Source organism: Metopolophium dirhodum, chromosome 8 (genome assembly GCF_019925205.1).
Source record: "Metopolophium dirhodum isolate CAU chromosome 8, ASM1992520v1, whole genome shotgun sequence".
Taxonomy (NCBI): Eukaryota; Metazoa; Arthropoda; class Insecta; order Hemiptera; family Aphididae; genus Metopolophium; species Metopolophium dirhodum.
This window is the reverse complement of record NC_083567.1, coordinates 8,997,509-9,119,404: the sequence shown is the minus strand read 5'-3', so window position 1 is coordinate 9,119,404 and position 121,896 is coordinate 8,997,509. Positions and strand designations below refer to the sequence as shown.

The 121,896-nt window shown below is 31.6% G+C and overlaps 5 protein-coding genes, 1 long non-coding RNA gene and 2 pseudogenes across 6 annotated transcripts; 2 read left to right on the top strand and 6 right to left on the bottom strand.

The window, feature by feature from the left end:
• The first annotated feature begins 2,936 nt into the window (after window positions 1-2,936).
• On the top strand, window positions 2,937-14,304 carry LOC132951167 (uncharacterized). The gene is made up of 3 exons (XR_009665309.1): window positions 2,937-3,077; window positions 12,584-12,643; window positions 12,919-14,304. It is a non-coding gene; the product is annotated as an uncharacterized LOC132951167 (long non-coding RNA).
• Window positions 14,305-20,719: 6,415 nt separating this feature from the next.
• Window positions 20,720-21,174, bottom strand: LOC132950205 (uncharacterized; annotated as a pseudogene).
• Window positions 21,175-30,364: 9,190 nt separating this feature from the next.
• On the top strand, window positions 30,365-31,441 carry LOC132949969 (uncharacterized). The gene is made up of 2 exons (XM_061021108.1): window positions 30,365-30,683; window positions 31,110-31,441. The coding sequence occupies exons 1-2, from the start codon at window positions 30,365-30,367 to the stop codon at window positions 31,439-31,441; spliced, it is 651 nt and encodes a 216-aa protein (XP_060877091.1).
• Window positions 31,442-35,078: 3,637 nt separating this feature from the next.
• Window positions 35,079-36,959, bottom strand: LOC132950737 (zinc finger MYM-type protein 1-like; annotated as a pseudogene).
• Window positions 36,960-59,322: 22,363 nt separating this feature from the next.
• Window positions 59,323-62,776, bottom strand: LOC132950736 (uncharacterized). The gene is made up of 4 exons (XM_061022280.1): window positions 62,638-62,776; window positions 60,043-60,367; window positions 59,577-59,917; window positions 59,323-59,468 (listed from the first exon to the last, which is right to left on the bottom strand). The coding sequence occupies exons 1-4, from the start codon at window positions 62,774-62,776 to the stop codon at window positions 59,323-59,325; spliced, it is 951 nt and encodes a 316-aa protein (XP_060878263.1).
• An 8,011-nt stretch (window positions 62,777-70,787) lies between these two features.
• Window positions 70,788-71,183, bottom strand: LOC132950735 (uncharacterized). The gene has a single exon (XM_061022279.1). It carries the CDS (start codon window positions 71,181-71,183, stop codon window positions 70,788-70,790), a length of 396 nt encoding a protein of 131 aa, XP_060878262.1.
• Window positions 71,184-71,626: 443 nt separating this feature from the next.
• LOC132950734 (uncharacterized) lies at window positions 71,627-73,591 on the bottom strand. Its single transcript, XM_061022278.1, has 2 exons — window positions 72,412-73,591; window positions 71,627-72,081 (listed from the first exon to the last, which is right to left on the bottom strand). Exons 1-2 carry the CDS (start codon window positions 73,589-73,591, stop codon window positions 71,627-71,629), a joined length of 1,635 nt encoding a protein of 544 aa, XP_060878261.1.
• A 28,956-nt stretch (window positions 73,592-102,547) lies between these two features.
• LOC132950731 (uncharacterized protein K02A2.6-like) lies at window positions 102,548-103,360 on the bottom strand. Its single transcript, XM_061022274.1, has one exon. It carries the CDS (start codon window positions 103,358-103,360, stop codon window positions 102,548-102,550), a length of 813 nt encoding a protein of 270 aa, XP_060878257.1.
• Window positions 103,361-121,896: the final 18,536 nt, after the last annotated feature.

Genomic DNA, 121,896 nt, shown 5'->3' with positions numbered 1-121,896 from the left:
AAAAATCATTTTTGATTTTATAACTGTAAAAGTTAGAGTTTTGACAATATTTGTCAAAATCTCAAGTTTGTAAATTTTTTTGTAGTTAAATATTCATAACAATTGTAATATTTATACTTGAGATTTGATAACTAAATACAATGTTCCCTATAAGTTGTTATTGTTACAAGATTTTAATAAATAAAAAATTAAACGTAACTCTACAATTGTTTTTATGTGCGTTATATAACGATATTATCTGCGTTACGTTTTAATTGTGTCGGGGCCCGGGACTGCAGAGCTCCTAGCCCTCTATGTATTGCTCTATTCATATTTATGGGCAGGTTAAGTATACTAAATACATTCAAATTTTATAATTTAGACTTACTACTTATGATAATTATACAATGACATTTTGAAACAAAATTATCATCAAACAATCTTAACCCACATGCATCAAACGGGGGCATAGGAGTCTGTGATAATGAGACGGCCAACTGCCCAACTCGTTTGTATTCAGAATTTGCAAGTTAACCGAACGACCACTATGAGATTTGAGTTTTAAAGTTAGCTCACCCAAGTTGTCATAGAACTTCCAAATATAGGTATCACTCGAAATCTAATGATTATGGCAAACATTTGCAAGTCACTATGGCGGCTACCTTTAGCTTTCGAAGCTGGGAATTTGTTTCGATCAACAGATTTGCAACTGTTTCGATCAATAATTTTATAATTGGTTATCAAACAAAAGCCAATGATTTTCACGTATGCGCAAGCTCGGACGTTACCCTACGTCTCTACATATGACTCTCCAAGAATTTTTTTTTTGCCAATATTTAGTCCGTTATTAGTTTGTCTGCATGATATAAGTCCACCCTAATTATATAGTATCAACGGTGATTGGAGGTTTTACACGTCCATTAGCCTTAATACCGTTACCATACGTATAATATTTATATTATATATTTTGTCAGAACTGCACTTTAAGTTTAATTGTTCGCACCACGAAAAGTGATGAAAACATTTTTTACGCCATGCAAACTAACCAAAAGTTGGCGAAAATTAAATCGCAAAACTGATTTTATCTGCATGTTCATAACGTTAATGGCTGATAAAAAAAACCCAAGTTAAAAGAAAAATGGCCAAGTCAAAATATATAAATCATTTAGTAAAAAAAAATGTAATTTAAATAATAGGTGCGCCAACTTCGCGAACGTGTTTACCTAGCTAACACATCATATAGGAAATAAAAATTATCAATTGTGCATACACAGACACACAATATGTTTACTTAGTCGTTAGTTGTTATACATATAATAAACATCAATGTATTCTAATATTGTATCTATTCAGAATATAATAATATAATATTCTTTGCAAAGCAAAATCAATGCTCGTTCTTTGTAGTTGATTGAATAATAAATATGATTTCTTATGAATTTTTAATAACATTAACTGTGACATTTATTACAATATGCTATAGTTCCTTTGCAGGTAAGTAATCATTAACAATGATATTGTACTTATATTAAAATATAAAATATGGTAGCAGCCAACGCGCCACGCCAAGCCACATATGAATATATTATGATAATGTCTGTAACGAGTATAACTTAACCATAGTTTGTGATACAGTTTTTAACTAAGCAATAACCATGAATTAATCTCATAATAAATTACATAAATATTTGGAGTACAAAAACCATATAAGCCATACGTAATATTCTTTCAGTGTACAAACTTCACATTTTAATGTGAAAATATCATTATATTTATTTATTTGAATTATTATTTTTATATTTAGCGATGATGACTAATGGTAATATACTTCATACTACTATATTATAATATATTAATACAGTTTGCAATTAATTTACACAACACAATTATAATATAGCAGAATTTGGCCCGCCTTTATTATTTGAAGATTAATTATTATGTTATGAACTTCAACTCTATCCATTTATATCACACTTTTACTTTTGAAGAATATTTTAGCTTCTGAGCGGAGCGATACATTTATTTATTTTACAGTGATATGTGTGTTAACTTGAATATGATTGTTTGATTATATTGTTAGTTGTAGCCTAGCCATAGTTTTTGTCTTTGTGATTCTTCTTTATTATTGACTAGAACATTTTTAAACACGCAAATATACGCAATAGCCATAAATTGATCTAATAATAAAAGACATCAATATTTTGGTGTACAAAAATTATTAATTAACCATATTATAATATTGATAGACATATTATAATATATGCACGTAATATTAATATTAATTCACACGTTGTATTTAAATGTCGTTATATTTAATTCAGTTATTTTATATGTTAAGGCGAGTGCGATGGTAAGTGACTTTTTATTATCTACCTACCTATATTAGTTATTAGTATTGTTAAAAACCCCTGAATATTATGGTATATATATTTTTTTAATGTAATATCGCATTTCGTCGTTATCACGAAACACAGTGTATTGGACGACGCTGCGACCGTAGGATCCGCTAAATAAGGGTTTTTGTATGGGACACGGGGCGCCGTCGCGACAACATACAAGGAGACTCCAGTCAGTTGTAGTATTACTCCAGTCAGTTATAGTATTACCAGTGTTCAGGGCCGGATTTAGGGCCGGGCGAGTAGGGCCCACGCCCAGATCCTCGCGATCGAGGGGCATCGCGTTTTACATGTTTATGTGAATAAAAATGTTTGGGTATTCGTATTTTATGCCGTGTTATTGATTTTATAATACACAAATATTTACTGTTGTACAAAAATATGTCAACCGATTCCACGCCATTAATTATTATGGAATGGTTAGATACAAATATGAATATTTACTTACAAATATTTTATAACTATAAATTAATTCTGTTCGAAGCAAGTCGACTAGGGGAGCACGATTATCATTTTAATTAAAAATCGTGGAAATACCAGTATACAGCATTCAGTCATTATTTATAACTTATTTATAGATTGACAAAATTAATTTTATTTGACCTCTTGATTTTCATTTTTGACCATCATTTTATTATCTACACTACCGGTGAATGGTTGTCGTCTTCAGTCTTGTCGATTAAGAGATATGAACGACCCAATGTAAGTAATATACAATTTTATTTTTTTGCTATTATTATCTTACAGACGAGTTGCTTTTTTAAAATTATGTACCTGCGTAACGAGCCTTAGTTGTTTTACTTGGATGCATTTATTTATTATTATTGAACGCCGCTAAATCTGAAACCTTTAAATAGTTATTTCGATGGAGTGATGTCAGTGGCGGCTCGTGGGTGCTGGTGGTTGTGGTGCGACTTTAAATGTAATAACTGTAGTCAATTATTTAAATATATAAAAATTTACATCTTACTAGTCGCAGGTCACAGTAGAAAATGGAAATTAAAATAATAATAATAGCGATTAGCAACCGACAACGCTGTTAATTTTAAAAATAAATTACCCAATAAAGTAATACATAGATATTTTACTGTATGGTCGACGCTGCCGGTCGTTTAAACCCGTATAAAAATCGCAGCTTAAACAATAAACGTACCCACACGTACACGATTGTTGCGCATCGTTTATAAGTTATTATATACAAATTCTGAATATTGCTTGTATGACGCTGCCGATTTTTTTTTTTTTGCTTTTACGGACCATTTAGGTCTATTGCCGCAACAACCACTTGCCTCCATCTATCTCTATCTTGAGCTAGTTCTTTTCCGTCATTCACTCCCAATCTCGATGCATCTTTTGTAATACTGTCTTTCCACCCTTGTCTGGGTCGTTCTCTCGGCCTTCTTGTGTCCGGTTTCAAGCCTGTGGCCAATCCTATGGACCTCCGGATCTCCATACATAACCAGCCCATCCCATTCTACTACTCTTAAGGACTCCAATTATATTTGTTTCGCCATATAGTTCTTCTACTTCTCGGTTTGTTCTTAATTTAAAGTCCCCCAGAGCGTTTCTTTTTGGCCCAAATATCCTTCTAAGAACCTTCCGTTGAAATGTAGCTAGTCTATTTTCGTCCGTCATTGTTGTTGCCCATGCACCGCAGGCTACTGGTCTTATCAGAACTTTATACAACGTTATTTTCGTTTTCCATGATAGGAGTTTTGACTTGAGTAGGGGTACTAGTCCAAAGTAGCATTTATTTGCCGCTACTAGTCTTAGTCTTATTTCTTTGTGACTGTCCGCATTCTCATTAATATTTACCCCTAAATATTTAAAGTTTGCTACCCTTTCAAAGTTATAATTATTCACTTACATATGCCTTATTTCATGATTGTGTCTCGTGACTATCATGTACTTTGTTTTTTCTTCATTCACTATTAATCCAATTTTTCCACCCTCTTCTATCAGTTTACTTGTCGTTCTTTTAAGGTCTTCCTCGCTTTCCGCCATTATTATTACATCGTCGGCGCATCCTGCCACTACCAGTTGTTGATCATTTCCTATTTTGATTCCCGTTGCTCCATCTAAAGTCTCTCTCATTGCTGATTCCAGTGCTATATTAAAAAGGGCTGGTGATAAGGCGTCTCCCTGTCTTAAGCCTGTCCTTACCTCAAATTCTTCTGATTCCTCCCCTCCATACTTAACTTTATATTTCGACCCATTAACACATGCTCGAATCATTCTTATGATCTTTCTTGGTATCCCCAATTGGTTCATTACTTTCCATAGTCTTTCTCTATTCACTGAATCATATGCAGCCTTGAAGTCCACAAACAGTAGATGGACATATTTGTCAAACTCATGGCTTTTTTAGATTATCTGTTTGACAACATGGATTTGGTCCAGCGTCGATTTGCCAGCCATGAAACCAGCTTGGTAATCTCCAATAATTTTCTTTATGTACGGCTTTAATCTATAGAGTAGGATATTCGATAACACTTTGTACGATGTATTGAGTAGGGAAATCCCTCTATAATTTGTACAGCACATAGTGTCACCCTTTTTGAACACCGGGCATAGTACGGAGGTGCTCTATGCTATTGGTATTTCCTCTTGATCCCAGATTTTATTAACTAGTTTATGCAGCTGCTTTATCAATTGCTCTCCTCCATTCTTAAGACATTCCGGTATTATATAATCTGCTCCAGGCGCTTTCCCATTCTTTAGCATATCCAGTCCAGTCTCCACTTCTTCCATTGATGGCCGTTCAATATTTTGTTCAACAGTGTCATATTCTTCTGTTACTACATCTCTTCTAGGTTGATTCAAGAGTGTCTGAAACATGTTCTTGAATGCCTTTGCTATCTTGTCATTTTCTGTTAACAGAGTCCCATCCTCCATTCTTATCATTGTATGTCTAGGTTTAAAACTTCTTCTCACCTCGTTTGCCTATTCGAAGAATATCCTTGTGTTATTTTTTCTGTTATCCTCTATTTCCTTCACTTTGCCTTTTTCTTATATTCTTTTATTCATCCTAATTATTCTTTTTGCCTCTCTTTGTCTTATGGCTAATCTTCTTTTGTTCTTCTCTGTTGAGTCTTGTACTACTTTTAAACGTGCTTTATCTCTATCTGCAATAGCTTCCTTACATTGTTCATTAAACCATGATTTTCTTTTTATCCTTGGTTCATTCCCAAACTTCTTCAGCTGGCCTTTTAATTGCATTTCCCATTTTTTCCCAGTAGTGATTTATATCCGTATTATGATCTAAGCCATCTAGGTATTCCTTAATTTTTTCTTTGTAATTTTTGGCGTGGTTTATTTTCAATATTTCTTTTTTAATTATCTTTGTACATTTCATTATTTTTGATCTTTCTACCGATATTCTAAATTTAACCTTGGCTCTTACTAGGAAGTGATCCGAGACTGCACTGTTGCCCCTCATGCTTCTTACGTCATTTATGCTTGATCTAATTCGGTAGTCTACCATTACGTGATCTATTTGGTTTTTCACCTTCCCACATGGAGATATCCAAGTCTGTATGTGGATATTTTTATGCGGGAACATTGTACTACTTATTCTCATGTTTCTAGCAGTTGCAAAAGTTATTAGTTTATTCCCATCATCATTTGTATCGTTATGTAGACTATCCTTTCCTATTGTTGGTCTATAAGTTTCTTCCTTCCCTATTTTTGCATTGAAATCACCTAAGATGATTTTTGGCTTTCCGGTTGGTAACGCATTGTAAATCCTATCCAGTTCTTCGTAAAAAGCATTTTTTATTTCTTCACTTTTTTCCTCAGTGGGAGAGTAGCAGTTAATTAGTAGTATGTTAAACCATTTACCTTTAAGCTCAACATAGCATATTCTATCATTTATCAGTTCAAATCTCACAACATTTGGCAGAATACTGTTCTTAATTACAAGACCCACTCCTCTTTCATGTTTTTCTCCTCCGCTATAGAAGATTGTCATATCCTGTGTCTTTAAACTACCAGATCCACCCCATCTTACTTCTTGAACAGTGGTAATGTCCAATTTGTATCGCTCAAGACACGATACAATTGTCGTCATAACTCCAGTCCTATACATCGAACGCACATTCCAGGTTCCAATTAGTATATCCAGAAACTCCATTGTCCGAGGTATTGTTTGTTGTTGTTTCGAAATCACTGGTGTTTTATGTGTGGTGTGATCAACCCCACGACAACCCCCATTAATGGAGGGCCCAACATAACTAGGGTCCGCGGGTTTGTTAGGCCCGTTCCTCTAAAATAGAGTACCCTTGCGGTAACCCTTGACGCTGTCGGTTGTCGTACTTAATTTTATAAAAAAAGCAATGGAGCCTTTCCAAACTTAGCCGTGGCTCTTAGGATAATGTTAACTATTCCTATAACTTCAGCTAGCGCAGAACGTAACTTCTTAAAGTTAAAGCTATAAAAACGTATTTGAGAAGTACCATGTCCCAAGAGCGTCTTTCTGGCAAAGCTTTATAAGCTATACAAAAAGATGAGTCCAAAAATTTAAATTATGAAAAAGTAATTGAAAATTTCGCGGTTAAAAGTCTAGAAAAATTAAGTTTAAGTAATTTTTAAGAATATGATTTTATGTAATAAGTATTTTATATAAATAATAATTGTGACGGCGCGGCGCAGTGGCTGAAATCAATCACGCGACGTGATTAAGAGTAAGCAATGGCCTCTGCCACTAGTTCTCGGATGGGTGACCATCCGGGTTCGTTGTGCGCAAAAACCTTGTCACACATACACGTGTTCCTAACCGACAATACCAACAGCGCACTATTAGTTTTCTCTCTTTGACCCACGCGCAACATAGACAAAACGCATTTGCGCAGAATTGTTTTTTTCTATGTTTTCAAGTAATCTTAGAGTAAAATCACCTATTACAAAAAAGATAGAGAATAATATTTTTTTGGGAATGTCATATCGATTTTAGATTGTATTGTTATTTGACTTTGTATTTGAGTTTCAAAATAAACAAAAAAAATGTTGTACATTTAAATGATGTTTAAATTGTTTCGAAACAATATTTAGAGAAATCGATATGACATTCCCTTCAAAAATATTATTCTCTATCTTTTTTGTAATGGGTGCTTTTACTCTAAGATTACTTAACAAACATGGAAAAAACGATTCTGCGCAAATGCGTTTTGTCTATGTGGCGCGTGGGCCAGAGAGAGAAAACCAATAGTGCGCTGACAGCCTCTTAAATATAAATATAGGATATTTGAAATTATATTAATATTATTATAGGTGTATAATGTATAAATAATCATTAACTGTATATTCAGGTAAATAATTATGAAAATTAGGTTATTTCTTTTTTTGGTGGTGAGTGGGGCTGTTAAATATTCTATACATTTAAGGCCTCGCGGAATGTATTCCGCCCAGGGCCGTGCAAAACCTAACGCCCGCGGTGGCCCTGCCAGTGTTAGATCAAAAATGTGTAGCTATACTTATAATTTTTAACTATCAATTCTATAACAAATACATTAATTATTTTAGTATTCAATTGTTGCGTACGCTTTATTTTAATTGCCTTGTGTAAAATCAATAGCAGTATAATACAATAAAATTTATTTACGCAACGCATAATCATGATATAGCAGCATTTAAATACATTTATTATTTAAATCTTTATTAGGTATGTAGCAAACTTCAGCCCTATACATTTATAACTATAACCTATCTTTTGAACAATTTTATTGGTTTTGAACGGAACGATCAATATTTTAATTTTAAATTGATAATAATATTATGTGTTTTTTTCTCAAAAAAGTAGTTTTTGTATTAATTGCTCGGAGGGGGGCAAGTGGAAACCACGCAGCTGTAAAGTATTAAGTGGGTCACTGTAATGGATGTGTTAAATTTTAATACAATAATATAAAATCATTGTATATACAAAATACGATTTTGAGCGAAGATGGTCTGTCAGCATATATTATTATTTATTAGTAAGCATATTTTATGATTTTATTGCTATAGATTAATTTTATTATTAGCCATTAGGTAGTAGTACAGTAGGTCGATTTTAAAAAAGCTAATTTTCTTTTATGCAACGCTAGCATATTTTATTTGTTACCAATCCAAAACAGAAATACTGTATAAAATATGTATTTCATTGAAGACTCTTATCTAAAAAAACGATAATTACCCAGGTATCTAATAAGTTAGTACGAAAATATACAAAATATTGAACTTTAAACAATTCACGATGACTATTTTTTTGTCATGAAAACAAAATAGACTGAAATAGTGAACAAAAATAAAGTAACTTACTTCTTAAAATTAAAAATTAATTCGTTAATTTATCGTTAATTAAAAAACAGATTTAGTAAGTAAATGAAAATCCAAAAGTGACTACTTAAGTTAAAAAGTTAAAATTAAATGATCTAGTTATCTTAGCATTAACTTTTTAACTCGTTAATGCCCAGCTTTGAGTAAAGGGAACAAGTAGTAGGTATGCTCAATGTCAAGTTAAAGCATATTTTTTTAAGGGGCAATGTGTAATATTTATATATGCAACCAACAATAAACTCAAGGTGGCGTCACACTTGTACATTTAATCGTATGCAATGTGTCATGTACAAAAACACAAGGCGATGCACATGCGCGAACAGGTACGAACCAGTAGAAGACTATACTCTATTCCAAATAAGTCTAGAAAAACTGCGCAGCCTCTGAACGGTAGAACCGCTGTGATTGGCCGCAGTAGTCAGCTGCGCCGACTGCAGCCAATGAGACTGTACATGCGCAAACCGCGACGCGTTTCCGTCGGGATTTTTTTCAGACTTATTTGGAATAGAGTATACTGATTTAGGCAACAAAACGTTCCAAGCTATCCTTAACTATTCTGTGCAATCAATCTCCGCGTCTGAGATAATACGCGTTTGTCTTCGAATACAAAAACCTATTCACTAACCACTATAGTGTGGCTATGGTATTAGTAACATCGCTACGTATCTTATATTAAAGCTAATTAAAGTACCCATCTACCTACGCATTTTTACTAAGTAAGATATTTATTATTTAATTATTTAGCACCAATTATTGGAGTTTTCTAAATTAAATTTTTCATTCTAATAGTTATTGCCATACTACTTGATGAAAAATCAAGACAATTAAATTTTAATTTTACTAACAAAATAATATTTTTTTAACAGAGGATTTAAAGAAATATGGGTTTACGGGTATGTACCTATGTTTTATTATAACAAAAAACTTGCGTTATGGCTATTTTTTGTAATAAAGTGTTGTCTGATAAAGATATTAATAACTTTTTATTTAATCTTGAAAAAATAGGTAAAACTATTTTATAATGATTGTATCCAAACAACCAATTATAACTTATTATAAAACAGCCAGCGAAAAATAAACCGCGATTGTAGCGCTGGCCGTACTATAGTATCAAATTTGTACATTAAACGAATCACATTTATATTACAATAAATAATAAACTATTTATATTTAATATAATATATTATAGACACCTACAATTTTCAAAACTACTGTTATGCAAAGCAATTTGGTAAGTACGAAAGACGTGATAATAACCTATTTATTAAAACACTAAAAAGACAATCAATTATTTAACAAATTAAAATAGAAAATAGTAAAAATAACATAAAAAAATAATAGTTATAGTAGAATTGTAATGCATTTATAATACTCATTAATTTAAATAATAATAGTTCAAAATAGGAATGATGGGTTCTCGTTAGCTAACTTCATAATCCTTTACCATGGATTGTTTTTTTATACAAAGTGTTGGACAAATTGGTATAGAAAAGGAATGGAAATGGCGAAATGACCGAGTAGGGACAAGGAAATTGTTATAAATTATTATATTAATTTATAACACTGGATCATCTGTACAGGAATTTATAATTTTAGGCAGAAACAACAGATTATTATCAACCCTTCTACCAGCTTATGATTTTAAGTAAAAAATCCGAAGAACAGGAGTATAATTTATTGTGTGGTAGGTATTTAATTTCTAAAACAAAAAAACTGAACTTCAAACATTTTCTATGGACACGCTAAAGCTGAAACTTGTCAGTATTACTAATAGAATTCCAGACTACGACAGGATGAAAAATATAGCAGTAGATATATTTAATAGAAGTGGATGATTTAAAATCAATACAGACGAGTTGTACAAAGCCCAAATGTTTAAGTGTTTTACATGACTTAATTTCGATGTGCGAACGAAATACAAATTTTATAAAAAATGAAACCAAAATCAACTACCTATGCATAGGTGAAATTGGGTTAACCACATCAATTAAATATTTAAATACTAAAGGATTAATGATTCACGAGCAGGTCAAAGTTAGGTATGGGAATTTTACAGTGACATTTTTTTCAGTAAATTTAACTCAAATTGACGTAAATTATTTAATACCTACTGTAAATTTAATACGAACTCAATAACATTTTTATAACTAAGCTAATCATTTAACCAATGTACCACTTCTTACTACAGTATCATATATTTATATATTTATATATTATAAGTATGCATGGCGCAAACCAAGGGCAAATGAGGGTGCCAGTGGGTGCTTAGCACCCTCAACTTATATTAGTTATTTTAAACTAAAAATATCGTTAAAGTAAATCAGAGATGATGGTGTTAAAAATTTGTTTTAGTAATAATTATTTGCTGGAAGATCGCATGTGTATGATATAAATTTAAGTAGGTATATAACTAGTTATATTTATATCATGCACTGTGGAGATATGGAAATCACTATAGCGTTGTTGTGCATGTGAAGACAATTGAAATGAGTGGTCACTCAAATTTTAAAACTGTAAAAAATATTTACTGGGTAAAAAAATTATCGGTAAAATTTACGTAAATGTACATTAACGGCAAAATTTAACAGATAAATCAACTGAGCTCCCATCTCTAGTATTAGTATGACCCCAGCTCATTTTCCCATTAAGCCATTGTGTTGATATAAATGATCCCGGAAAAATATCCTGGAAATCATCAACAGAACTCATTTTAAGGAAGAGCTTAATATCGTCAGTAAAAATAAAAAACTGACAATAATACAAAAATGTTGGAAACCCATTCATGAAGATAGTAAATAGTAGTGGTGACCGCCTTGAGGGACTTCCGAGGGAGTAATCCTATTGCACGCCATTAATTCCCACACACTGCTTTCTACCGTTTAAATATGAACGTCAATTTGAAAAAGGCGTGTGTTCTTTTTCATTAAAACAATATCCTTAAGCTTTTTAAAAAACCATCTAGGGATATTTGATTGCTTATATAAGACAGATCACAGATGGAACATAATTTAAAAGACATACATGTAAGGCATTGTAGAATGTCTTTGTGGCGTCATTATAAATGCTATAGCCTTAAGTTCCAGAAATGTTTTAACTATTAACCCAATTAAAATACTAGAATAAGGTATTCGTGAATCAATGGGTACCATTCAAGGTCTTGTTTCCGAGGCACCGTTGACATTTTGTCGATTAACAGTTATCGTTGAGAACCTTGGTCGGACGATCATTTAATGTGGAGGTGTGTCGGCCCGTTACGCGTAAGTCCGCCAACACCATTGAGTGTGTGAGAGGCCACTCAGGTCGTCGAGTTCGACGTTTTTCTTTACATCTTGCTGCAGCTGCTGCTGTAAACTTTATATCCTCGCCGTAGTGTATATTAGATTGCCTACCCTCTATAGTTAATCGCTTAATCCGTTGGGTTTCTGATTGGGTTTTCAAGGTGCCAATAAAGATATTGCTCTTGGACATTACAGAGTGGCCTTTCGGGATACAGTGATCTAATTCCACCTGGTCACTATAACAACCTATGTAAATTGGAATAAATAAATAAATATCTTTGTAATAAATTGGACAAAATAAATATATTCATTTATTGTATATCTAATATTTTAATGTATAATTAATTTATATACAATTTTTATAATATTGAAAAACCAGCAAATATATTGTATATTATATTCTGTGGTTATACTAATTCTCTGATTATATTATCATTATATAATGGTTCTTTTCCATTGGGTTTTTTTCGGGATTCAATTGAAATATATATTAAGAATATAATATAGAAGAATCACCTGCTATGGAGTTACCGTAATAGCATCTATAATAATATATTTCCAACTAATTTTTATTTCATGCATTTTGCGGTAATTTATGCGGGCGGATGATGATCTCAGCGAGTTTTGAAGAATTTGAAAAATATGTGATGGAAAAGTACAAAATTGAAAAAACAAGCAGTGAGTTTTCACAAATAAATTGTTTTAATGAATTACCTATGTACCTACTTATTATGGTTTACTATGTGTTAACAAAAAAACTTCTTAGCTTTTTCACTTTGACCTATAATGTCAATATATTCTAATACTTGCTTCCATACATTATGTATGCATAATAATTCTTATTCCTTTTTTATGTGTGCTTATGACAGTTTGATAATGAAGAACTAATATTAATTTATTGACCAGACTAATCAATATTATGCAGTTTGATTTATTATATTATGTTGCACCAGATAGGTGCCGGGCATACACTGCATATTATGATGGAGAGGTAAACGTAAATACGCAATTGAAAATAAATTGACGCAATTATCTGACGCATCCACTTAAAGGGAAACTTAAAAACTACCCTTTCATTCTAAATACATGGCAGTGACACTCCTAGACACTCAAAGGACCGATCTACCAACCATCAGAGGCTCTCCAGATCACGGTGGGACTGCCGTACTGGTCTACTGCCACCACATCATCTACCAACCTACGTATCTTCACACGGACTTATAATCCACGTCGATTCTGATTAAACCCCCAAACCAAACCACCCAAAGCTCTGGCTGACCTATTTCACCCGTCGACCTCAACACAAAACACCCTCTGTGGCACAAACGAGCCATGAATTCCGCTGATTCGACATTCTACAACCATGTACAATGGAGTGAATATGCGTTGATGGCACCAACAACTCCGACATACCAACCCTACATCCGTTCATACTGGCCTGACGTGCTTGACATTGCTCTCTATAGCCTCCTCTCCACCTTCAGAACTAATGATCCATCTACCACGTTATCGACTCTTCCACTTCAATCGTCCACACTGCAGAACAAACTAATTTTTAAGCAATGAAACCTAGTTGCTCACCCTTCCCCCATAATCACTATGAAATCAAACGTAAAAACTGTCTTTGCCACGGGTGGCAGCTAAGTAGCGACCCAGCAATTCAAAGATGCTCAAAAGCCAAAATAAATTTGAACGGAACCATACATTTCATTCAAAATCAAGATGAATGGGACAAGTTCCTCGACACCCTAGACTACAACGAAGGTTCAATTTACTAAGCTGACAAATGCCTCTTGCATAAACGTACAGCCCATTGCCCGGTCCAAACATTTTATGTGTTTTTGGCAACCGACAAGGTTGAATTCATAACTGACTCCCTCGAATTTCTATTCACCCCAAATCCAGGACCGGGATCTTCCTGAAGTCATTAACTGCAATAAAGCGACCCCGCGGTCCAACTCTACTGATGCCACTAGCCGCAATATGCATGTAACTCCTGGCTTCATCATGAAACTTCTCTCCAAGTTTCCAAAGAAAAAAGCCAAACATCAAACATGGCTTTATGTCTACTGATTAAAACATGACTCTGGCCTTAATCAAAATCCTAAATGGCTTTGCTATTTCTCGGCAGTATGGAATTTAGCCACAATAATTTACATCTCTAAACCAGGTAAACACCCTCTTAAACCAGACAGTTACAGTCTTATAGAACTGCAGCTTTCCATTACCCTCGAAAGTGTGTGAGAAAATCATTCTAAATGAATCCCAGAAGCAATTTCTCATAACATCAGACTGGAGCAAGCTGCGTTCCAATAAGAAAATTCTACTTCTCAAAAACTAATATTTAAGAAACCTTATAAGCATTATCATAAATAATAAAAAAGAATAAAAAGAATTTTATTATAAATATTTAATTGTAGGTGACTTGACTTATCTGTATAATAAATAATGTATTTGGTACCTATATTATACCATTAATCAATTTGTGCAACCCAAAATAATATATAATAATTTTGAATGCTAAGTAGTAGGTACAAATGTTATCAATATAATTAATGATAAAATATTAAACATTCTAGAAAATGCACATGATTTCTTCAATGATAACCGTAACTTAAAAATTATCGGTAAGTATCATTACAATTTAAGTAAGTATCATTATCATTATATTTACCTCAGTCATTGTATTATACAGCTGTGGTTGTATATAACTATGCATTTTTGTTTATAATGTAACAAGTCAAAAAAGTAACCGAACTGAATACCCGTGCTTATTTTTTAATTTGTTTATGTGCAGATGACAAACTCGTAACACCAGAAAATTTTTGTAAGGATCTCGGTGAGTAAACTAAAATAAATCAAATTTTATAAATCTTAAATAATCCAAAATAATATTATATACCTATGCAAATATTTTACCATTCATGCTTAATCTAAATACTTTTGAAATGTATTTGTGTATAGAAAATCATATACGTTATTATTATGGTGGAGAGTTTAAAGTCCATTCGACCAATTCCAACTAAATTACAAAAAAATGAACCAAAACTGTAAGAGGATAATTTTTCCAGTATTCGCAATTAGGTTCTATCTTATATTTATTGATATGAAACTAATGCAGCGGGTGAGAATGGCTAATCGCGTGGTGACATCGCCACTCGCGGAATGTGCCGCAAAACATCAAATGCCACTTTAGAATATATATCTTATCGATGTATATAGATTAATACAGTTTACATTTTTTAAGTATTTCTATGATCAATTATTGGATCATTCAAATTAATTTAGGGGAATCTCCATCCTTATATAAATGCAACGAAATGTCTGGTAAATTAATTTACTATTTCATGGCTATTACATCATTGTTATTACTACCACGACTAATGTTCCTATTCTAAAAACATATTTGGGGCAATGGGTCATTAGAAGTTTTTGATTTAATGAAGCTCCAGAAAAGTTAACTACTTATAAAAATTGATTGAGATTTGTGCATTTTCTAAATATTTATTGTAGTCTAATTTACTTTGATATTTACACAGTTTACGAAGATATGAGAAAGTAGTGAAGTCTAGAATTGTACGATCGCCAAACTATGAAGTTAAAATAATTATTTATTTTTTTTTAAAATCTAATAATGACTATTTAACATTTAAGGTAGTAGGCTTGTCAGTCAGGTAAGAAATAAGTAGGGCTGAATGGAAAGGATCAAGAGAAAGTATGGAATCAACATCTATAACGTTTAAATAGACTGAGTTTCAAAGGGTCAAGTTCAATTCATTATTATTATAACTAAAGGTTTACCCCCCCCCCCCCCCCCTCCACAAATAAATTGTAAACTTAGTTTTGATACTTAAGAGGACGCTACACTTGCATGTGTTGTCTCCGTCTTACAAATGTTAAACATGGCAAATACTGTTTTCCGCGGGAAAGAACCGAGAAGGTTACAGACATAACTGAGAGACGAGATTTTTACCACATAAAAAAGAGAGCTTTGGCTGTGCAACGTTGTTTTAATTTTTTGATATCATTTATATGAAAAATTTTTTCAAGTTTGAAGAACACAGACAATAATTGTTTTTGAAACAGTAAGAATTTTTTTCATATAAGTGATATAAAAAAAATATGCTAATATAAGCAACCAGTCAAAATGTCATGTATCTACGGTCATTTGTTTTAGAGTTACACAAAAAATTAAAATGGATTTTATCTAAAAATTCCGGGTTTCCTTACTTTTTCATAGAGTTTTTGAAAACTGCTGGACAATTTTTATTTTTTACCCTCCAAAGTACCAACTAAGTTCACTTTCCTATCAGAAAAGATACTGGTGAAGAAAATCTAAGCACTTTTAATGTCCGAAAAGGTTATAAAACAACAAGACAACAACGTGTTTATTGTAACAATGTGAAATTCTACCTTTAATATGTGTATACCTAATAACTTATATTAATATACCTAGTAATTATGTGATAAATTATCTTATAATTTCAGAGGTGAAAGGTAAGCCCGAAAATCATAAATTAATATTTTAAAATTATTTCTACATAAAACTAATATAGAAGTCGATCTACCTTCTTTAGTTTAAATAAGTTTTAAATAATTAATTAATTAACATACAGTTTAATGGGTAAGTTGTACAAGATAACACATAGTATAGATATTATCTATCTATAGTGTAGTAATGTAATATTGTAGTGATTGGTGCCACCACAGTAATAAAGAAGTTGATTTAAATCAACTGCATAGTAATTTATATCAACCACAATAATACGTGACTCAACGCATAATGTTAACTGTTAAGAAATAATAATAATTCATTATAACACCCAAAATCAGTTTTATCACGATAGATGAGTCTAGGGGTTACTGCGTTAGGGTTTGAATTCTTCATGGGGGCGAATTATTTTTATTTTTATAATCACTATTGTTCCGTATCTTGGGGTTATTTCAACTATGACGTAGTTTCAATTTGAAATAAATTAAAAAACTTGGAAGTTGATCTCACTACTTTATAATATCTTAATATAGCATTAAAATGTACTTGTCATTTTTATATTTTTAGTAATTTTAATTATGTTGACTAGTAGTAAAAATTGTAAAATTAACACTTATTGAGTCCCAAGTCAAAATCGACACTCAAATGTATCTATTGGACATTAACTACTGCATTTGGAGTTAGAACAACTAACGATTTTTATGCGTGTGATATTTTAATTTTTGTTGTTCGACTTTGCACGACACCAACCGCATTCATTAAATCATGTATTAAACACGTCGACTTAAATTAATTGAATGTGTGCAATTTTTCAAGTTATAACCTAATCAACGCATATTGACCGAAAATGATTACAGATTAAACTTACACACACTAATCTTCGTTTACTTTTACTTTGCACACACTTACAAGTCATTTAAATGTCATCATGTTAAACTATATTCATTTCCTTAAAACACGACCAACTGGATTCCCTTTACATAGAGAATTACAATTATAGCACTAATTAATGTGTGTTGTGAGCGTATACTGTATAGTATGCGTTTTAATAAAAAAATTTTAATTCAATAAATACATTTTTGTTTTTAAAAATATAAATGATAAAATTTTTATATTTATTTTTATGAGTAATATTAATCACAAATCATAACAGTACATCCATAAATCAAATATTTAAATTATTATACTTTTTCAGATGTAAATCCGAAAACGTTTTGTGGTATTATTGTACTATATTAATTTTTAATTTCAATGTATCATTAATATAAATTAAATATTTTGTTAATATATTCTATAGGTAGCGGATTATAGAAAATTGATAATTATGGATAATATTTTTTATTGACATAATGCCATGGCTGCTAAGTGCTAACAATAATATTTATAAACTTTTTAATACATTTTCTGGATTTTTCATAGATACATAATATATATTAAATGATAGTATTTATATTTATTTATTTTATTTTGATTTGATTTTATATACAACTAAAAAAGAAGTTGTTGATATTTATTTTAAATTCGTTATAAAATGATAGGTATTTATATTTTATTTCTAAACATTTTGTTATCTTTGTTGTTTAACTATATTTTCTCTCTCTCACTAAGAATGGGTAGAAAATAGTGGCGTATTTAGAATTTATTTGAATATGCCTCCACTTGAAGTACATGAATACATCTATCTAACCTCCCCGATGCCAAACGTCCCAGCATTTTATAACCTAATGATAAAGTGATAAATCGTGGGTTGAGAATGAAAAAGTTCTGTCACAATAACCAATTGTTCAGCAGAGCGATTTTTAACTTTAATACCCTATATCTTTTTTTCGGGATGTCTTATGAATATAACCATAATTTTAATGAATAAATAAACACAATTATTATCAGATACATTGTGAATATTAAGTATTAGACATCCACACATTTTATAAAAACCAAAAACTGGAAAAAAAAGTGTATAAGAAGAAAAAAGTTCTCTATATAGAACCTTTTCATTCTTCCAACTAAATAATATGATATACATTGAACTTTTTTTTTTGTAATTCCATACAAAATGTTTACTTCTTATCAGAGTAACCGACACATGCTACATCAATATTTATAATGATATTTGTTTTTAGATTATTTTAATGTTTAATCGAAAAACAATTATTACAAATTTGAACGAATAAATAATTAAATTCCTTACCTAATGATAAATAAATTTACCTACCTAATTTTACTATTTTAATTTTATTGCAAATTGAGACTAGTTTATAATTTATAACCCCGCTAATACTATAACTATAATAAGTAATATACTAATATCACATCATCAGTCATCACATCATATTATTATATAGTTAATAAGTTTTTAAAACTTTAAACAAAATAATAAATATAAATTGACGACAATTGAGATTAATAACATAGTAAATAATTTTTAAATTCAATCTTTAATAATAATATAATATAAATAAGTCTATATTATATTATACTTACTTTTACAAAGGTACAAAAAGTAAAATATTCCCTTTGTGGTCAATGGTCCCTTTGCCCACTCCCCACCCAGAGGGCACCCCTAAAACTTTATGGCTTAACGGTATTAATAGGTACCCTATAATGCAATATTATTATTAAATTGTTCAATATTACATAAACAAAACAATTCCAAATAAAATAGTTATTAGTTACCCATATAAACTTGTAATAATTACTTTTATACCTATAGGCATTCCTTTACCTGGTAAGACCACAAATATGTTTACCGTTATTATAATTAGACATTTAGTACACCTAATACTTAACGACATTGAATGATTGATGCATGTAGAGAAAGTTGTCTGTCGATAATCGTGATGAAGTAGACAATTTGACATTTTTTTAAATAAATATTATTAAAATTATAAAATTATAGATATTATTGTGTCTAGAACATTCTAGAAAAATACGTCAACTCTTCAAAACTGCTCCAGCCAAATGTTTTAACAAGTTTCCATTTACTACTAGAAACCACTCTGAAAATTTAAGATCAAAGATTTTTTTCTACTATAAAAAGTGTATTCAGAATGAAATGAGGACATTTAAAAAAAAAACCATCATTACTAGGCCAACCATCGCTCCACTTAGAATTGAATAATATCCAGTATACAAACATAAGAATAATCATATATATTATAATACTCTATAAAGTATAAATACTATAAATGAGTGGTGGAAATCCAATAAGTACAACGTACTATTGCCTAAATATAAAAAATGAAAAACATCGAGAAATCAATTGGCGTTAAATTTATATTAAAAAATGATATTAAAATATTCGAAACGTTCACTAACACGTACTATTGACTATGTTAAATGAATTACCCACAATCATTAATGATATACCTGTACTCTGTTCACGGAGAGAACACGACGCGGCCTGACGAAAATCGGCTCGTTCTGCGCATTCCCTCGCGTACCTACCTATAGCTGCCGTTGGTAGGACGTGACTGGCCTGACTGCTGAGTGCTGACTAGCGTCGCTAGTATCACAGATTATATGAAAACAGATTGTGCACTTCCTATGGGGTAGGGGGCAGTTGTCCGAAAAATGATAAGGCAGCTTATACCACAATACCATACCAGCATATACCAGCATTTTACAGTGACACCAATTTTAAAAAACATCGTACAGTGATGCCATGCTAGCGGCACTCGTCGCTACGCTCCTCGGCGCCGTCGCTCCGCTCCGCAAATCGAAAATATCCCCCGACTTGCTGTGCAACACCACCTCAAGTTGGTCACAGGGTAACCACAGGTTAACCTCCGTACAACCACTCTTATCGGTCTTTATCATTATTCGGACAACTGCCAGCCACCGCTTCCTATGCTGCAATGTAAAAAATGAATAATGTGTTCTGATTGGTTGTCTCCCAAATCAGTGTGACCACAAATACCAATGCTAATTTATTGTATATACTTACATACCATAATATTGAAATTTGAATTATTGAATTAAGCTCAGTGAACTTTTCAATTGCAACTCAATACTCATAATATTGTACTTTGGTAAAAGTAATAGAAAAGTAAAAAATGCAAATCGTTGTCTCCAAAAATATATTAATTTAAATTTATCACAATATCAAACAATATTTTTACAATTAAAACATTTTAGAATGCAGGTAAATTACAAATACTTTATAATTTTTACTATAAACAATTAAAAATAAATACATATTATAATTAATTATAAACATAATTAAGTACAAAATGTTATCACAAATGGCTTTCTTTCTAATTTATTTATAAATGATTTAATATACACAATTCTCTATTTTTTTTTTGTTTTTCTGATATTAAATTCCTATTTAAAAATTTAATAGCAGCATGAATCCTAAATCTTATAAAATAATAAATTAAATACTCTATTAAATAGTGGACACGGATGTCGAAATACAACATTAGTCATGCTTAACTTTAACTTAATACCTACTTCATTTTTAATAAATAATTGTGGAAACCTATTTATAAAAATGTTTTCTAACTCATCTATAAAATCATAAAATTCATGTTGTGGCATCATTAAATTGCCAAACATTGATTTTTCTGAATTTTCATATGCTTTGAAATAACAAAGTAAAAAAGAGTCATCCAATTTTTTTTGTGATTTTGCATAATGAATACAAACTTCGCAACTATGTTTTTCAAAACATATATAAACATATACAAATATAAATAAAAGCATTTTTCTCAGGCATCGATAAATTCCTATAATCTGGGGTATCTATCGCCTACTGTCGTCACGAATCTTGGTGGGAGGAAATAGAGCCTCGGCGAGCGAGTAGTCGTCAGTCTGCATGCGCAGAACGGGCGTGTTTTCTCGGCGAAAAGCTCTATAGGTAACGTAACGAACTATTTAAACAACGTAGTTACCTACTTATTTGTATGTTAGGTATACCAAAACGAACTAATCAAATATTTATGTTTTTATATGTTTGACTTATACAAAGTGGAAGATTATTTTATGAGTAAGTCCACTAATTTTACACATTTATTGTATATATAAATTTTACTATAATAATTAATAGTATAGTCTATTCAAAATGAGATGATGACTCGGCGGCGACCAGTTTTGGTCAGCCGCCGGTCATACTCCCTCCACAAGCATCGATCACGTGACCGAAGCAACGGGGACGTGTCACGCGAAACGTGGATGTGCGTGTGTGCGTCATGCGTTCCGCGTTAAGTAATAAAATGTATATAATTGTCTAAAAAAATAAATCTATTATGTATTTATATTGTATTTAAATTTGCTATTATTATTTTGACGATCATTTAAAAATGTTTGTGATTTATATATGATAAATTGTCTTATAAAAAAACGTAAATAAAAATAGTTTTAATTTATGAATGACTCGCGTATACGTAATTGTTTTGTATAATATTTACAATACCCTATTGTAGTATTGTTAATAAACAAATGGATATTTTAATTATCTGTACTTCATATCATGGACTGAGTATACAATACAAAATATAATATCTATACTAATACTATATTAAATATAGTATATTTAATATATTAGAGTGTAAGTAAACCGTTTGGTGACCGCGACCGACAGACATACAAAAAATACGCGCAATGCATTTTAAATTATCCTCACACATCGGCAGTCGATACTAGACTAATTAAAGCTCCTGTCCGCGGCGGCGCCTCAAGCGCTACCACGGAGCAATAGCCACGCCCATGCGCACAACTTGGCCACCGAGTTATCATCTCATTTTGAATAGACTATAGATACTTTTATATTACAATAAAATACACGTTTTAAAATAATATATAATTGTTAAATGAAATAGTAAGTCCTCGTGATGTATTTATATATTGTTATACTATATAAAATATCATATCTTTTACTGTAGGTACTGTATTTACCGTGTGGATCTCGGAACTTTTTTATTTATTAGCACTTTTAAGTTTGAATACTAATAAGTTTGAAATATATATTTTTGTTGAAAATTGTATGAACTTTATGAATTTAATTATAGTTTATTTGTTAGGAAAATATTAACCTAAAAAAAATTACTATTTAATTCTAATAGCTTATGATTTATAACACGCTAATTAATTAATTACAATTTTAATATATTTACAGATCATAAAGGTAAGCTACTATAATCATGTATACTATTTTATCAATAAGTATCCAGGGTTCAGCGTGAAACATATTCTACTTAGTAATAACTAATAGAATAATAGTCGAGATAACAAAACAAATAAGCAGGAGGTTTTATTGTTTATAATGTTTGCAAATAATAAAGTGTTAGTGGAAAACGAATGGAAAAGGTTAATAAGAGGTAAATAATACCGTTGGTAGGGAAAGGATCTTAACTAAAGATCAATGGTAGTAAAACAGAAACAAATGTGTTTGATTTTGGAGAATGTGAATGAGGTGGTATATGAAGTGAATAGGTTCAAATGTTTGAATGGTTGGAATAACAAGATACATGTTGGGTAATGAAAAAACTTTTATTGTATATCAAAATATATATTATATATATTTATACTGACTATTAAAATAGTCCTTCAGTTGTCACGTCAATGGTCTCATCGAAATATGCCTTTGTCGGTCAATCCAGTTGTCAGTCGTGGACGTCGATAGAAACGCTGTCGTTGTGACAATAGAAACTACATACTCCCATTCACAAGTCCACGCGACGCGTCAGAGAAACCGGTGGCATTAGATTAGTTCTAAAATTTTAAGAAAAATAAAACACTAATAAATTGTATAATATTAAATAATTTAGATTCTGAGCGAAGAAATTTTAATTTTTAATTCACAATGTCGTATATATGAGTTTATATAATATAATGTTTACGATTTACATGGAATATAAAATTTTAAAAATACCAACACATTTTTAACCACCTCTGATTTGAAACAGTCCTATAAGAAGTGGAAAGGAATTTGTGTTGTAAAAACCGGAGCCGAATGGGTTATGTCCTGACGCGGGCTAGTATCCGTGTAGTAGTCCGTCGCTAATGTAGTGATGGAAATGCGGTGACACTCAGATTGGGGTATTGACAGAAACAGTACTGTACAGTTGGTTTGGTGTCTTATTATAAGACAAAAGTCTGTAATAATTTACCTTGCATACCTGCGTACCGTGTCAGTCCGTTTACCCAACTTGACCTGCAGCTTAACTGACCGACTCAGTCGCTGTTGTTTATAATCCTTATTTTGTGATTTTACCTCTGTATGTTAATCTTCTCCTACCGGTGACAACTATGGTGATAACTAGATATATAGAGGCAGATAACCCGCTTAACAGTGTTAAATTGGATCCCCGGTGAGGAAGGCTGTAGCCATTTTCCTCAAAAACGAGATACTGTTTTCCTCCAAAAAAATAAAAAATAATGCTTGACCATTTTCCTCCACTTTCCATTTTCCACCAATAAATAATAAAAAAAATAATAAAATAGTTAATATAAATAGTTTATGTATATCAAAAAAATTTAAAACTATTCTTTATTAAGCTCAATCGACAATTGATATAGATATAGCCGATACCGAAATGTATTAACTGAAAATGTGATCCTACTGCTTGCATTTGGAAAAAAATTCTGTTTTATGTTATTTACAATTTATTAAAACATTACGCAACTTTTACGTTTATCGTTATTCAGAATTCAAACGTTATCCAACATTTGCGATTATTGTTATTTTTTTTATATAAATTTATTAATTAAAACGTTATTCAAGTTTCGCGTTTATCGTTACTTGAAATAGTGTTAATACAATAATACCTATACAATTTAAAAATAATAACTAATTCGGGTAGGTAATGGCCCGGATATGAAATATAATATAATCAATTCTTAGATTGTCGCAAGAAAAAAATGTTTCTACGAAACAAATAGACCTTTTAAATAAAAAGATTTTAAAATATTTCTTTAGTTATGTTTTGTTTAATGATATATAATATATTTCGTTGATAGTTATGTTTTGTTTTGCGGTATTAAATTATTTTTGATTATTGCTTTTCGTTATAATTACGTTTACAAATTTCAATAGTTTTTTGTTAAATTTAACGTTATTATAATATATGCAAGACCTGAATCCTAGCCTTACTTTACCTTTATAATACGGAACGTAATACTACAACACTGGATAAAATATTGGAGGAAAATAGACATGATTTCAGTATAAAATAATGTGGAGGAAAATGGAAACCAACCTTTTTTTTGTGGAGGAAAATGGACAGTGGAGAAAACAGTATCTCGATTTTAGAGGAAAATGGAATCACCCGTGAGGAATTGGACTCGATCTTGTACGCGATAGGCAACGATACTTACAACTTACCACTATACTACCAAGGATACCTAGGTTCGATTACCCTGCTCATCAGTGTTAAAGTACCCGCTGTAGCTGATTTCCGAATCAGGTCCATGTTTGAGGGCAAATTAAGATAAATTTAACACATTTCTGAATATTTTTGTTTAATTTACAATATTGTCCATTACTTTCAGTTTGTGAAGGTAAGATAACTGAAGTTAATATTTATACCTATCAGAAGTAAAGTTTAAAGAATCCTATAAGTTAAAATATCTATGACACAATGCTTATTGTGTTAAAACCATTTCCCATTATTAGTTATAATTGATTCATTAGGTAGCTTATTAGTATTTATCTGGCAATCCGGAATTCTGTCCAACACACACAAGTAGGTACATAAAGATACAAAAGTGTTTTGTTAAATTTATAGTTGATAATTTTCCATTTCTAGAATATTTGTAATTGATTGTAAATTACAATAAAATACTAATATTAATCAAATTTTATTAAAATCTGCATACATTTTAAATTGTATCATACATTTAGAATATTTTGGAACTCTAATAATCAGATTACCTATAAAATATTTAAAGAACTTCCCAAAAAATATAAAACAACAAACATAAAATATATTAGTACAAGATTTTTTTTTTTTTAATTAAAAAAAAAATAAAATAATATTGAATAAAGTTTATTGTAAAAGTATTAATGTAGTTTATCTTATTTTTATTTATTAATACAGTTTTAATATTTAAAATATTTTTCATTAATCATTATAATATATTATCTGTGATAATATTAAATGTTATTAATGTCAATATTAAATTTGTAAAATATTATTTTTTAAAACAGACATTATAATAAATCGAAATTGTAATAGCAAGTATAATATTATATTACTAACATGACAAAAAAATTCTTTTATTTAAATAAAAAAATTCACGTTACATTGAATAAAATAGTTATAACTCGAATCCGAGATGTATACTCCAGTCGCTGATATCCGTAATCCTATACTTAACACTCGATATTCGAATACAGCTAATTTCATGTACCATTACAAATAGCCAATATTTAAACATAGGTGCATTTTTTGTTTTAGAATTTTAATAAAATATGTAGAATTTTTATAAATGTGCATTCTATGGCAAATACTTGTTTCAACTGTTCTATTATAAATATTTCACTCTTATTAAAAATAATTCAATCTGGGTTACTATAGTTATCAAATTCACCAACTTTATAATATTTGTGATTTGACCATACTTATTTAAATCCGTTTAGTTCATTTTTTTCTAATATAGTACTTTTTCGGGTAACATAAGTACCCTTTTACACCCCTAAGTGACGTCTATGACTCTATCCTCCGTTAGTTCTCAATTATTAGCAATATATTATAATCTACATCAACGACCAACTAATACAACACAAAATATGTCTTTATCATAGTATTTAGTATGCAGAAGTTAAATATCTCTGTAACTATATTTAGATCCTATGGCATCTTTTAAATTTGATAAATTGTATTCAAGTGCGTAGGATACCTACACAATAGTTTTACCAAGAGTTGATTAGTTGGCTTTGATTTCGGTATGACTTTTAGAGTCAAGTTTGTCTTTAAAATTAATCAATGTAGCACCACCACCACTGACTAACACTTAAGTCACTATTGTAGTATAGATGAATCGGATCTGGTCTTCCATGCGATTGGCGACGATACATACCACTATACCATGTAGGAGCCTGGGGTTCGATTACCCTGCTCGTCAGTGTCAACGGTCCCAATTCGCCGTAGGGTGTTTCCCAAAAAAGTCCAAGTTTAAGGGCAAATTTAGATAAATTAAACACATTTTTGAATATATTTGTTTAATTTACAATCGTCCATTACTTTCAGTTTGTGAAGGTAAGATAACCAATGTTAATATTTATACCTATCAGAAGTAACAGGAAAGTTATTGTTGAATAGATAAATCTCTAGTTAGTGGTTTTCAAATGAAATAGTTTAACTTCAAGTTGATAATAAATAAATAAATTTAAGTATATATATTATTTCTTCTTCCTCAGTTTAGTGTATTCTGGGAATTATACATTTGTCCTAAATAAATGAACTCTTATTGAGTATTGCTCATGTTCGCTAAAATAGAAAAGATACATTTTTGTAGACATCTTTTTGGCTTTTTGAGTAATATTATCTGCAGTGTATTCATAATGACAAGTTAAGAGCAATTCGAATATGACTTCCATAATGTTTAAATTGAAAATATCTAATTTGAATGAATAAATGAATAAATATTTAGTAAATATACATAAAAAAACATGTTTGGGTTATCCTTCCTAGTGGAGAGGTCCCAGCCTTAGTCTTATAATTTATACTAAGTCATATGGTCTTCGGCGTTTGAGACGCCTGTTGTCTTGAGAGTTATCAAGTAGTTGAATTGCTGCTGGATTGGTGTGTTTATCTAGTCTTTTCTCGTGTTTTCTGGCAAACTTGATAATCTCGTCCTGGACGGAGGTCATCATCAAATCTCAGTGGATCTCAGTGTCATTTCTATCGTACCGGTATGCTGCGACAATAGTATGGAGAGCAATGTTTTGGCAACATTGGATAATCTCAATATTGGACTTACTGTCACAGCCCCACAGCTGTATTCCATAGGAACATATTGGTTTAATTATCGCTACATACAAAAGACGTTTGCATGTGAGATCTAATTCGGAGTGTCTACCGATCAGCCAATTTCAGTTTAATTTGCAGTTTTTTCTGGCGAACGTGATGTTTCCAATTTAATCGTGAATCGAGGTGCATTCCTAGGTATTTTGCAGAATCGTTCTGTGGGATGATCTGCTGATTCAACCATACTGGGTAGTATACACTTTTACGCAAAGTATAATTTACGTGTACCGATTTGTCGCTGTTAATTTTGATTTTCCAATTGGTCCAATTGGAGACGTTGTTAAGTGCTCGTTGAAGTTGATTAGTCGCAGTTTGCTGGTCTTCATCAGTTGCCAGTATTGATGTATCATCGGCAAACATAGCTGTCATTGAGTAGTTGGTAGTTGGAATGTCAGCTGTGTAAAGTAAATACAAAAGAGGTCCGAGGACACTGCCTTGTGGAACTCCAGCTGATATGTTTTTCCATTCAGTTATTTATTCATCGTGTATGACTGTGAACTGACGTTCAGTCAGATAGGATTCAATGAGTGCGCACCAAGTGCGTGGCAGCTGTTCACGTAGCTTAATATGTAATCCTTTGTGCCAAACTAAATATATTATTATTCTGTCCAACATACACAAGTAAGTAGGTACTAGGTACCCCTGGTACACAGACACAAAACGGTTTTGTTAAATTATTGTTGATAGTTTTCAATTTCTAGGAAACACTGATTGTAAATTACAATAAAAACCAAATTAATCAAATTTTATTTTGTTATTACATTTAAATTGTATCATATGTTTACAATATTTGGACTTCTAATAATCATATAAACTAATAAAATATATTACTAATAATAATTTAAAAAATATGCTACGTTTTTTTAATTTAAAAAGAAGATTGAATACACTTTATTGTAAAAGAACTAATGTATACATTATTATTATTTTTTTATTTTTAATTAATCAATAACTAAATCCGTGTATTTAGTCTCCCGTTAAAAGTGACAACTCTATAAGATTCAAACTTTGTTCAATTCGTTTATTTAATATTCGGTGTATGATGTTCAAAACTTAAACATGTTCACAGTTCATCTTTAGACTTAAAAAACTTGAATAAGCATTTAAAATGCGAATTTTGAAAGATGCTATATCTTAGTGCACACTTACATGGTAATACGAAAGTATTGCTGCAACTGCAAGCCTCAAGGTATTATTATTTAGGATCTACCATCTACGTTGATCAGTCAATGAGTCAAAATTAATTTTAGGTGTGGCAATGAACAATAACTTATACCCACCTACCACCAAAGGATATTATAATCAAGTCATGGGGGCAATCCCCCTCCCCACCAATAATTTCTTAGCCTAATAAATATTTTCACAAATTATAATATTTACTTCATTATGTTTAAATTTTAGCATTATTTAATATTTTAACATTATGTAAATTGTAAAATGTAAAATGTAAAATGTCTACAGCCCTCCCCAAAAAACTAATGATTTCACTACTATAATTTACAATCATTATAAGAGTATCAAATATACTTAGCTGAGTAACCTGCGCTACAGCCCCCCCCCCCCCCCCCCCCCAAAAAAAAAATAACACTATTTATGCCTATGATTTCCTACAGACCTTGCCTTGACAATTACGAACAGAACAAACTCTGTTTGAGAAACTCCATGGGTTGAGGAAGTATTTACCTTTTTCGCGACAAAATGTAGCCTATTTTCTTCCCTGAGATCTAGTCTATCTCTGTACCAAATTTTATCGGAATCGGATAAACGGTTTAGGAATGCATATTAAAAGACACAGGTACATACATTCTTTGTCGTTTATTTATTATATAGATAATAGCTGATAATTATGTTAATGTAAATATAATTTTTTTAAACAGCTGTTTTTCCTAATAAAAAATATACAAGTAAGTATATTATTATTTTAATAAAAAACTCACATGATATTGAATAAAACAGAATCCAAGATATTATAATATATGATTGTTACTCATACATTTAGGTTCTCCCCACGTAATGACGTCATATAAAATTTTAAATTTAATTATTATAATATTATTTTTTGCATTGAATTCAACAAGAAAGTTTGAAATTTAATTATGAATTAAGATGTCGATTTCCTTTAAAATATTAAAATTAATTTTGAATAGGTGGGCAAGTGGGTACTATGTACAGTAGGTTATAAGTGGGTCACTGTATCAAATTGTGTTAAATTTGAATACAATGATAATATATTATCATTGTATAAGAAAAATGATTCTGAGCGAAGACGGTTAGTCTATGATAATACTAAGTATAGTGTGTTTCACTCAAATGGTAACACGAAATATCTCTGTTCAGCGACCTTGGATTGAATTGGGGTTTTTTCGAGAAGCTAGGGAATACTAAAATACACATTTTGTGATCATTTTCGAATTTTTAATTCTTTTATTGTGCGCATGCGCAATAAAACTTACATTTTTTTAAATGGCAACACCTATTTTCAACACCGGGTTTCGATAGAACTATTTTTTTTAAGCAACTTTGATAAACAAACTTTTTTCCTATCTCAAAAGTTTACTGAATTACAGCAATCCTAAGTTTAAACAAAAAAGATTTTTGTTACATTTTGCAATGTTCTGTATTTTATCTTTTTATTATTATTTTTGGTTGGAAATAGCTAAGCAGCTAAGGTAGATTATAATTATATTTATAAAGTGTCTTTATCGGCTGACTAGTGGATAACATTATGTAGTTTACTTACCTACCTTCGTTTATCTTATGAAATGAGTACCTGCTACCTAGCTATTTTTGTTTATCAAGTTATTTCACTGAAAGTTATACATTTATAATTATTATTTGATTATTTAAACCGAGAAATATGTTCGTATTGGATACATTTGCATTGAATTCTGATTTTTCTTGTTTTATTTTAATATTTCGATTATTTATAATACAAAAATGGCTAGTCATAGTGACAAATTGGATATGTTATTAGTTTTTAATGAGTGCCATCGAAATTCTCGCCAAGCTGCACAATTATACGCTGAAAGATATCCTAATAGATATCAACCAGCGCATAATTATTTTTTAAGGCTCGAAAACCAGATCCGAACTTATGGTTCATTTGGAAATAGAGGTAATCGTCGTCAAATACCACAAGCACAGGCTGAAGTTAACGAAGAAACTGAAATACAAGTATTGGCGTATGTTCAAATTAACCCACGATTATCCATACGTCATGTTGCAAATGAAGTTGGAATTAACCCACGCAAGGTACATTCAATTTTAAAAAAATTTAAACTACGCCCCTATAAACCGGATTTAGTACACCATCTTCGAGCTGGAGATAGTGAACGTAGATTATTATTTATTGCATGGGTACTAGTAAAAATTGAAGATAATCCTCATTTTTTAAAGTATGTTCTTTGGACAGATGAAAGTAAGTTTACCAATAATGGCGTGATAAATAAACAAAATAACCGTTTTTGGGCAAGTAATAATCCACATTGGGCTCTTGAAACTAATTTCCAAACAGTGTGGGGAACAAATGTGTGGTGTGGAATATTAGGAGATTCCATAATAGGGCCCTACTTTTATGACGGAACTCTGAATGGAAGAAGATATTTGGATTTTCTCTGTAATAATTTACCACCCATGTTAGAAAATGTTTTATTAAATATTCGGGAAAACTTGTTTTTTCAACAAGATGGTGCTCCAGCACATAATGCTATTGTTGTTAGACAATACCTCAACGATCAATTTGGAAATAATTGGATGGGAACAAATGGACCGATAGCTTGGCCAGCGCGTTCACCAGATTTGACACCACTTGATTTTTTTCTTTGGGGTCATTTAAAAACTGTAGTTTATGCTGACCCACCAATTAACCTTCAGCATTTAAAACAAAAAATCACCGAAGCATGCTCAAAACTGACCAAGGAACAAATAACGGCAGCTTCTCAAGACGAAGTTAAGCGCCGCTTACAATCATGTTTACTTAACAACGGGGAAAACTTCGAACAATTTATAAGGTGATTTGTATTATTTGTAATAATATGTTAAAAAAATATTTAAATTAAATTTAAACTTAACTATAAAAATAAAATGTTTAACTTTATTTAAATAACCTCTAAACGCATGGATTCCATTTATCTTGCTTCCAACCAAAAATAATAATAAAAAGATAAAATACAGAACATTGCAAAATGTTACAAAAATCTTTTTTGTTTAAACTTAGGATTGCTGTAATTCAGTCAATTTTTGAGATAGGAAAAAAGTTTGTTTATCAAAGTTGCTTAAAAAAAATAGTTCTATCGAAACCCGGTGTTGAAAATAGGTGTTGCCTTTTAAAAAAATGTAAGTTTTATTGCGCATGCGCACAATAAAAGAATTAAAAATTCGAAAATGATCACAAAATGTGTATTTTAGTATTCCCTAGATTCTCGAAAAAACCCCAATTCAATCCAAGGTCGCTGAACAGAGATATTTCGTGTTACCATTTGAGTGAAACACACTGTATAATATGATGACATTATTATGAATAAAGTAATTTATATACTATAACCTATTTACGTGGAACCTTATTTTAAATTTTTAATCCTTATAGCTATAAAAGTTGAACATTATATAAATCTTTAACTAGTTACAAAATAATTATTAATTTTTAAATTTGTTATATTTTGTTAAAATTTGATCTTTAAATGCTTATAAAAAAAATTGTACCCATGTATTTTTTAATTTATTTCAACTACTTTAATTTATATAATATATGTAATTGATATTTATAGAAAAAAAAGAAAAAAAATTGAAATTTGAAATTATCCGTAAACAGATCAAACGAGTTAAAATATTTACAAAATTTTTTGGTGTATAAAAAATGAGAATATAAACATTCAGTGAAATTGTCATGTATTTACAATTATTAATTTTTGAATAACAACAAAATAATAACATCACTACATGAGAAAACGAGTGAATATCCATATTTGTAAAAATATGAACTTCAAAATAAAAATTTAATTTGACTTTCTTGTAGGTATTTTGTTTTGATAAAAGAAGACAAATTGATGAGGAATTTTGTATTATATTTTCAAATCTTAGATTTAAAAAGAGAAATTTTCATGAATTTCTGACTCAAAATAATTTGCACATTTCCACTATTTTTAGGTATTTGTAAACATTTAAACTTTATCAAATGTCATTGTAACTATATTTTGAGAGCCTTGTATTAAATGTTCAAGCTTTTTTACGCAACAAATTGTATTGACATTCTAAGAAATAAAAATTAAAACAATTCGAAACTGAAAATGTCTGTATAGAGTTCAATACAAATCAAAACGCGTACAAATTCCCGGTCTTCTTTAACTTGTTTTCCTTAATTATTTTTACTACTAACAGACTGACAAAAAATACAAAATAAGAAAAAAAAAATTAAAAACACATCATTGTAAAATTAATATATTTTTGGCTCCGATCAGATTCTAAAATTTACTCTTTTTGTGATTGAAAAGGAAAATTATTGGTATATTATTTTTGTAGAAAAATAGTCATGAACTGTATACAAAATACCCACTGAGAACCTTATTTAAAAAAAAATTATTCTGACACCATCATTGCGTTGGTAATCAAATATCATTTCTTATTATACATTAATGAGAAATATAACTCATAAAATAACATACTAATAAAATGTAATAAATGCTTGAAAAATAATACCAGTTTTGTATGTATTTATTAGAGGACAATATATACGAAAACGCTGTTTTATCATATAATTTACGTAAGAACGTTATTTATATAGATTAAATGTAACTTAATTAATTTTTTTTCACTAGTAAATTAAACATAAATATTCAACAGAGCTCAGATGTTGTATAAAATAAATAGTTAAACAAGTATGTACTATGTAGTAGGTAGGTACCTATTTTAAATATGAAAGACACAATTAAACCTTTTTGTTTTAAATATCTATTTTTATCTTTTTATTTTTAACTGTAGGTTTCTAAAGTAGGTGTCAAAGCCTGGACTGTTTACTTCATCCTTAATTTATTAATTTATTTGAATCGCGGGATCGCGCGTTCGAATCGCCTTCTGTGTAAAGTAAACTTTTCAAAATGTTCAAGATACCAAAAGATTTTCAAAAAAATACCACTTTTAAAATTATATTTTTGGTTTCGGTTTTAAATTATAATACTGGTATCCAATTTTTTTCAGTTTTGGTTTCTTAACGGTTATACCGGTTTTTGAAATCGAGTTTGAAACCGGTTTCAAGCCCTGAATAATTACTAGGTTAGGTTATACACATAGGGTTGCTTACCCCTGCCCTATAAAGGAATGATAAGTTTGTAAATCTTTCTTGCTCTATTGGCTATTAATCTCAGAGCTAGTTTTTAATTTTCCCTTCACAGTAAATAAAAATATTTAAAATCATCTAAGTTTTAATGCATTTCTAAGGATCCTTACAATTTAGGTATAATTATTAACTATAATGAACATTTTATTATTGTGTTTTGTAGTAAATGAAGTTTTTGAAAAAAGAGGTAAAAACTATTGGCTACAAAGCTAGCTTTTAATTTTCAATTGGTAGAATAAAAATGTTTTGCAATCATTTAAGTTTTGACGGGTTTCAAAGGATGTACTTTAACACCTTTAACAATATATAGTTATAATTAATATTTTCTTATTTTATTTTGTTGTAATGAAAGGAACTGGAAAATGTAAAAACAATAGGCATAAAAATAATTTTTAATTTTCACTATGCAGAAAATTTTTTTTGCAATCATCTGAGTTTAAACGTGGCGCGAAGGAGAATTCGGGCAAAGTAAGATATTGTGCACAATGCCTGATTTTCGAGGGCAAAGTTGGAATAAGTTAACATTGTCTGGGCATTGTATACAGTGCCCATTTACATTTGGGCACTGTAAATTAAATATTGAATATTATATTAAAAATATTATATAAACGCTTCAAATATTAGTTGCCTTTTAATAGTTTTTAAATATATTACACAGTATGGTCCTCCTACTGAAGAATTCATATTTTTTATCTAAAAGTGGTTTGACACTTTGACATGAACAAGATGAATATTATTTATTATGAAATTATAGTTATTTTAATAGTTTTAATTTAATTAATTATTTCTAAAAAGTAATCTTTTTGCATTTAGGTACACCTTTTGGTATTACATAATAATACAGTAGTAATGACGGACACGCGACGTCGTGACAATATAACCATTCGATAATCATGAAATATTATCTGGATTATAGCCATAGGCGTGCGCAGACTTCAACTTCCGGTCGAGCCTGGATACAAATTAGTGCCCTAATACTTATACTGTGCCCCTAATTTTTTTCTAACACTCCTTCATAGTAGATTCTGTTGTAAAATAAAAACAATGTAGTATTTATATCTATACATAGAATCAAGTATTTTACTGCTAATTTTTGGATATATATTTTAAGAGTACATATTTTACAAAGTAAAACTTTGAATTCTTTAACATCAAATGATATAAATACAATTAATAGTTATGTATAAAAAGAACAAAACACATTCCCCAACATTTAAAAAAAAGCTTGGTTTAATAAACAAATATTCTTTATAGGTACTAAATTAATACATAAAGCATATATAATGTATACATGTGTAATTATGTATAATTTAAAAACAATTATAAATGAATTCTCCTATTTCCCATCATTTTGAATTCGTCAATCACCATGTCAATGTTAATACTAGATGTTAATTCTGATTCAGTAAACATTAATAATAAACTATTAAGTCGGTCTTGTTGCATAGTACTCCTTAATTTATTTTTTACTATTGTTAGTTTTGAAAATACCCGTTCGCAGGAACAACTCTTCATAACTATTCCTCATAGCCATCAAGTTTTGTACTAAAGATTGTACACTGTTTACTGCTAGTACAAGATCCATGTTTGGCGACTGTAATAAAGAACTTGTCTTTAATATTATATTTAATATAGGATTCAATAAATACAGCCCAAAAATAAAGTCAAAACTTTTTAATTGATACTTCAAACCCATTCCTTTTGCACACATTTCTGGAACACTACTACTTTCACAAATTTCTTCTATGGCTAAAAGCAAAACGTCATAGTTATTAAGCACTGATTTGACTGCTTCTGCTCGACACGCCCAGCGAGTAATAGAACACGACTTTAATGTAAGTAACTTAATTCCTACATCTTTGGATATTTTTTCTAAAATTGCATGCCTCATTGCACTACTTTCAATAAAATTGTAGGTAAATTGTATAGTTCCAAAAAAATTGAATACTAATTTATTTCTTTTGGAATTTTTTGATTTATCACATACTGAATCAACAAGTGCTAAGTTTAGACAGTGAGCATAACAGTGAATATATTTAATATTTGAATTTTGTTCTTTACATTTTGTCTGCACGCCTCCTATTTTACCAGCCATAGTTGAAGCACCATCAAAGCAAACTGATAAAACTGAATGCCAATCTTTTCCCATAAGTATCAATACATCATGAAGACAGTCAAAAATAGCCTGAGCTGTAACAGATTGCATTCGTTTCAATGTAATATAAGTTTCAACTGGTCTATTTTTTTTTTCATCAAAATATCGAAAAACAATTGACAATTGTTCAAAATGTCCAACATCTGTAGTCTCATCAGCCATTATTGATATGAACGAATTTTGTATGTTGTTTTTTATATTTCGTAAAATAACATTTTTAATTGATGTTATTAAATCATTCTGTATTCTGTTACTTGTGTACAAAGCATTTTTTGGAGCCTCTTGTAAATGGTCTTGAAGAACAACATCATATTTTGTCAGTAAGATTACTAATTCCTTAAAAAGTCCTTGATTACAACTATCAGATTTTTCATCATGACCACGAAATGGCCTACCACTCTTTCCTAAGCAAATTATAATATCAATGATACGATTCATAAATTCTCTGTTTTTCAAACGATCTTTTTCTTTTCTACTAATTTCTTCAAGACGATTCTTATCGAGCACACAGTCAATTGACTTCAAATTAATAAAATCAGTTAATGCTTTTGCACTGTTTAAGTGACATTTAGATGATTGATGTTTTTTGAATGCATCAATAGCTCGATACCACGCTTTAAAACCATTACTACTAAATGTTGATTCACTGTAGCTGCTATTTATTTCATTACCTTTAAAGCAGCGACAAGGGAAACAAAATGCTGTGTCAGAAGCATCACTATACTCTAACCAATCAAAAATATCATACCAGTTTTTCTGAAATGACCTTTTTTTAGAGTTTTGAAGTGACCGTGGATAAAGATCTAATATAGGCTTGTAACGTCCTTTCAAAATTCGATTTTGGAACTCTAAGCGATCTTTTGAAAATGGATTAACCGGATCATATACATTCACCATATTAACTTAAAACAAAAAAAATATAGTTAATAAATATATAATATAATTAATAAGCTACTAAAAATACATACCATCATCACTATATAGTTCCTTATTTTCACTTTGTTTTGAACTGTTGAATATAGAATCTGTTGTATTTTTTGCACTAGCTGTTGACAGAAACATTAAAACCATAACAAAATTAAAATTTGTTAAATTGATTGTTTTATAATAAAAATACATACTATCATCACTATGTAGTTCTTTATTTTCACTTTTCTTTGAACTTTCGAATATGGAATCTGTTGTATTATCTGCACTAGCTGTTGACAGAAACATTAAAACCATATAAAAAATTTAAGTTTATTAAATTTATTGTTTTATAATAAAAATACATACCATCATCACTATGTAGTTCCTTATTTTCAATTTTCTTTGTGCTGTCAGATATAGAATCTGTTGTATTTTCTGCACTAGGTGTTGACAGAAACATTAAAACCATAACAAAATTAAAATTTGTTAAATTGATTGTCTTATAATAAAAATACATACTATCATCACTATGTAGTTCCTTATTTTCACTTTTCTTTGAACTTTCGAATATGGAATCTGTTGTATTATCTGCACTAGCTGTTGACAGAAACATTAAAACCATATAAAAAATTTAAGTTTATTAAATTTATTGTTTTATAATAAAAATACATACCATCATCACTATGTAGTTCCTTATTTTCAATTTTCTTTGTGCTGTCAGATATAGAATCTGTTGTATTTTCTGCACTAGCTGTTGACAGAAACAGAGTTATTGAGTTATTATTATTTATTATTATTATTATTATATTGTTATTATTATTATAAAAAAAATGTGTATATTATAATTTAAACTAATGTGTAATATAGGGTGTAATATGTTATATCCATTAATCCATTGAGATTCCTGGGGGGCTAAATTAACTAAAAAAAACTATAGGTATTTAAATATATAAGATTCTTATGCCAACTCAGTCAAAAAACTGAGGGGCAGTTGCCCGTAGTGCCCCCCCCCCAGATTACGACTGTTCTATTATTTAAAATAACTCATTACATTAATTCAATTTTACTGGGGTCTGAGTCTATCTAGACTCTTGATAAATGATTTATTTCTTACATTAATAACTATTAAGAAATTTATTAGGTACTTACAACTTTGAAAATTGGATGTGCTTGATGTAAAATAATTTTTTATTGAACATTTACTTTTAATTTTTAATAGTTCTGCTTCTTTACAGGCTTTACGTTTTCTCTTTTCACAACCACTTCGTTGACTTGACATGTTAAAGTTCTTTGTTGAATACAATTTACATAACACCCGATGTATTAACAAGAATAATATTAAATATAATAAGGTCTGATACTCTGATCATATTATTTCGCGGCACTATAGTATAAAAATATTACAACGGTAAACATGGACACACGGTGTACACTGAACAGAAAAGTGACAAATCACAAATGACAACAGTAAACAGACCGATTAGATTATTGAGGGGACCGTTTATGGTGTTTCATTGAAACTTGAAAGCGAATAATTATAAACGCATGGGTTTTTCCGTGGAGCAGTGTGTATGCGACATGCGTCCACGAGCGCTTGCTGGTGCAGGTCCGCATTCCGCTTATCTTAAAACGATTTAGGTACCTCGAATAATGTATATTAGAAAATAATCATTTATTATAGTCATAGTACCCACATAATATTTCGTACAGAATAAAAGTGATATAATGATAGCTAGGTAAACACAAAATATATTTTATATTATATTTCACAATCATGAAAAATAAAATTTTAATGATTTCCACGGGCATATTGAAATATATATAGACATTTTACTATGCCCCCAAAAAAGTTCCGGTCGAGCCGGGGCACGCCCGGCCCGCCCCGTGCGCACGCCTATGATTATAGCTATTGTGTTTGCTTTAAGTTTTAAATAGTGATTGCAATTTTAGTGCTCGCGTAAATGCGCAATATACCTAGGTACTATGTGATCACTTTGTCGTTGAAATTACGGATCTGTTCGTATTATCGGCAGTCGTCATCGCATATATTTCGTACAATTAGATAGGTATCTTGTATCTCGTAAGTCATGGTATTAAACGAATAAAATATGTCAGAATAGTTTTGTAGTGTTATTGTTATGTATAAATACCACTCGACATATAATATGTGTGCAGTATCGTCAAACGGGCCAACTTGTGGCGTGTGTTTAACTTGGGCCAAAAATATTATCTTTCAGTCTTACCTCTATAACGGTCTCTCATCAATTAATTAATGTGATACAAATATTCTGTTGTTATCTTAATAATATTTAAAATCTCTTTGGTAGTGTTGGAGCATCGAATTTTGAACATAAGAATTAATTTTTATTAATTAATTTTATGTTTAATGTCTATCGTTTTGAAAAGGTCCGAAAACTTACACTAATACTCTTTGAATTTTACGTTTTACATAAAAATTGATAATAATAAATATGTTCGGCCGTGTGTTCAATTTACTACTCTATATTTTAAATTATTATAATCCTGCATAAATTTCTGTAAATTACATTTTAGTTATTTAGTCCAACTTTAGCCACTGTTATTCAACCCGGGTTTTTTAATATTATTTACATATTATAACACTTACTTATTTAATTGGTAAACAAGAAAGTTACCTACCTATTATTTAATACCTAATAAGAATGATATTGTTTTTATTTGTTTTATTTTTATTATAATACTTATTTAATTGGTCAACAAATAATGATTTTATTTTTTTTTTAATGTTAATATATGTATACTCATTATGTACACAAAATATTTGTTAAATTCAGAAAATTGTATAGTATTTTTTAAAAGTTTTAAATAGTGCCCCAAATTGGTTTGAGTAAATTTTATTATAAAATAGGTTTTCATAAGAAAAACATGAGTACCCCATAATGTCGAAATTTAGTACAACATGGGGCATGCAGAAAAATACAAAAGAAAAACATAGAAGAAATAATTTGTATGGTCAAATGCAACAGAAATTAATAAACCAAACATTAACTAAAAAGAAATGTTACATTTAAAATACCTCTAGATTAATTAATTTTAAAGTTATTTACAAGGCCCCAAGTTTGCCCGTTTAATGGTAGTCAATTCCCTTTGCCCACTTGAATCCAGGAGAGGTACACTCTGTCCCGGCAATATCGTAAAATGCCCTGCCAATGTATGAAAAAATTGAGTGTTAAAATGATCATTCTTACATAGCCCAAAATGTCCGGACATTGTGCACAGTGACCGATTTCCTAATTTGCCCGTAATATATATTATCTTAACATAGTATAAAACAAAGTCCCGCTGTCTGTCTGTATACTTAGATCCTTAAAACTACGATGCGGTTTTTTTATTTGATGGAGTGATTCAAGAGGGAGGTTTAGATTTACAATTGCACCAGGTAGATCCAACCCGAGGAGGTGCTCAAACAGGAATTTTGAGATTTACGATGGAAATTTTTGTTTATAAATGGGTGTTATTGGTTATAGGATAAATAAGTATTTATTATTTTATTGGTTGCCATTGGTTATCGGGGAGATCAGGTACAAGCATTCGTCAAACTGAATTTTCGCACATTGCCTACCAGGATGTCTGAGTTGCACTTATTGCAACGAGTTACACCCAAAAGGAGTTGAACGATCACAATTTTTTTAAGTGTTGTAATTTTTTAAGGGCAACAAAGTGCGCGGGATCACCTAGTATATAAATTTAATTAACATTTTCTTATTTTGTTTTGTAGTTAAACAGAAAACTATTGTTTTGAAAAGTAATAACAAAGTTAAGACTTACGTAAACAATTTTTTCTAGGAATCGAATTATAATATTAAATATAGTATATTATTGTTCTCTTAATAATACTAAAAAAACTAACCATATTTTCCTATAGTTCCGTGTAAATCTACCACATTACTAACGTATTTTTTCTGTTGTTAATACTTGTTATAGATAAATGCAAATGGCACGGTAAGAAATCCACATGAATCATAATATTAGTTATTATATTATTGTATAATAAATAATAAAAGTGTCTTACTATATTCATAATCTAAAAATTATTGATATACTTTTATTAGAAGATGAGTTAAGTTAAGAAGTTAGAACCATCAACCATGCTTAAAAAACCACGGAAGTCACGATGTTGTATATTATATAGTATTTATAATAATCAATGATAAAAGGTTTGGAGTATACTTCGTAATTGTGCAGCTCGCTGAATTTGATATGTTAAATTTGAATTTAAGATAAATCTCCAAATTAACTTGTGTAATATAAATTAATTAATTTTATTTTAGTCATATAATAGTGTAAATTAATGATTACCGAAAACATTGCATATTGAAAATATTAAACATTGTTCTAGTTATTATAAAAGTACCTATTTAATAATATATATATATATATTTTTATTAATCTAAATAATATATGTACCTAGTATTATAGCAATTATAGCTGTTTGAAGGGGGTACATTTGGATATGTCACTAAAAACCTGGGTGGTCACTGGTCACTGATCACCCATCTGGTCATAACCTAGTGATACCGTCTGGTGCTTCCATTCAGAACACGTTTCACGACTGAATGCAACCAGCGCGCCACACGACCACACCAAGTCACATATTTTAATAAGTTGGTTAGGTTACCATCCATGCCCCAGAATTCTAACTAGCGTAATCACCCAGTGAGGCAACAAACATGAACAATTATGAATACAAACGTTTTAAAATGTATACCTTATACATGGTTACACCAATAGGTACACATCTATCCTAAACCATTAGTATAATCACAAAACAATAGAGATGCGATAGATGCATAGCTGATCGCTCGATAACATCAACGCCAAATAAACGATTACCTATAATAGAGGTACACGTGTGTTGTCACCGTGTTGTTACGAACAAATGTTTTTGTACAATAGACATTTTCAAAATGTGTTAATTAAACTAATTTCTATTAATGTATGATTATGTATTAAAGGCTATCGCGTCATATAATAATGATTTCGACTACTTTAAAACATTACACAAAAACACAAAAATGAAAAACACATGTTTAAAAATATTATAATGGTATCATTGAAAATGTATAATGATGATATGGGCCGTCAGCTGATTCAGATAAATATCAAAATGGTAGGGCCCATGAATTCAAGGATTTTTTTCAAATAACATTAGGTATGATCCATGGATTTGGGAGAGTATGATGCCATTGATACCCCTGGTATAATCTGTGAAGTGAAACTGTTCAGATGTAATTTGTGGTTGGAGCCAAGTAATGTGATAAACGTGTGTCTCCCATGTAGTGGCTCAAACTCAAACTAAAAAAAAAAGATGTAATTTGTGGAAGTGCTGTTCGTAACAGCTTTTTTATCGCATTACGATAATATTATATAGTATTATTTTCATAGACCTACTAGTTTTTGACTATAATTGACATGGGTTGATGTTGAATTGTATTATTATGTATAATACAATGAAAATTTGTTCACTATGGAGTTCAAAATAAATGACATTTCAAATATGATAAATTAAATTAAGTCACCTACCTAAACTCAATTAGTTAATGCAATCAATGATCTAGGTAAAACATTAAAATCATTTACTAAAAAAATGTATAAACTCAATCCAATATTCGATAATCTTGAAACTTGATAAAGTAGTTTGGATTTATTCGAGCAAGATGTTATTACTTTAGTGTACAGCAAAATAAGGCACATTAAAGTCATAGTTAAAATACAAATATTAAAATATACATAATATAGTTTGAATACAAATTAATAAAATAAAAAAAGAGTAAAATTATATTATAAATAAATACTTGGCTAATGTTTTAGACGTTCAGGAGCTCGTTGTAAATGATAGATACCACTAGACATTTAGGAAACAACTTGTAATTTTGGATATAGGTACACCCTTTTTTTCAGATCTGTTGCTAAATAATATTGATGTGCAAATTATGTACGACCAACTGTCTTACAAAAAAATGTAAAAATTACTAACAATAGTGATGCGCAAGCGACATGTCACTCATCTTGATAAAAAATATTTTAAGTTGAACAATTATTTATTTTAGCTGTTACAGAACGATTCTTCGAGGCTCAGCGAACGATTTTCCAAACAATGAGAGAGACGAGTACGTATTCTTGTGCAAAATGAGTAATAATAATATTTATTTATGTTCAGATAAATAAGAAAAAAAATGCATGTTTGTGTCAGTTGGAATTAAAATATTTCACCTTTTTTTAAAAAATATTATTTAGTTAGCTGGGAATACGTATTAAAATACAAGAGCGCGCAGTTCTTCCCTTAACTTCCCTTTTGCAATTCGGATGATGTCTTGTTAACTAATTGTGGCATATGGGGCGTTGTTTTAAAATTCTGATAAGTATTAAAAGTTATAGAAAAACGGAAAAAATCAAGTGAAATTAATAAAAATATTATATAATTATCTGCAGATAATCAGATACCAGTTGTATTTATCTAGATAAATAGATATTCTGTATTTATTTTATCCAGATAATACACAACACTGGTCACTGTAATGTATTTTGATTAAATTTGAGTCCAATGATAAATCATTGCATATTAATAACGATTCTGAGCGAATACTATCTGTCACCCTATAATAAATAATTCCCGGTATTTTTATGATATATTTATATTTATTTTAAAGTGATTAATTTTAGTATAAGTAATACGGTAGGTTACTTCAAAGAAAACACAATTGCAAAAAACATTGCATTTGAAAATGTCATTGTGTGTATTATGTACAAAATATAATCAGTAGCCAATGTGGACCAAAATAAGTATAGAGGGATAGAAAATGTAAATTATTATAATTGGAATGATACCGCCTCTCCGTACCCCTCTTTAAACCTCTTCCCATGGGACAAGAGAAAACTTTTACAATTGAACCATGCCCTAAACGTGTGTACAAGCTTCAAAGATTAGTTTTAGCCCTGTTTACATTGTTTACATTGATACCTACAGTTAATGTTTTAATTGTTCTGGCGCAAAACTTAGAGCTCAGTTATCTTATATAGAAAATGATGGTTAAGAGCCCTTAAAATCAGCAATATTATTTATTAATACAAAAAAAACCTTATAAATAATTAAACACTTAACAAAACAAAAAAAATAATGTTTGATCAAAATTATTTTTGTTTGTACTTAGATGAACTTACCTTGAATACAATCAGTTGGTGCAAAGAAAAATACTTTGACCAACAAATTATAACATTCGATGAGGATAACAAAAATTTCTGTGTTATTCTTTGTTAATTTTATTGCTGTGTTATTTAATTAATATTAACTTTCATTGTATTAATTATATTTTTTCATTTTGCCAAAAATATATAACATTTTAAAAATTACCGAGGAACTCATTTTTGCTTTATACAGGGCAGAAAAAACACGTTTTTTTAATAAAAACGCAAAACAAACGTCAAAATAAAAAAACAACGTTTTAAACGTTTTTTAAAGATGGTTTTTTTATATGTTTAATACTTTTTAATGAAGCCTTATGTCTATATGTACAAAATTGAGTGTTTGTCTGTCTGTCTATCTGTATTTTATGTCCTTTGGTTGCTATGGGTTTTGAAGCTATTTTAATAATAATTATTGGTTTCCGGGCAACGAAGTGCACAGGATCAGCTAGTAAATTATAATAGTCAATTGTTATAGATAGCATCCCTCATCCCTTATCAATAATCTGTCATCATGTCATTGTGTTAATATTATTGTTTTTATAAATATATAGATTATAGGTTTTCCTTACGGGATACCATTTTTTTTTATTCATACTTTTATAGTTCTTGACGTTGAAAATGGTGGTGAAATCAAAATATGGGGGAGTCGTGCTTATTTTCAGTTATGGAGTTTTGTCTACAACAATTGGCCCAATTTGTTTGGAAGCCATCGTTTTCAATTTTCTGCTTATTATTCACTAAAGTAAAATTTAAAAAAAATGTATTGTTGTATTATAGAATATAATTTAATCATTAAATTTGAATGTATTATTGTTAAAAAGTATGTGTCCCATTCTTCAAAAAAGTTTGGGCACCCCTGTATTAAACTTTCAAGTTTTTTGACCTAACAAATAAAATTTTATTGACTTTCATAGAAAAAAACCTAAAAAATATGGAAACTGAAAATGTCTGTAAACAGCTCAAAACAATTCAAAATATTTTGAAAATGTATGGTGTATAGAAAATTCAAATCTACTGAAATTTGTTTTAGAGTTACACCAAAAACCAAAATCAATTTTTTTCAAAAACCAAGTTTGCATAAAGATTCTCGGTTTTCCTTAATTTCTTTTGTTTTCCCCGGCGCAGACACAGACAGACACAAAAAATAAAAAAAATAAAAACAACACACATCATTGTAAAATCAATACGACAATACATTCCTAAAAGTATCCCTCAGTATAGAAAAAATTCAGTGAAAATTTACTAAAAATATTAATTTTTTTTTTAATACACCTTTTTCATTAATGGACGCTAAGGCTACAGCGGTGGTTTTTTAAATGGTATCATATGAGAGACCAAGTGGCAAGTCTACATTCATATACATTATAAAGTGACATTGATCACTGACAAAATAAAGCAAATATAATTAAAAAAATTATTTATTATCTTATTCTATAAAATCGCAAGAAAAACAGCTGATCTATAGGGAATTCATGGAGGATCTCATGGTGGAATAAATTAAACACCGCTCCGTTTCTCCAGTCCGCCGGACCGATCCCGTCGATTCCCTATAGCGCGACCAATCGCGTACCTTCGCAGCGGCGGCGGCGGTCGGTTTTTAAACGTTTTCGAAAAATGTTACGCTTTTTACGCTGTTTTTCGACTTTTAGACATTTTCACATATAGTTCGTTTCTTTTAAAAGCCGCGTGGTTTGTACGCGATATTGGTCCATAGCCATCGCAATCGACGCCAGCGTAGGTCGTTATTATCGCTTTTCGTGTCGTCTTTTCAATTGCCGTTTGTGCTCTATTTGTTAAGTTTATTTCTTTTGGTTAGTACACTTAAAAATTCGCGTTCACGAAATGTCAGTCGGTCTTCGTTCCAGCGCACAAGTGCACAATAAATATATATATTGTTTTTTTTGTTTTGTTTTTGATTCAATAAATATTGCATTATGCGTGATTGTAGACGTATTATTTGGTCCTTAATAACGTAGCTGGTATATTGCTTAACGTAAACACAATTAAATATTTAAATGTATTATTAAACACAAATAAATGTATTATTCAAGCATACATAATAACGGTCAGATAAGTGAATAAAATACAATTAAAGTTTAAACAGTGTGTAGAATTACGATACATAGAATTATATACGATTACATCGATGTATATCGAATATATTGGTTTACGTCGCTCCGTAGACACACAGCTTAACTGTTGAAGTTTTGACCGTGGCTTGCATCACAAACTGTGGCTCGATAGGTTAGGCGTAGGTTCCCCAAACGTAGCATGATAGGTAGGTCCGGGTTCGAAACCGTCGTAGCTCTCTTCGGGCGGCAACGACTGTACCGTGTATCCTAAGGCACGGCCCGCCCGTAAATCGACTTTTTTGCATTTTTTTTCACTTTATATTTCATAAATAATATAATAATATACATGTTAATTTTACATTATATGACTGTATATTATATATTATGTAACTATATGTTATTTAAATTATTAGGAATTTAACTCATATTATTTTCTTTAAATTGCTCTTAATTTTTCGTAAGTTATTTCGAATGTTGTGTGATTGGGTTTTTGGAAAATACTATTTTTTCTCTTCACTTATAGAAGCTATACATACTAGACTTATTTTCTGCAGCACATTGTTCGCTACCTAGCAGACGAACTTTAAAGTTAATAGATTTTGACTTGATATGACTGACTTTCTAGACACTCCAACACGGTTTTCGACTTTACACTTTTTACATAAGAAAAAGTACCGGACATGCGACGGCACATACCTACCATTCAATCCGCCGTAAACGGATTGCTCATTTTGGTTTCGTCTTAGACGGTGATGACTGACTTCCTTAACACTTAAACATGCAGGTTTTTGCATTTTTTTTTTTTTTGTTGATATAATTATATATACATTACAGGTACATGTTTATATGTATTGTTTTGGTTAATATAATATTATGTATCTATATGTTATTTTTTTTATGAATTATAATAAATAGGTACAAAATATTATATGTGTTTGTATTTATATTGTATAGTTATAGTTTGTATTTTTCGCAAATTATTTCGTAAGTTGTGTGATAGAGTTTTCACTTATAGACGCCCAACGTCGGGTCTGCAATCCACCGCAGGTGGATTGCCTACTTGATATGCTGTAGCAAATTGTCCGCGATCCGACGAATTCGGATTGCCTACCTAGGTGGCTAATTGGATGTTAATCGATTTTGATTTGAGATGACTGACTTGCTAGACAATCCAACTCGGGTTTTGACTTTACACTTTTTACATAAGAAAGAGCACCGGACATGCGACGGCACATACCACTATATCCGCCGCAGGTGGATTGCTTATTTTTGTTTTGTCTTAGATGGGTAATGACTGATTTGCTGGACACTCTAACATGCAGATTTTCGAATTAACATTTTCTTACACGTATGAAAAAAGCACCGGACATACGCTGGGGGATAGTATCATCATTGAATTGCCGGTTTTCATGGGCCATGGGAGATTTCTAGACACTGAATCTTGACTGTCAAACGTTCCCACCTCCGAAACGAGACCGCCGAAGAGCCAAGTCATATCAGAAATTCTTATCACCTTCTATATGTATAAGTGCGACATTTATAATTCGAATGTGTCTCCAAAATCGGTACTCACTTACGACTAACACGGTCAAGGGGTCCAACTATTTTTTCTATTATTCACCTATCTACGCAACTAACGGGGTCCGCAATCCACCGCAGGTGGATTGCATACCTGGTGATATACGCTTCGTATATAGTCCGCGATCCGACGCAGTCGGATCGCCTACCTATGTGATTTTATGACTGATAGCTAGACAATCAAATAAACCTATCGACTCTACACTTTTTAACAATTTTAACAACCAAAAGCAGCGGAGAAACGGGATATGATCCTGGAGATCGTATCCAGCCTATACATTTACAACGTTCGTGACGGATTGCTAGACGCTCAAACTTTTAAACATTCCCGCCAAAGCGCCAAGCCTTATCTCCAATCCATATCACTAATCCTTATCACAAATCCTAAACTTTCGTCTTACAGCCTTTGCGACTTTTATATTCCAAAATTGGTACCCACTCTCAGCGAGTCCAACTTTCCCAGAGTTTCACTTAGAGCTAGTTTATTTTATAAAACCATTGATTAATTTAGGCATACTTTTTATAATTATTAATAATCCTCACTGTCATGTTAAAACAAAATCAATAAGTTTTTTTCTGATGTGTTAAACGTGTTTTATACAAATGTTTTAAACATAACAACCCTAGCTTTATAGTTTTTATGTTCCATGTGTAAATCGTTACTATTACTTATTAGTATATATACAACAGTATAGTTGTGCTACAAATCAAGAACTGAAGAAAGCAAACAAAACTAAGAAAAAAATGTATAAATCATTATTTAGTAACTAGTAAGTATCCATCTAACAAATACAAACGTAATAGCCAATAGGTATATAACTTATTTTGTGTATTATTTATTTGAAAATAATTTATACAAACTCGATTTATGTTTTTATTTATTTACATATCTTATTAATTTAGCAATAATCCTTTTTGTAATTTCATTCGGTTTTGTATGACAAATCGAAATTAAAGCAAGACTCTTTATTTTTAATATGTTTATTTTTCATTATTAAATTACTCATATAGGTGTCGATTGAAAAGGTAATAAATGCAAGTATAATAATGAATTCGTCATCGTTAAATAAAAATGCATTACAAAGTCTCTTCTAAGAGGTACAGGGGCCCCATAACATTTTTGTACCAGGCCCCGCAAAACCTAGTTGCTGCAATTATTTTAATTTTATTGTTATTGAATAATTTTAATTTGTAAATGTGGGCTAGAGGCATCTTACGAGTATTTGATATATTTTTATTATTATAATCTCCAACTGTTGAATAATGCCAAAGTGTTGTGTCAAAGATTGTGGATATCGCAATAAATCCTTATTTAGCGTGCCTAAAAATTTAAAAAAAATGAATGGAAAATAGCACTAAATATGAATTTAAACCACAATTCAAGGATATGTGCTACTCACTTTAATCCAGATGATATTATTGCAACATGGGAATCTGGTGTTGGTGCTAGTAAATATTCTGTGAGTATATTTTACAACACACAAAGATTCATTAGTCACAACTCTTAAACCACAGTTTTCTTTTAATATTTTTCAATTATTTTTAGATTTGTTTTAAAAGACCAAAGCTTAAAGCTAGTACAATACCAGTTAAAATATTGAAAATCAATGGAGATTTAATTTTTTCAAACAATAATGTACATTGTATACAACATTGCAATAATATTATTCTTTATACAATCATCAATAATTGTCATGTCGATGTCTTTATTGATTCAAAGATTTCCCACAAGGAACGCTCACTAGTTCTTCATTCTTATCACATTCAATTATGAGGAGGTCCATTTCATATCATAAAGTTGTGTAACTAGTATATCTTAAGCTGTGGTATAGACGTATAGAGTATTCAGTGACAACACCTCGTCCGTATGTAAGCGATAAGCTGGAAATCGAGGAAGAACACGACCGTAAGCGCCAGACCAACTATGCAAACAATCGTTAATTGAGGCTAGGTAAATTGGGTCCGCAAGAATTTTGGTACCTATATTTTGAAAGCGTAAGTTGGGTCCCGGTTATAATCCCACTTACCTACCTGTTCAGCCCGATCATTTTATCAATACCTGAAGTTTTTACGAAGAACAGATAATAATAAACCTATACATTTATACAATTTATACCATTGTTTACCAACAAGATTTTGTTATATATACAGTTTATACAATGATAATAACATTTTATACCATATATATATTTAGAACTTAATATTATAAAAAAACATATATTTAAATTTTTATCATCTATACAATTTACACCATAAGATTTTTTAATAAAAATTAAAAAAATGGAATGAACGTACTAACATTTTAGTTTTAGGACTCAATTTACCGAGTACTTTTTTTTCGGGACCCAATTTACCGGTAGACATCAAAGTACCAGTATCATCGATTTTGATTATGATTACACTCTGGCGAGCGTATGATATCTGGACTATATATTTAGTATAATGGAATGAAAACGAGCAGCTTATCACGGCAACGAATGTATGTAAAAGAGGTAAAGTGCGGGTTGTCACAATTGGCACCTAGAGCTTACAACGCCATATCTGTATAAAACACGGACTAAGATACAAAATGTGAAGCCAAATCAAACCACCGGTATCGCTGAACACATTGGGAAATCAATATTCATATCTATGGTGGAACCCTTTGGTGGCCGTCCCCCGATGTCGTTTCAAGTCCATTACATCTTAGTCCGTGGTTGTCCGCAAATGTTTTGTAGAAGATTTAATGACCATACAACCAAATGACAAACGATTACAGTTATTTTTCGATTAAATATCGACACTATATTTCACCTCGAGGCTAAAATATAATTCTTTCGTCCTACCGATGAGGGGCTTACCCCTCTCCACAATGTGTATTTAATCTATACACATAAGCATAGAGTATTTTCTATTTTTCTTTATCTACAGAGTACCTACAGACTACATCACAATAAAACGGTTTATGTCGATGTATATTGGTACAAATGTTGATTATTATACATAATTTTACAGTAAATGCCCTGAACTATAATATTAGACAGACACCTGTTAATATTTAATTACAAACAATACAAGGCTTAGGAATACTTATCTTTAAAAAAATTAATATATAATATATAATATTTATATTTTATATTTTGTCAGACCTGCGCTTTAACTTTAATTGTTCACACTACGAGAAGTGAATGGAACATTTTTTCTGCCATGGTTTGCATAACCACAAGTTGGCAAAAATTAAATCGCAAAACTGATTTCATCTGCATCATGTTCATAACGTTGATAACTGGTAAAAAAAAAACAAGTCAAAATATATAAATTTACATTTAATAAAAAAAAATGTAATTTGAATAATATGTGTGCCAACTTCACGAACGTAACTAGCTAACACGTCATAGGGCCTAAAATTAAGATATTTTGCTACTGCACACCTAATTCCACACCACAATATTTTAAAATAATGATAATGAACATAGACCTAGTAGGGCACATGCCACATATATAACTTCATTGCATAATTGTTTTTGCTATTTATTAATAATTAGTTATAATAAATACAATCTTCTATAAAAGTCTTTGATACCCATATATAAACGAAATAGCTTGGGTTAATATACTTATTATATTATAAGCCGCACAGAATATGGTGTAGTCGGTTTTATTTTTAGTGTTAAGGATTTTAAATGAATACAATATCCTAATTAGTAATTTTCAATTATCAACATTGAATATTAATCGAATAAAAATTTATAAAAGTCGAAACTAAGTACTGCACATTTTTAAATTTGCTACTGCACATAGTGAGTGCTACTGCACACAATTTTAGGCCTTGACACATCAGATAGGAAATAAAAAATATCAATTGTGCATACACAGACGACACACAGTATGTTTACTTAGCCATTAGTTGTTATACTTATAATAAACACCAATGTATTCTAATATTGTATCTATTCAGAATATAATAATATAATATTCTTTGCAAAGCAAAATCTATGCTCGTTCTTTGTAGTTGACTGAATAATAAATATGATTTCTTATAAAGTTACATTAACTGTGGCATTTATGACTATATGCTATAGTTCCCTTGAAGGTAAGTAATCACTAACAATATTTAAATTGATAATCATAAAACTGATATTGAGTAAGAATCATGACACCAATAACCATATATTTATTATAAAAGTGATTATGAACAAAATAATAATGTATACATTATAATCTGGACGTACCTCAATAATTTAAAATAATTGTATCAAATACCAAATATTAATTTTGTGTGACATAAAATTATTCATTAAAGTAAAATAATTAAATCCAAATCATTTTGAAAAAATAATTCTATTATGACTTATATACTTATATTGAAGGCAGAAATGATATATTTTTTTTTAATTCGGGCATATTCAACATAAACAATTTTTAGTGGACTACACGGTAACTTGAATGTGAATATGTTATATGTATGATTATATTTATTTATTATATTTATTCATTATTTTTTTTTATTAGAATAGCCACAACCACATAGATTATGTTTACAGTGTATTCATACAGAGTTGTCAAATATAATGTTTTACATTTTGTACAGAAATAAGGCAAGATGAGGAAACAGTATAATATATGAATATATTATGTTAATGCCTCTAACGAGTAGAACCTAACCATAGTATGTGATACATTTTTAACCATGAATTAATCTCATAATAAATTACATAAATATTTGGAGTACAAAATTATAAAATTATTAATCAACCCTATAATATATTATATGTACGTAATATTCTTTCAGTGTTCAAACTTCACATTTTAATGTGAAAATATCATTAGATTTATTTATTTGAGTTATTATTTTTATATTTAGCGGTGATGACTAATGGTAATATACTTCATATTACTATATTATAATATATTAATATAGTTTGCAATTAATTTATACAACACAATTTATTATAATATAGCAGAATTTGGCCTGCCTTTATTATTTGAAGATTAATTATTATGTTATAAACTTCAACTCTATCCATTTATATCACACTTTTACTTTTGAAGAATATTTTAGCTTCTGAGCGGAGCGATACATTGATTTATTTTACAGTGATATGTGTGTTAATTTGAAGATGATTGTTTGATCATATTGTTAGTTGTAGCCTAGCCATAGTTTGTGTCTTTGTGGTTCTTCTTTATTATTGACTAGAACATTTTTAACTCTTTCCGGCACAGGGGTGTGAATTTTTTTTATACCTATGCTGCACGGACACCGTTTTTTAGAAATTTATTGATTCGAGGATAAAAATCAAATATTATTTGGCAAATAATACGATCTTTGTGTGAAAAAAAATTAATGTTTTTAAAAAAAAAGTTATCATAGGTGGGATGGCGTATGTCCCACCATGCAGCATGAGGTAGATTTTATTGGGTATCAATAAAATAAAAACAATAGTACATTTTAAATTAATAACTTTTATTAATTGATTAGATGCATAATAATACACTGATTATAATATGTATATTATGTTTTATACATTATATTTATAAAAAAAAATTTTAAAAAATAGTTCTAATAAAAAACTATAATACAATAAAAATAATTTTTTCCCATTAAAATTTGTTTTATATTACCTAATTGTGGTCTATGAGTTGTTTGAACAAAATCTGAAATAATAAAAATTAAAAAGTTAATGAAACTGATAAATATGTGTTTACTATTTTACTAAAAGTCTTACCCTTCCTGTGTATTGTGGTAAAGTGCAAAGCCGTTTTTATTTTTTCTCAAACACAACGGAACATTACACACACAGCACATCCATTCTGTATGAACCTCGCTCTTTTTAGTGCTACATCTGACACATCTTCTTCTTGTACCTCTTTGTTGGTGATGAGCAGCTTGTTCAAGACGAATTATATTTGGTACAGATGGTTTATTATTTTTCAATTCTACTGGGCTTATTTTTGATTTATTTTTGCTGCTCTTTTTTCCACCAATGTTTTAGAAACAAGACTTCTAGATATTTCTCGACGAAAATCTTTTATTGTAATATTTGTATTTGTTGTTTGTTTATAGATTACATGTGAACTAACAATAGCTGTGTCAACAAAGTGAAAAAATAATCTATGCCAACATTTACGTGCCTTTCTATTAATTTCACACGATTTTTTGTTTTGGTCAAATTTATCGACACAGTTCATGTGTTCGTTACATTCACTTAAAACTTTTGGACATGAAACCATACTTATTGAACCATCCTTTTATCTCCTTTGTACCGCTGTAGCATCTTCAGGGTTGTGGAAGTTTGATAAAAGACTAACAATTCTTTTATCGCGCCATTTAACAATTGAAATGTCACCTTGATCGACAAACCAATCATCTCCAAAATACTCTCCAAGTTTTAAATCTTTATCTTTTTTAAAATTAGGCAAATATTTTCTTGTTAAGTTAATAGTTCCACATGTATGGATATTGTTTAACTTGAGATATGTCATGAGCGGGTAACTAGTAAAGTAATTGTCAATACCCATGTTTGTCTACTAAGCACCAAATTTTGAAACCTCTTTTAATGGGTTTTTTTGGCATGTATTGTTTATTTGAGTTTCTTCCAGTAAACTTAACCATACTCTCGTCTATAGAAACAATTTGGTGTGGATTGTATGTTTTTTGGAAATTAAATAAAAGAATACTTATAAATGGTCTTAATTTGTATAACTTATCGTAATTATCTGTATTTTTTTTTTGCATAACTGTATTGTCATTTAAATTTATATGTGCCAATAGCCAACCAAAACGGTTGACAGTCATAAGACTACTAATGTATGAGTCGTGCAAATCTGGCGAAGATGACCAATAGTCCCTATAACTACACTGCTTTTTTATTCCCATTAGAAGATTTATTCCGATAAAAGTTTTTATTTCTGATAAATTTGTTCGTATAAATGATTTGCCGGTTTTAGTTTGTTTTTGTTGGGTGTATAGATTTGTTTGAAAAACAATAAAATTCATAATCTCATCGTTAAATAATATATTAAAAATACTAATTGGTGTACAAAAAGGGAGATTTTCTATAATATTTGTGGCGCCTTCTAAACTAGTAAATAAAGGACTTGAATACATTTTATTATTATTTTTTGACCAAATTGGTGGTATGAATGGAATATCGATTTCATTGTGGTTTTGTTGTACATTTATTTGAGGTTGAGAACTTTCACGATCTGATTGACTTAAAGAAGGGGTAGCTAGTGGCTGAATTCCCGACATATCACCTTCTTCACAATTAAAATTAGAAAAAAGTTGACGACGACTACTTTACTACTTTGTTTGGAATTTCTACATCTCTAGTAATATTTTTTCGTTTTATTGATAATCTAGTTTTTTTTAATGGTGACGGTAGTAAATAAATATGATTACCTATTATCTAAATTATCTAAATTATTAGAGTTAAGGTATTATCTAAATTCAAAATTTCTGAGTCTTCATATTCCGTATCAGAAGAAGATTCGGAAATTACGACTTCACGTGAAGGCAAACGGTAATCCTCATCATTATCAGATTCGTCACATGAAGTTTCACTATTGTCATCGGACGGAATTTCTTCGTATAGTAATTGGCAAATATTATTTTCATCTAAGTTTTTACTCATTTTGAATAATAAATTTATTGTAAAAATATGGTAGATACTATGTTTTTTATTGTAATACAAATAATAAAATAAAATAAAATGTTTAAATAATTGAACACGTTTAATGAATAAAATAAACGTAATAAAATATATAACGTGATATATGAATACGAAGATTTACTCACTTACTGCACGGTGGGTTAAAATTTGGACTCTTACGTTTTACGTCATTCCAGACTAACCGCTATCAGTTAAATGGTTTTGCCTGCACTGAATGCCAGTATACAATAGTGTCTAACATATTATGTAATAATATTATTTATATTAATAACTCAAATACGAAAATTGTCGGAACAAATAATAATAAATGGTTGGTCGTCGAAAAAAAAAATCGGGAGAATAGTCATAAATAACATGAAATTAATTAATATCCGTTTCACTTTTACAAAATAACATTGAAAATAGACTATTAAAACCAGTGGCGTATTTTCAAATTTTTTGTGGGGGGGGGGGTCTAAATATTAAGTACCTATAAGTTTATAATATAAAAAAAACACATACGAGTTATGATGTAATAACTATATTATTTATATTATATTATGTATATTTCACTACTATTATGATTTATTAATACAAATTAATAGTTTTTTATAATAAAAAAGGTAAACGTCTTTTTTTGTCTGGCTAGTTCTTCAATAACTTCTTCCGGTTCTATTAAGTAGTTTTTATTTATTGATAACATCGCTAAACTGTTCAATCTTCCCTATAAACAAAAAAATAAACAAAGTGTTTAATTGTAATTTGTAAATAACAAGAATATTTTTTTAAGTTTATAATAATTTACCTCTGACATGGAATTCCTTAGATACGTTTTTATTCTTTTTAAATTTGAAAATGTTCTTTCATTTGTGGCAGAGGAAACAGGTAGCGGGACTAAGATTTGAAGAAGTTTAAATATGTTTGGATAAATTGACTGGTTACACATAGCCATAGCCTCTAGAGCATTATATGGTTTCTCTGTTGTTTGCATGAGTTTTCTCTGCCATAATTTGTATTCTGCTTCAATAATTTGATTTTGAGATCCTTCATTCTGCAAATCTTCAATATATTTATTTGAAAGAATTATAATATCTTCGATGGGACCAAAATATTTTCACAGGAAAATTATAATTTACATCGGGAATCCAAATTGCATTTAGTATATTATCATGTATTTCATTTTGAGTCAATACTCTTTTGACGTAATTGAAAATATCGTGTCTATTTATATGGGACGTGGACGACGTAGGGATATCAGTGTCTGATGCTGAAACTACTGAATCTGTGTTATTTTGTATATTGTCAACTTTTTGAGGTTTGAAAAAAGACTGAATATTGGGTTTCTTTTTAGAAGTCATAATTGTGATCTATTTAGAATAATATATAAAATACATTAATATTATGTATAGGTACCTAGTGTATACATAATAATATTATCATTTTAATATTTTTATTTTACACGTTACATCAAACAATAATAGTTGTAAATTAAATTTGAAATTATAAATTAGCAATTATCTTACGTCCTTACTGTCCTGTTAAGTGTTTCCGTGTTTTTGTAGCGAATTAAGCAGAATGCCTACTATAATCACGGTTATCTTCTATAGTTCTATACCGTGCTATAATGTCAATAACAGTCGGCGTACCTACTAATATAATCATATATTATTATGTTACGTCGTTATCGTCGTCGGACTCGTTTTCGTCGTAATTGTCGTCGTCGGACGGCGACGACGCGACAAAAATAACCAAAAGTTAAACCAAAGTAAAAACCTATAATATAAAATTAATATTCTCTTTCTCGGTACCTACGTACCAAGTTATTAATGACTTTTTAAATTTTTTTCTGGGGGGGGGGGGTCGAGACCCGGGAACCCCCCCCGTAAATACGCCACTGATTAAAACTATTTATAATACGTATTAGTGAACAATTATTTTTAAATATCGATAACAATCATTATAAAAGGTGGGTTATTTTTCGTACCACCGTGACGGAAATGTAATTTTATAGGTGGGACATATTATTATGGTATCCCACCGTGCCGGAAAGAGTTTTAAACACGCAAATACGCAATAGCCATAAATTGATCTAATAATAAAAGACATAAATATTTTGGAGTACAAAAATTATTAATTAAACATATTATAATATTGATAGACATATAATATATGCACGTAATATTAATATTAAGAGGACGTTATACACACATGTGTTGTCTCCGTCTTACAAGTGCGTAACATAGCAAATTGTACGCTCAGCAGAACACGTGTAGCTCCATTAGTATAAAAATTAGAGCGAATTGACCTCTTATAAAATCTTAAGGTAAGATTATTATCTAGGCAACCTCATGGGCTTTTTATTATATTTTCATTTTAACGCGAGTTATAAGTATTTTCAAATTGTACATTTTTATACATCTTAAAATAATCATAACTCGCTTTAAAATGAAAATATACTAAAAATCCCACGAGGTTGGCTAGATAATAGTCTTACCTTTAGATTTTATAAGAGGTCAATTCACTCTTATTTTTAAATTAACGGAGCTACACGTGTTTTTCTGAGCGTAAAATTTGCTATGTTACGCACTTGTAAGACGGAGATAACACATGCGGGTATAACGTCCTCTTAATTCACACGTTATATTTAAATGTCGTTATATTATTTAATTCAGTTATTTTATATGTTAAGTCCAGTGCAGTAGTAAGTGACTTTTTATTACCTACCTACATATATTAGTTATTAGTATTGTTAAGAGCTGAATATTATATAAATATTATTTTTATGTGATATCGCATTTCGTTTTAATTACAAAACACAGAGTGTGTTGTACGACGCTGCGACCGTAGGATCAGCTGAATAAGAGTTTTTGTATGTGACACGGGGCACCGTCGCGACAATAGACAAGGATAGTCAGTCCCTTATGTGCAATAACGCGAGGTTCACATCTTTGCTAGGTCCCCAAGTGATATAAAATGTAAGTGTACATTTGAACTTCTATGTACCGTCAAATAGACTGCATATAATTATAATTAATTGTTGATGTCCCAAAGAACTCACGGTAAAAAATCCCTGAGATAATACTTGTATGACTTTATATAGAAGTTATATGGTTTAATTTTTAATCATTTATCTATCTGAGAAGTCGCATATACATCACAAAAAAACGATTATTTTACTCTAAATACACTACAATACAATTGAAATAGTATCTCAGTAGCGTCTCCCAGTAGGTTAGGCGTAGTTCAAGTAATTTAGGGGTGTCAGGTTCAAATCTGCTGAAAATGGTATTTCTTAGCTGTTATTACTTTTTTTTTTTTTGGATATTCACTTTGCATGTGCTCTCTATGCGAAGTGAGTGTGATGAAAATGGGTAGTCCCATGAATCTCAACCTGATTGCATATGTAAGTTACAATGCGACATCGCATGCAGTAACTTCGCGAGACTGGGCATTAAGCGTGCCAGTAACATCTCTGGGTGGTCATTAAGCACAAAAACACAACCTCTCATGACTCAATGGGATCTCTATGTTACATCCCAGAGATTGAATTTTGCACAGATTTTGTATATATCAAAAATGTGTAGCTATATTTATAATGTTTAACTACCAATTCTACAATAAATACATTAATTATTTTAGTATTCAATTGGCGCGTACGCTTTATCATCCACTTATCCACCTTTTTATAATTAAATATAAAGAAAATAAAGTTAAAATAAGTATATAACTATTGTAATTTGTAATGTATTAATAATACAATAATAACAAGCGTTTATTTCAAATAATTAAGTAGTTTTTATGATTATTTTATACGCTTTTTAGACTTAATTTTTTTCGTTTATATTTTTATGTAATTACCTATTACCTACCTGTATACTACCTAAATTGTATTTGTTTGATAGCCAAAAAAATACTCATCACTGCAAAATCTTTTATATTTTACTCAATTTATTGTATGTATTATACATTATTATAATAGGTATCTAATTATAATATTATAAGCCTGTTCTAAGTGGAAGTCCTCGGTCAAGTCGCGAATCAATTATTTCCGGAAGTAAACATTCCATGTAAAACTTCTTCAACTTTGGTTCTATATCCATCCAGAACTTGTCGTCCCTTTCAATTTTCTCTACTATAAGTCCTATTAAATGGTATAGGTGTTATTATTATAATTTTATATAACTAATGACTAATTGTATACATTTTCTTTTAATTTATAAATTTTAGCTTCATTTTTAATCATTTTTACCTTTAGGTGTCCATATACAAAAATAACAAAACTTTCTATTAGTTATATGTAGTTGTCCTTGAATTTGATAGAAGTATGCATGTGATGTTTTCAGCTGTAAATTTCCATCATTGTGCGTCATACATTTTAATTTTTTTTCATGAAAGGCCTCTTCTGGCGTATAATCTTTTATGGATGATGGGCATTTAATTTCAACAATAGAATCGTAACTTATCAAACCATCTGGACTAGCAGCCAAAAAAGGCAAATTATTATCAACAAAAAGCCCACAGGGTAATATTGCTGTTCCAAGCTTTGACTCCAAATTATTTTTTGCCAAAGGTTTATTCTGAATTCCATACCTAAAAACATTATTATTGTGACTGAGAAAGTGATATAAGTAACCCATATAATAAATATTTTATACATAATATAAAAAATAAAGAAAAAAAAATGGGTGAGATAGTGATTGACATAATTGACCTACTTCGTTGCAGCATTACCACGAAATAAGTCGTATAAAATAAATTTGACTGTATTTTCGCGAGAAGTGGTTGATCTCAATCTGGCAACTTTTCCAAAGTTTGAAGCTGTGAGTCTCATTTTTCTTTGCCTTCTCCATTCATCGATTTGTGATTGATTAATAGTACTTCTTTCCAATAATTTTATTTCTTCATTTGTGAGTTTTAATTTTTTTAAAAACTCGGTTTTTTTAATTCTATACTCTTCAATTGGCATATCAACTATTTCAGAAGGCTGTTCTACTGCTCCATAATCTTCGTCAGGTCCATGTGAAAATATATTCTTTTTAACTTTATATCTTGAAAAATATATTAAACAAATATAAAAATTTATAAAAATTACAATAGACAATATTAATAAAATTATAGTTATATAAACACAAAATTTAATATAGATATGCACCCTGATTGATTTAATTTTCTTCGTTTAATATCATTTTTCTTTTTTTGTATCCTCTTAATATATTTTTTCGTGTACAATCCTGGACTATGAAAAGTAGCTTTCTTATGGAAATGGCTAATATACGAAGGGCCGAGGTTGAACGCATTGACAGCCGTATCGCAACGGGCTTGGTAAGAGCCTGTATTTAATATAGTAATAACTAATAATATTAAGTATAAAAATAAATTAATACATAATACAATTTGCTTTGATTATTTTGTTATCACGGGCACTCGATAGATTTTTATACTAAATAATACTACCAGCTATTATCATATTATGATATGTGTTTTAAGTTTTTTTATGGATGAGAAAAATTTCCACTATAAAAAACCAGTTGGAGGGAGGGGGAAGAGAGCATTAAACGGTTAGGTTAGGTTAGGTATGGTGTAGTCAGGGCAGCAAAATCCTAAGTACGCTGAACTGGCTTGAGAATGACATCGGATCTATATCATTAGTCATCAATATCTTATACTAAAGCTAACTAAATTATCTTCCTACCTACGGATTATTACTAAGTTAGATATTTACTATTTTATTATTTATCACCAACTATTGGATTTTTCAAAATTAAATTGTTGATTCTAATTAGGAATATCCATGCTCCTTGATTAAAAATCAAGAAAATTAAATTTTAATTTTACTAATAAAATATTTTTTAACAGACGAATTAAAGGAATATGGGTTTACGGGTATGTACCAATAGTTTTATGATAACAAAAAACTTGCGTTTTGGCTATTTTTTATAACAAAATGTCGTCTGATAAACATTAACAACTTTTTTATTTAATCTGGATAAAATAGGTAAAACTATTTTATAATGATTGTATCCAAACAATCAATTAAACTTATTAGTATCGAATTTGTACATTAAATGAATCGCATGCTGATTAATTATAAACTTTTTATATTTATTATAATATATAGACATCTACAGATTTAAAAACTACTGTTATGCAAAGCAATTTGGTAAGTACGAAAGACGTGATAATAATCTATTTATTAAAAGTATGTAAATTATCATATGTTTTTTTTATAAAATTAAACATTTAAATGCATTTTATCATTATCATCATATTAATAGTCTAATCCGATGAGCGTATTATCGGATAACGCACTCTCCCTCCCACCCACTCCTCATCAATAATATTAATTTATAACACTGGATCATCTCTAATGGAATTTATAAGCTTAGGCAGAAACAAAAGATTATTATCAGCCCTTCTATCAGCTTATGATTTTAACAAAAAAATCCGAAGAACAGGAGTATAATTTATTGTGTAGTAGGTATTTAATTTATAAAACATGTAAGAATCTGGTCGTTTTTACAGTAAGAGAATACTACCCACAACCGAAGGGGAACACGTGTAAAGGGGGGACAGGGAGAGGACATATTACTACAACGACCGACGGTTTGTGACGTCCCATGCTTGGTTTTATCTTGGCCACCAGTGGCCCATCGTTGCCCTTAGCCCATCATGGCGGTGTTTTCACTGCGAGGAACCGGGTTTAGTTCGAAAAAGACGCGTAGACAGGTGGCCGGTTGTCTTAAAAGAACGTGTAGACAGGTCACTGGTTGTCGAGAAAGACGTGTAGACAGGTCACCGGTTGTCGAGAAAGAGACCGTTGAGTCTGTGACGGAGCTTGGCTTTGGTCCGGCGACGGAGCGTTGTATATTGAGAAGTGGGGCAGGTCAGTGTCTTTTTCATTATAATAATATCCTGAAGTTTTTTAAAAAAACCATCTAGGGAAATTCGATTCCTTATATAAGACAAATAGAACATATGACAAAATAAAAATACATAAATGTAAGGCATCATAGAATGTCTATGTGGCATCAATATAAAGGATATAGCCTTTCATTCCAGAAATGTTTTAACAATTAACCCAATTAAAATACTAGAATAAGGTATTCGTGAATCTATGGGTACCATTCAAGGTCTCGTTTCCGAGGCACCGTTGACATTGTGTCGATTGCCAGTTATCGCTGAGAACCTTGGTTGGACGATAATTTCATGTCCAACATTGGAGGTGTGTCGGCCCGTTACGCGTAAGTCCGCCAACACCCCTGAGTGTGTGAGAGGCCACTCATGTCGTCCAGTTCGACGTTTCTCTTTACCTCTGGCTGCTGCTGCTGTAAACCTTCTATCCTTAACGTAGTATATATTAGATTGCCTACCCTCTATAGTTAATGGCTTAATCCGTTGGGTTTCCGATTGGGTTTTCAAGGCGCCAATAAAGATATTGCTCTGGGACATTACAGAGTGGCCTTTCGGGATACAGTGATCTAATTCCACCTGGTCACTATAACAACCTATGTAAATTGGAATAAATAAATAAATATCTTAGTAATAAATTGGACAAAATAAATATATTAATTTATTGTATATCTAATATTTTAATGTATAATTAATTTATATACAATTATTATAATATTGAAAAACCAGCAAATATATTGTATATTATATTCTGTGGTTATAATAATTCTCTGATTATATAATCATTATATAATGGTTCTTTTCCATTGGGTTTTTATCCGGGATTCAATTGAAATATATATTAAGAATATAATATAGAAAAATCACCTGCTATGGAGTTACCGTAGTCCGTAATAGCATCTATAATAATATATTTACAACTAATTTTTATTTCATGCATTTTGCGGTAATTTATGCGTGCGGATGATGATCTCAGCAAGTTTTGAAGAATTTGAAAAATATGTGAAGGAAAAGTACAAAATTGAAAAAACAAGCAGTGAGGTTTCACAAATAAATTGTTTTAATGAATTACCTATGTACCTACTTATTATGGTTTACTATGTGTTAACAAAAAAACTTCTTAGCTTTTTCTCTTTGACCTATAATATCAATATATTCTAATACTTGCTCCCATATATTATGTATGCATAATAATTCTTATTCCTTTTTTATGTGTGCTTATGACAGTTTGATAATGAAGAACTAATATTAATTTATTGACCAGACTAATCAATATTATGCAGTTTGATTTATTATATTATGTTGCACCAGATAGGTGCCGGGCATACACTGCATATTATGATGGAGAGGTAAACGTCAATACGCAATTGAAAATAAATTGACGCAATTATCTGACGCATCCACTTAAAGGGAAACTTAAAAACTACCCTTTTATTCTAAATACATGGCAGTGACACTCCTAGACACTCAAAGGACCGATCTACCAACCATCAGAGGCTCTCCAGATCATGGTGGGACTGCCGTACCCATTCCGACATACCAACCCTACATCCGTTCATACTGGCCTGACGTGCTTGACATTGCTCTCTATAGCCTCCTCTCGGCCTTCAGAACTAATGATCCATCGACCACGCTATCGACTCTTCCACTTCAATCGTCCACACTGCAGAACAAACTAATTTTTCAGCAATGAAATCTAGTTGCTCAGCCAAGTGCCTACCCCTACCTCCTATTCATTATGACATCAAATATAAAAAATTTCTTCGCCATGGGTGACAGCTAAGTAGCGACCCAGCAATTCAAAGATCGACAAGGTTGAATTATTAACTGTCTCCCTCGACTTCTATTCACCCCAAATCCGGGACCTAGATCTTCGTAAAATCATTAACTACAGTAAAGCGACCCCGTGGTCCAATTCTACTGATGCCACTAGCCGCAATATGCATATACATTTTGGCTTCATCATGAAACTCCTCTCCAAGCTTCCAAAGAAAAAAGCCAAACATCAAACATGGCTTTATGTCTACTAATTAAAACATGACTCTGGCCTTAATCAAAATCCTAAATGGCTTTGCTATTTCTCAGCAGTATGGAATAGAGCCAAAATAATTTATATCTCTAAACCAGGTAAACACCCTCTTAAAACGGACAGTTGCACTTATAGAACTGCAGCTTTCCTTACTCTTGAAAGTGTGTGAGAAAATTATTCTAAATGAATCCCAGAAGCACCTTTCTCATCACATCAGACTAGAGAAAGCAGCGTTCCAATAAGTAAATTCTACTTCTCAACAACTAATAATTAATAAACCTTATAAGCATTATCATAAATAATATAAAAGAATAAAAAGAATTTTATTATAAATATTTATTTGTTGGTGACTTGACTTATCTGTATAATAAATAATGTATTAGGTACCTATATTATACCATTAATCAATTTGTGCAACCAAAAATAATATATAATAATTTTGAATGCTAAGTAGTAGGTACAAATGTTATCAATATAAATAATGATAAAATATTAAACATTCTAGAAAATGCACATGATTTCTTCAATGATAACCGTAACTTACAAATTATCGGTAAGTATCATTATAATTTAAGTAAGTATCATTATCATTATATTTACCTCAGTCATTGTATTATACAGCTGTGGTTGTATATAACTATGCATTTTTGTTTATAATGTAACAAGTCAAAAAAGTAACCGAACTGAATACCCGTGCTTTTTTTTTAATTTGTTTATGTACAGATGACAAACTCGTAACACCAGAAATTTTTTGTAAGGATCTCGGTGAGTAAACTAAAATAAATCAAATTTTATAAATCTTAAATAATCCAAAATAATATTATATGTATTCAAGATACCTTAAAATAATGTGATTTGATTTGAGTTATAATATATATCTATGCAAATAGTTTACCATTAATCGTTAGTCTAAATACTTTTGAAATGTATTTGTGTATAGAAAATAATATACGTTATTATTATGGTGGAGAGTTTAAAGTTCATACGACCAGTACCAACCAAATAAAAAAAAAAATTAACCAAAATTGTAAGATGAAAATGTTTCCTATATTCGCATTTATTCTTATCTTCGAAGATGTGATACATCTGATGCGGTGGCTGAGAATGGGTGATTGCGTGGCGACGTGTAACATCTAATGCCCCTTTGAAATATATATTTCATCAATATAGTTAGTATATAATTCATAATTAAATTACCTATATTTGGTAGAGTATAAATTGAGCCAATTTAACAAGCGATCGGTTTTTAAAACTCAAGAGAACAAAAATATGTTCTATTGATACTTTTAATGAAGAAGGGTTAAATTCATTATTTAACTGCTATTACAGTGTGCCTTCACCTCTAGAACGAGAACTTGTGTCATTGTACTTTTTATGTGTTGTAATGCGTTGTATGATGGCATCAGAATATATTTATTTATTATATAGAATTATATATACTTAAAAGTTATAAGTAATAAATATAAATCATAATACATATTATATATAAAACAACAAGAAAAAAACGTGCTTATTGTAACTATGTGAAATTTTACCTTTAATATGTGTATACCTAATAATTTATAATAATATAACTTTTAACTATGTGATAAATTATCTTATAATTTCAGAGTTAAAACGTAAGCCCGAAAATCATAAATTAATATTTTAAAATTATTACTGCGTATATAAAAAATAATATAGAAGTCGATCTACATTCTTTAGTTTAAATAAGTTTTGTTTAATCATACGCCTATATAAATAATTAATTAACATACAGTTTAATGGGTAAGTTGTACAAGATAACACAGTATAGATTACCTATCTATTGTGTAGTAATGTGAAATTGTAGTGATTGGCACCACCACAGTCGTGACATATAGTATTAAAGATGTTAATTTAACTTCAAACTACAATGATCATATATATTAGAAATCAACTGCATAGTAATAATTTATATCAACCATAATAATACGCTGACTCAAGGCATAGTGTTAAGAAATGATAATAATTCATAATTACACCCAAAATCTGTTGTAGATATTCAATATAATATAATACCAGTAGATGAATTGAAAAAATAGAGTATGTTGTTTTAAAACATGAGCTTGGTCACTAACTTTGTTGTTGTTTCTACACCAAAATATTGTTAAAATTTACCGTTCGGAGTGTTATTTTTATCCTTTTTTCTTTCGTCTTAAACTGTGGTGATCTCAGGAATTTTTAAATGGGATGGGTAGGAGTTGTGGATAATTTCTAGGAACATATGTAAGGTGGCTATCGGAGCACAAAAAACGCACCTGGAAATATACGGATAATTTGGGGGGAGGGTTAAACCTCATGACCCCTCCCTCCCGTGAGTACACCAATTATCCAAATGCAAGTATTAACAAATAATTATACAAAGCATAATGAGGATTGAGGAGCTTACTTATGAGGTGGGGGGGCTGTTCTAAACGTCTAAGTCTTAGTTTTAAAAAGTTATAAAAATAATAATAATAATAATAAGTAATCCCCTGAGCCCTGCCCGTATCCTTAGTATTTGAATGCACGAAGGTTTTTATTTTTCTCCACAAACACAGTGGGCGAAATATTTAAGTAGGTACCTACATTAGTTTACAAAATTCCTTTACCTAATTGGTATATTTTATCACGATGTATGAATCTAGGGGTTAGGGTTCGAATTCCTCGGGGGGTGGGGGGTGGGGGTCGAATTATTTTTATTATTATAATTGATAATAAGCAATAAGTAATAACTATTGTTCCGTACTTTGGGGTTATTTCAACTACACCGTACTAACGTAGTTTCAATTTGAAATTAATTTAAAAATTCAATTTACAACATTATGAAAGTTGATCTCATTACTTTATTATATCTTGATATAACATTAAAATGTATATTTTGTCTTGACAGTATATTTTTAGAAATTTTAAGTCAAAATCGATGCTCAAATGTATTGGACATAAACTACTGAATTTGGAGTTAGAACAACTAACGATTTGTATGTGTGTGATATTCATTTTTGTTGATCGACTTTGCACGACACCAATCGCATTCATTAAATCATGTATTAAACACGTCGACTTAAATTATTAATTGAATGTGTGCAATTTTTTAAGTTATGCAATTGTTAATTATTCATTATTTATTGTTTAATCGTTATTGATCCTGACAACATTTAAAATGACGGTCTAGCGGACCTCACCACAATAGAAAACTTTAAATAATATAGAGACCGGAAATTGAGTGATACGTTTTACGGAACAATTGTGTAACTACGTTTAGAAACACACGTCGTGGAAACTTCAACGCAAAGAAAGGCGACGCAACCCGCGAAAATGGCGATCGAAAGCCGATATCCCGTACACGTGATACAGTTAGGCCAGGGGTCGGCAACCTGAGGCTCGCGATCCACATATGGCTCTTTCGGTCTAAAGTTGCGGCTCTCCAGCTACATACACAAAATTTAATATTTTATGTTCAAAAACAATATTTTATGATATAAAAAAAGTATATTATATTTGTTGCTTTTGGAAATATGAAATAATACATAACAAAAATAATTTGATAGGGCCCGCATGGAGTACAGTCTATACTCTATCGTTGTAAAATGTTTATTATAGAGTATAATAAAATCGCGACGCTATCTACAACTAATTAGTCATACGCCGTCACGAGAAGTTAACAACGTGAACAAAGTCCAAAATAATACGATATCATTTTACGACTTATTTTGTTCGACGAATTGACATCTGTCAGTCAGTGTCAGTCGTACAGCGCAGATGATACGTTGCATGTGCGTGTTAATTTAATTTAATTTAATTTTCTGGTTTTTGGCTGTATCGTCACTATATTTTATTTTTTCGCTCATTGTTTCATTATAGAGAAGAAGACTATTTAGAAGCAAATTATTTATTGAAAGGTGTGTACACATGTAATGTAATAAAATACAATACAATTTAATTTAATTTAATTTAAAAATCATTATTTCACCGTCATCATGGCATCTAATAAAAAAGGAAAATAACTGAAGAAAATAGAGAATTTCATCAGGATTGGACGGAGTCTTTTGCGTTCATATGCAACACAGATGGCCTTCCGACTTGCCTCATTTGTCTGGAAAAGCTGGCGCATAATAAAAAGTCAAATTTGGAGAGACACTTTAATACAAAACATACCCAGTTCGCTGGTAAATATCCAATTGGTGATACACGAAAAAAAGCTGTTGAAGAGCTTAAAAAAACAAAACAGCAGTCAAGTTCCATGCTAAGTAACTGGACGCAATCTTCAAATAACGTAAATTAAAAACTGTTTTTTTTATTATAAATTTTTTATATTATTATAATTAATTTTAGTATTATTATGTCTATTAAAATTTAAAAATAAAATTATATTAAAAAAATTACGAAAATTTTTAGTGGCTCTTTAAAATCTGGATAACTTTGTATATTGTAACTTTTGGCTCTTCCGTCAAAAAAGGTTGCCGACCCCTGAGCTAGGCGATGGGCGACTTGTTGAGTTTGACAAACGGTCGAAGTGTACATCGATAAAAGAAAATACGGCCGATAAGTCACATGCTACGGCCAAATAACAAAACCACGCACTTTTACGTCGATCATACACATCGTGTACAGGATTACGGGACCCGGACGTAACCCGGACGTAACACTGGTTGGGTAACGGACACTGGTTTTGAGTTTTCAACTCAGCGGTGATACGGCTGGTAGTGACAAAATTGAGGCGGCTAGCCTAGGGATAAGGAAGATTCTCGAACGCAAAATAGATCGTAATGACTGATGACGATTGCTGATAGGACTTCGACAGCGTAGACGCTTGTTAGAAAATACGAGTATCAATAATGTACAGAATGTATTCGACATAATATTATGATGTAACTTGTTACTAACTTAAATGATTATATTATAATTTATATGTCCTTATTAAATGTGTGACGATACGTAATAAAGAAAAAAATGTATTTATACCTATTTTATACTTATAGATGATATTAATTTTTAAACGTAAATATAATTTTATAATATTCCAAAAATTCTGCTTTTTCAATTTTCTGAAAACTTTAGTTTTTTTGGAAATGTATTATTTTAATATTCTTCAATTTTTCCATATTTTCCAAAGCTCAGAAAAAACCAGGGTTTTCCGAAATTTTCCCGTATTTTCCCGGCATTTTATCCCTAACATAGTAATATGGTATTATGGTGTCCATACACTAAATCAGGTATTGACAGTATCGAACGTGCCCAGAGTCCTTTTTTGAAATATATATCTTATAAACTTAATACACCGATAGAATACCATAATATTACAATCCAATCAGATAAAACTTAATTATTCAAACCATTTTTATTAATTCACAAACTATTGGATATTATAACTTATATATAGTTATATCTATATTTTATATAAACGAGTTGATAGGATGCTACCCATGCATTTGTTGTCACCGCCTTACACACGTGAGACATAGTGAATTTTCGTTTACTAGTTTCAATAGTGTGCTGTTAGTTTTGATATTAGAGTGATTTTATCTATTATCGATTTTTTAGAAACTAACATATCTGCGCTTAAGCGTTGGTTTTTATTCGATATTTTAATTTTCAAGCGAGATATGAGCATTTTTAATTTTTGATATTTCACATACCCATATCTTGCTTGAAAATGAAAATTTCAAAAAATCAAGGTTAGGTTAGGTTAGGTTAGGTTAGTTTAGGTTAAAATCAAGGCTTAAGCACAGATCATGTTCTTACCTAAAAGTTGTATAATAGGTCAATTCACTGTAGTATCAAAACTAACATCACACTACTGAAACTAGTGAACGACAATTTCCTATGTCGTGAGTATGTAAGACGGAGACAACAAATGTAAGTATAATATGGGTAGCGCTCCTCTCAAGGGATATGTCAATTTTCCTTCTCTCCTAATTCTATTCTTTTAAGGCTATTAATGTTCCTTCTAACAATAGCCTCTAAGTTTCTCTTTTTTATATACCGTCTTACCGTCTTACTGCACAAACTATAACCTTTACCCCCCCCCCCCCCTTTTCCAAGAGCGTTGTCTCTTTGAAACAAGAACACCGACTATATCGACTTCTTATTTTAAAAATGTTTAATTCGCATTGTGCTAGAACAAACAGAGTTAATTTGAAATTGTTATCACTTACTAATTAATAGTATGTTCACTTTGTTTTTATATATATATATATTATTAGCTGATCCCGTGCACTTCGTTGCCCTTAAAAATTTGTGATTTTTTAAATCTTTTTGGATGTAACATGTAACATAACAGAACATTGTGAGATGATACATTAAATAATACATTTCTCGTAAAACGTAACTTTTAATGCCATAGACATATATATATGTGAAAAGAATTGCAAGTCAAATACAATTTACATTTTTATTATTGTTGTAATACATAATAACATGTATCGAATGAAAATAAATTATATTATAGAAAAATTTTTATTAATCATATATTGAAAATAAAATAAAATAAAATTATATTCAATCATATATCAATTAAATTTATTGGGTTGGAGCTTCTCTGTAAACGATATTTGATGTTGTTTTATTTTGTGGCAGCAAAATAAATTGATCATCAGCAGATCCAACTCGTGATAGGCCCACATACAGTTGGCCATGAGTAAAACATTCCTTTCGTAGGTCGATCCCTAATAATTCGAAGGTTTGACCTTGGGACTTGTTAATAGTCAACGCGAAAGATATTTTCACCGGAAATTGAACCCGTTTAAACGGGATTGGCAGATCAGTTGGGATCATCGGTATCCTCGGAATATGAGCTAGCTGACCAGCTGCCGGGCCGGTAATAATGGTCGCTACAATTAAATTGTCCTTTAATTCCTTAGTAAGCAGTCTTGTTCCATTACACATACTCGGAGGGCTTAAATTTCTCAAAAGCATAATTGGAATTCCGATTTTTAACGTCAATTCGTGTGGTGGCAGTCCAGAAGGATTCAGTGAATTTAAAAATTCCTATGGATAATGCACTGCGTCTTCGATGTTCGTGACGGTGTCGATCGATCTGTAGACTTTTATTCGGCCAGAAACTTTTTGTAAAATCATATTGTTTATTTCGTTGACAGTATCATTCCTAGGTGACACTATTGCCCTCGAACACAACCAATGATAGTCCTTTTCGTGCAAATTCTTCACGTCAGGGTAAACTGCATCTATTAAATTATCTAAATTATGGTCTATCTGGCCTAGTGACTCATCCAGAAGGATGTCACAATTTTCTCTTAAATTTGGAGTGGGAAAAATTCCTTCCCCAATTTTTAGCAATTGTTGTGGAAAATCACTATCTGTGATTCCATGAAGATGTGCTCTCATATTTGTTCGTAATTTTAAATTTTAATCGAAGTCCATAAAGGGGACGATTTCAAGCATGCCTTGATGATATCTGCTCGCGTACTTCTGTTAATGACGGGAAGTGTCTGTCGGAAATCTCCAGCAAATACAAAAGTAATCCCGCCCATGAGAGCAGAGGAGTTTCTAAGATCTTTTAAGGTTCTGTCCACGGCCTCTATATTATGTGCTCTATGGCTCATGGTGCATTCATCCCACATAATCAATGAGGCGTCTTGTAGTAATTTACTAAGAGGTCCATTTTTGCGGATAGAACATGTAGATTGTTGCTCAAGATTTACAGATAACGGAAGTTTAAAAGTAGAATGAGCAGTTTTTCCATCATTTAGGAGTGTTGCAGCAATTCCTGACGAAGGAACTGCTATTGCTATCTTTCCTGATTGTCTTATCTTCGCAATTATCAAATTTGCAAGGAACGTCTTTCCAGTGCCACCTGGGGCATCCAAAAAGAAAATTTTTCCTTTGTTATTATTCACGCTATCGACTATAGTCTCAAAAGCATGTTATTGATCTGGGACTAATTTTGTCAGGTTTTCATTGACAAAAGAGGTCAAATTATTTGTATTATAGTGATTTGCCATTGTATATGTTGCATTGTTTTCTGTACGAACTGAGGAAGGTAATCCAAAATGACTTAGGCTTTTATCATTTAATTGCAATAGTTTATTTTCGATTTGTATCAAACCTTCGTTATAAATGTCCTCACTATATGGTAAGGCCAAGTCTTGATTTTGTCATCTGATTCTGTGTCTGATATCTTCACAAAGATCGTCTTTGAAATTGTCCCATAATTTTAATGGTTCCGATGGCTGACAAAATAAAAGTATGACAACAAACAGCTCTCTCATTTTAATCAGACATTGCGAAAGCGATGCTTCTCTCAAAGTATTTTCCCAATGGTCATCGTTTTCTAACAAACCTCTGGCATGGAAAGCTGCTTGATAGGTCTCTTTGATAACTCCGTTAACGGTTTTTAAGCACTCGAATGAGGTTGGACTGCGTACGTGATGTAGCAACATCCTAAGATAAAAACACTCTGACTGAGATGAATGTACACCGTGGACTCTACCTAAAGCTGTATCTTTTTTTATGCCTGGATGGCCAACAACGTCCTCACCACGCTTCCTTCTTGAGAATTTATTATTGGCCCATGTGTAGTATTGCGGGACTTCGTAGTATAGAAGTGTCTTTGCGAATTCATCTTCTTTACTTAGCTCAAAGAAAACCAGCAAAGTAGTTTTACGTGGGTTTTGGGTCACTTGTTCAGCCGTTTCTGTGGTAAAATACACCCTTTGGCCGTTTTCTAAGTGGACGGCTAATTGCAAGACTGTAGGATGTCGCTCGTGAATGGAAAATTCTAAAATTCGCCAAACAGCTTCGGATGTACTTATGTACCGGCCATTTACATAGTTTTCCACCTCATCGTTTGGGTTTTTGACGCTAAAAGTAGCTTTGTCAGATCCTTTATTTATATATTTACAAATGTATTTGATGGCCTGAACTGAGTGGCAGTACTCGACATTTATGTGCGCGTTAAACGTCCTACACAATAATGGAGAATAAGGGACAATCCACCTATTATCAATGTTGAAAGTACTTCCTCTGATATTTAACGTATTGCTCTGGCCTCCATTTTCGGCGTCACAACGACGATAAACTGGATATCCGTCCTCTCCGGTTTGGGTATCGTTTACGAAACGTCGAGGGTACTTTTTTGTGCAGATACCGTTTTTCATACATGGTATTGTTAAGTTATGCTCTCCGCATGGACCTTGCACCATATTTTTAGTCACGATATCGTACAATATCGGGTCGTTTTGTTTGTTGGGCAGTTCTGCAACTATGACACTATCAATTTCGGTTGTATTTTTCTTTCTAGCCGAAACAGCAAATGACAGTGAGGTAAACCCCGCTTCTGCCACTCCACACTTGCCATGTAACATTTCACTTTGCCGAATATTTCATCTTTTGTGAATAATTTTATGAATTTTTTCATCTTTAAATGAAATACCCTTGAAATTATGTCATGACGATCGAAAGACCGCTGTCCAGTTAATAGTTCCGCTTTAATTTCAGGCCATTCGGGGTTACACGTAAAAGTAACAAATAAGTCTGGTCTCCCGTAGTTGCGGACATAAGTCATCACATCTTGCGTTTTTTTCATGTAGATAACGCGGAGAACCTGTGAATGAAGACGGCAAGATTACGCGCTGACCGATGTTTGATGGTTCAACATTTGCGTCTTGGTTTAAAGTGTCTCTGAGGTGAATATATTCTTCAGCCCTCAGTCTCTGTTGATTACGGCATATGTAATTTAATCGTTCCGAAATAATTTTTGCCATCATATCGACAATATATTGGCTAATTAAGTCCCTGTAGTAATGTAGTGGATTAAAACCATCTCTAACCATCAATCTAAATGCATAAAATTGCATACAGGTCACAGTTTATTACGAGCAGTACCTTCTTGAGGAATGGTCAAATAATAGCCGTCTTCTCCCATTACAAACATCAATGTATATTGGAGAGGATCGTAAGATCTGTGTAATTCAGAGACCCTTTTAAGTTAGCCGTCTCTACCGTGCAGCACGATATCTCTAGGACCTTTTTCTTCATCTACCAAAAGAACGGCTACCTCGTTTACAGCTGGAGCATTATATCTGCCCGGGTGTGCTGTCTGTATTGAGTGGTCGGAGTGAATAATTAACTTTAAATTATCCGAAGACTTTTGTTCTAAGTTTTGTTTAAAACTTCGTATATATATATTGTGGCTGTTCAGTGCGGTCTGTAGTTCTTTAATTAAATCAATGTTTAGCGTTGGAGCTATGTTTGACCGCAACGATAGCTGATCTGCGTCTGAAATAAAATAAATCTGCAAGAATTGCGGATTTTGGCCTGATTGTGGTAAAAGACTACCTATAAGGTGATAAACTTGGCCCTCTATTTTAAAAGTGGGCATAACATTTTGTTCTCTAATTTCTTTCGCACCAAACGAAGTCATTTGAAATAGGCTATTGTACCTACGTATGTTGGTTAGAAAATGTCTACTATGTAAATTATTATTTGTCAAAAGACTTTTTATTGGCTCTGGCGGCTCCTGAATATTGGGGAGACTGACTTTTCCAGAAGCACAGCACCATTAGGTTCATCGGCCCATTTTTTTTTTGCAGAACATTTAGAGCAGATCTTTTCCATGGCTCTGATTTGGACGGAAGACTGTTGATCATAATCAATCTGTGGATCGCATGTGAAAGCCGATCTGTTACTATGAGCTAAAACTCGATTGCGAACTCTAGCCGTTGACGTCTGTTGTCTTACTCTCTGATTTTTAAGGCGCTCGGAACGTTCAGAGCTCGATTCCCTAGCGCGAGCTTGTACATTTCTAATATTTTGTTCTTCAAGCCGCTGTGACGCTCGATACTTGACTCTCTTGCACGCGATTGCGACGCGTATTCTCTCTGACTTGCAAGACGATTTTCATTTTTTGATTGAGATTCTCCATGACGACGTATTTTTATCGCCCTAGCCTGTGAACTATTTCTAGAAAGTTGAGATCTTGTTCTTTTGGGCATTTTAAAATGAGAAAGAAAACTAAACAGTAATGTAATGCATTGTTTATACACTCGCCGATTATTATTTATTATTATTATAATAGCTTTAAAACCCATGGCAACTATTTTTAAACACAAATTTCTAATGGTCATGAAGTTAGCCCCCCCACTTTGGCGGATTCACTTCAAACCAGCGGCAATATTTAGCAAATTAATTGCAAATAATTGCAAATTGGTTTTTAGGATTTGCAAATCAAAATTGGAATTTTGGCGAATTTTTTTGCAAATTTTGTCAGCCCCCCCACTTCGTCCGATCCGTTCCAAACCAACGCTAATATTTAGCAAATTAATTGCAAATAATTGCAAATTGGTTTTTAGAATTTGCAAATCAAAATTGGAATTTAAGTGAATTTTTTAAAAAATCGATAAAAGTCGCATTTTTTTATAAAGTACGAATTTTTTATCAAAAATCGATTTTTTTTTTTATTAATTTTCCTTGAAATACAGATTTTTATTGATTTTTATCTAACAGATACATTTTTTCAGACTAGATTTTTTAAATTATGAATTTTCCATCAAACAGATTTGTATTCAATTTATATTTTTTACAAAAACCTAAATTGAATTAAATTCTAAATAAAATCTGTTAGATAAAAAAGCAATAAAAAAAACTAATAAAAAATTTAAAATCAATAAAAAAAACCATTTTTGATAAAAAAAAATTTGGGTAAAAAATTCACTTTAAAAATATTAATTAAAATATGTTTGATAAAATAATTTTATTGTATAAAAATTCTTAGTAAAATTAAAATCTTAAAAAAATCTGTTTGATAAAAAATCTATATTTAATAAAAAATCTATATTTGATAAAACCATTAAAATTTGCAAATCAAAATTGGAATTTTGGCAAATCTTTTTGCAAATTTGGTCAGCCCCCCCACTTCGTCCGATCCGTTACAAACCAACAGCAATATTTAGCAAATTAATTGCAAATTGGTGAAAATATATTTGTATTATTGTTATAATGTTTATGAATGTCTATGAATTTTACGAACACTAAAACTAACACAAAAACTAACACTTCTTGCGATCCGATCCAAACAAACTCCAATATTTAGCAAATTAATTGCAAATAATTGCAAATTGGTTTCTAGAATACGATTATATGATTATATGATTTATTATTTGTATTTTGTTTCTCTTATTTATTACACCATGCTACTAAACAGTCTCGAGCTTCTGTAATATACATTATTTATGCACTATTTATAAATATTTTACTTTTAATAATTTCCAATAAACATAATTTTTACAAATTACTTTAAGTGTTTTGATATTTTGTATTTATAATCTATAATTAGTATATTCAATTTATTGTTTTTATTTAAAATTAATTCAATACTTTAATTTTAATTTTAATTAAATGTATTAATTATTTAGGTATAAATCATTGTTATTAATTATTCTTATAACTTTTAGATACCTATACCTAGTAAACCTACATTATTTGAATTAATTATTTTTAGAAATCTTTTTGATCATTATTATTAAATTTAAAAAAATTCATAAACATTCATAAACATTATAACAATAATACTGGACGGAAGACTGTTGATCATAATCAATCTGTGGATCGCATGTGAAAGCCGATCTGTTACTATGAGCTAAAACTCGATTGCGAACTCTAGCCGTTGACGTCTGTTGTCTTACTCTCTGATTTTGAAGGCGCTCGGAACGTTCAGAGCTCGATTCCCTAGCGCGAGCTTGTACATTTCTAATATTTTGTTCTTCAAGCCGCTGTGAACGCTCGATACTTGACTCTCTTGCACGCGATTGCGACGCGTATTCTCTCTGACTTGTAAGACGATTTTCATTTTTTGATTGAGATTCTCCATGACGACGTATTTTTATCGCCCTAGCCTGTGAACTATTTCTAGAAAGTTGAGATCTTGTTCTTTTGGGCATTTTAAAATGAGAAAAAAAACTAAACAGTAATGTAATGTATTGTTTGTACACCCGCCGATTATTATTTATTATTATTATAATAGCTTTAAAACCCATGGCAACTATTTTTAAACACAAATTTCTATCGTAAATCTCAAAATTCCAGTTTGAGCACCTCCTCTGGGTGATCAATTCCCTTTTTAAATTAGCCTATATTCATCAATGATAATGTCAGCTTCTAATGGTAAAAAAAATTTTAAAATCTGTCCAGTAGTTTCGGAGCCTATTCAATACAAACAATCAAATCTTTCCTCTTTATAATATTAGTATAGATTACTCTATATTTATTTGTTACTAGCTGTCCCGACACGCTGTTGCCCGCGTATTAGTTGGTTTTTTGGCATTTTCGTAGGCCATGTATTAGTGTTATTATGTATGAGAAAATTTAAAAGTAATAGGCAAAGTATCTAAATGTTGAAATTAAGCACAAACCAACATATATATTTTCTGAATTTACATTTTATTCATCTTATATTAAATTATTGTTTATAATCAGTGACCTACTTACAAAATATACTATATACATTAAAAACATACAAAAATAAATTAAATTGTTAAAACTAAAAATTATCTAAGTACTACTTTGTGTACAACATTCCTGGTTAACCTGTCTTTCGCTAACACGAAGAGATTTGATGGTTTTACTACACGTGAGCAGGCAACATATAGCTGTCCATGTGAGAAACATGTGTTTTCCAAATCCAAACCGCAAATAGACATTGTTTGGCCTTGAGATTTATTTATGGTCATCGCAAAAGCTAAACAAATCGGAAATTGGAGCCTTTTAAACGGTATTGGAGATTCCGACGCCATCAGTGGAATACGTGGCAACAGGACGATATCTCCTTTAAATTTTCCCGACAAAATTAATATTTTCGGTCATATTTTTTATGACTAAACGTGTACCGTTACATAATTGAGGTGGGTTTAAATTACGTAGAAGAATGATTGGTGAACCAATTTTCAATTGAAGGTTGTGTGGTGGCATTCCTGGTAAATCCAGAGAATTCAAAAATTCAGTTGGAAAGTTTACGGTTTCGTTTTCATCAATAACTGTGTCGATTGATTTAAAAGACATCAAATCACCGGGCAAAATCTGTTGTATATGGAAGTTAATTTCGTTCACATCAACATTTCTTGCTGCCAAAATAGCACGATTACAGAGCCAATTGTGATCTAAATAATAATTCAATACATCCGGAAAGACACTCTCAATTAGTTCATTTCTCGTTTCAACAACAGTGCAGAAAATATCTGGTAATTTTATGTATTGTGTATTTTGATGCAACTCAATTTCACCATTTCCAATATCCAGCAATTGTTTTGAAAATACTTGTGCCGTTGGATCATTTTGCAATTGTACTCTCATATTCATAGTCAATCGAAGTGTTGGCATTAATGACCCAATCTTGTGGTACACTTGGCCTTGGATTTTGAACGTAGTTACAAAATTATTTCCATTAGATGTGAGATCGCAAATTTTAGTTGCGCCAAAAGACGTCATTTGGAAGCAAGAATTGAATTTGCGTATCTTACGCAAAAATAATTTCGAATCGTCTGATTCGCCAGCAAGAAATGATTTTAAAGGTTCCGGTGGAATAGGAAGAGGTGCCAGTACAACTTTTCCAGATGCACAACACATACCAATCGTTTCATTGCGGAATTTTAACGCTTGACAATATTGGCATATTTTATCCATTGCACCAATTATAATTTTAGTATGTGTTGAGAAATTGATGTCTGGTGCATATTCGAACGCAAGGCGAACGAATGATGCACGTGTTAATGCACGGTTGGTTTGTTGTCGCTCTCTTTCAAGTTGTCTAAATGTGGCTATGTGCCGTTCTCGCGCCGATCTTGTTCTCAATATATTTTGTCGTAGACGTTCATCACGCTGTTCTCGAGACTCTTGTCTGAGAATTTCTGCTGTTCTGATTTGTTGAGCTGCGTTTCTTGATGCAATTTGTTCTTCCGATTCATGAGCTCTATTAGCTCGCATACGTCGTGCATTTTTACTACACTGATTGTTAAGGTTAGATTTCCGCGGCATTATACTAAATTCAAAAAAAATTAAAGAATATTCAATACTGAACACTGCACAATAATAACACAATACAAAGTATTTATGGTCAGTGTGTAGGTAAAGTAAAATACGAAAACACTAAACCAATACAAATTAAACTGTATAAATAAAAATAACAAACGAAACTCGAGACGGCGCGATTAACTCGATAATGACTGACTCGGTCAGATTGTGGCGCTTTATATTAACTGATGAATACGTCGTACTGAACTTCGCATTTTATACCTTTGAACATTTCTCGAAAATTCTATAACTTTATTTATTACAATAATTGCAATGCAAAAAATAATATTGAGATAAAAACTATCCTATATATTTATTACAAAAATTGCAATGCAAAAAATAATATTGAGATAAAAACTATCGTATCTTTTAAGTTGGACCAAATTACACACGGTGTAAACAATTTCATCAAAATCGGTCCAGTAGTTTCGGAGATTATCGCGAACATACATCGTGACACGAAATTTTTATATATACAGAATAATGTACCTACCTATATCTATAATATATTTATATAACTAACCTGTAACACTGGATTTTTATTCATTTATATTATCAGATAATATATTTGAATATAATATTATTATTATACCTACTGCCAGTTAAAAGGGCTCCAGTCGATGAAAAAAAGTGACTTTTAGATCAATAAGCTAGACAAAACTGGATAGGAATTTGGTTTGACGGATTTTTGTCTGTGAAAACGGATTATGATTGATTAACAAGTTTATTAGGTATTACCAGAGACAATTTTAATATTCCGCTTATTGTTAGTGTCATGATGAATAATATAATTACAAAAATATAATATTTTTATTTTTGGATATCACAGCTGAAAAAATAAAGGTTCTGCTCGGATATGCGGTCTACCGACGGGACGCGGTCTACAAACATGTATGTAGACCGCATATCTGAGCAGCGATAAAAAAAAACATTAAAAGATAAAATTGACCCAAATATATAATTTGCTGTAATATAATGTATACCTACGATATAGTTTTGTATTTTCCGCCTATATTTATACTAAAACACAAAATCACTGATATACCACAGTGTGGTAGTGTATTTAATAAGTTTGTTAGTAACCGAACAGCCATCGATCAGTAACCTAACCGTGTATTAGTGCATATCATCATGCAATTAAAAGAGTTCTATTCGACCGTCGCCTGTAGTGAAGAAAATGCCACTGCATTTTTAAGGGAGCATGGCTTAATAGACACTGCCAACGAAACGTTACCATGCCATAAGTGCGGTAGTGAAATGGTAAATAGTAGAAAACGCGATCGCGGGGGTGAATTTCGTCCGGTTCTTCGGTGCAAAAAAAAAGGGTGCCAGACTTCGCGCAGTGTACGACAAGGCAATACATTTTTCACTATGAGGACTTGAACAACAAGTCTAATAGTAAACTAAAACTGACGGAAATATTAGAATTGGTTTTTTTTTTGTATTGGACATACCTTTAAGAACAACAGCCACCCTAACAGGTAGATGCCAGGAGACAGTTACTGACTGGTTTAATATGTGTCGTGAAGTATGTTCAAGTATTGTTCAAAAACGACCAAAGATGCTGGGAACTGTCATAACTCCAATACAGATTGATGAGGCAAGATTTGCCGGAAAAAGGAAATATAATCGTGGAAGGTTACTTAATGGTGATTAACCCGCTTCATCGGAAGACAGTGATGCTGAACTACACAACGGTAGAAACCATGGACGAAGAGTCGATGGACCTTGGGTTTTTGGGCTTAAAAATGGTTCTGAATGCCGATATGTTTATGTTCTTTGAAGAGACAAAAACACATTACTACCAATTATTCTACGAGAGTGTGAAGCTAGCTCTGTTATTCATTCAGACGAGTGGGCAGCCTATAGATGTTTGAAAGATAATGGATATATTCATAACACTGTTAACCACCAGCAAAACTACGTTGATCCTTTGACGAAAGCTCACACTCAGAGCATAGAGTGATCATGGTTGGATGCAAAAATAAAAATCATGAAAACGATGAGAGGCACAACCATGCAACCTTTGCAATCGCATCTCGACCACTATTGTTGGAAAGTTGCTAGAAAAGAAGAACCTGATTTATTTATTGCATTTTTGAGGGACATTAAAGCGGTTTATCGTTAAGGTTTTTATACCTTTATAAAACTTTTATACTTTATACTTTTATAATTATTTTTAATATTTTTTACATAATTTTTAATTTTCTTAGTAAGATTTTTTTGCTTTTTTTAAAAATATTTTTGACTTATGACATTGCGTATTGTATTATTTATTTACATACTAATATTACTATTTACTGCGTATTATAGGTGTGCGGTCTACATATTATGTAGACCGCACATCTGAGCAGAAAAATGTCGGTAGACCGCATATCCGAGCAGCACCAAAATAAATATTCAAAATCGCCTCTGGCAAAACCTAGTGAACTTGTTAATCAATCATAATCCATTTTCAAAATTAAAATCCGTCACACAAAATTCCTCCAGTTTTTGTCTAGCTTGTTGGTCTAAAAACAGTTTGGTTATTTTAAATTGAAAAAGTTGATCATAATTTAAAATTTCTTTCAATGCCTGCATGTGCGTAAGTTAATTGACGGCGAATATAAATAACGACTGACTTACTGGGCGATATTATGCGGGCCTGCTGTTATAATTCAGGACATTTCTAAGAGATATTGACCGAAAATGATTACAGATTAAACTTACATATTATACTAATCTTCGTTTACTTTTACTTTGCACACACTTACATGTCATTTTAATGTCATCATGTTAAATTGCTTATAATCATGTCCTTAAAACACGACCAACTGGAGCCCCCTTACATAGAGAATTACAATTCTAGCACTAATTATTGTGTTGTTGTTTTTCTTAGTAAAATATTTTTTAATTCAATAAATACATTTTTGTTTTTAAAAATATAAATGATAATATTTTTATACTTATTTTTATGAGTAATAATTAATCACAAATCATAACAGTACATCCATAAATCAAATATTTAAATTAATCATACATTTTCAGATGAAAATCCGAAAACATTTTGTGGTATTATTATAATATATTAATTTTTAATTTCAATGTATCATTAATATAAAGTATATATTTTATTAATATATTCTGTAGGTAGCGGAGTATAGGCAATTGGCAATTATAGACAAATATTTTTCATTGACATAATGCCATGGATGCTAATTGCTAACAATTATATTTATAAACTTTTTAATACATTTTTATGATTTTTCATTGATACATAATATATATTCAATGATAGTATTTATATTTATATTAATATTAAAGAAAATGATAATTTTTGTTTTTTATAATAAGTTAAATTGTTTAGTTTGATTTGTATTTATATACAACTAAAAAAGAAGTTGTTGGCATTTATTTTTAATTTTTTATAAAATGATAGGTATTCATATTTTATTTCTAAACATTTTGTTAAAAATTCACATTGTGGTTAATGGTCCCTTTTCCCCCTCCCCACCCAGAGGCACCCCTATAACATTATGGCTAACACTTAACGGTATTAGTTAGTACCCTATAATACACTATTAATATTAAATTGTTCAATATTACATAAACATAACAATTCCAAATAAAATAGTTATTAGTTACCCATATAAACTTGTAATAATTACTTTTATATAGGCATTCAAAGACCTGGTAAGACCACGAAACTGTTTACCGTAATTATAATTAGACATTTAGTACACCTAATACTTAACGATATTGAACGATTGATGCATGTGGAGAAAGTTGTCCGTCGATGATCATGATGAAGTAGACAATTTAACATTTTTTTAAATAAATATTATAAAAATTATAAAATTATAGGTATTAATGTTTCTAGAACATTCTAGAAAAATACGTGAAGTTTTCAAAACTGCTCCCCCCAAATGTTTCAACAAGTTTCCATTTACTACAAGAAACCACTCTGAAAATTTAAGATCAAAGTAATTTTTCTACTATAAAAAATGTATTTAGAATAAAATGAGGACAACATTTAAAAAAAACCATCATTACTATAGGCCAACCATCGCTCCACTTAGAATTGAATAATATCCAGTATACAAACATAAGAATAATCATATATATTATAATACACTATAAAGTAGAGGTGTTCCGGGTACAGTTTTTACTTATAAACCGGGTACCGAGTATTTGTCGAGTAACAATATCTGTTAAAACCGAGTCTCGAGTACTGGTCGAGTAATAATTTTTATTAAAACCGAGTCTCGAGTACTAGTCGGGTAATAATTTTTTTTAAACCGAGTCTCGAGTATTGGTCGAGTAATAATTTTTTTTAAAATATTAATTATTAATTATATATTATATAGTATGAACTTCGTACCTTCTATACAACTTTCGTGATCAATCGTCACTCACAACTCATAAGCAGTAAGCCAGTAGGTAGACACTAGGAAGTAATCACTTTTATACATTTATGTATGAACAACCAACTGACAACTGAGAAATAAAGCAACAACTAACAAGCTACAAGTCTACAACCCATAACAATATAATATTAAATATTAATAATATTATACCCATTGATTATAAATAGTAGATTTTAGATAAACAAGATAATATTGTCAATTGTCAACATTTATAATCGCTGTGCGTGGTAACTCTATTTTTAAATCGTTACCGGTAAACGTATAATTATTAATTACGTAACGATTTATAGTCATAACAACTAGCATGGTGGCCGGAGGGGCTAGTACTATTATAATTTTATAAAATATTTTTGTTTGGTCGATTGCGGGCACACATTTTTTTTTTTTTTATTAATAACCCGGGTGTGCCGGGTTTATTAAACCGGGTACCGGGTATATTCCAGGGTAAAAATGTAGCTTTACACCGGGTACCGGGTACTGTCCAAGTCATCTTTTAATAATTCGCCGGGTAACGAGTATTAGTCGGGTACTGAATATGATACCGGGTACCCGGTTTGGACTCGATAGCCGGGTACCCGGAACACCTCTACTATTAAGTATAAATACTATAAATGAGTGGAGGAAATCCAAAACGTACTATTACCAAAATATACAAAATGAAAAAACATTGAGATTGACAATTGGCGTCGTCATAACAGGTCATAACGTAACTCATAATGTAGGTACTATTTCATAGTTGAATTTGCATTAAAAAATGATTGGTCCACGAATGGTTTTTCATCCATACAATAATTATAAAAATGATGTTTAAATATTCGAAATTTTTTTAAGTATCACATCAATACGTACAATTGACTAAGTTAAATGAATCACCCCAATTATTAATTATATACCAATAGGTACTATATGTCTATATAACGAACTATTTCCATAACGTAGTTACCAACTTATTTGTATGTTAGGTATACCAAAACGTACTAATCAAATAGTTATGTTTTTATATGTTTAACTTATACAAAGTGAAAGATTATTTGAAGAGTAAGTCCACTAATTTTACACATTTATTGTATATATAAAATATACTGTAATAATTAATAGTAGACACTTTTATACTACAATAAAATATACGTTTTAAAATAATATATAATTGTTAAATGAAATAGTAAGTATCCTCGTATTGTATTATTTTATATATCGTTATATTATATAAAATATCATATCTTTTACTGTACTGTATTTACCGTGGAATCTTCTTCTTATTCGATTTAAATACATTCGTAATTAAGAACAAAAAAATAAATATAATATTGTGTATTTTTGACCTGAGTTAAGGATATTGAACTTTTTTATTTACTAGCACTTTTAAGTTTGAATACTAATAAGTTTGAAATATATATTTTTGTTGAACATTTTATGAACTTTATGAATTTAATTATATATAATTTGTTAGGAAAATATTAACCTAAATAAAATTACTATTGAATTCTAATAGCTTATGATTTATAACACGCTAATTAATTAATTACAATTATATATTCACAGATCATAAAGGTAAGCTACTATATTATCGTTTATACTATTTTATCAAATGTATACTAAGTGTCCAGGGTTCAGCGTAGATACTCCACATATTCTACTTAGTAATAGACGAGATAACAAAACAAATAAGCGGGAGGTTTTATTGTTTATTATGTTTGCAAATAATAAAGTGTTAGTGGAAAACGAACGGAAAAGGTTAATAAGAGGTAAATAATACCGTTGGTAGGGAAAGGATCTTAACTAAAGATCAATGGTAGTAAAACAGAAACAAATGTGTTTGATTTTGGAGAATGTGAATGAGATGGTATATGAAGTGAATAGGTTCAAATGTTTGAATGGTTGGAATAACAAGATACATGTTGGGTAATGAAAAAACTTTTATTGTATATCAAATTATATATATATATATACTGACTATTAAAATAGTCCTTCAGTTGTCACGTCAATGGTCTCATCGAAATATGCCTTTGTCGGTCAGTCCAGTTGTCAGTCGTGGACGTCGATAGAAAAACTGTCGTTGTGATAATGGAAGTGACATACTCCCATTCACAAGTCCACGCGACGCGTCAGAGAAATAATGTTTATGATTTACATGGAATATAAAATTTTAAAAATACCAACACATTTTTAACCACCCCTGATTTGAAACAGTCCTATAAGAAGTGGGAAGGAATTTGTGTTGTAAAAGGTAAATAGGTGTTATGTCCTGACGCGGGCTAGTATCCGTGTAGTAGTCCGGTCGCTAATGTAGTGTACTTTTGTGATGGAAATGGCGGTGACACTCAGATTGGGGTATTGATAGAAACAGTACTGTACGGTTGGTTTGGTGTCTTATTATAAGACAAAAGTCTGTAATAATTAACCTTGCGTACCTGCGTACCGTGTCAGTCCGTTTACCCAACTTGACCTGCGACTTAACTGACGTCAGTCGCTGTTGTTGAAAATCCTCATTTTGTGATTTTACCCCTGTATGTTAATCTTTTTCTACCAGTGACAACTATGGTGATAACTAGATATATAAAGGCAGATAACCCGCTTAACAGTGTTAAATTGGATCCCCGGTGAGGAAGGCTGTAGCCATTTTCCTCAAAAACGAGATACTGTTTTCCTCCAAAAAAATAAAAAATAATGCTTGACCATTTTCCTCCACTTTCCATTTTCCACCAATAAACAATAAAAAAAATAATAAAATAGTTAATATAAATAGTTTATGTATATCAAAAAAATTTAAAAATATTCTTTATTAAGCTCAATCGACAGTTGATATAGATATAGCCGATACCGAAATGTATCAACTGAAAATTTGATCCTATACTGCTTGCATTTGAAAAAAAAATTCTGTTTTATGTTATTTACAATTAAAACGTTACGCAACTTTTACGTTTATCGTTATTCAGAATTCAAACGTTATCCAACATTTGCGATTATCGTTATTTAGAACTAAAAAGTTATTCAAGTTTTGCGTTCATCGTTATTTAAAATAGTGTTAATACAATAATACCTATAAAATGTAAAAATAATAATTAATTCGGGTAGGTAATGGCCCGGATACGAAATATAATATTATCAATTCTTAGATTGTCGCATGAAATAAATGTTTCAACGAAACCAATACACCTTTTAAATAAAAAGATTTTAAAATATTTCTTTAGTTATGTTTTGTTTAATGATATATAATATATTTTGTTTTGCGGTTTTTAATTATTTTTGATTATTGCTTTTCGTTATAATTACATTTACAAATTTCAATAGTTTTTTGTCAAATTTAACGTTATTATAACGTTTGCAAGCCCTGAATCCTAGCCTTAATCTTTCTTTATGATACTGAACATAATACTACAACACTGGCTAAAATATTGGAGGAAAATAGACATAATTGCAGTTTAAAATAATGTGGAGGAAAATGGACAGTGAAGAAAACAGTATCTCGATTTTGAAGGAAAATGGAATCACCCGTGAGGAATTGGACTCGATCTTGTACGCGATAGGCAGCGATACTTACAACTTACCACTATACTACCAAGGATACCTAGGTTCGATTACCCTGCTCATCAGTGTTAATGTACCCGCTGTAGCTGATTTCCGAATCAGGTCCATGTTTGAGGGCAAATTAAGATAAATTTAACACATTTCTGAATATTTTTGTTTAATTTACAATATTGTCCATTACTTTCAGTTTGTGAAGGTAAGATAACTGAAGTTAATATTTATACCTATCAGAAGTAAAGTTTAAAGAATCCTATAAGTTAAAATATCTATGACACAATGCTTATTGTGTTAAAACCATTTCCCATTATTAGTTATACTTGATTCATTAGGTAGCTTATCAGTATTTATCTGGCAATCCGGAATTCTGTCCAACACACACAAGTAGGTACATAAAGATACAAAAATGTTTTGTTAAATTATAGTTGATAATTTTCCATTTCTAGAATATTTGTAATTGATTGTAAATTACAATAAAATACTAATATTAATCAAATTTTATTTTATTAAAATCTGCATATAGTTTATATTGTATCATACATTTAGAATATTTTGGAACTCTAATAATCAGATTACCTAATAAAATATTTAAAGAACTTCCCAAAAAAATATAAAACAACAAACATAAAATATATTAGTACAAAATATGATTTTTTTTTTTAATTAAAAAAAAATAAAATAATATTGAATAAAGTTTATTGTAAAAGTATTAATGTAGTTTATCTTATTTTTATTTATTAATACAATTTTATTATTTAAAATATTTTTCATTAATCATTATAATATATCCTCGATAATATTAAATGTTATTAATGTCAATATTAAATTTGTTAAATATTATTTTTTTAAACAGACATTATTACAAATCAAAATTGTAATAGCAAGTATAATATTATATTACTAACATGACAAAAAAATTCTTTTATTTAAATAAAAAAATTCACGTTATATTGAATAAAATAGTTGTAACTCGAATCCGAGATGTATACTCCAGTCGCTGATATCCGTAATCCTATACTTAACACTCGATATTCGAATACAGCTAATTTCATGTACCATTACAAATTGCCAATATTTAAACATAGGTGCATTTTTTGTTTTAGAATTTTAATAAAATATGTAGAATTTTTATAAATGTGCATTCTATGGCAAATACTTGTTTCAACTGTTCTATTATAAATATTTCACTCTTATTAAAAATAATTCAATCTGGGTTAGTATACTTATCAAATTCGCTAACTTTATAATATTTGGGAATTGGCCATACTTATTTAAATCCATTTAGTTCATTTTTTTCTTATATAGTACTTTTTAGGGTAAAAAAGTACTCTTCTACACCCCTAAGTGACGTCTTTGACTCTATCGGTTATCCTCCGTTAGTTCTCATTTATTAGCAATATATTATAATTTATATCAACGATCAACTCATACAACACAAAATGTCTTTATTATAGTATTTATTATGCAGAAGTTAAAAATGTCTGTAATTTTATTTAGATCCCATCGCACCTAGCATAGAATCTTGGCACGAAAGTTTTGGGCCGAATCTGCCTAAAAGTATATCTGTGACCATACTTACCAATATTTAGCATTTATATTTACCTTATTTTCACAAATTATATCTACAAAACAGATATAAGATAGATAATGGTTTGTTGGTGCATTCTTTTAAATTTGAGAAATTGTATTCAAGTGCGTAGGATACACAATAGTTTTACCAAGAGTTGATTAGTTGGCGTTAATTTCGGTATGTCGGACGATTTTTATTCTGGTATAACAAAGAATAAGTCAGCATCATCTATCTTTCTTGCTGCTTTAAAATTAATCAATGCAGCACCGCCACCGACGAACACCTAAGTCATCGCTCTTGTAGTGTAGATGAATCGGATCTGGTCTCCCACGTGATTGGCGACAATACTTACCATTTTACCACCCAGGAGACCGGGGTTTGATTACCCTGCTCGTCAGTGTCAACGTTCCCTATCCACCGTATGGGGGTTTCCCAATAAGGTCCAAGTCTAAGGGCAAATTAAGATAAATTTAACACATTTTTGAACATACTTGTTTAATTTACAATTGTCCATTACTTTCAGTGTGTGAAGGTAAGATAACCAATGTTAATATTTATTCCTATCAGAAGTAACAGGAAAGTTATTGTTGAATAGATAAATCTCTAGCTAGTGGTTTTCAAAATGAATTAGTTCAAGTTCAAGTTGATTAAATAAACTAAGTAAATATATTATTTCTTCTTCCTCAGTATGGGTTATCCTGGAATTACACAATTTGTGTTGAATAAATGAACCCTATTAGGTTTTGCCCGTTTTCGCTAAAATAGAAAAGATACATTTTCGTCGACATCCTTTTGGCTTTTTGAGTAATATTTATCTGCAGAGTATTCATTATATTATAATGACAAGTTAAGCGTAATTCGAATTTAAAGAATTCTATTATATTTAAGTTGAAAATATAATATTTAATTAAATATATAATATATTGGTACCTACCTAGTTATTTCCTTAATGTTCTATAGATCTTTAAAATAATAATTATTCTGTTTTAAATAATAAAGGTAGTCAACTGTGTTAAAAACATTTCCCGTGATGAGTCATATTTGATTTTTTAGGTGTAATACATATATTAATAAAAGAAAATTATAATTAGATAGCTCTGCCTAATTTTCAGATGTGATATTATTTTGTAGTACTATATATAAGATAAATAGTTGGTAATAACACCGGATGGGTCTATGTAGTTACCTCTACATAAGTCTTACTTTACGTACTAATTTATTATTAAACTAAATTAATTTCTAAATTCAAATTTGAACTATTTATATCGTTTATAACTTATAAGTATGAAGCATACACATACATGCAAATATGCAATATATATTAATTATATGATCATAAACAATAAATTCATGTCTAGCTTATCAGTATTTATCTGGCAATCCTGAATTCTGTTCAACACACACAAGTAGGTAGGTACACTGCATAGACATATAAATAAATGGACTGCGCTTAGAGAGAGAAATCATGAAACCGATATTGATGAGAGTGAAAAAAACAGTTGGGGGCAAGCATGGGGGAAATAATTGAATACTCAAATTTTTCCATGATATTATTTATGACATTATCAAATATCAATGATGGTTATCACTACTTATCAGTTTTATAATCTATAAATTACAATAATTTCATGGCATGAATGAAATATAATTATTATTTCTTTCATGATTACCCCTAACAGTTTCTATCTCACTCACACAATTTACATATCAGATTCGGATTGATGGAGGGTGAGGTAAGCGCTGTTACGTATGTTTGGCCGTAGATGCATGATATGTGCATCGCGTGATAGCATCCACGACTTATCGTAAAAGCCGTGATAACACGTCCCCAGTTGTCATCATGGTACGAAGTCGGCGGCCGTACTCATAAACTGTAGACCAGTTGCTTGCGTCACCTTACGCGATAAAGTGCTCTGGTGTACTGCCGTCACCCATTGAACGCATCAGCCGCTCGCTTTGCTCAATATACGCTTGCGCCATCATACGCCTATGAGCGATCAGTTTTGTGCCGTCATTTCCACATAATCATCATTTGGATGTTTGATTGATGCACCCGTCCGCCGATTCATCCAGCAACTCCGCCAGGTTATCTGCCAATTGCCATACCTGGTTACGTGAGTCGGCTATACGTCTGAATTACATTTTTGATTTGTTTAGTGTCAAAATTAGTTGTCATATATTGTTATTATGACCACATTACTGTTACCATATTATACTACTAACACTAAATATAAGCGTTCTGTATATCTTTGTTAAAGTGTTAGTATGAATTGAAAATATCAACTATTATTACCATACACAAGTGTCAGAATTTATTTTATGTATTTTTACTTCTCAGTCCTATCATAAGGTTCATCACATCATTATTATATTATATACATAACGTGGCCAAAAACTTCTTTAATTTGGTACGTAACAAGCGCAGTCCATTTATAAATATGTCTATGGTACACTGGTACACAGACACAAAACGGTTTTGTTAAATTATTGTTGATAGTTTCCAATTTCTAGGAAAAACTGATTGTAAATTACAATAAAATACAAATTAATCAAATTTTATTTTGTTAAATAACACATATAGTTTAAATTTTATCACACGTTTACAATATTTGGACTTCTAATAATCTTATGAACTAATAAAATATTTATAGAAATTCCCAATAAAATAAAAAACGTTAAACATAAAATATATTAGTAAGCCTCAAGGTATCATTATTTAGGATCTACGTTGATCAGTCAGTGAGTCCAAACTAATTTTAGGTGTGGCAATGAACAATAACTTGTACCGTACAAATCTAAAATTATATTCAATCATATAAGTCATTTATAAGTCATCGTGAATAATGTTTTTGAATTATAACGAAATAACGAATATTGTTAATCTTCTTTTAAACATCTAATTTCGTTAATAAAAGTTTCAACTTAGAATGACCATAAAAGAACGGTGCTTATATATGTTTTTAGATTTTTTGGTTACAATATTACCCACTATATATTTTAACTACTATTTGAGTCAGTCAGGACAGGTTCCTGGGACAACGGTCGAAAATTTAGCCTTGGGAATTTCCATTTTTACTAAGTTATAGTAAAGTTCTGACCAAATATAGTATAGGTACAAGTCTAAAGTTATATTCAATCATAACCAATCGCAACTTTGCATTAAACAAATATATATTATTATTTTGTTTATTTTTTTGCTGGACAGCTGGGTGCTACTATCATAATATAAATATATTATATTTTCCATCCAGTTTCTTACTTTTCCGATGGATTTTCATTAAATATTCATTCTAACCTTGCTTTTGTCCAAGTAGTATATAAAGACTACGTCTGTCCATGGACTATATAAAGTCTACGTCTACCCATAGAGTATATTATAAAGCTTACCACTACGTCTGTCCACAGAGTTTATAAAGACAACGTTTATAATATTAGTACAACGGTATCGTGCACAGACTAAGGCCTTAGGCCTCGGTCACACGAACGTTTTACTGACGTACGTTACGACGGACGTCATAACGTCCGTTGTTGAATTATGTGATTACTTAGCAACACGGTCACACACTTGACGTCCGTCGGATTTACCGTCCGGTCGACGTCGACGACGTCCGATACATGCTGCGACAGACGTAAACAGCGCTTATCGGACGTCGTAGCTTATTATTAGATATTATCGACTCGGTCACATGAACGCTGTTTTGACGCGCGTTAATCGTAGAAATCGTAAAAATCGTTCAATTTCATTTTGTCTGTTTGTTAGTTTAAAAATTTAGTTTAAGATCTTAGTCCGTGGTATCGAGTATGTCTCAGATACCACTACATTTTTTTTGCAATATTTTGACTTATTCCATAGATTTTTGAAAAATATTATTTAAGATATAAGCGCAAATAGGTGGGGAAGTGAGGGGCTTAGTCCCTCTAAAATGTCTACAGCCCTTCCCCAAAAAACTAATGATTTCACTACTATGATTTAAAATCATTATAATAGTATCAATTATATTTAGCTGAGGCTACAGCCCGCCCCCCAAATGTCAAACATTATCCACATCTGTCTATCCATAGAGTATATAAAATATAAAGCATTCACTAAGAATCTTCTTAGTTTATGACAGGGACAGCACCAGAATTTTTTTCCTATAGAGGGGCGATAAAGGGCAAGTCAGTTTTTTGTAAGCTCAACAATAATAAATTATACTTCTATCAATAAAAAAAAAATAATGATTTATGCATTATACAATAACATATATTTAATAGGGGGACGGAGTGGCCGACCCGAGTTCAATACCTCGGCCGCGGGCGGCATTTTTCTTAGGGCAAGTCACGGTGTCCGGAGAACAAATGCCGCCATCCCCCTTCCGGGGCATGGCAAAAACCTACCGGTGCCCCATTAGAAATTCTGTCAAAACACAACACGCACACATGTGTACCAACCTACCCAATTTAAAAATCTACAGTTCTCTCCCGCACACCCAATAGCCTATGTTGCCGCGGTTTATCTAATAAAAAAAAAAATATATATATATGTGTTTAATACGTCATAATAGTAATTTAGAAAATAAAAATGACAATTCAAATTAAGATTTAAATATAAAAATATTTTTAATTGTTAGTGTATTTCTGCATCATTAACTTACAGTCGTCGTGGTTATTGTTATTATTTTTCAGTTTTTAAGATTTAACATTTAAGTGAAATCAAACAACATTTACACCGACGAATATTTATACCAAGTACCAACGAATGAACGAAATGCGACCATGCACAAGTGTACACACACTTACACACACACACATACATACACATTTAACAGAATGACGACTCGTGTGGGAAACCCGACTAACTAATAGGTGAACGCTGCTATTTTTAAACATTTTGAACGACCACATTTACTGATTACGGCGAGTTAAAAATTAAAATAGTAATCCCATTTAGTATTTACGATTATAATATAATTTCAATCATAAAAACGGTAACACATCAGTAAAAATAGGAGTTAAATATCTGTGCGAGAGAAAGGCGAGAACTTATCCTGGGAGGGGGGGCAGTTGCCCACCCTTGCACCCGGGGGGGGGGGGGGGCCTAGCTCCGTCACTGGTTCATGATATAAGTGCAACGTTTATATAGTAATAGTGCAACAGTATCGAGTCTATCTCAGATATCATAACATTTTTTTGCTATATTTTGACTTATTCTATAGACTTTTCAAAAATGTTATTTCATACATATGTGAAAATAGGAGTGAGGTGGGAGGCTTTGCCAACCTAGAATTTCTATAGCGTCCCCCCCTTCAAAAAAAAAACAACTAATGATTTCACTACTATAATAAAAAGCATCAGAAGAGTATAAAGTATACTGAGCTAGTAATACATATATAAGTATACTTAACTGAATAACCTGACCACCCCCCCCCCCCCAAAAAAAAAAAAAATTCAAACACTATTTATGCCTATGATTTTATACAAACCTTGCCTTGACAATTACGAACAGAGCAAAATCTGTTTTAGAACCTCCCCAGTTTGGGAAAGTATTTGGCTTCCCCGAGAGCTCTGTACCAAATGTCATCGGAATCCGATAAACGGTTTAGGAATGCATAAAAGACACAGGTACAGACATTGTTTGTCGTTTATACATATAGATGATAGCCGATAATTATGTTAATGTAAATATTCAATTTGTAAATTTAATTTTTTTAAACAGCTGTTTTTCCTAATCAAAAATATAAAAGTAAGTATATAGTTAATAATATTACAAAAACCGTTTTTATTTTAATAAAAAACTCACATTATATTGAATATAATAATAGTTATAATCAGAATCCAAGATATTATAATGTAAGATTGTAACTCATACATTTAGTTTTTCCCCACGTATTATCGTCATATAAAAATTTTAAATTTAATTAATATAATGTTATCTTACGCATTGAATTCAAAATGAAAGTTTGAAATTTATTATGAATTAAGAATTGCTACGTCTTTTATAAATTTAATAAAAACCACTTGATAAAGATTACACCAAAAAGTAAAACCGATTTTGTCGAAAACCGATTTAGCGTAAAAAATCCCGATTTCCTTCGGCACTTTTGAACACGCTATTGAGAATATGGGATTTTCCTCCCCATTGCACCAACTAGATTCACTTTCCCATTGAACAAGATACTGCAGTTGAAAATCGAAGCATTATTTCGATTACTTACTATGTAACCAGGCACAAAAAAAAAATTAAAATTAAGAAAAACAAAAATAAAAACACATATATTATTGTAAAATCAATACATTCATCGCTCTGCTCAAAATCTAAAATAAAAAGGAAAATTATAGGTTGAATTATAGACTATTTTGTAGAAAAATAGTCATGAACTGTATACGAAATGTGGGTAACCATTGACAACCGTATTTTAAAAAAATATTCTGACACCATCATTGCGTTGGTAATCAAATATCATTACTTATTATAAATTAATGAGAAATATAACTCATAAAATAATATACTAATAAAATGTAATAAATGCTTGAAAAATAATACGAGTTTTGTATGTATTTATTAGAGGACAAAATATACGAAAACGCTGTCTTGTCATATAATTTACGTAAGAACGTTATTTATATAGATTAAATGTAACTTAATTAATTATTTTTCACTAGTAAATTTAACATAAATATTCAATAAAGCTCAGATTATGTATAAAATAAATAGTTAAACAAGTAGGTAGTAGGAAGGTACCTATTTTTTAAATACAAAAGACACAAATAAAGCCTTTTTTTCAAATATATATTTTTATTTATTCAATAATAGGTTTCTAATATCGGCGCCAAGGTCTGGACTATATACGTTCATTCTTAGTTTATTAATTTATTTGAATCGGCGAATAGCGCGAATAGCGCGTTCGAATCAACTTTTATGAAAACTAAACTTTTTAAAATGTTCAAAATACCAAAGTTTTTCAAAAAAGAAATGCCGTTTTTAAATTTTTTTTCGGTTTAGGTTTTAAATTATAATACTGGTATCCAATTTATCCAGTTTCGGTTTGAGTTATAATACCGGTATCCCATTTTTTTCAGTTTTGGTTTCTTAACGGATATACCGATTCTGAAATCGATTTTGAAACCGGTTTCAAGTGCTGAATTTCTAGGTGTGCCACATAGTGTTGCTTACCCTTGCCCTATAAAGGAATGATAAGTTTGTAAATATTTCTTGCTCCATTGGATATTGGTCTCAAAGCTAGTTTTTAATTTTCACTTCACAGTAAATAAAAATATTTTATAATTATCTGAGTGTTAATGATTTGCTAAGGAGACTTTAACAATATCGGTATAATTATTAACTATAGTGAAACTATTATTATTTTATTTTGTAGTAGAGGCGTTTGTTAAAAGAAAAGGTAAAAACTATGAACTACAAACCTAGCTTTTAATTTCCAATTGGTAGAAAAAATTTTTTTACAATCATTAGAGCTTAAACGTGTTGCGAAGGAGACTTTAGCTCATAATATAATATACTCTTTATTATATATTACGGGCAAAGTAGGAAATTGGGCAATGTTGGAATAAGTTAATATTGTCCGGGAATTGTATAGTGTCCATTTAGATTTGGGCACTGTAAGTTAAATATTGAATATATTAAAAATAAAAAAAAAAACATTTTACTGCATTTTTAAATAATTATAATAAAAACTTGAAATAGACGCTTCAAATATTAGTTGCCTTTTAATAATTTTTAAATATATTATCCAGTATGGAGGTACCTACTGAATAATTAATATTTTGAGTGGTTTGACGTGAACAAAATGAATATTATTTATTATTAAATTATAGTTATTTTAATAGTTTTAATTTAATTAATTATATAACTATAAAGTAATCTTAGGCAGGTAAAATAGCATTATATTACTTTTTTTATTGAGTGTTTGCAATTTTGGTGTTCGTGCAAATGCGCAATATACTATGTGATCACTTTCTCGTTGAAATTACGGATCGGTTCGTATTATCGGTTGCAGTCATCGCGTATAATTAGATAGGTATCTCGTAACTCGTAAGTTGTGGATCAAACAAATAAAATATGTAAGAATAGTTTTGTTGTGTTATTGTTGCGTATAAATATTATTCGACATAAATGTGTGCAGTAATTATTTCACTGGTGCCCAATAGGGGTACCTACACTTTGCCTGGGCAACCTCGTACAATGCCCGGCCAATGTATGAAAAAATTGAGTATTCTAATGATCGGCTACAACTCGTTTGCGCAAATTTACCTTTTTTACAACTCGTTTGCGTAAAAAAACACAACTCGATTGCGCACATATACTTTGGCTACTTGTGACGAAAATCCCTACTATCAGAACTCGTTTGCACATACATTTTCCTTCTCACTTTAACAGGCCGAGGGCTGTCTGCTTCAAACAGGCGTGATTGAAAATGTGTGCATGTGTTACATAAATCGTCATAATATCATTACAGTATAGTCAATATAAATATATAATCTAAAATTTGAATATCCACTCATTAAAATACGATATTCACTAAATTTATAATAATTGATATTAAAACATCGTTTTCCTCGCCGAGTTTCAAAATCAAAAATATTATATCAGAAATGTCAACGTCCATATTAAAGAGTTTAAGTCGTAAAAATATTAGTACTTCACTGTTGTACTGAACCATAACTACTGAAACTGTACTAAAAGTAGTTAGGTATCAACGGAAAATTCGAAATGATGATAAGATAATATTGCTGTCAAATATTTGATAATTTGTACTGCAGTCTGTGACGAAAATATAATAATTATATACATGTGTGTGAATGTGTCGTTGTGCGCAAATGAGTTATCCGTTATCAAGTAAAACGACTGATTTCGTTGTGCACATTTTAAAAAAAATGGTGCAAATTACACATGTTGTATATATTTTGGGTCAATCTTGGTGCAAATTGACTACAGCCGTGCACAGTGTCCGGTCATAGCATAACAATGCCCGATTTCCTACTTTGCCCGTAACAAATATACATATATATTTAATTAACATTTTCTTATTTTGTTTTGCAGATAACACACGTTTGAAAAGTAAATACATAGTTAAGACTTATGTAAACAATTTTTTCTAGGAATCGAGTTATGATAATAAATAATATTATAGATTATAGTATATTATTATTCTCTTAATAATACTAAAAACTAAACATATTTACCTATGGTTTCGAATACCTACTACATTAATAAGGTATTTTTTCTGTTGTTAATACTTGTTATAGAACTATGCAAATGGCACGGTAAGAAATCCACATGCATCATAATATTAATTTATTATATTAATATATAATAAATAATACAAGTGTCTTACTATATTCATAATTTAAAAATGATTGATATACAGTAAAACCTCTTTATAACGGAATCGCTTGGGACCAACAATTTGTCCGTTATAAAAAGTTTTCCGTCTTATAGAGGGTAAAAAAAATGTTTCAAGAATGTACGTATGTGTTAAAAAAAATATATTTTAGGTAAATACCTCGTAAAACGTAAATTTATACAATAAGATTATTATACATATTATATGACTTAATATTTAAATTTGTTTTGTGTATAATAAAAAAAATATAAAAGTAATATTTGTACCTTTTTTATAATTAAGAAAAATAGTTTTTAATATTTGATTGCTTTTTGTGTTTAAGAGCAGCACATTCTCGGGCTTTTGTTGTGAGTTCTAACAGATTTGAATTTGAAATGGTAGCTGAAAACTTTTGTAATCCTTCTATGTATGAGATTACAGTTTTAAAATCATTTATTTTTGGCTCATCGTTGGTTTCACTATCATCATAATCATCGTTTTCTACTTCTTTTTCTCTTTCTTCTAAAAAAATCGCCGAATCGTAAGTTTGGTGCGTCTCTAATTTACTGTCAAATGTAATAAAATCTTCTACATCGACATTGGCTATAACGCATTCCTCATTAATATCTTTCAAAGCATTTTCTGGTAAATCTATACCATTGGTATTTGTTCCTTCATTTGAAAGAAACCCGGCTTTACGAAAACAATTTCGCACACATTCAGCTTTTACATTATCGCAAGCCAACGCTATCAAGTTGACTGCATCCAAAACACTTATTGATTTAGCGAACTGATGAGCTGAAGAACAATTATCCATCTTGCATAATAACGATTGTAGCAAAAACTTACGATAGTAAGACTTGAACGTTTAAATCACTTCTTGATCCATTGGTTGGGTGATCGATGTGGTATTTGGGGGCAGCATAAGTATTTTCGTGTTAGATAGCTCGATCTTTGGGTGACATGCAGCATTATCTAAGAATATTAGGACGTTTCTATTCTGAGATCGCATATCTGCGTTAAAATAACGCAACCACTGCTCCATTATCTCTGTTGTCATCCAGGCTTTTTTATTAAATTTCCATATGACAGGTAATGAAGAAATGTCCATGTTCTTAAAACACCATGGTTTTTTAGACTTGCCAATTACCAATTACTTCCTAATTTCTCCAGCCATACTACCACACATGAGTACTGTTAAGCGATCCTTTGCTTTTTTCCCTCCAGAACAAGACTAACTTTTCATTACTAGTTACTTAGTAGGAATACCTCTGAAAAAAAGACCCGTTTCGTCAGCATTGTACACGTCTTTTGCTTCATATGACTCTTGATATTTTTTGTTTCCACTCCACCACAGTTTCTTGATTAACGTCATTAGCCTCACCACTAACTTGTTTCCAAACAATGTCATGCCTTTTTTTAAATTTTTCTAGTCAACCGTTCGAAGCCTTGAAATCTTTGACATTCATTTTTTCAGCCATTTTCATAGCTTCTGTTTGTATAATTGGACCGGAAATTGGCAAATTTTTTGACCGAACGCTGATAAACCGCTCATACAACTTTTGGTCAATTTCTTCAAATGAGGGAGTTTTTACTCTTTTACTCTTTCCCGAGTTTTTGCTATTTACCCATTCATCCATAATCTTTTCTTTATTTTTTATCGCGTCGTAAACTTGAGTTTTTCCACATTTAAATCTAGTAATAAGTTCCTTCGTACTTAGTTTTTGTGTCTCCTTCAATTCGATTAGTATAACTTTATCGGGCAAAGTCAGAGCTGTACGCCTGTACGTGGCATATTAGCGAGTAAAAACTAAAAACAGTACGAAAACAAACGAAATCACAACGATAAAACAGACGGTGAGCACTGCACGTTTACTAAACGATATGAACAATTTGACAGAAAAAAGACGACTGGGCAGTTCATATTAACAAAAATACGTTAAAGATATGTACACATACGTACATATCTAATCTATATATTATATAAAAAGACTTGTCCTGGGTGATTCATCATCGCCTAGCCGGAACTGCTGAAGCTATGGATATGAAATTTTCAGTAAATGTATTTATTACTATGTATAGGCACACTAAGAAAGGATTTTTTGAAATTCGCATTTTAAATAGCTGCTCAAACAGGGACATTGAGGTTCAAGATGGAAAATGGAAATTTTATTTTTATTCATTAATAGTTGCCATTGGTTACACTCTACAGTAGAAATTAGTAATTATTTATTATTGGTTGTCATTGGTTATTCGGGCGGATCAGGTACAATAGCTGGCATCAATTCGAATTATATTATAATATCAAAATTAACTTGGTATAACTTCGATAATTTAGAGTTAAATCCTACACTTACGTACAAACAGCACTGGGTCTGCGACCTACCACGGATAAATTGCCTACCTGATATTGCCTACCCTATTGCCTATACTGCTGCGAATCAAAATTTTTATTCCAGGAAACAGAAAAGTTAAGATACATTTCGAACACCATACACCGAATATTAAATAACGAATTGAACAAAGTTTGAGTCATATAGAGTTGGTACATTTAACGGGCAACGAAGTGCACAGGATCAGCAGATATATAGATATGTCTCGGATACTCAACACTTTATCGATAACACATTATATTATTAATCTGTAAAGAAGATAGGCTAATTTAAAAGTGTTAAATTTGTTTTTTTTTTTATTCATCGGATTTTAGAACGGTTGCGTTAGGCTTTTGTATTAATTGATTATATTAATCCTCCGTGGGTGGAATTAAGTAAAAATGACAAACTTGGTACAATTTTTATACTTTAGAGTTAAATCTTACACTTACGTACAAACAGCACGGGGTCCGCGATCTACCGCAGGTAGATTGCCTACCTGATAAAATACTGCTGCGAATCAGAATTTTTATTCCTGGCAACAGAAAAGTTAGGATAAATTGTGAACACTGATGCGGGCCTAGTGAAGGCCGCGTGGGTGCGGTGATGTTGAGGTAGAGGGTTCACACGACAAAACAAAAAAAGAAAAAACACAAATTTTGCGATGTGAGGGTTAAATTTATTTCACGGATGAACAAAAAAGAAATGTGTTTGTGGCCCTGTCGGTCACTGAACAAAAACAAATCAAACGAAAAACAAAAGAAGAGAAAAAAAAAAAAGACGATTGGCCGGGGACGTGTGTGTCAGTCTCGTGCGGGTCGTCGGTAAAAAACTGGTGACATTACAATCCGGTTCACTCAACGGCCGGCCGACGGTTCACAGCGCGGGTGTCGCGCGCCGGCGTCGTCCATCGTCGATTGGCGGTTTGTTTGAGAAGCGTTGCGCGGCTTTCCGCGTAAAAGGCTATTTGAATTCAAACAGCTATTACGCGGGACCGCGTCATACTCCCCCCCCAAACCGCCAACGGCGGTGGTGTTCCGGCCGTTGCCGGTGTTGTCAAAGGGTGTGTGTGGAGGGTGGGTGTGGTAGACACCTGTCCGTGGGCACGTTTTTCCAGCTGTGTTCAGCGGACGTGGCCCTGGTGGTATCTAGTCATGTTGGGGGGACGTGGGGGGACTGAAGTACATGAGGCTGACCTCCATGTCTTCAGTGCCAGCCATGCCTGCGTCGGTCTCACCTAACAGGTCCGCCTCCTCTTCCGGGGATATTTCCATATCCGCGGTTTGAGGGGTCGCGGCTGTTGGTTCTTCCGCGGTTCCGGTTGTTCCGGAAGTGTTTGTCACTTCCGGTACCATGACCACGGTGAGGTCCGGTGTCGCAGGTTCTGGCTGTGGCGGGACGGGGGCTGGTGTTGGCGCCGGTTTTTCCAGGCGGTGTTGCTGGGACGTCTGCTTTGACTTGTAGTCCCGCATCCGCTGTTTGTTCCGGCGCTGGCGGGCGTTGAGTGAAGCCGGTGGTGTTGCGTCGGTGGTGTTGTCCCTTTTTGGCAGCGGGTTGACGGGCGGTCCTGGAGGCGGGATGGTTGATGTCCTCGGTGCCGGTACTGGTCTCTCCATCAGTGGGTGGGGAGGCAGTCTCGCCGGTGCCCGACTTGTTGTTGTTGGTGGCGCCGGTCGAGTTCGGGTCGCCGGTCGTGCTGCGGCTACCGGTCGTGCCGTGGCCGTCGGTCGAGTCACCCGCCTGGGGCTGCGCGACCTATTGAGCCGCATTGCGGTTGCGGGTTCGCCGCTCGTCGCCCTTTGGAAGACGACGGTCCGGTCCTCCCACCCACGCGTGTAGGCGGCCCACAGTACCGGGTCCCGCTGCAACTGCGCCGTGGTCATCTGGCGGACCCGTGCCGCCGTGGTGGTGTTGGTGCCCTCCTCCATGCTGACTGACCTCAGCAGCTGCTGGCTGCGTTCCAGCAGTTCCGCCGCTTGTTGGAGGGTGCTGGATGTGGCTGGTGGTTGACGCTCCATTGGTGCTATTCCGACTGAAATGATGTACACCAAATGCTATTGTGGGTTTATGGTTGGGGTGGGGGTTGGGTGGGGGGTGTTTTGGGCGCTGCGGTGTTTGCGCGTTTTAGGCAGGACACGTGGATCTTGCGTGCTGGCTGTTGGTCTGTGGTGAACACACCTTTGCCTACGCGTTTGTGTAGCTTTACCGGTCCCCACCATTTCGGTGCGAAGCCGGCGTGAAATTTTTTGTGCGCGTTTGACAGGTGGTGTGCCTTGTAGTACACTGTGTCACCTGTTTTGTACTTTGTGTCCGTCGGCCCACCTGTTACCGGTGGTGCGGTCAGTACATTGTTTTCGCGACTCGCCCTAGCCATGTTTATTTGTTCGATCGGGTTGTCCGCTGTCCGCGACAGTATCCAGTCCCCCGGCCTTTTGCCCTCTCTCCCGAGGACGAGTACCGATGGTGGATATCCTGTCCGGTCGTTACGCCTGTTCCTGATCGAAAAAAGAATGGGGGCTAGCTTGGTGTCCCAGGTGTTGTGGTTGCCGTCGATGAGTAGCGCGCGTAGACCTTTTTTTAATTCCTGGTTACGGCGTTCGACTGGGTTGGCCCTCGGGTGATATACCGGAGTTGTCCAGCCCTCGGCCCCCCACTGTTCGATCGCTTTACGCATATCGTTTGCTACGAACTGTGGGCCGTTATCGCTTAAGCACACACGGGGGTATCCGAAACGTGAAAAGAATTCTCGTTCAAGCGTTTCGGTTATTGTTTTTGTAGTGGCTGTTCCGAGGGGGTATGCCTCGGTCCATCTACTAAACAGATCCGTGGCGACCAGTATGTATTGTTTTCCCCTACTCGTACGCGGGTAGGGGCCCATGAGGTCTATGCTAACCACCTCCCAGGGGTGTCGGGGTATTCTGGTGGTCGCGGGGGTCATCTGCGCGCGTGTTCAGTGGTTTGGTACACGCGCATATGTGACACGAATTGACGTACAGTCGGATGTCGTTTTTTTTGTCCTTTCCAAAAAAACCGTTGTTTTTACCGCTCTGTACGTTTCTTTCCAGCCCGGGTGGTTTGCGAGTACGTGATCGTGGTATGTCCAGATCACGTTCTGCGTCTTGTTCTTTGGGAATGACTACGGGTGTATGTGTTCGCCCACAAATTTATCCGCAGAAGACCGTCGGTAAAAATGTATTTATTTTTTTTATCCGTGGTACTTCCGGTATTGTGCGCTGGGTCGTCCGTTGTCATGTTGCGCGCTGTGTCTCGTGTATTGGGGTCATTGGCCTGCCATGTCACGAGCATAGCGTGTGTGATTGTGGGACCACTAGTGGTGTTAGCCGGGTCCGTCGTGGCGAACAGATTGTCGGCCGGTGAGCTAGTAGCAGTGGTGAGTGGTGAGGTGGGTACTCCTACTAGTCGTTCCTCGAGGTGTTTCCTCGTCTACCGGTGACCCGGTGGTTGGGTTGCGGGATAGCATGTCCGGCGCCTCGTTCTGTACGCCGGGCACATGTGTGGTTTTGTAGTCCAGGTTAGCCAGCTGTAGTGCCCACCTGGTTAACTTGGAATTTGTGTTTTTGGCTCGGTGGAGCCATGTGAGTGCCGAGTTGTCGGTGAATAGGTCAAAGCGGCGGGCCTCTAGGTATGGTCTAAACTTGTCGGTTGCCCAGATTATCGCGAGGCACTCGCGTTCTACCGCGGCGTACCTTGTTTGCGTATCACTAAACTTTTTGCTTGCGTAGGCGATTATCCGCCTTTCGTCCGGGCTGTCACCCCGTTGGAAAAGGACGGCACCTGCTCCTATTTCGCTAGCATCGGTTTGTAGGCAAAACGGTTTTCCGTAATCTGGCGTCGACTGTTTTTGGCGAATCGTACAGAGCGCGTTTTATTTTGGTAAATGCGGCCTGTTCGGTTTCGGTCCACGACCATTTGGTCCCCTGTTTGAGTCTATTCGTTAGGGGTGCTATGGTGTCCGCGTAGTTGTCGACAAACTGGCTGTACCAGTTGCAAACGCCCAGGAACTTCCGTAGGTCCCTCAGTTTGGTTGGTGGGGGGGTAGTTTATGATGCCCTCTAGTTTCTCCGGTTGTTTGTCTATTCCTTCGGAGGTGACTAGGTGTCCGAGAAATGAAATTTCGGTGGCTCCGAATTTGCACTTTTCGGGGTTGCACGTGAGCCCGTGTCTCTGTAGACGTTCTAGAACTTTGTCCAAGTGGCACTGTGGTGTTCGTCCACAGTGTTCGAAAACACCACTATATCATCTAGATATACGCGGACGAACTCGTCCAGGTACCCCCTCAGGACTTCGTCCCATTAATCGCACGATGGTCATGGGGCTGTTTTTGAGGCCGAAGGGGGAGGACTCGGAATTGGTATAGGCCCCGACGCGTCCGGAATGCCGTGTATTTTCGCGCGTTTTGGTTAAGTGGGGACCTGCCAGTAACCCGACTTAAGGTCCAGGACGCTGAATACTTTTTGCGCCTCTCATCTGACGTATCAGCGTATTGAGGTCGGGCATTGGGTAAGCGTCAGACTCAGTGATATCATTGAGCCGCCTATAATCAATGCATAGTCGGGTTGAGCCGTCTTTCTTTTTTGCTAGAACGATGGGTGCGGCCCACGGGGATGTGCTCTGTTCTACCAGTCCCTGCTCTTCCATGTCCGTATCATGGTGTCGATTGTGGCCTGTTTTACCGGTGGGTAGGGATATGGTTTGAGTGCTATGGGTGTTTGGTTTTTGAGGAGGATGTCGTGTTCAATTAACCTGGTGCGTCCTACCCTACCGTTGAATACGTCCGGATAGTTGCGTACTACTTCGGCGAGTTTCGCGCGTGTGTGGTGGTCACCGTTTATTGTTAATTTGTCGACATCTAGTGCTGGGGTTGGGGTGGGTGTCCGCCCTTTCCAGCACGCTGTTGTTCTCCTATCCGAACCTAAATGGATAGTGCTCGTTGTGTAGTCCCAGGTGACTTCGTTTTGTACGAGAAAGTCGTGACCTAGGAGCATATAGTAGTGCCATACCCATTTCTAGGCGTCGCATTGTTTCTGCAATGCGGCGTTGGTCGTCGCCAAAGCGGGTCATGCAGTCCTCGAGCATGGTCAGTCGCGATTCCAGACTGTGCCCATGCGCCGAGTTTTCCGCCGCTTGCCGTACCTCCTTAATTATGGACCGACTCGCTTGAATCATGTCCATAGCCTGTTGGTGTGTGGGTGTGTGTGGTTTATTGGTGGTGGTGTTCGGTGGCTGGGCGGGTGATGATTCGACCGGTTGGTTTTCCCTTTGTCCGGCGTCAAGTATTTGACCTGTTGTCAGGTTGTTTCCGGTATGTCCGGCGGGTTCCATAGGCGGAAACCGGACTTCATTGGCCTGTAGGTTCAGGTCCGTGAAGTGTTGTATCAACCGGATTTCAAGATCATCCTTCGCGCCCGTATTCGACAACTCGCGCTGCCTGCATTCGTAGCGCAACTCCGCGGCGGTCAACTCATTAATATATTTTCCCGACATGACGTCCGGTTGTTTTTCCGGTGTTGTTTACGGGAAAATATAAAATGTGGCTGTTGTCGGTGGAACGGTCGTCGCATTCCTTCGATCAGCTGTGTTGACCGTTTATCGGTGTTTATTTGCGTACGGAATGTAGGTCAGTGGGTTGTTATTGTTTTGTTATTGCGCTTGCCGGGCGATCACAGTAACCGGTTTTCGCAGAGTGTTACGGCTGCGCGTGTGTGCGTTATCCGGCCCACTACTGCGATTAGGGAAGACGGCGGCTGTCGCTTTGGGTGGCGGCGACGGCAGTCCGATTATGTGGTATTTCTGTCCCAGGTAATCGCGTGTTGACGTTATCGGTGGTGGTGCTGGGCGGTGGTGGTGTGACCCTCTCGCGCTCTTGCGTTCCTACCTACCTACGTCGTGTGTGTGTGGACTTTGGAGCGTCGCGCGCGGTGTAGTCGGTGCGTCCGTAAATCGGGCGGCGTGGCTGGTCGTTACGTCCTTATGTAATATATTACGTAACGCCGGTTTTTCCGTTTTCGCCAGCTAACCACGTTTTTGTCGGATCGCGTCGGGGACTTTTTCCAAGTCGCGCAACGGGAAGGGTATATGATGGTGGTAGTAAGGGGTAAGTTAATAAGTTCTCACTTACCGGTGATTCCTGTACGGGGAGCCAGTTGATGCGGGCCTAGTGAAGGCCGCGTGGGTGCGGTGATGTTGAGGTAGAGGGTTCACACGACAAAACAAAAAAAGAAAAAACACAAATTTTGCGATGTGAGGGTTAAATTTATTTCACGGATGAACAAAAAAGAAATGCGTTTGTGGCCCTGTCGGTCACTGAACAAAAACAAATCAAACGAAAAACAAAAGAAGAGAAAAAAAAAAAAAGACGATTGGCCGGGGACGTGTGTGTCAGTCTCGTGCGGGTCGTCGGTAAAAACTGGTGACATTACAATCCGGTTCACTCAACGGCCGGCCGACGGTTCACAGCGCGGGTGTCGCGCGCTGGCGTCGTCCATCGTCGATTGGCGGTTTGTTTGAGAAGCGTTGCGCGGCTTTCCGCGTAAAAGGCTATTTGAATTCAAACAGCTATTACGCGGGACCGCGTCAACACCATACACCATACACCGAATATTAAATAACGAATTGAACAAAGTTTGAGTCTTATACAATTGGTACATTTAACGGGCAACGATCAGCTAGTCTTTAATAATAAACAAATCATTATGACAATCGTGAAACGATAGCGTCGAATGATATTTCAGATAATGATAAAGTTTAGGTTATCTAGTAACCAAACATATATTATATATAGACATATATTATATTATACATATAGTTAAGTGTAATTTATCTTTAAATAATTCTATTTTCCGTTTAACAGAGAGTATTTTTACTAATTGGATTACCAACATTTTCCGTTTCCATTTTGTAAAGGTTCCATCTTAAAAAGGTCAATTTCATATATTATTTGAACCGGGACTATTGACATTTTCCGTTATAAGGACAATTCTGTCTAACAGAGGGTCCGTTATAAAGAGAATTTACTGTATTTTTATTAGAAGAGTTAATTTTAGAAGCTAGAACCATGTTTAAAAAACCAGGGAAGTCACTATATATTGTATGATGTTATTGATTATAAATACTAGTAATTAAAATAATCAATGATAATATAGGTTTGGAGTATACCTCGTAATTGTGCAATTCGCTGAATTGGATATTATGTTAAATTTGAATTCAATGATAAATCTCCAAAATAACTTGTATTAATATAAATTAATTCATTTTATTTTATTAATATAAATTAATTCATTTTATTTTATTAATATAATAGTGTGAACTAATAATTACCGAAAACATTGCATATTAAACAATGTTTTAGTTATTATAAAAGTACCTATTTAATAATCTACCTATATATTTTTTATTGATCTAAATATATATACTATAATGGCAATCAGCTGTGATTTTGGATATAGGTACACCTTTTTTTCAGTTCTATTGTTAAATAATATTGATGCGCAAATGATGTATGACCTTTTAAGCGGTCGATGTGAAAACGATGTATAACCCAAAAATTGAACGATGCGCAACTGTCTTACAAAAAAATGTCAAAACTATTATATATATATATACATATATCACAATAGTGATGTGCAAGCAACAACCGGCGTGTCACTCATCTTAATAAAAAATATTTAACAATTATTTGTTTTAGTGGTTATAGCACTATTCTTCGAGGATCAGCGAGAGATTTTCAGAACGATGAGGGAGACGAGTACGTATTCTTGTGCAAAATAATTAATAATAAGATAAATATCAGATAAATAAAAAAAATAACACATGTGTGTGTCAGTACATACGACTGAAGTAAATACTTAAATTAATAATTAACTTTGATTGGAATTAAAATATTTCACATTTGTTTTAAAATACTGTTTAGTTAGCTGGGAATACGTATTAAAGTAAAAAAAGCGCACAGTTCTTCTCTTAACTTCCCTTTTGCAATTCGGATGATGTCTTGTTAACTAATTGTGGCATATGGGACGTTGTTTTAAAATTCTAATAAGTATTAAAAGTTATAGAAAAACGGAAAACGTCAAGTGAAATTAATAAAAATATTATATAATTATCTGCAGATAATCAGATACCAGTTGTATTTATCTAGATGAGATAAAAAGATACTGTGTATTTATTTTATCTAAATAATACACAACACTGGTCACTGTAATATATCTTGGTTAAATTTGAATTCAATGTTAAATCATTGTATATTAATAATTCTGAGCGAATACTGTCTGTCTGTCACCCTAAAATAAATAATTTTCAGTATTTTTATAATATATTTATATTTATTTTAAAGTGATTAATTTTAGTTAATTAAAGAAAACATAATTGCAAAAAACATTGCATTTGAAAATGTCGTTGTGTATATTATGTACAAAATATAATCAGTAGCCAATGTGGACCAAAATTAGTAGAGGGATAGAAAATGTAAAATATTATAATTGGAATGATACCGGCTCTCCGTACCCCTCTTTAAACCTCTTCCCATGGGGCAAGAGAAAACTTTTACAATTGAACCATGCCCTAAACGTGTGTACAAGCTTCAAAGATTAGTTTTAGCCCTGTTTACATTGTATAGATACCTACAAGTTTTAATTGTTCTTGCGAAAAACTAAGAGCTCAGTTATCTTATATAGAAAATTACAGTAAAGTGTTCTTAGAATCAGCCATAGAATTTACGAAAAAATTCACAAAAAAACCTTATAAACAACACTTATAAATAATTTGACACATTTAACTTGACGTAACAAAAAAAAATAATGTTTGATTAAAATTATTTTTGTTTGTACCTAGATACATTTACCATTACTACAAAAAGTTGGTGCAAGGAAAAAAATCTTCGCCAATGAATTATAACATACGATGAACGTGTCCAACAGTTCTGTATTATTCTTTGTTAATCTTATTGCCATGTTATTTAATTAATATTAACTTTCATTGTATTTTTTTCATTATATTCATTATATTTCTTCATTATATTAAGAATATATAATATTTAAAAAAAAATCGAGGAACTCACTTCTGCTATACAGGGTTTAAAATAAAAAACAGCGTTTTAAACTTTTTTTAAAGATGTTTTTTTTACATGTTTAAAACATTTTAATGAATAAATTTATCTATGCATATAAAAATTAATGTTTGTCTGTCTGCCTGTCTGTGTGTCTTTTGGTTGCCATGGCTGCCATGGGTTTTGAAACTATTATAAATAATAATAATAATTATTGGTTGCAGAGCAACGAAGTACACGGGATCAGCAGAGCTGGTAAATTATAATAGCCAATTGTTGAATTATTATAGATAGGTTATAGATGGCATCCCTCATCACTTATCACTTATCAGTCATCGTGTAATTTCGTTATTATTATTATTTTTATAAATAGGTATAGGATTAGATCATCCTTACGGGACACTTTTTTTAGGAAACGGGACCCTATTACTAACTCTCCGCTGTCCGTCCGTCCGTCTGTCACCAAGCTGTATCCCATGAACCATGAAAATTAGAAAGTTGAAATTTTCACAGATTATGTAACTATACCAAAAATACTAGAATATATAATATAAGCAGTGTTGCAATGTGCCAACATATTTATAGATGATGGTACGGAACCCTTCGTGCGCAAGTCCGATTAGCACCTGGCCGGTTTTTATATTTTTTTTTTATTTATTCACTGTATTGTAGGGATTTCCAACCCATGGCCTGTGGTCAATTTTGATGCAGCACTCACCTCAATTTAAAAACCATTATTTAATTGTAAATAAAAATATAAAACTACAAAATATTATACATCAAATAAAGATAAACTTTATTAGTGTTTTATCTATATTGGCTCCGATACAAATATTCCGTGTCATTATCAACGAATAAAAATTAAATACAGTTCGTGTTTGACTCCTGACCGAGTAACGTGTGTGTAGCCTTATCGCAACCACATTTTTATTTACCGATAGGAGTACTCTACGTGAAATCGGTAAAATGTTTTCTCATATATTACTATACAAACATCCCTTTACACTCTGATATTGAAGTAGTAGCTACGCTAGTTAAATTCCAAAAACACTTATGTGTATGAAATATAAATATTCCTAACAGTAAAACATTCTCAAAACAAAATCTCATAGATATCATACGGCAAATCCACAAACCCTTCGTACTTTTAGGTGACTTCAACAGTCATAATATAGCATGTGGTTGCTCCCACACGGACGACCGTGGAAAAGCGGTTGAAGAATTTCTCGACGATGAGAACCCTTTTCTCCTCAACAATAATGACCTTACAAGACACAACATTGCCACCGGTACCTTCTCCGCGATCAATCACAAACTCCAATTTTGTATCACTTTTTGAATGGCAAGTACTGACATCGTATAACAGCAGTGACCACTTGCCAATAGGAATCCAATACTTCAATCATTCTCCCCCCCCCCCCCACCGCCCAACTAAGAACTCATTGGAACCTCCAAAACACCAACTGGGAGCTCTATTCTGAATTAATTGTGCATGACCTAAGCAACAATCCAATAGACTTCAATCTTAGTGATAATCAGACTAAAACCAACTCAATAGTTGAACATTTCACAGACATCATTATAGAAGCGGTCAACAAATCAATCGGACTAAAGACTAACCTATTTCCAGGAAAAAATCGATCCATGGTGGAATAAAGACTGTCACGAAGCCATACAAAACTATAAAAAGAAATTCAATCGCTATAAAAAAAACCAAATCCTGTCAGGACCACATGCTTTTAAAAAACGCAAGGGCCAGAGCTCGTTTTATTACTAAGATTAGCAAATCCCTCTCATGGCAAGAGTTCACTTCCTCAATAAATCAAAAAACATCTTCAAAAATAATATGGAACAAAATAAATTCAATCAAAGGACACAATTTCAAAACAATTCCTGATATATTACACTACAACCAGGATAAAATAGTTTTCACTCCTAATGCCTCTGAATCTTTCGCACGTTTCTTTCAAAAGAACAACAGTGACGAAAATTACGATCTTGACTTCATTGCAGGAATGCCAACAACGAGGTTCCGGAACTCAGTCATAGTAATGCATACTACAACCTAAGATTCGATATGCCAGAACTTACCTCGACATTACAATCTTGCAACAGCAAGAGCCCTGGGCCTGACAATATACCCTATATTTTTTTCAAAAATCTACCTGTAATAGGAACTCAAACCATTCTTCTTATATATAACACCATATGAATAAAAGGCTTATTCCCCAATCAATGGCGAAATGCTAATGTAATATCCATCCCCAAACCAGGCAAAACCAAATTTGAAATCAGAAACTACAGGCCAATATCGATAATTATCACATTAAGCAAAATTCTTGAAAAAATAATAAATAAACGTTTAGTTTGGATTCTAGAATTGGAAAATCGTCTCACCTAAGAGCAATGTAGTTTTAGACATAACCACTCGACACTTGACGCGTTATCCCTAATACACACCGAAATCTGCTCCGCCCTTAAGAGCAATCAGCACCTCATTACAATAGCCTTCGACATAAAAAAAAGCATATGATACAGTATGGAAAAACAGAGTCTTATCAATACTTCACAGTTGGGACCTCAATGGAAATATCCTAAAATTTATAAAAAAATGTCTAGCCAACCGTAAGTTCTGTGTTAAAATTAATAGCTACCTATTTTACCCCCACGACATTGTTAATGAGCTACCTCAAGGATCTGCACTTAGTGTGACTCTTTTCCTTGTCACCATCAATGATATTTGCAAATGTCTCAGCCGAAATGCATTCTTTTCGCCGATGACTGTAATATTTACTGCAACGGGTCTCAAATCGAAACTACCACTCACTTCCTCCAACTTTCATTGAATGCCCTCACCAAATGGTCCTCAGAATCTAGATTTTCGTTTTCTCCCTCTAAAACGCAATATATAATTTTAAATAAAAGGAAAAAAGATCCTTTACCACTATAACCTTCATGAACACCTATTTGACATTCACCAGCAATATCCGAATTCTGGGTCTCGCGTACGATGACAAACTTAGTTGGCGTCCTCACTTTAAAAAACTCAAAGTGGAATGTCTATCAAGAATGAAAATTATAAAAATTCTCGGAAACAATACGTGGGGATCTGAGACAAAAAGCCTCCTCAGAATTTATAAATATCTTATCCTCTGAGTAATTGATTAAGATGCTATAATCTACAATTCCGCAAAAAATAATGTACTTAGCACTATTAATCCTATTCATAATCAAGGTATACGTCTGGCAACTGGGGCTTTTAGGACTGGCCCGGTTGACAGTATTTTATGCAATGCTGGTGAACTCCCTCTTGAACTAAGACGTCATAGTCATATACTCAAATGCATATCAAGAATTAAAAGCATGCCTAATCATATATATATATATATATATATAGCAAGATAATCCACAATCCAATCTCCTCCAACTCACTTAACCACAGGAACACAATATATTAGTTCAATATTGAACATTGTTTTAAATTTTTAATCCTTATAGGCTATAGCTATAAAAGCTGAACATTATATAAATCTTTAACTAGTTACAAAATAATTATTAATTTTTAAATTTGTTATATTTTGTTAAAAATTGACCTTTAAATGCTTATAAAAAAAATTGTGCCAATGTATTTTTTAATATATTTCAACTACTTTAATTTATATAATATATGTAATTGATATTTATAGAAAAAAAAATAAAAAAAATTGAAATTTGAAATTATCCGTAAACAGATCAAAACGAGTCAAAATATTTACAAAATTTTTTGGTGTATAAAAAATGAGAATATAAACATTCAGTGAAATTGCCATGTATTTACAATTATTAATTTTTGAATAACAACAAAATAATAAAATCACTACATGAGAAAACGAGTAATATCCATATTTGTAAAAATATGAACTTCAAAATAAAAATTTAATTTGACTTTCTTGTAGGCATTTTGTTTTGATAAAAGAAGACAAATTGATGAGGAATTTTGTATTATATTTTCAAATCTTAGATTTAAAAAGAGAAATTTTCATGAATTTCTGACTCAAAATAATTTGCACATTTTCACTATTTTTAGGTATTTGTAAACATTCAAACTTTATCAAATGTCATTGTAACTATATTTTGAGAGCCTTGTATTAAATGTTCAAGCTTTTTTACGCAACAAATTGTGTTGACATTCTAAGAAATAAAAACTAAAACAATTTGAAACTGAAAATGTCTGTATACAGTTCAATACAAATCAAAACGCGTAAAAATTCCCGGTTTTCTTTAACTTGTTTTCCTTAATTATTTTTACTACTAACAGCCTGACAAAAAATACAAATTAAGAAAAAAAAAATAAAAACACATCATTGTAAAATTAATATATTTTTGGCTCCGATCAGACTCTAAAATTTAGTCTTTTTGTGATTGAAAAGGAAAATTATTGGTATATTATTTTTGTAGAAAAATAATCATGAACTGTATACAAAATACCCACTGAGAACCTTATTTATAAAAAAATTTTCTGACACCATCATTGCGTTGGTAATCAAATATCATTACTAATTATACATTAATGAGAAATATAACTCATAAAATAACATACTAATAAAATGTAATAAATGCTTGAAAAATAATACGAGTTTTGTATGTATTTATTAGAGGACAATATATACGAAAACGATGTTTTGTCATATAATTTACGTAAGACGTTATTTATATAGATTAAATGTAACTTAATTAATTATTTTTCACTAGTATATTAAACATAAATATTCAACAGAGCTCAGATGTTGAATAAAATAAATAGTTAAACAAGTATGTACTATGTAGTTGGTAGGTACCTATTTTAAATATGAAAGACACAATTAAATCTTTTTGTTTTAAATATCTATTTTTATCCATTTATTTTTAACTGTAGGTTTCTAAAGTAGGTTTCAAAGCCTGGACTATTTACTTCATCCTTAGTTTATTAATTTATTTGAATCGCGGGATCACGCGTTCGAATCGTCTTCTGTGTAAAGTAAACTTTTCAAGATACCAAAAGATTTTCAAAAAAATACCACTTTTAAAATTATATTTTTGGTTTCGGTTTTAAATTATAATACTGGTATCCAATTTTTTTCAGTTTTGGTTTCTTAACGGTTATACCGGTTTTTGAAATCGAGTTTGAAACCGGTTTCAAGCCCTGAATTACTAGGTTAGGTTATATACCTGCTTACCCCTGCCCTATAAAGGAATGATAAGCTTGTTAATCTTTCTTGCTCTATTGGCTATTGATCTCAGAGCTAGTTTTTAATTTTCACTTTACAGTAAATAAAAATATTTAAAACCATCTAAGTTTTAATGCATTTCTAAGGAGACATTTACATTTAAGGTATAATTATTAACTAAAATGATCATTTTATTATTTTGTTTTGTAGTAAATGAAGTTTTTCAAAAAAGAGGTAAAAACTATGGGTTACAAATCTAGCTTTTAATTTTCAATTGGTAGAAAAAAAAATGTTTTACAATCATTTAAGTTTTGACGGGTTTCAAAGGATGTACTTTAACATCTTGAACAATATATAATTATAATTAATATTTTTTATTTTATTTTGTTGTAATGAAAAGAACTGGAAAATGTAAAAACAATAGGCACAAAAATAATTTTTAATTTTCACTAGGCAGAAATTTTTTTTACAATCATCTGAGGTTAAACGTGGTGCGAAGGAAAATTCGGGCAAAGTAAGATATTGTGCACAATGCCTGATTTTTGAGGGCAAAGTTTGAATAAGGTAACATTGTCTGGGCATTGTATACAGTGCCCATTTACATTTGGGCACTGTAGGTTAAATATTGATTATATAAAAAATATATAAACGCTGCAAATATTAGTTGCCTTTTAATAGTTTTTAATTATATTATACAGTATGGTACCTCCTACTGAAGAATTCATATTTTTATCTAAAAGTGGTTTGACACTTTGACATGAACAAGATGAATATCATTTATTATTAAATTATAGTTATTTTAATAGTTTTAATTTAATCATTACTAAAAAGTAATCTTAAGCACGTAAGATAACTTTATATTAGTTTATTTATAAACACATAGGTACATAACTATTATGGCACTTTGAGCAAGGCCGGATTAAGAACCTATGGGCCCTTTTGACAAGACATGCTTTAAAAAGGTTCATCAACTATTTATAAATGGTAGTTATTGGTTATAGTAGAAATAAGTATTTATTATTTTATTGGTTGACATTGGTTATCGGGCAGATCAGGTACAAGCATTTGTCAAACCGAATTTTCGCACATTGCCTACCAGGATGTCTGAGTTGCACTTTTTGCAACGAGTTACACCCAAAAGGAGTTGAACAATCATAATTTTTTTAAGTGTTGTAATTTTTTAAGGGCAACAAATTGCGTGGGATCGCCTATGATTGCGCCGGGGACGGAACAATAGTTAGCCCGTACGGCCCGATCGCTAATTACTTCGCGCGCTTTACTCACACACCGACCGACCTGTGTATAGATGTGTATGTGTGTGTAGCGACTCAAAGGAAGTGGACAGGGTCGCCGAGCAAGACCAGAGAGTGCTAGTGTGTGGGTGGGTGTGTAAATGTGTGTATAATATTTATAGCAATTATAGCTGTTTGAAGGGGGTACATTTGGATTGGAACACGTGTGTGTATGTATGGCAAGGATATGTCACTAAAAACCTGGGTGGTCACTGGTCACTGATCACCCATCTGGTCAATTAAGTCAACTACCCAAACTAAATTAGTTAATGCAGTCAACGATCTAGGCAAAACATAAAAATCATTTACTAAAAAAATGTATAAACTCAATCCAAAATTCAATAATTTTGAAACTTAATAAAGTAGTTTTGATTTATTCGAGCAAGATTTTATTACTTTAGTGTACAGAAAAATCAGGCACATTAAAGTCATAGTTAAAATACAAATATTGAAATATACATAATATAGTTTGAATAAAAATTAATAAAGTAAAAAAAGAGTAAAATTATATTATAAAGCAATACTTGGCTAATGTTTTTGACGTTCAGGAGCTCGTTGTAAATGATAGATACCACTAGACATTTAGGAAACAACTTGTAATTTTGGATATGGGTACACCTTTTTTTTAGTTCTGTTGCTAAATAATATTGATGCGTAAATTATGTACGACCAACTGTCTTACAAAAAAATGTAAAAATTACTAACAATAGTGATGCGCAAGCGACATGTCACTCATCTTGATAAAAAATATTTTAAGTTGAACAATTATTTATTTTAGCTGTTACAGAACTATTCTTCGAGGCTCAGCGAACGATTTTCAAAACGATGAGAGAGACGAGTACGTATTCTTGTGCAAAATAATTAATAATAATATATATTTATGTTCAGATAAATAAGAAAAAAAATGCATGTTTGTGTCAGTTGGAATTAAAATATTTCACCTTTTTTTAAAAAATATTATTTTGTTAGCTGGGAATACGTATTAAAATACAAAAGCGCACAGTTCTTCCCTTAACTTCCCTTTTTCAATTCGGATGATGTCTTGTTAACTAATTGTGGCATATGGGGCGTTGTTTTAAAATTCTGATAAGTATTAAAAGTTATAGAAAAACGGAGAAATCAAGTGAAATAAATAAAAATATTATATAATTATCTGCAGATAATCAGATACCAGTTGTATTTATCTAGATATGATAAATAGATATTGTGTATTTATTTTATCCAGATAATACTCAACACTCGTCACTGTAATGCATTTTGATTAAATTTGAGTCCAATGATAAATCATTGCATATTAATAACGATTCTGAGCGAATACTATCTGTCACCCTATAATACATAATTCCCAGTATTTTTATGATATATTTATATTTATTTTAAAGTGATTAATTTTAGTATAAGTAATACGGTAGGTTACTTTAAAGAAAACATAATTGCAGACAACATTGCATTTGAAAATGTCATGGTGTGTATTATGTACAAAATATAATCAGTAGCCAATGTGGACCAAAATAAGTAGAGGGATAGAAAATGTAAATTATTATAATTGGAATGATGCCGCCTCTCCGAACCCCTCTTTAAACCTCTTCCCATGGGGCAAGAGAAAACTTTTACAATTGAACCATGCCCTAAACGTTTGTACAAGCTTCAAAGATTAGTTTTAGCTCTGTTTACATTGTATAGATACCTACAATTAATGTTTTAATTGTTCTGGCGCAAAACTTAGAGCTCAGTTATCTAATATAGAAAATGATTGTTAAGTGTCCTTAAAATCAACAATATAATTTATTAATACAAAAAAAACCTTATAAATAATTAGACACTTAACGAAACAAAAAAAATAATGTTTGATCAAAATTATTTTTGTTTGTACCTAGATGAACTTACCTTGAATACAATCAGTTGGTGCAAAGAAAAATACTTTGACCAACAAATTATAACATTCGATGAGGATAACAAAAATTTCTGTGTTATTCTTTGTTAATTTTATTGCTGTGTTATTTAATTAATATTAATTATCATTGTATTCATTATATTTTTTCATTTTATTAAAAATATATAACATTTTAAAAATTACCGAGGAACTCATTTCGGCATTATACAGGGCTGGAAAAAACACCTTTTTTTTATAAAAACGCCAAAAAAACAGCGTTTTAAACGTTTTTTATGTCTATTTGTATTAAATTGAGTGTTTGTCTATCTGTTTGTCTGTATTTTATGTCCTTTGGTTGCCATGGGTTTTGAAGTTATTTTAATAATAGTTATTGGTTTCCGGGCAACGAAGTGCACAGGATCAGCTAGTAAATTATAATAGTCAATTGTTATAGATAGCATCCCTCATCCCTTATCAATAATCTGTCATCATGTCATTGTGTTAATATTATTGTTTTTATAAATATATAGATTATAGGTTTTCCTTACGGGATACCATTTTTTTTTATTCATACTTTTATAGTTCTTGACGTTGAAAATGGTGGTGAAATCAAAATATGGGGGAGTCGTGCTTATTTTCAGTTATGGAGTTTTGTCTACAACAATTGGCCCAATTTGTTTGGAAGCCATCGTTTTCAATTTTCTGCTTATTATTCACTAAAGTAAAATTTAAAAAAAATGTATTGTTGTATTATAGAATATAATTTAATCATTAAATTTGAATGTATTATTGTTAAAAAGTATGTGTCCCATTCTTCAAAAAAGTTTGGGCACCCCTGTATTAAACTTTCAAGTTTTTTGACCTAACAAATAAAATTTTATTGACTTTCATAGAAAAAAACCTAAAAAATATGGAAACTGAAAATGTCTGTAAACAGCTCAAAACAATTCAAAATATTTTGAAAATGTATGGTGTATAGAAAATTCAAATCTACTGAAATTTGTTTTAGAGTTACACCAAAAACCAAAATCAATTTTTTTCAAAAACCAAGTTTGCATAAAAACTCTCGGTTTTCCTTAATTTCTTTTGTTTTCTCCGGCGTAGACATAGACATACACAAAAATAAAAACAACACACATCATTGTAAAATTAATACATTCCTAAAAGTATCCCTCAGTATAGAAAAAACCCATACTGAAAATTTACTTAAAATATTTATTTTTTTTAATACACCTTTTTCATTAATGGACGCTAAGGCTACAACAGTGATTTTTTAAATGGTATCATATGAGAGACCAATTGGCAAGTCTACATCCATATACATTATAAAGTGACATTGATCACTGACAAAATAAAGCAAATATAATTAAAATTTATTTATTATTTATTTTATAAAACCATTGATTAATTTAGGCATACTTTTTATAATTATTAATAATCCTCACTGTCATGTTAAAACAAAATTGATAAGTTTTTTCTTATGTTTTAAACGTGCTTTATACAAACGTTTTGAACAAATGTTTTAAACATAACAACCCTGGCTTTATAGTAATTATGTTCCATGTGCAAATCGTTACTATTAGTATATATATAACAGTATAGTTGTGCTACAGATCAAGAACTGAAGAAAGCAAATAAAACTAAGAAAAAAGTCTATAAATCATTATTTAGTAACTAGTAAGTATCCACCTAGCAAATACAAACGTAATAAATATATAACTTATTATGTGTATTATTTATTTGTAAATAATTTATACAAACTCGCTTTATGTTTTTATTTATTTATATATCTTATTAATTTACCAATAATCCTTTTTGTAATTTAATTCGGTTTGGCATGACAAATCGAAATTAAAGCGAGACTCTTTATTTTTAATATGTTTATTTTTACTTGTGAAATTATTAGGGGAACAAATTTTAAGACCATTTTATGTGTTATCTAAAAAATTCCAATCAATTGATTCTAACCTTCATAATGCTTGTGAATTTTTACTATCGGCTATTACAATAATTCAAAATTTGAGGGAGAAATATTAAGAACTGGTTGCTTCAGCAACATATTTCTGTAATAGTTGGAGAATATCTGTGAATAATAATCAACGGCATCGAATATAATCAAAACAATTTTTTGGTGATTTAGATGGTGATAAAAGACAAGATATAACCGAAATAAACCTCAGAGTAAAAGTATTTTTGCCTTTGATTGATACAGCTTTGGTTTAGCTGAATAATCGCTTTATAGGACATAGGTTTACAGAAAGTAGTTGATAAATTCAAATTTTGACAATCACAAGTAAATCTACAATCTAGCGAAGATAACCTTGTCAACGCTACTGTTATCTAAAGTATTATGTAAGGCTAAGGGTGGTGGCACTACACACTGTGAGGAGGCTAGAGGCAGCAGATGAGGAGTTAGCCAGTTGTGTGCGGTAACGTCCGATGAGATAGAGCGCGTAGAGTAGCAGACAAGTGTGCATGTTATTACCTCGTGTCTTTTTGTTGTAATATAATAATAAGTTTTGTAAGTCTGTGATGTACCTTAAAAAGTTTTGATAATAAACAATTGAATATATAAGATAAAGTTAACACTACTTATGACTTCATTTTATACTACGAGAAAGATATAAGTTCAGATTTTACGAGACAGATGTTATCTTTAAAGGAAGTTATAATTGATTCACTTTCATCTATGAAAACTATAAAAGATCTAGCAAATTATATTTTAGAAAATTATATGGCTTCTCTTTTCAAAGATATATTAACTGCTTGTATCATTTTTATATCATTACCAGTCACTGTTGCGTCCGCACAACGCTCATTTTCCAAGTTAAAAATAATAAAAAACCACTTAAGAAATTCAATGGGACAAGAAAGGCTATCAAATATCAGTATTTAAAATATAGAACGCTCAAGAACTAAAAAACTTAATGTAAATAAAATTATTGATGATTTTTCTAATCAAAAGGCAAGAAAAAAAGATGTTGTAAGTAGTATAATAATATAATAAAATTAAAATAATATAAGGTATTATTGTTATATTTTGTTTGTATTCAATTTTTTAACTACTTGGCCGGGTGCAATAGCGTACCTAATAAATGAGGACCATTTGAATGATGTAAATAAACTAATTGTAAATATATTTATACTAGCTGATCCCGTGCACTTCGTTGCCCGTTAAATGTATCAACTCTATATGATTCAAACTTTGTTCAATTCGTTATTTAATATTCGGTGTATAGTATTCAAAATGTATCTTAACTTTTCCGTTTCCCGGAATAAAAATTCTGATACGCAGCAGTACATTATCAGGTATGTATATGTATATGTATGCTGTTTGTACGTATGATTTAACCCTAAAGTATCAAAGTTATACCAAGTTTGTCGTTTTTACTTAATATAATCAATTTATACAAAATCCTATCCTAACCTAACCGTACTAAAGTCCGATGAATGAAATGAAAAACAAATTTAACCCTTTGTAAATATTAACCTATCTTCTTCCCAGAGGTCTAATCTACCAACCAACTATATAAATACACAGACTAAACTCTGGAACTACTTGTCAGATCTTATATGTATATTGACAAAAGACAATAATACAAATCAACAAATATGCCCGATTTACCAATAGCAACCAATATATTATACACAGGTGGATTTTCCTAAAATTTTCTTTTATATAAACCTTCTCCATGAAATACTATTTCGTTAAAAAAAAAAATCAAGACATTTATAATAATAATAATAATGCGTTCTAATAATTATAATGTTATTATTAAATCTCTATTATTATAGTCATTTCTTTGAGACATTTTAATAGGACATACAGGTACCTAATATCGGTTTCTCGACGAATATATTACATAGATATCTACTGCATACTGTATGGTCGTGCACTCTTAAAACTACGAATGTACGAATTATTTCTATGCAACATATATTGCAAATCATATAATATTTGTTTATCTGTATTGGGAGCAATAGACAAACGCCTTTTCATTT

Bases quoted from the DNA above. Each gene is read 5' to 3' on its own strand.
- LOC132949969 (XM_061021108.1), top strand. From the start codon at position 30,365: ATGGCTAGTCATAGTGACAAATTGGATATGTTATTAGTTTTTAATGAG. The intron at 30,684-31,109 runs ATTCAATTTTAA...TGTTTTTTCAAC, and splicing joins AATTAACCCACGCAAGGTAC to AAGATGGTGCTCCAGCACAT.
- LOC132950736 (XM_061022280.1), bottom strand. From the start codon at position 62,776: ATGTCCCAGAGCAATATCTTTATTGGCGCCTTGAAAACCCAATCGGAA. The intron at 60,368-62,637 runs GTAAAGAGAAAC...CAAGATATAAAG, and splicing joins TACAGCAGCAGCAGCCAGAG to TTAAAAAGAATATATTTTCA. The intron at 59,469-59,576 runs GTAAAAATGATT...ACCATTTAATAG, and splicing joins TTGTATATGGACACCTAAAG to GACTTATAGTAGAGAAAATT.
- LOC132950735 (XM_061022279.1), bottom strand. From the start codon at position 71,183: ATGCTTTTGAGAAATTTAAGCCCTCCGAGTATGTGTAATGGAACAAGA.
- LOC132950734 (XM_061022278.1), bottom strand. From the start codon at position 73,591: ATGTTACATGGCAAGTGTGGAGTGGCAGAAGCGGGGTTTACCTCACTG. The intron at 72,082-72,411 runs GTGAAGATATCA...TGGATGCCCCAG, and splicing joins CAATTTCAAAGACGATCTTT to GTGGCACTGGAAAGACGTTC.
- LOC132950731 (XM_061022274.1), bottom strand. From the start codon at position 103,360: ATGGGCCCCTACCCGCGTACGAGTAGGGGAAAACAATACATACTGGTC.